The sequence below is a fragment of the Vanellus vanellus genome (assembly GCF_965231255.1).
Source record: "Vanellus vanellus genome assembly, chromosome: 1".
NCBI lineage: Eukaryota > Metazoa > Chordata > Aves > Charadriiformes > Charadriidae > Vanellus > Vanellus vanellus.
Genome location: NC_138905.1, coordinates 160,325,716 through 160,447,611, shown reverse-complemented (window position 1 = coordinate 160,447,611; position 121,896 = coordinate 160,325,716). Strand labels below are relative to the sequence as shown.

Genomic DNA, 121,896 nt, shown 5'->3' with positions numbered 1-121,896 from the left:
GAAGGCCTTGAAAGGCGGCTGAAACCAACCCTGCAGTCTGGACAGAGACCAAAAAGAAAAACTGAGTCTGCGCAGGGACAAAAGGTTACTTGAAGTGATGAAGAAAAATTTGCAGCCTTCATCCTCAAGACCCTCAGCGACCACCACCACAAAGCATTGCGCAAGCGCAGTTAGGAGGAGTTTATGAAAATGACTTCTTAAAGCTAATTTTAATACGAAGCGGGGATAGGTTATGCATATGTATAGCCGTATTAAGAGATCTTATGATTATGTAAAAAGTACCATATATATTTGAGAAGGCCGCTGCATTGAGTGCGCGCCGTCGGTGGAGTGAGACTCCCGGGCCGCCCAGCGCTGTTTTGCTTGCTGCCGCTTGCTAATAAATACTCCAAATTTTAATTGACTCTGTCTCACGTCAATTTTGTGAGATCAACATATAACAAAGAAGAAAAAACCTAGAAAATTAACATGAAGTTTTTCTTAACTCTCTTTCTTCTTTACTGCATTCCTGTGTTCTGGGTTGAGGTTGTAACTGCTTTTGGATAAGAAAACTTCTCAGTTCCCTTTTTGCTAAGTATCCCATTTATAAAGGCTTAATTGGTGTTAAGTATCAATCGGAATAGTGTAATCTCCACCCAAGATAAACTTATCTGGCATTACTCTGAAGCATTTTCTTTCCCCTGGTCTGCTGGACTCCCTGAATGTGACATACAGCTCAAGGAGCTGCTACCTCAACAGTGTCTGCAGTTCAGCTCCCAGTGAAAGGCATACACCTCACGCGGGCTGTACTGGTGCCTTTCACTCAGCTTTATGCTCGCCCATCTTGCTTTAGCTTGCTATTTCTTAGGCAAGGTAGAAATTTAGACAAATAAAGCTCCCTATCTTTTTCAGCTTGATTACAGCTGAACTTCTCCACTTCTGTCCTTAACACTTACATTTTACGGTAATAATGCCTGGGCTGGCAAATAGTGAGGCTGGCAGTCCTCAGACTGCAGGGATGGTCACTGAGATAGCAGGTACATCTGAGCTGCCCTGCTGGGTTCACTTCTCAGAAGGCCACAGTATTTGGATCCCAGTGTTTGACAACATACAGCCAGCAGAGCGATAGCAAGACACTCGGAGCACAAGCCAGAGCACACTTATTTTCCAGCAGCTGAACACGTGCAAAATAAAGTTCCATTTGCTGATGGCACCTTCAATCAGCTAAGCAATAGGGTATCCTAACTTATGTGAGTTTTATACACCGATGATGGAAGAAAACACATTCGATGACTAAATATCTTGCCATAGAGGATTTTAGAAAAAAAAATCTGGGAAATACTCAACATATAAATACTATAAAACATTGTTCTAGAATATTGGTGCTGTCTTCCACCAGTTAAAGGCTGTTTATTGGACACACTAGTTTTTTTAATCCTACAATAAAGCATAGCCCATGGGACAGCTCCATGTTGGTACCTAAAACACTACCCATGTAGCCTGTCTCTCCTGTTTGTGAAGGCCACATAGATCCAGCGTTCCGACAGGTGCCAGAAAAATCACCTAATATCATCCTGGACACCCAACGGATCATATCTGTATTGCTTGAAGTCAGTGAGAACCTGATTTTCCAAGCATTGTCTTTATTTCTTCTGAACTGAACTATCCCCATCAGTCTGTATTTTCCACGTGTGGAAGAGTAAAAACTACATATGGGGAGCAGCACAAACTCTCCCAACAGCGTAGCTCAGACCTAGTTAATTCAGCAACTAAATAACCACCATTTCTTAAATTCCCGCTCCAGTCACTATGATTACTAAGACATGTTTCTTCTTGATAGACCCACGGTTTTTAAAAATACAGCTCCTACTGCCTGACGCCCACACGATGCGCGCTTAACCACACCACCAGGTAACTCGGAGGCCGCCACCGGTACCGGCCACTTGCCGGCCCGGCCCCAAGCCCTACGGTTTCTCTCCAGGCCGAGTCCAGCGGCGCCTCCCGCCGCCTCCCCACACGCCTCAACCCAAGCCCCGTTCAAAATTCCCTCCAGCGCAGCCCCCGTCTGGCGGCCGAGGCCAAGGGCCGAGACCGCCTGCCCCCACCCGAGTAGGCTGCGCGCCGCGCCGCCCGGCTGCCTCCAGCCTCCCCTGCCCGCCATGATCTCCCCTCACAGCCCCACTCAGCGCGCGGGCCGGCTGCCTAACCCCGCCCTTCGCCTTTCGGGGCGGGGCCTCGCACCCCTGTGAGCCAATCAAGCACGGCACCAGCCAGCCGCCCGGGGGAAGACCTCTTTAAGCGGCGGGGGAGAGGAGGGCTGTCATTCAAGTGACGTCACGGGGCCGGGGGGCGGCATGAGCGGGCCGGCAGAGGTATGGCCGCTGCCCTCCTCCTGGCGTGGGGGGAGTGCTGAGCACAGCTGCCCCTTCACCTGTGGAGGAGGCCGGCGGGTCGGGAGGCGGGCTGCTTCCCTCGGCGGAGGGGCTCGTGAGGCCCTGAGCCCGGGGGCAGCCCCGCGGCCTAGGCGGGCCTGGGCGCCCCGCGGGGGCTACCGGCGCTCGGGGCGGCCCCGGGCTGCTGTGGGGAGGCCGCAGGGTGCTTGGTCTGGCCCGGCTGAAGGCGGAGCAAGCCGCCCCGTGGGAGTCCGTGTGCCTCTTTTGCCTTCGGATATGGGAGGTCCTGCAGCAGCTGCCGTTCCCCTCTGAGGAGCTTCCAGAGCTAGGGGGGAGGTTGGGGTGTGTGTGGGGGTGTGCAGCCGCCTCTGCCTTCCCAGGAGAGGTGTAAACATGGCTGTTGGCTAGCTGAGCCCCGCCTGGCCTGGTGTCTTCCCTGGGCAGCGCCCCGGTGGTCAGGAAGCAGCAGCTCGGGCTGGTTCAGACTTCAGCCCATCTCTGTGCTGTGTGCAGGGTGGCTGCTGGCTGTCCCACAGGTCCAGCCGCCAACCTCTGTCCGGCACCTTCCCCCCCCCCCATTTCAGCTGGGCAGAGGCTGTAAAGCTGTCAGCTCGGTGAGACCGCTGACAGCCACCTTCTTCTCTGCGCAGTGCCTCTGCAGGACCACTGCCAAGGGGGGACTTGGGGAGGCAGCGGTGACATGAAATAATGTTTCATTCCAGCCCCGGGGTGTTCTCCATTTTGCTTTCAGAAGATGCAGCGCCTATGGGGGTGCATGTGCTGTGCAGTCCCCTTTCATTCAGCTCAACATCAGCTGGTTTTGTGTCTCATTCAGCTCCTCCAGATGACTGTCACCACCGAAGGCCCTCTGCCAGCCTGACACTGGCTTTGTCTGAATCTGAGCTGTCTCCTGTCCGTGGGGAAAGTTCAGTCTTTTACTATACGCAGGCTGCCACTCCATTGAGTGGTTATCACCGTAATTTGGAAATGCTTGCTGGGCTGTGTCTGCATGTCTTAATATTTCTGTGGTTGAGGCTGCTAGTTAGGGAGTGAGTGCCTTGCTTATCTTAGGATATCAGTTATACAAATAAATGGAATATGTATCTTGTGATATCTGCCAATATTTGTTATTGGACACTTAATGAAAAAAGTAAATTGTGTGGTTTTTTTCTTACAATTGTGTGTAGTATCTAAAACTTTTCAAATCCATTTTTTCATAATACTCTTGATTTGGTCTTCTCCCTATGCAATCAAGCTTATACATGGAACCTACAGCTACAGCATTAAACAGTTGCTTCCAGCATGGAGTTCTCTTAATCCTATGTACTCCATATGGCTCTATAGACCCAAAGTAATTTGGTTGTAATAAATGCTTAGAGGCTTCCTTAATTCTTCTATTCAGTAATGTGAGTGAGATAAAAATACTTTTTCCGCTACAGGAAACTAGTTATAGAAGAGTACATATTTCCTATATATTTTAGGTCTTATACAACAGTTAATTTTTCTTATTGTGGAAGACTTAATATTCCAGTCAGTTATGGCAATTGGCTCCCACATAGCTAGATACAGATATATAGAGAAGGTAAGAAGCATTTCATTTTGTGCCTTGAAGCATCCTTTGAAGCTAGGGACGCTTCATTTTCTAATGTAGAAGTTAAGGTGTGGAGTGATAAGGTGACTTGCCCATTTCTGCTTGCAAAATCTTTGAGCCAGAGGTAGAGTTACTCATTTAGTACTCTTCAACAGAAAAAAATAAAAGTCAACTAGCAGTTTTGGTTTCTTTCTTAATTGTCTGATTGTTCTTTATAATGTGTAGGCTGGGAACATGCTTGCTTTTCTTTTTATTTGTAATTACATTGGGTTTTGTTTCATTTCTAGGTTAAAGTGAAAATACCTTTTGGAAACAAGTATCTTGATGGTATCTTTTCTGTCCCAGAGAAGAAATCAACATGTGGAGTGATTCTTACCCATGGAGCTGGAGGAGATATGAATTTCCCTCACTTAGTGTCTTTGGCAGCCTATCTTGCATCCCATGGTGTTCTGTGCCTGCGGTTTACTTGTAAAGGCCTTAACATTGCTTATAGGACTAAGGCCTTCAAAGCAGTTGTGGTAAGAAGCGACCAAATTATGCCAAAGCTTAAATCTATGGGTGTCACTTTCTGGGTTCACTGTCTGTGAACACAAACAGCAGGGGCAATTTTTATGTGGGCAGTAGCTGGAACAGCTGCAGCAAGTAGTTTAAACTTGTTATATGTGTGTGTTTTATCTCTTTTTGCTGCTGCTATGTTATTTAAGATGTTCTTGTATATCTAGATTTTATTAAAATGAGCAACCTTTTTCCACTTATCTTCCCGCTCTGGAGTGCGTAGGAAAGAGTGGAAATTTTCACCTGATTAGCTACTAGGGCATGGGAAGGTGGCTTGAGTGCTTTTCATTGAGCATCAGACATTTTTATCAAGGAACTTAAGTCCAGTTCTTAAGGAATTCATTTGTATGATGCCATTGTGATTATATGCACATTAATTTGAGATCAGACTTTGCTAGCTTTAATGAGGATCTGTTCTCCATTCTTTTTTGAAGAAGCATAATGTTGTTAGTGAGTTTATATCAATATGCTGCTGTGTAAAGTTAAAGGCCTCTGCTAAGATATCATCTAATTAATTTCCTAAAAACTGAAAAATTTGTTGCTGAATTTTGTCTTCTCTGTCAGACATAGAATCATAGAATCACAGAATCATAGAATGGTTTGGGTTGGAAGGGACCTTAAAGATCATCTAGTCCCAACCCCGCTGCCATGGGCAGGGATACCTCCCACTACACCAGGTTGCTCAAAGCCCCCCCACATAACAGATTGTGTCTTAAACTTTTTGCTGCAAATATGTGACCTCGGTCTCAGTGAAGAGCATTTTTGCTAACTTGTTTTACTTTGTGGTGGGCTAAGAGTGTTCATGTGGTCTGTTACTAGAACTGAGTTGATAGAGAGTATCTGTTTATGTCTTGGTAACTTGACAGGGCATCGGAAATTTTAGACATGCTGAGAACTAACATGAAATTGCTTATATTTACTATGTTGTTACTGCAAAATGTTATGAAATCATTTGTGTGAAAAAACAAGATAGCAACTTCTATCTGTTTGATCAGCAGTGCTGAAAGAGTTTCCCATTTTGGTTAGTAGCTACAAACAAAAAAAAATCCCCTCCTCTCAGCTGCCTTAATTCTGACTTGTAATGTTTCTCTTTATCTTATTTCTTTAGGAATACTTAAAGCTTTCTGATGATTATAAACTTTCAGGTGTCTTCCTTGCAGGTATTGTTTTTATTACCTATAATTTTCTGTCTTATACTGTCTGTAACGATAGCAGTCTGTAATTAGTCCATTTTTTAAGTCTGTCCCACTTTGGTAAGAAGTAAAGGAACAGATGTGGATGACGGGTTTCAGTTTGAGGTGGGCATTAAAAGCTTGCTGTCTAAAGTGGGAACAAGCTGAATAAACTCCCCTTAGTCAATATTGCCTCAGGAGAGCAATTCAGCTGCCTGCTAGGAGAACCTCCTTTACAAAGAGCTGAATGCTCTGTCGTCTTCGTTAATTGATTAGCAGTCCACTGACTGTCATGGGAACGTAGGTGCCAAGCCCACTTACAGGTCTGCATTTGGTGTCCGAATGCCACCAGCCCTGTTGCTGGTGGCTGCATGGGGTGAGTGGGCAGCTCGGCTCTCTCGCGGCTGGCATGAGCAGCTCTGCTTCTCAGGTCGCAAAGGGGAACATCCAGCCTGCCACTTTCACCATGTTCTTTTGGGAGGGAGCATGGCTGTCTAGACCTACTCGCCCTCCTTGTGATGCCACAGATTTCACTCCAGAAGGAGGATGGAAAGAGCAATAGACTGTGCTTTCCAGGTGCTTTGGGATAAAACTTCCTTGTTGCTTCTAAGTGACAGGGCATGAGTTCTCTGATAATCCATGTGTACTTTTTAATGGCGGGTCTTGAAGAATTCCACTTACTAGTAAATGCAAAACCATTTTGGCAAAGCAGGTTTTGGTAGATAAAACCTAGTGACAGATATGAAATCAGTTATGTTATGTGAAAAAGGGAAGTAGATGGGTGTGATTAGGAATAACTTGATACGGGAAACCCTGAATGCTCTCTGACTAAGTGAAACCAAATCTGCGCTGATGCAAGTTAATCCCACTGGAATCAGCCACTTCTAACACTCAATTACAGAGCATTGTCAGCTCATATGCCTCTTTGAGGAGATATTTTGATATCCCCTTGCTCTTACTGACTGACCTCATGCTACAAGTTCACACTTTAGTTTTGTTTTTTTTTTTTTCCTCCCTTCTACTTTTACTTTTAGGCTGAAGGTTGAGGTGTGCATAAACACTTGCTGGATTTGTTTTGGGAGTAAGGTGCATAAACTTTCATTTTAATTTGAGCAGATTAAGGTTGCATGAAAAAAATTATACAAGGTAATAGCATTCCACATGGAATTTCAAGGGTTTGGAGCATAGGACCTGTCCCTCTTTTCCTTCTCCCCCCAGGATGGGTGGCTGTTCGTTCCTGTATTGCAAAGGATCCTTCTCCATTTTTCTTTTTTTTTTTTTTTTTCCTTTTTTTTTCCCCCCTGCTTCTTTTTTTTAAATGGGGATGTGAAAGCATAATATGACCAGCCAAATATTTTAGCAGAAAATGTTGAAATTAGGATTAATATTTTTCATGGAATAGATGAATAAGAGCATCTCTAGCATCTTGTACTACTGGTATGCTGTAATACATTCAGTTGGATTGTTTTTAGGAGTTGTTTACTCAAACAGAATGTGGATGAGATGACAGCGGATACGCTTTTTTTTTTTTCTTTATTTTAACATGGGAGAAAGGCCGTTCCATGGGCTCACGAGCTGCTGCCTCTGTGATACGTCATCTTAGCCAAGAGGATGATGATGACTTCATTCAAGGTCTAGTATGCTTGTCTTACCCATTGCATCGACCAAAACTTCAGTCCAAGCTCCGGGATGAAGATTTATTGTTTATCAGGTGTCCGGTGTTGTTTGTCTCTGGATCAGCAGATGAGATGTGTGAAAAAGTGAGTACTCTTGTAAATCCTGCTGTGAAGGGGCAGTATGGAGGAATAGGAATGAGTCTGAGTGACATCTGTACCAATATACACAGCTGTGGCTTTGATTAACAGCCTTCTCTAAATACATATATATATATATATCTTCTGAAGGGAAGCCTTGGGTAGGAAACTTCACAGGACATGAAGAAGCCTGAGGGTGCTTTATTTTGCTGCTTATATCTTCTGGATCGTGCTTGATCATCCACTTTAGCAAACTCACCTTTGGGCCACTAAAATACTGCGAATTTAAATGTTTTGCAGTTTTTTATAGGATTGTACAAATTAAAAGCGGCCTATGGAAGGAGCAAGTTATTTGCTATTCTGTTTTAACCGTGTCAGGTTACAAAACGTAAACTCTGTGCGGTGCGACCAATTTCACATTCATTGCATTTTCATGACAAATTCTTCTAGCAAAGCAGTGCTACCCTCAAATCAGACTTCTGTGGTAGAAAGCGATATTTTTGTAGAGATGAAGAACAGGTGTGCAGAGATGAGACTACAGTGGTTTCCTGCCTTGTTTTCTTGCAAAATAGTTATCTGTTATTCTTGAACTGTTGAGCTTGAATTTGGGACTGCGTGCAATTGGTATTTTCTATGCTTGGACAGTTTCTAAGGAGTTGTAATGCTTCCGTGAGGAGTTGTCACCAAAATAAGTCAGGCTAGCAACCAGCAGATCCCTGGAGTGCCCTCTTTATGGGGTAATCTATAAGACTTTCTGAGCTGGTTCTTAGATCTGTTTGCTGAGAAAGTTGAACAGTCAAATCCAGTCTCTAGGGAATTATATTGCTGCTCTGCCACTGTAGACAACTCTGATGTAAGAACTTTTACCATTTTATTGCTAGTGCTACCCTCTGGCAGTGAAAGTGGATTTCTTTGTCCTTCCTCCTTTGTGGGGAAGGAGCCAGCACAGGGCTGTGACCTTTGCAGTTTTTTAAGTTCTAATTCTCTATTATGTTGTGTGAGGGCTAACCTTTGAGGAAATTCCATTACTGAACACAGTGTGATCACATCTTCTCCATCACGGTGTTTTTAATGTGCACGCGGATCCATTTCGTTTTTAAGAGCTGCCTGTTATGTGTTGCACAAGCAAAGCAAGAGACATCTATGAGTTGCATGGTTTGTAGCAGCTGATTCCCTGAATTTTCATTCTTGTTTTCTTCACAGCAACTGCTAGAAGGTGTGGCAAGCAAAATGAAAGCCCCTAAAAAGATCCATTGGATTGATAAAGCAAACCATGGGATGGCAGTCAAAGGACGAACGATAGATGATGTCATGGAAGAAATAAATGGACAAGTTTTTTCTTGGCTTAGAGAGAACGTTGAACTAGAGCACAAATGATTTGCAGTGTTTAAGCGGCATCTTCATTTAGTTGTTCCTAAATGCAGCAAATTAAGAGTTTGTTATTTCTGAGACACTTTTTAAAACAGTTATTTTCAGAGGTTTAAGTGTAAATACAAATAAAACATTTTTCCGTGAATGAAAAATGTTATGCAAAACAATAAAGAATTTTTTTTAAAGGAAGTACAGAAAATTTACCAAATATTTAATACCACAGCAGCATTGTTTTCTGTGTTTCTATGCAAATAACTGTATAGAACACCCAGTGCTCTGCATTAACACCTGAATGCTTTTGACTGGTATTTGAAGTAATATGCTGGAAAGAATCTATTTTGACAGCAAATCTTTAGATGCATTTCATTTCTGAGTATATTACTGATGCTGTACTTGTTTGAAATTTGTAGAATTCTGTTAATTTGTAGAATTCTGGATCATGTCCTCTGAGGCTGGCCAGCACAGATTGTGCTACCTTGGTGCTGTATGCTGGCACTCCAGTGTGCTTCAAAACCAGTGATGCAGGGAATCTGTCATCATTTGCAACGTCACTACCCCGAGGAGCTGGATTCTCGGCTTGTGTGGGAAGGAGGAGGTAGTGCAGGCACGGTTACGCATGAGAAGCAAAGAACATGGGTCAGTTTTGAAAAGTCACCCTCCAGCAACTTTCCTTGCGTAAAGGACTGACCGCAGAGGCCCTCTGTAGAGATGGGCATGGAAGGCTTTTAAATGAAAACCGATAAAAGACAAATTATGTTTATACTTGTGGAGGAACTCCTGGAGGAGGAAGCAGTTATGACAGGTTGCAAGGGGCTTCTGTCAGGAGGGCTCAGAAGAGGCAGGTGGGGGTCTGGACTTCATTATCCATTAGCAGAAGGAACTCAGGTCTTCAACCAAGCTCTGATGTTGCAGAGTGGATGAAATGCTTTGTGTGTGCTTGCAGCTGCAGCCGTCCCCAGTATGGGCTATGAGTGACCTGTTGGTATAACCAAAGGTTATAGCAATCTATTAATTGCTTCCAGCCAAGTCATCAGCAAGTATCAGCTGAATGATGACCCCTGAGATTAAATAGCTGTTTGGTCCTGAGAAAAGCATCTTGGCATTGTCTCCCGAGATGGAGGTCTCGTCTCCACTGTCACGAGTTCCTAAAACCTGCTCTGGTCATTCTGCATCTTTATAGCTTGCAGCAGCGCTGTGACCAGCTGAACATGAGCAGGCAGCTTTAGCCTGGAGGTTGTTCTTGGGAGGAGCTGTTGTGTGCAACAGTGCAGAGCTGCTTAATCGGACTTTGAGTCAGCCCTGGTGAGCCAAGAAGATTTCTGTGATGTTTTGGCCAGGTGCTTAGATCAGATAGCTTTTTAAAAGTCAGATACAATATTCTTCTGTTGTTTCTCATGAGATGCCTCAAGAATGCTGATCTCCCAGCAGTAATATTGTTCAATAAGGAAAGCAAACATCTAAATATTCGTGAAGACAATAACCATGTGGTTTTTACATTGACTGGTTGCGTTACAGAGCAAATAAATCCTCGCTTTGGATTGGAAAGGTGCTAACTTTAGAATCTGATAAATTTAGGCTCGACTTTAAATCCACCTATGGATCATTTTCAGATGATGTTGATATGCTTAAAAGTAATAGTTGAATTACTTACTATCAGTGGAAAGCAGGTATTATAAAAACAGACTAGACTGTTGGAACACTGATTGGTTTAGTTTCAGTAGTCACTGTTCAATGCTACTTAATTCTTTTACATATTGCCAAAGAGACTGAGTGTCACAGACAAAGCATCTGTGAAAATCATATGGAACTTAAAACTTTTATCTAATAAAGTGTCAATAGCACTGTGTTTTTCCTTCAGGTTGAAAAGTTCTATTATAAAACCCACATCATTGTCTTTGAGAATACTGATTCTCTCAGAAGGAACAAAATTATGGTCTGAAAAAGACAACTTTGGATAAATACATGGGGTTGGGGGGGGGTGTAGATTTACAATTCTTGTCTGCCCTTTTTTACAGAATATGCTTGTGAATAGACTCAGTATAACAAGCATGAATAAAAAGTATCTGCGTTTCTAAGGGATCTCAGGACAGTAGTAACACATGACTGATACAAACATTTTTTATTTAAAAAAAAAATTATAAAACTGTTTTTGAACAAGGCTCTGCAACCACTGCATGATAAAAAGGAGATGGGGGTGCTTGGTCTTCTTCCACATGTAGATCATGACACGGTAAACTTCATAACAGCCACTGACATTATCCATTGGCATCCAAGTTTTTCTTCTTTCCTTAAGAAGACAATCTGAATGTAGGTAGATATTAAAAAAGTGATTTTATTTTTTTCTATCAGAGTTCGTCTTTGGCCTGCAGTCAAGAAAGAAGAAACATTTTTCAGTTAATTGGAAACTGAATTTTTAACTGTCTAGTCCTGCAAATATATGGAGAAATGTTTCTAAGTTTGACAACCGTTAATGGTCTGGTAACTGATACCATGGGGTATTGAGCAATGGCTGTTCCAATTTAGTTGAGTGAGAACTGAAGACATCCAGCACTTTAGATTTAATGCTGTATACACTGTACCTTTTTTCTGTGGCAAGTACATGGAAAAAGGTCATCATCAGGCTGTGGCACTTTCTCCATCCCATCTCTGATTTTTGGCTCACTCACTTGCAAGCTGGCATATTCCTAGTTTTAAAAAAAGGAAGTTATTGTTAATTTATAAGCTTGTTAGATTGTACACCCGGTTGTAAATACTGTACCAACTCAGCGGAGTAACTCTGTAAAAACTCTGGGGCTACACAATCTGTTACTCTACACTGTGTCCCAGGCAGGGTAAGCAGATACTTAACTGCTGACAGGAGCCCCTTCGGGTGCCTCACTGGAGTTTTGGTATCTCAGTGCTAATGCACAGATATTTTCAGCTGTTGTTCACAGGGTGTGTGTCTGATGTGGAATTCATTGATCACTGTGGGCAACATATTCTTGCAGATTAGATCAAGATTTATGGGATCCGATTGCTTCTCTCAAAGTGCCAGCGTAGTCTTAAGGGGTTTCATAGGAAATAACTGCATGCAATGTTTGTAAACCAACCGAAGTTATTAATTGCTGCTGTTTGCTTTGTGGCTTCAAGTACCGGACTGGCCAATTTCCAGCAGCTCCGTTGGCCTTAATTTTTTCTGTGGGATTTCTAATTTTTGTGGTAGTAACAACTAAAAATATACTAACCTGGAAAAGTTTGAAATAGTAACAAAAAATGTGATCTCCCATGAGATTGTTTCTTGCAAATTCTTGTCCAGATTTTGCAATATTTTTTGCCTGTCAAAGAAAATAAAAGGGTTTTTTTAATTCTCAAAAAATAGTAGTTATTTCAGGATGCCAGCATTGATTCTGGAGTTAATTATAGTGTTGACAGTTCAAGGTAACTTATTTATTTTTATTTAAGGTTTCTTAAAAGTTTTATGAAAATACTCTTAATTTTTCCAAAGTTCAACTTAATTTCAAATTAAGGGCAGTATTATGTATTTTTTAAAAAGTGTTTTATTTGTAGAGTTGATGACAATAACTTCAAAAAAAACAAACTATTGGAAGGATTTGAAAGAAATGCACTTTTTGCTCTCTCTATTTTGTCTAGAAACATTGCTGAGTACTTCTAAATGTATATTTACCTCTTCATCATGCTCTTTGGCCCACTGCAGTTTTTCTAGTAGATCACTTAGGTCACTTTTAAATGGAATATAATGTTTCCATGGCTGCAGCTCGTTATAAAAATGCTCATAATAGATGGAGTCTTGCTTTAGCACCACACTGTTTCCTGCTAGTAGATAAGGCAATCTGTATGCTGCCACTGTGCCATCAATATTAATTTGATATTTATACTGGAAAGAAAATGACCACAGGTTATTAACAAACAGAAGGTCCAAGTAGCTTGGTTAGGTTATATTATTCTGAGGGCACTGGTATTACTGACTTGCCGATATTGAGAAATGTAGGATTGGCTAGGCAAGCATCAATGTTTAAGTAGCTTTTATTATTTAGTTTGGAATTCATCACAGTGCAGGGTACAGAGAGATGCCCTCTTCATCAATTAAGTTCTCCGGAAATTCTTAGACGCTCATCCTCAGATGTAAGGGTAGATGTGTCACTTCATCCACTGATTTTCCCACTATGTTAGTTATGTTAGTAGACCTGATCGCTGAATCAGGAAAAAGAAATAAAAAGGAACTTGGAGTTATATAGATTACACAAGGTTCTACAGAACCTTTAGATGTAAATAAAACATTGTTATCCGCAGTGCTAGAGCTACATAGCAGTTAATCCCACTGGAAGGGATGCCTGTTCATGCTTGTTATTGGTGTTGTGCTGAAAAACTAAAAATCACTTTATTATCAGTAATATATACAAAGTTATTTGATAACGGGAAACACTGAAGAACCTAGTTCTATGAACAATGGGTTAGTGGCTTACCTTAAAAAAATCAAAAAATGAAATATGCTTAACAATGGGGCCATAGAGATTTTCATCATGTTTGAAAAAAAAGAAGTTTGTGAAAGCAGCATCTATGATCTCTGGGTATTTTCTGCTCAGTTTTACAAGTTCAAGCCTCTCTTTGCGGCTGTCACGTCCTCTCCAGAATGCCGTGCTATTCTTGTCTTCCCATGATGGGCCAGTATTTGCTTGAACTGACATCATATCCAGACTGACTCTGGAGGAGAAAGAAGGGATTTAATAGTGAAGCCTACAGGAAATTTCTTTAAGTACAATTACTTAAAAGACTACAGTACAAATAGGCAAATACCAAGGATGAAGGCAAGTCATGAGCACGCTCATATATGTATTGTATCGGTATTTTTGCAGCGATAAAAATAGATAAGGAATGTCACGCTCACAGGCCTGTGGCAAGACAGCATCCGTTCAACGACAACATGGCGTGTGGAAAGAGTACCTGTCAGTTGTCACAGCAGAAAGTGGCTAAAAGTGGTTATGGTTGCCAGACAGATGAAGGTGATGATACAGGGTAATGCAGTAGCTGAGAATGGTGATGAGGCAGTCATGATAGTCCAAAGCAAGGTTTTTATGTAGCTAGCTTAATACAACATATTTCACTTCCTTTGCTAAATTAAAACATGTACACTGGGGGTGTCAGGAGAGAGCAAATTTAGGAAAAGTCTTGACAATAAAGACAAGGGACCTCAACTGCATGCAGTGAAATGATAAACAGACTCAGAGTGGATAACAAAGATCTCTCAGAAACTGGCTTTGTAGTGTTTCAAGATAATGACAGAGCGTTTACTAAGGCCAGTTATCATCAGTAATCAAAGTGGGAGATGGTAGGTCCTAGGCTGAGAATTCTGGCTACGTTTGGCTTTAAAAGGTACAGAAAAAAGATTCTAGGAAAATCAGGAAAAAAGAGGCCTGGCCAGTTATCAATATGTTCATGGGGGGGAAAACAAAGCAAACAAACAAAATACCTACCCTCGAAGTGCTATTTTCAGTGACTTCTTCATCTTTAGATTAACTTTGATTTTTGAAATGAAACAGTGAAGTATTTTAATGTACATCATTTATGTTATACAATACATAACTTGATTAATGGTAAGATATTGATTACACAGTTATTGCCTACCTCTCGGGTGCCAATGCCTCAATGAACAAATAAAGAGCAAAACAGTTAATATACTGTTAATATAAATATCTTTTTGGAAGATCATTCACTGTGAATTTTGTGAAAATTTTAAGCAGCTTCTTACCGTCCCATAGTCTCCAAAACTGAATCTGTTAAGTCATATGTTGGCATGACAATGTCTTTTGACTCACTGGACCCACACCATGAGAAGATGGGGTGCAGGTTCTGTGGGGGCTTCTTTTTCTCCAGAGGCCAGTCCCCCAAATTAACAAAAAATTCTACATCTGGCATTTTCACCTAAACAGAAGCAGAGTAGGCACAAGTTTATTTTAATACAAAGCAGAATTCTCCTGCTGGCATCCTGCATTTTGAAAACAACCTCACTAAGACAAAAAATAGCCAGGTCTCTAATATACTTATGTACCTGTAATAAATTGTTAAAGTTTAGAAACATGTTAGAAGTACTGAGACCACAGAGTAAAACCTACAAGATATTAGTATTATTTTACAAAAGATTTGCACAAAGTCACATAAATGCACTCTCTTTTTTTTAAGGGCTAGGACCACCCCAGTTTAGAGGATGGTTTCTTGTTATACTTTACATGATCAGTCACGCAATCTTTGTACCAGGCTAGCACTGGGATCCAGTAAGCAATCACATAGTTCCAAGGTAACTTAAACCACCTTGTCTGTATGGAAAATTGCTGTTGGGTGGTAAATTAGTTTTCTGTCACATCAGTGAACTGATTTGCCCTGTGTCTGCATGTCAACTAAATCCAACAGAAGAAAAGTAACAGAAATGAAAAGCCATGATGGGAAGACCACATTTAGTCAGTACTGGGGTTAATTATTAAGCATAACATCCTCACTTTTTTTTTATTTTTAAAATAGTTGCTAGTATGGAACCATATCTGAAATTACTGTCGCAGCCAAAAAACCAAGCAAAATACTGTTGATGCCAGGAAATGTTGTAACAGCAAGACATAGGGCATAATTTTGCTGCTATGTGAAACTTCGATGCACCCTCATCTTAAGCATTATGTGTGGTTCTGGTATTTGCAAAATGAAGTAAAAGAAGGTACAATGAAAGGCAGCTACTACGATAGGGATGGACCAGCTGCCTTGTGAGGAGAAACTGAAAATGGTGGGACACTTCCATTTTGAGAGCAGAAGGCTGAAGGCAACATATGGTTGAGTTTTACATGCCCTGAAGGCATGTATAATGTCAGTGCAGAACTGATGCTGTGTCTGTTCTTAGTTCACCCTCTTCATGACATTGATTTTTTTTAAAAGATAAATCTCCACTACACCCACCTTAGTTGCCTCTTTCACAGCAAAAGAATCCTAGTCAAATCAACTTGTCTTTGCATGCCCGAACAGCCTTCTTGCTGTGTAGTTCTTTTTGAGAAAGTGAAATGAGAACTGCACCATTTTCACAAGATAGGTATATTACAGGTTTTATACTGTCACACAATCCTTTTTTCTTTTGTTTTTGTCTCCCTCCTTAGTAAGTCTTAATGGGTATTTGAATATTAGGAACATCTGATTATTATACTGGTATTTTCGGAAAAGTGTTGGAATAACTCCAAGATCTCAGTCCTGACTACTAACAGATAATTTAGAGATCATGATTGTATATACGTGATTAGGACGTTTTTTTCAAGTGTTATCATGAACTATCTTAATATCTACATAAGAAAATATCTTCTCTGAAAAAAGAACAATTATGAATGTTAATAATTCTCAAATGAAAATATACATATACATGTAAAAATAGAACTTAAACATATTGCTGACCCCCCATCATATATATGCATCACAACATTTCTCCTCTCAAATCTCTTTATTCTTCAGATCAGAATGGCTGGTCACAAGCTAACATTTCAGGATTCTTCTGAGGCCGCAATAGGTTTCATTAAGTTTCTAATTTAATTTATCTTTATGGACAGACATAGAAATTAATAATTTGCCAAATATCAAACACCCTCCTGAATAGTTGAAAATAGTCTTCACTAACTTGATGATGTGGGAAAGCCTTTAGCAAAGACATCCAGTATTGCTAAAGACAGAGACCAAAAGCAGTACTTTTTGTCTTCAGTATATGACAGAAAAGGTTTTATTGTGTACCTTCATTTCAAAGGGGGTTTGGCTAAGTGTACTAATCTTCAGCACTAATCTTTATTAGTACAGTGCCACCTACTGGTTATAATGGACATAGAAAAGCTACAAATTACATTTTGTCTACATCCTCAATGGCAGAATCATTCAACAGGTTAAATAATCTTCTCCAACCCAGTAGATCTTTCAGTGACACTGTCTTAATAGAAATTATTGCAGTATTTAATAGGCATGAGACAAATTGTGTTTTCTAGATCTGTAAACAGTTTCTGTCTTTGGAGTTAGCAAATCTTTTCCAACATTTAGCCTTTGATGCAATTTAATTCTGTTATTTCTTGTCCAACACTACTGACACCGAGAACAGCTTAATCTTTCATAAAGCAACCTTTTAGATAATTAAAGGCTCCATTCATGTCTTCGCTTAGACACTGTTAGATGAAACAATCCCCACTTAAATGACCTTAATTTGTATGTCTAGTCATTCTCACCACTTTCCTGTGCAATGTCAGTAATTGAACAATCCTTCTTGAAGCATGACACCCAAAGGCAGACCCAGTAGCATAACTGACCCATTACTAATCCTGAGTATAGTGGAAAGGTTACTTTACATTTCTTTCATGTGTTTGTTCTGTTAATGTGCGTGTTTAGCTTTTCGCAGAGTTGTTAAATTTGTGGTACTGTAACCTTCACACGTTTCTGCAGAAAATAACCATTCACTCCTTGTTTTAAGTAGGTATCATAAGTATATGACTGATCCAGCCTTTGTACGGTATCCTGCCCTTGTCACTTTATTTTATCCATTTTCTATACAATTTCTCTTATTTGTTAAGAAAAATTTTAATTATGATGCTGTACTGTGAGGTGCTTGCAAGCTATTTCATTTTTGTTATCTGAAAATTCAATAAGCATATTCTCTAAGTCCATCATTCAGTCAAGTTATTAAATGGGAACTGAACCTAGGACAAATCACCGAAGAATACATTTGTGACACCTTTCTCCTCTCTGGAAAAATTGTCAACTATTATTTAACTAAGGCTTTCCAAGCAGGTTACAGTAGTTTCTTCCAGGCAAAGTCTTCCTAACTTGTTTGTGAGAAACTTGCGAGACTTACCCTCAAAAGCCTAACTAAAATTAAGATACTTGACATCCATACGGGAAGTCTATTATCTTGCTATAGAAATAAATTATATAGTTATGACTTATTTTATGATAAATCCATGTTGCTTCATACCAATTACCTTATCTTTCAGCTACTTATAAATAATGTGTTCATTTTTTATCAGATTTTTAAGGAATTTTTTTTTGGTGAACAACTCCGTACTTCAGTAGCTCCTCTCTTTTATTTCTTTCCTCTTTAAAAGACAAAGTGCTTTATCTTTTTCAGTCAAAAACAGATATTAACTCGGATATCTTCGTATTTCTCTTACTACACTCTTTATGTAATAATCATACATTTGTGTGTGCTGAAACTTCAGCCCTGCTATATTCTGCCACTATGTACATAATGTCTTTTTTTTTTTTTTCAGAGTTTCCCTAGGGAAGAGTCTGCATGGTCTTGCTTGTACATATGCCACCTGCTGGGCTTTTGGTGCTCTTTCTCAATCCTTCCTGTCTTGTTTCCAACATATGGAATTTAATGGAGACCGATATAAATTCCCTATTTTTTCAGTCATCCTGTAAAAATTACTAGCAGAGACAGAATTTTCTATTAGATGCTACAGGATGATTTATTTAGTCTATAGGGAAAAAAAACCCACACTCTGTCCAAACCTATCGAACTCCCCTATAAATGCTTGCTATTCAATTAATGTTTGTGATACTCCATATACTGATCAGATAGCATTCTAGAACATGCCAACTTCAAACAAGGAAAATGCATCTGACCTTTCTATTATTAATCAAAGAAAATGAAGGGCTTTTTAACAGAAATAGCAATAAATATGCTGAAGTATATTTGTTAAGCCCAGACTTCTATAAATTAGGACATATAGAATAAATGACTGTACAGATGTACTCACTTTTCTTGTCAAAGAAAGCAGTATGGCATCCATGAAAATTCTGAAGCCAACATGTTCCCCATACGTCTTTATATAAACCTGAAAATAAACACAGGTTTTACTGGTCTAGTGTTTTCATTTCAGAGAACGGCTGGCACAATTTAGAGCTCTTTTAATCGCTTAGTAAGTAACTAGTCAGACAGATTGTACAGCTGTATAGATTTATGAATCAGCTGAGAAGCTTTAGAAATCTCATGTCTCAAACTCAGCACAGAAAAGTGACCAAAAAAAAAAAAGACAAGCTTTTTTGTTGCTTCAAAACCAGCCTTTGAACTGGAAAGAGGCAAGCAGCCTAGCTGTATGACTTGCCACCAAATGCCCGTATGGAGTTCAGATCAACCCATTCCATACCTCATTATCTTTGATGGTGTAATGACACAAACTCTGTCTTTGTCCAAACCTCTGTGGAATTTCTTTTGCAATCTTATCTGGATCAACAGTGGGAAAATTTGCTAGATCTCTTTGAATCTGCGGAATGATTTGAGGGCAGTTCATCTCTTCCAGCCATGCACTGCTCTCCTCCTGAGGGCAGTCACAGTTTTCATGGTAAATAGGTCCTATCAGGAACATAATTATTATTTTATTTTTAGTAAGTCACACTATTGAGCTGTTGAGATCAGAAAAGAGGCTCAGGCACTCAGCATTCACTGCTTAGAGACAAACCTTCAGCAACTCTAAGTGGACATGGTTGAACGTTTTTTGATTCCAATGGAGTCATGCCTAACGACATAAATTTCTGTGTGAGCCCTCTACATGTATTTGCTAGGCAACAGCTTCGCAGCATTTGTTTCTTTTTACTATTTTGAATAGTATGTGCAGGACACCTATAATGAATCCATAATTCCAATGGGATTTGATAGTCCCAAGAAGTACTGAGGTCCCGAAGAATCCTATGCTAGTCCTGGAACATATTCTGGGACACAGTTTGTGAGAAAAAGTCACAATAGGAAATCTTTTTGTAGTGCTGCTTCTTACCCTTTAAAATGTACGGAGACTTTGCAACATGTTTCTCTCCAGTTTTGACTTCTATCTTCAGATTTTTGTAGCTTGCATACATCCTGTATCTCACAAGGAAGGAACCATCTTTCCTGTCTAATACTTGCACGCCAACCCGAGTGAACTGTTCATCAGGAGCAGTGATTTTCACCTGGAATGCATTTTCACCTGGTGATGAAGTGAACCTACCAAGACAGTAAGTGGGAGCTCAATAAAAAAGGAATCACACAACACCTTTCTTACTCTGATCCATTCCTTTTCAAGTTGACAGATTTCCAGTGACTTCACTGAGCCACGCTAGGTCTTTATGAGCGCATCCTAATGTTCACAAGCAAGGCATGATTTTGCCGAAGAGAATTTTGTTAGGCTATTTAAAACACCTCATGCTGTCAAAAGCATTAGGTATCAAAGGTTCCAATCAGATGCTCATGAGCACACCTCCAAAATTACTTGGTGCCCTACATGTTGAATAGTGTCAGAAATACATTCTTCAACTATATAGGAACAGAGCACCTTTAAAAATCCAGCATAGCTCTTGATTAGTAGTAGCTCAAGTGTAAAATGACGGGAAGGCAGAAAGCATGCAGACAAATGGATCTTAGTGGATATTATCTTGGTGTCCTGTCCTGTAAGGACAGGACCAGAGTCAATGGTTTTAAATTGAAAGATGGTAGATTTAGATTGGATATAAGGAAGAAATTCTTTATGACGACAGTGGTGAGACACTGGAACAGGTTGCCCAGAGAACCTGAGGATGCCCCATCCCTGGAAGTGTTCAGGGTCAGGCTTGATGGGGCTTTGAACAACCCGATCTATTGAAAGATGTCCCTGTCCATGGCAGGCAGGTTGCACTAGATGATCTTTAAAAGTCTCTTCCAACCCAAACCATTCTATGATTCTATAAAAAAAAAAAAAAAATACCCAAACAAACTTCAGTTTAGCAGCTTAATAAGTCTGTTGTTTTACATACAGAAGCAAAATGTTGCCCGCTTACTTTATTTTCCAAGTATTATTTAAGGAAGTGAACAACAAAGTTAGTTAGACTTCTTAATCACTATGGTAGCTCATACGGGGTGGGGGTAAGGGGGGGGAAAGGATATTACAAATGCATTATAAACATAATAGTGGGATTGTGTAATTCAATGTGTAGTTATGACATTGTGGTAAAATTCAACATACACCAATCACAGAAAAGTCTCCACAAAACCAAATAAAGTAATTTCAAAAATCAGGAAGTTATCACACACAGATGTATTAACAATGTTGGCACAGTCAAAATGCTGCATCTGCCAGCTTTCTTCCACCTTTTTAAACACGGTCCCAAATATTTAGGGAGGGTTTGGGATAAAGAGAGAGTGTGCGGGAGTGGCTGGACTAACAGATTACAGCCCAGCAGCCTGGTCACCTTTCCTGAAACTTGTCCAGAGAGCTGCCAGTTCAACTGCAATACATGAAATAGTTATTGTCCAAGACAAATTGAATTGGCAGCTTCAACTTGTGCGTTCCATGGTGCATCTAATCTGGACAACTTGGATGGAGCACTTTGAGCTCCTGTCCAGCTTGTAGGGTCAGGATTTCTTTCCTGTAGACAATGGAAAGCCATGAGTGTCCTCTGAAATCTAAGTTTATCTATTTCATTTCGGTGAATTTTACTTCATGGTCTATAGAGTACTTCCTAAATGACTCTACTGATCTTGTGCCCATGCATTTAGGAGAAATACTGATGTTCCTAACAGTGGAAACAAGTAGGACAGCTGATCAGGTATATAATAAAATAAATATACTAGTTATTGTTAAGGTTTTGACAAAGTAGAATAAATCATAAATTGTTGGCTGGACCAATGTACGTGCTTTGCTGTTGAATGTTTTCATTGTCTTTTCTCATTGCTTTGTGCAGTTATTTGATACTCCTAAAAAGATTAATCAGCTTTTTCTAAGTGATACACAGAAAAAGTCATGTAGGAAGCCTTCAGCACCCGTAGTTTCCCTTTCTGCAAGAAAATCCCCAGTACATTCTGCTTAAGAGGTGAAAGTGGTTCAGCCGGGATACGGGCTTGCAAGGTCAGCCCTGCCGAGGACGGGGCACGCAGCTGTGATGGCACTGCTGCCATTCAAGGCGGGGAGCAGGGCGCTTCGCCCCCTCACAAGAAATCCAGCAATTACGATTTGGACTCAGGGCCTGCAAATATTTAAGCGGCTGCCCGACGTGGGGGATGTCGCACACCCACGCATCCGGGGGTGGGTGGTGATGCCCGGGGGTGGGGATGCCGCCGCGCTTACCTCTGCCCTTCGGCGTCCACAGCCTGCACGTAAAAATAGCGGGCCGGGAGGGCAGCCTCCGCCCGCAGCCCGGGACCCCATACCGCGCTGCGTTCGGGACTCAGCCGGGCGCCCTCGCCCGCGGCGGCGGCCGCCGCGACGGCTCCCAGGGCGACGCAGAGCGGCCACAGGCCACGCATTTACAGCGCTTCCCCCGACGGAGAAACACCGCTGGGGCGCGGGAGGGAGCGCAGCCGGGACCTTCCTCCTTCCCTCACGGCGGCACTGGGCAATCCCGCCCTCGGCGCGGCTGCATGGGGTGAGGGCGCGGGGAGGGGGATCGCGGGGCCACCGCCGCCCTGTGCCTGCGCCCGGCTGCCGGCTCAGCTCCTCAGAGAACCATCCCCACGGCGCCTGCAAAGAACGGGACGGGGCGGGAGGCGCCGCACTTCCGGCGCGGAGCGGCGCTGCTGGGAGCTGTAGTGCGGCTGAGAGAGGGGAGGCGGTTAAGGGGCGGTTAGAGGGGGTTGAGAGACTGTTGGGGGCGGTTGAGAGGCGGTGGGCGGCTCGCGCCGGGTTAGCCCGGAGCTGCCTCAGCCCTGGAGCGGCCCGCCGGCTCCAGGGGCTTTGCTGGGACCCACCGCCGGGATCACCTCAGAGGAAGGAGACTGGGGGAAGCTGGCTTTGCTCGCGTCTCTGACTTCACGCATTTGGACATTGCTGTTTTCTCCGTGTCATGATCTCAAGTCCGCTCCCTCTCCATAACGTTATGCATGAGAAATAAAAGGGTTTACAATCGGGGAAAATAGGTTTTCAAAATCCTCTGCAGAGCAGCAGAAGCAGGTGCGTGACGCCCAGAAGCTCAGCTCACCGTCCTGCACTGCCAGGCACCTCACCAGCCCATTGCCCTGCAACACGCCTTGGGAGACTCAATAGCTCTGTCTGCCAAATGATCCTACCTCAGGTTTAATGAGCAGATAAAAAGCATAAAAAACACCACAACATTTATTGAAGCATCACAAACCAGAAATATGCTGATTTAGTCCTAACAAATAATCAGTGTCAGCAATGACATGATGAGAGTTGGGGTTGTTTAGCCTGGAGAGGGCTCTGGGGAGACCTTATAGCGGCCTTTCAGTACCTAAAGGGGGCCTACAGGAGGGGGGAAGGACTTTTTCCAGGGGCGTGTAGTGATAGGACGAGGGGGAATGGCTTTAAACTGGAAGAGGGGAGATTTAGATTAGATATTAGGAAGACATTTTTCACTATGAGCGTGGTAAGGCACTGAAACGGGTTGCCCAGAGAAGTTGTGATAGCTCCATCCCTGGAGGTGTTCTAGGCCAGGTTGGATGGGGCTTTGAGCAACCTGGTCTAGTGGGAGGTGTCTAGTGGGGGATGGGATTAGATGATCTTTAAGGTTCCTTCCAACCTAAACCATTCTATGATTCTATGATATTTCAGCATTCGCTCCTGAACCTCCAAAATTTCTAGGTTATCAAGCAGCAAGCAAACCAAAGGTGGTTTAAGGTGGACTAATGGCAATGACGCATGTGTGTATTCCTAAACAGAGGTCTGAGTTTGGCTGTTATGTTCTGCTTTTCTGAATAATTTTACATATATAAGTAAAATCTTGAAAATGGTCAGGACTCTGAAAAGTGGTGCAACTTCTTTTGGACAGAAGAGCAAATGCAGAAAGCACGTGTGAAATGCTGATGCTATTCCTAAGTATGTATGCACACACATATACCCAAATACTTTCCTTTGTCACTTGGCTAACAGAAACCTCACCCAAATTAAGGCTTCTTCATGAGAGAGCTTCAATCTCAAAAAGTACTTTCAATTTTGCTCTTCATTACTTTTCTCTTAAGGGAAACAATATGGGAAATTGAACCTTATCATCAAGGAGTCACGAACTTTGGAGAGATCTTGTATTTTGCATTTTGGAATACTGCAAATATGTTTATAGAAAAGCATACAAAAAAATCACTTGCTTGGAGAAAACTGCAAGCTGCGAAAGGACTGCTTGCATCAACAAACGTACTCTTTTCCAACAAGCAACTTAATCACAAAATGCCTTTAAAAATTATCAATCTCCAACTTGTTTTTGTCTCCTGCTGTCATGATTTTTCAGGACATGCAGCAGTCAGAAGCCTTGCGATTTCCAGTCTGAAAATTCACGCAGGCCCTATTTTATATCTATGGCCCTTTAGCTCCTCTCCCTTCCCCATCTTTACTCTCTTGATGTATTTTACAGGCTGAAATCCCCCTCCCTCTCAGCTTATGTTTTGCTGTATGAGACAAGCCAGCCTCCTTTAGTGGAAGAGAACTTTAAAGATGTTTTTTATTTAAAAAAGAAATTTCACAGCTATGGAATTCGCAGAATGTCCTTCCTCCTCCTAGCAGGGCGGCATCGGCACGATGAAGTACAGGTGACACACTTCTTTCTACCCTCCTGCCTGTCTCTCCTCCAGCTTCTCTTCCCCCACCCACGTAAGTGCAGCTTGGGGGATCTGTGCGCGGTTCTGGCGCCATTTGTCAGCACCCAAACAAGCTGTAAAATAAATCACGCCTATAATTTTAGTCATGGCTGGCAAAGCCAACGCTGCTGCTATCCTCACGCCTATAATTTGGCTCAGAGAAAAATGCTTTGGAGGCAGAATTGTTTAATTACTTCAAAGGCTGTTGGCCGACGAAGGCTCAACAGGCTTCCAGCTGGCAAAGGCAGAAGGGACACAGGCAGAAGCCACATTGAATTCCGAATCTGGTCAAGGTCTCGGCTTACTCATGTCCAAGGGGTGGCAAACTCGGCTGTGCCCACCGCCGCTGGAAGACTTTGGCACCTTTGCTCTGCCTAACCACTGAAAACTACCACAAAACTCAACTCTTGAGATTTTATTCTTCTTTCCATTATTTGCAGCGCCTTTGGTGGAAACTACTGCTGGCAGCAGGGGCTCTGTGGGAGAGGGCACCACGCTCCCATCACCAGCGCTAGGTCCGCCGTCAGCAGTGCACCACCTTTTCGATCCTTCCGTTTCGGTTTTTATTGTAAATTTTATAACTACTTCGCTATAGAAGCAATCATCTAATATTACAAATCTGAATATTCATGAATAAATACATTTTAAATAACTGTGGAACTACTGAAAGTGATCCGCTCAACGTCTTCAGCATCGCTCTGTCCGTTGCGGCGGGGAGCACCGCCAGCACCTGCGGGCTCCACTACCCCAAATCACCTCCTGCCCTTCCACAGGCCTCTCCCGGAGCATTCCCATCACGGGTAACCTCACTGCGGGGAACCAAGAAAAACCCGGTGCAAATAAAAGGCCCGGACCTCTGTCCCTCCTTCCCCAGGAGGAACCCAACGCTCACGTTTATGCTCCTCCGCCTTCCCCACCCTGAGGGGGGACACACGCAGCCACGTCCGCACCGCCACACCGACGCTCACCGGCGGGCTGGCCCCGCCGCCGTCCCAACCCGCCCCCCCCGACCCGCGGGCCAGCAGCGGGCGAGACCACGAGGGCGCGGACGGGGGAGGGAGGGCGAGAAATACGGCCACAGAGGTTCCTCTCAAGGCGCTGAGACGCAGTCGCGGAGACCGGTGCCCGGTTCTTACGAGACATCATGAGGGCCCGCAGGGGGAGGGCGGCCGCCGCCACGGCCGGGCCGCCCCGCGCCTCCCCCCCGGCCGGCTGCGGGAGTTGGTGCGGTCCAGCGTCGGCGGAGGCGCTGAGGAGGCGGGGGGCGGCGGGGGCGCAGGTGAGCTTGCCGCGCGGCACCCGCCCCCCTTCCCCCCCGCGCGCCGTGTCTGTTTCCGGCGCGCTGGCGTCCCCGCTCCGCCGCCGCCGGGGGAGGCGACGCAGGCGGGCGCCGCGCCGCGCAGGTAACGGGCCGGGAGCGCGGGCCGCGCCGCTCAGCAGCCGCCTTTCCCCTCTCCCTCCCTCCCCCCCTCCTCTTCCCCCCGCCGTCGCTGTGGAAGGGAGCGGCCCAGTCTCCCGTCGAGGTCTCGGGCCCTTCCCCCAACCCGGGGCTGTTCACTCTGGAACCGACTGGTGGCGGCGCGGGGGCGGGCCGCGCTGAGGCCCTGATTGGTGGCGTCCCGGTCTTCCCGCCTCTCTCCGGTGCTGAGGCTGGTCGTCCCCCGCCCCGTGGGGGAGCTGTGCGGGCCTCCCCGGTGCGTGGGTCCCCGGGGAGCTGGGGAGAGCGGGTCCTGCCGGGGCTGCTCGGCTGAATCGGGGGCTGGGTGCCGCTTGGCTGCCTCCATTGCCGGCAGCTGCGGAGTACGTGCGTGTGTTTTTGCTATTTCCTTGTAATTTTTCAAGCGGAGCCCTGCTTGTATTTGGTTGCAAGGCCCGCTTCTGGCAGAGGAGTATTGGCGCGCTGTTGGTTCAGTTCAGTGACCAGAAGTCGTCGCAGGAGTCGGCTCTCGAGCGAAACTCCTGCCTCCTGCCTGCCAGGTTTCCCATCTGCGGCGTGTGCCTTCGCACCGCAGACGTGCGTGCAAGCTGCTGAGATGACGGATAATGCGTACTGCCAATTTTGTTTTTTAAAAAAGATCATCCAAACCAAGCCAGCCTTCTAAATTTGTTTTTGGTAATTCTTAGTTACTGTAAACAAAATCTGACGCTTTTCTTTCTCACATCTTGAAGAATAGGAGGCACATAAAAATAAAAGGGAGCCCTCAACAGCCATATAAGGAAAGCGATGGAACAGATTGAGGGTAGTGTTGTAAATTTACAGTCAACAGAGGTAATAGTTACTGTGATATTCTGTAAACGTGAACTTCACTTGCAGCGAAAGTGTGCAGTATTCTTCAGAATTAAGTGACCTTAGGTTGCTGTCTCTCATTAATTTGCATAAATTATTTTGTGCTCCATGTACGCAAGGTATTGTGACTATAAAGATAGAGAAGTGATCAGCCACAACTATGTAAATGTAGGAAGGTGTTTGGTTTGTTTTTTTTTTTTCTTTTTTTTTGCTCTTGTAGTGGTTTATATGTCTAGTTAATCATGATGTCTTCATGGTTATCACTGTGGTGTATGATGTGGGCACCTCACAAATAATAAAAAGTGCTGTTTGTAGAGTTCTAGAGGTGCTTAGGAAAAGACATGGTATATGGTGTGGTGTATCTTAAAGGGCATTTCAGCTTTTATTGAATATGAGTTCAAAACTAAACTTTGTGTGTTTTATGTTGATTGAGACACCTGTAGTAACTTCTAATTTTCTTTCAGGTACCTCATCAATACCTTGCAGACGCAATGAAAGCAATGATGCAAACTCTGTAATTAAAACGTAAATAAAAAAATATTCTTAGCTGTACCATACTCTTTCAGTATCATTCAATGCCTAACATTTCAGAAGATGAAAAGGAGAATGGTTCTGGAAATAATGGAAACACTGAAAACAAACCTGGGAAGGAATCCCCAGAAACTTCTCTACGTGATCCTGTGAAGCCATACTGCGTGTCAGACGCCTCCACTGCGTCCTTGGTTTCTAGAGGAGATGGGCATTATCCATGGGGGTGTCCTGTGACTCATACACGAGAGAAATTTTATACCATCTGCTCAGACTATGCTTTTTTAAACAGAGTAACATCTATTTGTAAAAGCCCAAGTGCTTCAGTTAGTGCCTGTCTGTCAGGCAGTGCTGCCTTAAACGTTGGAAATAACACACCTAGCTTACTCAGCATTCAAACTGGTGCTTCGGAGATAATCTACGGTGAAGATACTAACTTGGAAAGCTTGCCTGGCGATCTTGGAAAGCTTCCACTGGCATGGGAAATCGACAAATCAGAGTTCAATGGCATGACCACAAATCTGAAGAACAAAGGAGGTGAGGTGGTGAAGATTCAATGTTCTTATAGGAAGGGGCTTCATGTTTACAACTTTGTGGAGGGGCTCAGCACAGGTACTCTTCAGGAAGTGCTATAGAAGAGCCTGTATGTCACTTCAGACAATTTCCTCATTGGGAAAGGAGAGAGTGATGTAGGAGCAGTGAAAGTCAAATGTAGCTGCCTGGGGAAGAGGCTCTAAAACAAAGCTGGCTTCTGCTTAACTGTATGTCATTATTTGAGGTATTGTTAGGGGTGGCTTCTGGTTTGGGTTTGTTTTTTGTTGTGTTTTTTTTTTTTTTTTCCTTGGGTTTTTTGGGTATGTTTTTCTTTCTTCTAGTAGGACCTAGTGCATTGTGTAGTGGTTACTTTTACCTGTTAAGTACAGGTTTGTCACTTGCAGAAATGTTTCAAGGTGCTTCAGAAATGTATTTTGAAATTAAAGATGTGGTTTATTTATGACAAGAAGTAAATGAAACCATTACAGTAACCTAGGAAAGCAGTTAGTTTCTGTTACAGAATTGTATTTATTTTGATTTGCTAGATCTATACAGTGTTAGGGAGCCCTTTTCTTTAAAACTGGCTTCTTTGCTGCCTCCTATGTTCTTTCTTTGCCTAGTCAAAGACTGCAACTGTGAATGAAGCACTTGCATACTCACTTAGATTTCATTGTCCTGTAATCCATCTGCTTATCTAGAATGAGCTGTAGATTTTTTTTTCTTAATCATTTAGCTAGCTAATCAAATTGCTGTTTTCTCTACCTTAGTATGAAACTGGTTTAGCAAAACGTAGAGATGTGTTTGGCAAGTTGCTGTTGCCTTTTTATGTGTACACGTAGTGTCCTTAAATAAAAATAAGAAAAAAAATGATAATATCTTACAGGATCGTCATTTTTGCTAAAATATATATGGTGTGTTTCGTTTGGATATGATGGTTTCAAAATGGGACAGAAGTACTGCTCTAGCATGTGACCCAACTCTTCTTTTTCCACTGCCTCAGTGGCTTACAAAAAGGAAAAGACTTTTGGGGATATATTATTATTACTGGATTTGCATATAAGTTTTCATCAGAAAGCGTAGCTGGTTACAGAGCTTGGCTGTGAAAAACAAGTGGTTTGTTATATTATGCTGTTCATTTAATGTTAGGAGTTGCAAAGTCCATCTTGGTCTGAGAGTCTTAGTTCTGGGATGGATGATTTAACGCATTAGAATAATCAGATTGACTGCTCTCTCTGAGCAGTTGGGCAGGTCATTGTTAATTCTCTTCAGAAAAACATGATGTTTATGGAGCTAATGGCAGCTTTACAAACCTGTTGACAATCTTGATTATGTGTTTGTATTTTTTCCTTCAACTAATGCTTAGTCCAAGTTTGCATTTATTGACACAACTGGTGTCTCTATTTGTGGTGTATGCTATTACTAAAAATATTTAAGAAGAAAGATTCGAAAGGTAAAATAGGCATTCGTTTCTGAAATTTGTTTTGTAGGCAACATGAAGAAACAAGTGGCAAAGAAAAAATCTGTTGAGAAAAAAAGCAAACAATACCGGGAGTGTCCTCAGCGTTCTGCTCTTGAAGATGTGAAGGAGAGGAAAGTGTTGGACCTCCGGAGATGGTAATATTTATGAATTGTATTTAAGGTTATCGTCATACAGTTTGTCAGTAAACACTGTTGCCGGTTATTGGATTTCAAACTTCTTAATATTTTTTTTTTTTTTTAGTAGAAATGGGGTTATGTTAAACATACATAGCAAATCTCATACTTTCTGCAAGAAGAATGAGAGCTTCCCTCCCATCTGTTGAAATTCTAAACCCATTTTTCTTTCTACACATTTTTTTTTTTTCTTTAAGTAAGGAAAAAAATTATGTGGGGATTCATTGCTAAAAAAAATGCAAGTTCATTAGCATAGTTAGGCAAAACAACCTTAAACACAGTACTGATATGTCTTACTCCTGATTTTTATTTTCACTGGGAAATACTTGTATAGAACTGACAGATTCTGATCAACCTATATCATAGCCATATAGTTCACTAAATTCACTTAGTTTAGTGAATCCATCTGGTTCTTACTGTATGTTTGTGACATCAGAAAGTTAGAGTCAGCCTTGGGAATCTGTGACCTGGAATGACACTCATTAGTAAATTGGTAGAGATGCAGTTTACTGCAAGTTCACATGTTAGAAGAAACTGGATTGAGCTGTGCATTATATTAGTATAGAACCATTGTTTCCTACAGGAACATTTCTACAGAACTCCAGTGGGGCGGTTAGAAATGTGACTTGATTTATACAAAATGACAAACTTAAAGAAATTGGTTAACATATTTGCTCCATTTTTTTTTTTTTTTTTTTTTTTTTTTAAGAATGCATTTCTTTGATTTTATACAGGCGACACAAAAACATTTAATATGACAAGGCACTTCAATGGCACGGCACACAGAAAAGTAGTTCACATTGCTCCTGGTACTGAATGAAGAATGCTGACTAATGTGTTTGGGATTTTGTTTGTTTTAGGTATTGTGTTAGCCGACCTCAATACAAGACTTCCTGTGGAATTTCATCCTTGGTGTCTTGCTGGAATTTCTTATATAGTACACTGGGAGCTGGAAGGTAAGTGACACATGGACCACTTTGCCTCCGGAGAATCTAAAATATGTTGCTAATTACTTCATTAAACAAATATTGTTTGTTTGGGTTTTTTTCCAGTTTACCACCTATTACTCAAGAAGAAGCTTTGCATATACTGGGTTTTCAGCCCCCATTTGAAGAGATTAGGTTTGGTCCCTTCACTGGAAATACAACTTTAATGAGGTATGTTTGGTCCTTTTGATGCAGCTAAATTGTTAACGTGCAAAAATAACATAAAACTAAGAGGTAGAACCTTTAAAAATACAGTAGTAGTTCATTTATTTGAAGAAAAAAAAAAAAGCAGCTGGCACAAGTTAGTCCTCTTAAGTTTTAGTATAGTGAAGCATACCTGGGTACTCTGACAGTGCCCAAAGAAACTTTTCAGAGTTATTTGCACTAGCTATTTTGTATAGTGCAATGTTGCTACACAGATCAGGTGAACATGAAATTCTATTTGATTTTTGGTTCAGTTTGTTTAATCACACAGAATCACAGAATTATCAGAGTTGGAAGGGACCTCTAGAGATCATCTAGTCCAACTCTCCTGCTAAAGCAGGATTGCCTAGAGCACATTACTCAGGACTGCATCCAGGCGGGTCTTGAAAATCTCCAGGGAAGGGGACTGGTTGTATAATAAGGGGGATGGTTGTATAATATTCTAATGAATTCATTCTCCTGGTTAGGAAATTTTTTCTTTACCCTCACTTTCCTATTTTTGAAAAGGCATGTTAAATGCTTGTTAATGTCATTGAAACAGCCTGAAAAGGCAATTGGTTTACTAGTAGCTTTATGTAAAGAATAATTTAAGAATTGAAAATGAGATAGTGAGTGCTGCACCTTTGCTGCTATGGAGCTGTTCAGGAGGAGGAGGAGGGAAAAAAAAAGGAAAAGATGGGGCTGGAGTCACAGAATACTTGAATTTTCAAATTCTATTTCAGTCCTGCTCTGCTGTTTCCTGATCTTGATTAGTTGGGTCTAAAATCTTTGTTCTTTTTTTGTTGTTGTTTTATTAAACTCATGAGGAATTTGGGGATTAAACAGGGCCAGGAGCATATTGTACTTGGGTGTTAAACATCTTGGCAGGGCTTTGGTGTGTTACCTTTCTGTAAGATTTAAAAATTTTGCAATGTTCTTATCCATTTCATGAGTTGCATTTGATATAGTTAGTATTTTTTTGAAGGCAATATGTAGGGTTTGTCACAGAGTATGGCTGCTGGATTTGAAAATGTGGCAGCAATCTGTTCTTTAATGGTAGCGCACTGGCTAGATCATTGAAGTGTGCCATGAAAACTGCCTTCTCTGCCTTAGAAGACTGATCCAGATTTTGTATCTCTTTAGGAGTATGACAGGGTATAGCAACCCTTGTAGACCAAGCGGATAAAATGTTCTCTTTATGTAAATAGTCTATACAGACAAAAGTTAAACTTATAATTCTTCTTCCTTTTCCCCTGTGAGTGCCCTATGCACTGCAGAAAAGTTACCCTTACTAGGCTTTTTTTCTGCCTGGTCAAATAATTTTTAAGTACTTGGCAGACTGGAAAACAGGAGGGCTGAGAGTCAACCCCATCACCCAACCTAGCTTTATGGTTGAAGTATTATCTTCAGAGATATGAATTTGAAACTTGTAATGTGGAAAAGTGAATATCTGAGACAAAATCTTCGCGGACCTGTCTTTACTTACTGCTGCTGTGAGGAGTTGCAGTATGGGACTCCTGTAATGGTTGGGTACTGTGAAACTTATGTGACAGAAGCCCAACACGATATGCAGAAAGTTTCACTTGAAGGGTCCAGCTGTCTGGTGTCTCAGAAGATTCCCTTCATGTAGCTTACAAATAGCAGTTGAAGCTTGGCACTTTGTAATTTCAGTGTCTTTCTAAAGGCTGAGTAACTGGAAGTTAGAGGTGACTGGACTGAGCACAGTAGGACCAACGTTTCAAATCCAGCCCTTTTGTTATTATGGATCTATGTTCGGCCTGAAAAAGCAAAACGAAGGAAAAGGCTTTGAGTGTTTATCTCTCTAGGATATGTTAAGTTTTGTTTGTATTAGGATACTATGGTCATCCACAATCTATATACTAATGTGGTAGGTACTTAGTAGCACACTGAGACCTTTTTCTAAATTGACAATCAGAGGAAAAATGGGAGGAAAGAAAATTGCATTTAATAACTCTTGAGTTACTACAATCTTTAAGCTTATTGTTTCAGATGGTTTAGGCAAATAAATGATCACTTCCGTATCAAGGGATGCTCATATGTTCTATATAAACCTCATGGGAAGAACAAGACAGCTGGAGAAACTGGTATGTAGCTTATCCTAAAGCATTCATCTTACAGTTTATAAACTGAAAATTCCTGCAATGTGTAGCATTTGACAGGGCAGATTATGTAAGTAGTACTTCCAGTTTGAGATAAGCTATCAAATAGTTCCAAATTGCTTGATTTTTCTTGTTTTACTTTTTCTCTTATTTTCCTAAAACTTTCCTTTGTACTTTGATAAAATATATTCTGTACTATATATTCTGCTATTGTAGACGTGGAATTTTAAAGTATCCAGCAGAACACTGCACTTCAAGTTCTGTGTTGATCTCCTTGAAGATGTGTTTGCTGTAATATGTGTTTTGGGGAGAAACACATTTTTATTTCAGCATTTTAGAGATGCGTGTTGTATGAAAATTTAGAATGTACAGCACAAAAGTATTAATATATTTAATAAATATTTTATACTTTTACAAAATGCAGTGAACTCATCCATTCTGCCTGACTTTGGCTAACATCTGTCTCTAAAAGTTAGGTGATTATTCTCAATTAGCTTATGAAGCTGCATTTTAATGTCTACTTCTAAGTGTGCTACCTAAAGAAAAATTATACTTTCATACACAGTTTATTAGCCTTTGGTATAGTCTTGGTAATCTTCTAACTGGAAGGTTCTTTAGAAGGATAAAAACATGCTGAAAAGTTTTGGGGCAGATTATTAAGCTGGAAATAATTTTTTTTTTTTTTTTTTTTGTTCTTGGTATCCCATTTGAGAAATCTGTCACGTTTCAGTGCCTTTTCCAGTCTTCCTGAAACTGAGCACTGCAGTCACATTACAAAATATTGTATGCCCAAATGTGGAATGTGTTACTGAGACTAGGAAACTCCAAGAAGCTCACGATACCGAAACATTTGAAAGCTTTCTGGGGTTTCAGGAGTATCATTGATGTGTTACATCTGACTTGGTTCATTGGGACTGTATTGTGTTGTACTGTGTATTTCCTAGGTTAAGAGATACTTTTGGTTCTTTTTTTTTTTTTTTTTTCAGAACAAGTAATTTTTAATATGACTTTGATCTAAATACAATGCATACTTTATATTGCATTTCCCTAGTACAGACTGTGCGGCAGATGTTGTTTTTTTTTGTTTTTTTTTTTTTTTTTTTTTAATAGTCAGGAAATTAAATACTAAGAAGCATGAAATCAAAACTCTATTTTGTGCATGCCTGTCAGGTCGTGTCCTCTAATTTAAAAAGAAGTGTAACTATTTTATGTTATCAAATGGGTCTTTTTTTGCTGAATACGTTATGCAGGATCCAAAGCACTCTGTACTGTAACCTGATCTTTCTTTGTAGCTGCAGGGGCCCTTGCAAAGCTAACACGTGGACTGAAAGATGAATCAATGGCCTACATCTACCATTGCCAAAACCATTATTTTTGCCCAATTGGATTTGAAGCAACCCCAGTAAAAGCTAGTAAAGCGTATAGGTAAGATACTGTGTTTATGCTTATTTTAGTGGTGGAAATGTACAGAAAAGTTTACTGCAAGTTAATACCGTTTTTATCCCTACATAACATGAGCGTAAGAAGACAATCCCTGACAAAATTAGCAGATACTGATGGTGAGGAGTGCTAAACAATGACAAGAGTAGGTCACTGGTGTAAGGTGAGCCTTAGTCTTGCACTTTGCTTACCAAGCAGTTTACCTTTGGCAGTGTTGAAGATGTAGAGTCACGTCAAGGAATGAAGAATGCTAGCTCTACTTTTAGAGTTCAGAACGGTGATTGTGTGGAGGTAATAAAGCGTAATCATATGCATCTAACTTTTTCCCAGTGTGAGACTGTGACCGTGGGGTTAATGAAAGCTGTAGTATGCGAACAAAAGAATACAGAAGTCTTTTATTAAGACTGCATTTGCTGACATGCCCTGTGAGTGAGAAGAGTTTGAAAAATATGCTGCAAAGTGAAGTCCAACACATCAGTCTGCTTAAATTTACCAAAAGGTTAATGGCTTGCTTGCTTACTTGATCGGTTACTAAGAATCTGTGCTGGAAGAGCAAAGTAAAAAAAAAAAAAAAAAAAAAAAGAAAATTGTTTACTAGATTGAAAATGCAGGCCAGTGTCTGGAAACTTAACATGCATTATATCTAGTCTGAATTTATATTGTTCAGTAATGACTGATAGCAAAAATTTCAATACTTTACCATGGTTGAAATGGATTCTCAGTTCCTAGTGATGTTATTTTTAAGTCAATGTTAGTTTTTCTTCCTAATAAACAGATCTAACGATGTAACATAAAAGTTCATTGCTTCATAACCTTATTTTAGGCTGTAGGTAAGACCAGAAGAGCATCCCGTTCTCTTCATATCTTCTAATATCTGGGAAAAATTATGTTTAGGTTTCAGAAGCACTATCAATAGTTTCTGCAGCAGTTATTTTTTACCTGTTTTTGCATTCTAGTTACAAAGGAAAGCTTTTCTTTAAAAGTCAAGCTAAGGATACTTAAGTTCCAGAAGACATGGGTAGATAAGTTGCTAGGCTGAGCTGAGGCAGTTCCTAGGTCACCCACAGACTTCCTGTATGATCTTAGGTTGCTGGATTTGGACTCGGGAGACCTGGGTTCAGTTCCCAGTTCAACCACAGACTTCCAGTGTGACTTTAGGTAAGTCAATTAATCTATCCTGTGTCTTGGTGTCCCATCTGTACAATGATGGCATATGTTGTTACTTTACAGGGAATTACAAGTCAACAAATTATTGCAAGCAGTGAGGCCATATGCTGTCTAATTCCCTAGGCAGAAAAATCTCAGGTTTTGTTACAGTTGAAACTGAAGTAGTTTTTCACGGGGTAATTATACATAGGAAGTCACAGAACAATCCTCTGTATCTCATCAGTCTGCCCTGATGTCTGTTACAAATTTTCCCTGCCAGGGTTACTGCAGGCTTTGAGTTTCTTGGAAGTTGCTTGCAAACTTGAACAAGTATCAGTTGAGAGTTTTGGTTTTTAATATTTGTTACTAGATACTTAGGAGGAAGGAATTGAATTTACCGCTTGTTTTTGTACGTGTTACCCTACAGCTGTTACTAACAGCTGTCAGCTAGGGTGTAGCTTAAAAATAAGGGAAGGGGCTCTTTTATGACTCTGTTAGACATCACAGATCGGGAGGAAGATGTTTGTTGCACCTTCATGTGGCATTCCACAACTCCTATTTCCATTGTTACATATATATTTATATTTGGATCTTACACTAGACTGCCTTTCATATGAGTTACGCTATTTTTTACGAAGATCTGTCTTTTTCCCAAATAATAAGCAATAGCTTCTATCTTGCTTCCAGGCCTTGTGAAACAAAAAGTTTCCCTGTATGCAATTGCAAACACTATAGAATAGGAGCTGGTTTTTAGTTTGGCTGGGGAAACAATTTTAGATGTTAGAAAAATCTTAAAAGGAACAATAGAATGTGAATCTCTCTTCTTTTTAGTATGCACAATAAATCTTACTAGGATTGTATCTTCTATTGAACAGAGGTCGTGTCTTGCAGCAGGAAGTAGAATATTGGATCTTAATTGGAGAGCCGAGCAGAAAACATCCAACAATACACTGTAAAAGGTATGTTACTTGGTAAGAATATAAACCAACACATTTTCTTTCAAAACAATTTGTATTTCTCTACTAAAAGTCATCAAGTGCCTCTTTAGTTCTTTTGAATGAATATACTATAGTTCTAACAGAAGCATGCGTTTTACTGAGAAACTTCGTGTTTTGACCTCAAGGCTGGCTCTGCAGTTTTGTATCACGTGGCAGGACATGTGTGAGCTGCTCTGAAAGCCAAAGCCTGTTCCTCTTGTTTGAGTGTGACACAGCTCAGATTAGTCAGGAAGAAAAGACTCCTCAGCTGTCTGCCATCGTGCCAGTTGTGACTTACAGGCTGTATGAACCTTGGAGTGGTTTGTGCTGCAGTTGAAGATGTACAAAGGCTTGTCTGGTGTGTGTACAGAATATTATGCTGCTACTAAGATCTAGCTCAGGCACAGGTACAGCCTGTACTCTCTTGCATTATTAGCTTATCTCTGCATTAAGACAACACGTTTATGATGAGATCTAGCTCATACGGAGTTGTTGTCTAAACTAGACATAGATGAGGACAGCTAGAGGGCACTATGTAGACATTTCATTGATTAGTTATATTTGTATATAAATTAATAGAACAGCTTTCTCAGCTTTACTTGACATACTAGTTCATAATGCTTAATACTAATTTCTGAAATGAGGGAACAGTGCAAAAGAATAGTATTTCTCAGAAAAACAGTTCTGTGGCCAAACATAAGTTTTAGCAAATAGCTTCTCTGCCACCCCCCAAGTTAATTATGCAGTGATTTTTTTTCTTGATAAAACAACTGTGAAAAAATAATAAAAATAATCACACAACTTCTGCTTTGTTTCCTCTTCTTTATTCTCTAGTTATTTTGAAAAAATATTTCAAAGTGCTTATCTGACGTTTTCATAGCCAGTCAGATCTAACCCAGTACCTAAAACCCAGATGCATTTTTTTGTTTGTTTGTTTTGTCATTGATGTGACTATGTCAATAACTGTTAATAGCTGGATATTTTGGACTAATGAGATTAAGTGCAACAAAATAAAAATCACATTATGCATGTGGTTGCTGTTTGGAGAAATGGCATACTATACACCCACTGACAGAATTTTGTCCTATGGTACATAAGCTACAAATGGCACAGGAAAAGGTTTGTGAATATAGAATATAAAATTTTCTAATACTATTTTTGATTGTGGAGACATTCTTCCTCCTGCTGCAGTTCCAATGGACGTTAGCAGAAAGTTCTGTGCTTGAGGTAGGAGGGCAAAGTTGGGGGTAGAAACGGATTTTCTGAACTTGGAGGGTGGTGTTAGAGAGAAGCAGTTAATTAGACATTGACAGAAATGAAAAGGCAATGTGTAGCCTTAAAGAGGTCTGGAATATGGGGATGTTTGTTTCAGCTGGATTAGAAGGAGTTATGAAACTCTGAGGAGCTGAGTGAATGAGGAATGATTAAATTGATAGTTTGTTCTAGTTGGGAATTAAATGAAATGGAGGAGTGATGAGCTATGGTGAGAGCTGTCTGCTAGAAACAGATTTACTTAGTGGAAAAAAACCCAAGGCCTTGAACAAAAAAATATGAAAGGGTAAGAGACGATTAAATGAGTAAAAGCTAATGTTTCTCCTTGCCTAAAGCGCACTTTGCTGCTTCTTTCACAAACTGATGAATTGGTAGGGGTAAGCAATGCAGCTGACTCATGGTGCTCTTACTCATTTTGGAAAGTGTTTGCCAAGAGTAGGAATAATCACCGAATGCTTTGATTAAAAGTGGTGCTTTTATATCTAGCTTGATGTCACTAATACTGAGGCTTTTATATCTTTACACCTTTGTTTATCTTTAAATCACTGGTAATACCATTTAAAGCTGCAGATCTGTATTTGCCTGCGTGTATACATAAGTCTTAGTGGTGCTGAGGTTTCATAAATCTCATAATCTTATTCTGTAGGTGGGCGGATATCGTTACTGACCTAAACACCCAAAATCCAGAATATCTAGATATTCGACACCTAGAGAGAGGATTGCAGCATCGAAAAACAAAGAAGGTAAGGTAAACTTACTGAGATGGGAGGAAATTCGTGGTAGATTTTTGGCAAACTTATCCATACTCAGCAGCGTAAGATAACTTCACTAAAATAAATATGTTATGAAGTGTTGCTGAAGACAAAAGTCAAGTGTGGGTACTTACATACCAGAGTCATTTGTATTTACTTGCAGGCCAAGATACAATACAGCAGTAGCTTGGCACATGCTAGGATGAACCAGGATATCTGCCTATACAATGTATTTGGTCACAATTTTTAACTTTGCTGGCTTAAAATGTAGCTGCAGCAAGTATAAAAATACTCTACAAATCACAGGCAGATCCCTTTGGTGTATGGCCTTCTAGTGACATGTAAGTGGGAAAGAAAGTACAGTAGAGTAGATGAAACATAAAAGAATGCACGTGTCTTGTGTGGACTTCTTGTCAATACATGTAGCTTTCTGTTCTATAGATAGGACTATATCTCGTGGGTGGGGATATATTTTTGATTTGCAGATTGAAGGTGTATGAGAAATAATAGGCTGAAGAGATGATTTCAAATGTGGAGGACCATATGGAAGACTGTCAGCAAGATGAGAAAGGACCAGAAGAGAAAATTTGTGTGAAAGTGGCTGGAGAGCAAAAAAGACTAGCAGAAGATAAGTTATACTAGCCCATGAAAGTTAAAGATAACTTAAAAATACGAGAAAGAAGGCAGTAATTGAATCTGGGAAACAACCAAAATTGATTGAGCCGAGTTGTTTGTTTGCGGATATGGCTTTGTGGTTTGTTGGTTTTTTGTTTGTTTGTTTGTGTGTTGTTACCTTTTTTTGGTTTATTTTTTTAAAGGATTCTATTATCTGACAAGATGTTAATTTCAAATATCTATGTACCTTAGAAAGGTACCTGTTTGCATTTAACAAAGAACCTTTTTACTTTGATTAGGTTGGAGGAAATCTTCATTGCATCATTGCCTTTCAGAGACTTAACTGGCAAAGATTTGGTCCTTGGAATTTTCCATTTGGAAACGTTAGACAGGATAAACAATCTCAAACACAAGGACAAGGAATTTCCAAATCTGAGAGTGAAGACAATATCTCTAAGAAACAGCATGGACGACTGGGTCGATCTTTTAGTGCTGGCTTTCATCAAGACTCTACGTGGAAGAAATCTAATCTTCGTGAGAGGAGGAACAGTGGGTATCAGAGTTATAACGATTATGATGGAAATGATTAAAATTAACTTTAGATAATAGAGTTGATATATTAAAGTTAGTTTTAATCAAGACATATTAGGGATCTTTAGTCCTAGAATACATATGAATAGAAATTATGGTATCAGATACAGCTTCATAATCATTAAGTAAATCTGATGATATGGTTGCAATGGATGAGATCTGATGTACAAAATGACAGATAAGCACAGATTACTGTACCTTTGCAATCAAGAATAAATATGACAGCAGAGTCAATCATTTCTTTTTAAATAATTGTAGTACGTCCTGATCTGTGGAAACAAAAGAGCAGATTGAAATTAGTCAATGTAATAAACAGACTTCACTGAAAATACTTAGTATTCAAAAGCATGAAGACTTATGGTATGACTTTATAAAAAGGATTATTCTTCAAATGGTGTAAGGATAAAAGTAAACATTGCCTTCCTTTTTAACACTCCATTTTATTGAGGCTGCCCATATCCAGTGAAAAGGAAAAAAATAATCACATAGGTTAGAAAACCTTTTCAGATTTACAAAGTGAATGTACATTCTCCATTTAGTTCCCGGTAGACTTCTATCAGTCAGATAATCGTATTTTGTCAAGCAGGTCTCAGTTTCTTTTCCCTTAGCTGGATGCCTGGTTTAGACTGAGAGGAATTGCCTGTGGCAGGGAGGATAGATGCTCTCTATTGCTTTTGCTCTGTGGGTACAGTGACTAAATTCTTATCCTGGAGCCTCTTGAGAGCACAGATTCTCGTAACACAGGCTTGTGAAATTCAGTATTAAAAAGCTGCATTTACAATTAGCCAAATGAGCTAGCTGAACACTGTGTTCTGTTGGCAGTTCTTTTCCTTCTTCAGTCTTAAAACCTCTGTCATTTTTCTGCTGCTCTTTTCATTTTGTATGAAGGCGATGCAAGTGCCGAAAACTGCTGGCAGCCCTGATGATATACCTCTCAGCCAGCACACAATTCAAGCTTTTTCAGGTGTCTGTGTGCAGTCTCTTTTTCTTTTTTTCCCCTAATTTGAGATTTATCCAGTTGTTTGCCCGAACGCGTCTCAACAGTTGTAATTTTCTGTGTACAAATGTTCATACCTGCTCAAGGATTCATTTTTTTGAAATAAAAAGATTTGTCATGGAATGCAGGGGTTTTGTAGGTTGCTGCTTTTGTTAACCAAAAATGGGAGACTTTTAGACTTTTGTTCATTCAATAAAACTTGTTTTCTATTTTGTTGTTTGCTTTTCATTTGTTTTGGGAAGGGTGACCCTATGTTTAGTGAAGGTTTTCAGGAAAGTAGGTAAGGGAAGGATCAGAATTGGATACTTTGTTTCTTGATTTAAACATATTTACTTAACAGGACTCTGAGCTTCAAAGACTGGTGTGTTGCACTTGGCATTAAAATAAGGGCAAACACAGCCCCTGAAATTTGAAGGATCCCTGCAGTTTCTCACCAAAATCTCTCCTCTCTAAACGAGACCACATCTCCAGGGTGAAGTGGAAACCCATTCTCAGGTCTGCTTTGCTCAGCTCTGCTCTCAGTTCCTGAGCTCTCTGCAAGCTTCCACCAATCCCCTGCATTAGCACCAAAGTTAATGGTGATGCTCATAGTACCTATGCTTATCTAGAATAGAAGACCAAACATGCAGGCTAGAAGAAATGCATGCCAAAATCTTCACCGTAGCCAAGAAATATAGCAGAAAAATTGTGCATATTCAAGAAAGCCAAGAGGATGGTGAGGCCCAGGAGTGATTTATGGGTGGCACACAGCATTTCTTACCAGCATTGGCATGGTCACCGCAGGATAGCGTTGGGTAGTGCCTGTTTAGCAAAATAATTCTGGAGGTAGGATCTCCTTGCTCATAAGTCTGTGCAGCTGCTGTGACTTCTAGTATTTAATTTCCCGAAGTCGTCAGACTGGTGACAGAACAAAACCCAAAGCATTTGAAAACTTACTTTCCAGATGAGCTATTTTCAGACTTTATTTTTGCAAGCTGAATTTGGGCTGAGGAGTCAAATTTCTTTAGAACACTTGAGCTGTATACTTTGGGGTACTTCAGGCTTAATGTGTTCTATAAATACCTAAGTTTTGCTTAATAATGGTATAGTTGTGCTGAGGAACAGGGACTCTCCTGACAGTACCCTGCTGCTCTTAGGTAGGTGTGTTGTGATGGACTGTTTTTACAGTTATTTTGTTCTTGGGTTGGAGATGGTCACACTTCATCAATAAAGCACTTAAAGTATTTGCCTCTTCGACATTCGCAGAAGGAAGGTGCTGGGCGTTGGGAGCTTTCCCTGGGGATTCCCGGCTGGGAGGTGGGCGCAGTGAGGGGCGAGAGCACCGCCTGCAGGGAAGATCATGTTTTGGGAGGGGGCGGGGTGGTGGAAAAAAAAATAATGACGTTTTCTTTCTTTTTGCGACGTGGTGTTTCGTACTTCGCGCTCCTCCGAGCAGGCGAAGGCCCCGGCGGGTGGCTGCCGGCCCCCCGTCTGGAGCTCGCCCGCCTCAGGCGACAGCGCGGTCTCTCCGCCTGGGGTTCCTCGCGGGGGGGGCATCCGAAAGGGCGGTGGGTACCGCACAGCCCACGGCGGCGAGAACCACAGGGGATGATGGCGGGGCGAGCGGGGTGCCTTCCCTCCGGCCTGTCAGCAACCACCACCCCCTCACGGCGCCCGCCTCCCTCCTCCCCTCACCCGCCAACCGCCCTTCCCGGCGGGCAGCGGGGCAGGGCGGGGTCGGCGCATGCGCAGGCCGCGCGGGGAGGCCGCGGGGCGGGGGCGGGGCTGCCAGGACCTCCACCGCCTGAGAGGGCCGCTCCCCATTCCCGTCTCCAGTTCCGCCCCCGGTCGCCCACCTGCTCCGCGCCCGCCGCCTCAGGTGAGCCCCGCTCCCCTGCTCTCCCTCGGGCCGGGAGCCCCCGGTCGGTACGGCCCCGCGGAACGCCTCGGCGTGTCCCTGGGGCGTGTGGAAAGGTGGTGGTCTCCGCAGTGCCGAGGCTCCCCTCGGGCTGCCCCATGGCCGGCGGGCGGGCTGCTGTAGCGCTACGCTTGAGCCGAGTTTTTAAAGTTTTGGGTTTGTTTTTCTTGTTTTTTCACTTAGGGAAAGCTGAGGGAATGGTCTGGAACCGGCCCGAGAAGCTGCCGGGGCGGCCGTGCCCCATCCCGCCTCGTTACTTCTGTTTGCAGTGATAATGCGTCCTTCTTATTACAGCATTACGTGGATGGTATAACCTGTGTGTTATTCCTTCTTTTGTCCCTAGTAGATTCTTCTCTCTCGGTGTTCCTGAGGAGGGACGATGGGAGTTCAAGGGCTTTGGAAGCTGCTTGAATGCGCCGGGAGACCCATAAACCCAGAAACGCTAGAAGGAAAAATTCTTGCTGTTGGTATCCTTTAAAAGTAGAGCTGAGCAACCGCAATTGTGATGGAGATAATTCTTGTTTCACTTATCTCTCCATAAACTATTGCGTTTAGCTTTTTTTATTTTTAAATTTTAAATCACGGCAATATATGGATAAGTAGATTTTATGCTTTATAATATGTCAAATGCTAAGCTCTTTTTAAAAAAAAATGTTTTAAAAAAGAGACTTTTTAAATAGGTTCCTTACACAAGTGTTGGGCTGTAAGATTTTGTTCTTTGTAAATAAATGTGCTGCTCTCAGTAGGACTGTAAGATGAAAAAGTTTAAAATACTTTTGCATCAACTTTCCTTTCATACACACTTGGTTAAATGCTGGGAAGAAGTTACCCTTCATTTATTTGTAAAAGTAACTGGGGAGGTACTACTTGCTGCACAGTTGTTTCAACTCTGCATTTTGTCCAGGGTAATATGGGCAAGAATTTATTCTTCTCTGAAAGCTTAAAAGTATTTGGATAACCTTGGCTTTGATAAGCTAAGCCTGGAACAGTGGGCAAAAGCCACTTAGTCAAATATACGCACTTTATAGAAACTATTAATATGGTATATGTGTAAGATAGCACATTTTTTCCCCTTAACGGTTCTTTAAGATATCAGTATTTGGTTGAACCAAGCAATAAAGGGAGCCAGAGATCATCGTGGTAATTCCATACAAAATGCTCACCTCCTCACTCTGTTTCATCGACTCTGCAAATTACTGTTTTTCCGAATTCGGCCTGTCTTTGTATTTGATGGAGAGGCACCGCTTCTGAAAAGACAAACTTTGGTAAGTACATTTGCTGAGTCATTTCAATGCAAAATAGGATAGGTCTGCTGATACAAAGTAGCCATTTTCAACTTTCTTCTTATTCTGCTTGTGATTCTGGGCCATTAAGATGGAGAGCTTGAAGTGCACTGCTGTGCAAGTGTTCTTTGCAATCCCAGTCTTGGTTAGCTGTTGGACCATGAAGCAGCTCCTTTTTGATATATTCAGGTTTGATTTGTGTGGAAAGCAGATTGCAGAGAGGTAGGTGATGGCATAAGCCTGGATCTTGCTCCAGAATGGACCTGAATGCAACTTGTGCAAGCATTTGTACCCAGAAGCTGAAAACTATTTCCGAGTCTCACAGAGGAAACTGACAGAGAAAGGTTTAGAGGATTTGAAGGCTATGTCCTCATTGATATAGTATGAATTAGGAGTTGCATACATAATTATAACACTAATTCACTGGATATGTATCTTCAGCATCCAACAAAGTCTTGTTGGTGTTAATCTTATTTTCACAGGCTAAGCGGAGACAAAGAAAGGAAGTTGCCATCAGTGATTCCAGGAAAACTACAGAGAAACTCTTGAGAACATTTTTGAAGAGACAAGTTATCAAAACTGCTCTTACAGGCAAAAGGCAAGAATAAAAATTCTTTTTCCCCTGTTTGTAAGTGGCAGGTAAGTTTTTATGTAGCTATGTCCTGGTTTGAGGTAAAACAGGACCAATTTTCTATTCAGTAACTTTACTTTTTAGCTCAGCCTCTTCTAACTACTGAAATTAACAGCATATTATGCAGAGACTGTTTGCTTTCAGAGTGATGAGACCTATGTTTATAGCTGTTGCCCAGGCATGGTATGCAGAGAGGCTCTTGCTTATATTTACTGCTATAACAGCCAAGGCAGCTAACTTTGTTACTTGCCCTGTTGAAGGGTCGGAAGTGGAAAAGCGTAGAGTGGTTGCATCTGTGGGGAGGGGCAGACAGGACAGGTGACCCAAAATTAACCAACAGGGTATTCCATCCCATCTGCCTCATGCTCGGTATAAAAGCTGAGGGATCAAAGAGTCAACATTCTTTCTTCAGTGGCTGGCATCCGAGGAGGACTCTGTTAGTCTGCCTTTGATCCAGATCCCCAATCCAGTTCCAGAATCCAGTTCCCATCCATCACTGAGTCCAGTCTGGGACTCTCCCAGTGCCAGCTGGTGATGTGATTGTCATTCTGGGAGCTTGATATGCTTTTGTATATATTTAATTATTTCCTTTCTATTTTATTATTAATGTTAAGTAGTTTGGTTCCTTCTAAACTCCTAAGTCTGTCTCTCTCTTCTTTCTCTCTTTGGAGAGGTAGGGGGGAGAATCTGTCATTCATCCAGTGGCTGGTTCGGCCCAAACCACGATAAGCTATTAATCACTGTTGTGATGTGTTTTTTTTTCTTTCCCTAAGCAATGAAGCTTTGCCCAGTATTACACAAGTCCGAAGAGAAGAAATTGATGATATCTATGTATTGCCTTCTTTAGAGGATGAAGAGAAGAACAGGTAGGTAGAATTAAGAAAAATAGCTTAAATGGTTGTAATAAACTCAGATAAAAATATAAACCACATTTTTTGACGTTGCTGAAAGGCCTTTGACCTATGAGATTCCATAATGTATAAAGTATATTTCTTGAATTTACATTTTATTTCAGTTTCCTTTTGGAGAGTTTGGTTTATAGCTCTGGATACAGAAGCTTTCTAGTTATTTGTGGGAAAGAAACAGAAGAAGCTTTCAGTCCACAGATGAAATTCCTGCACTGGATTCATGTTTAAGGATGAAAGTGCTACCTCAATCTCTGTGGTCATACTATATGACTAAATGGAACTGACTGTTCAAGATTTGGTAGCTGGTGTGTGGCAGATTGATTGTGGTTTGCTTCCCCTCGTTCAGTACAGTAGATGTGTTCAGCAGAAGTAGGTTTTGTATGTACTTGTCAAACTTGTGACTTCTTAAATAACACTGAGGGGGAATGTGGAGCTATCCATTAGACTATCCTGTGCACATGTTATGTATACTTTTATATACTTTTAAATGCTGACCAAATAAGAATTGGGTAATGATTTAAACAGCAACAGTTGTCTCAATCTAGTTTTCACTGAGATAAGTCTGCCTTATTGCTTTCTGTTGAGATCTTTTTGACTTGTGTATGTATGTATATGTCTATATATATGTGTGTTCTTTGATGTTGTGTGTGAATTTTTGTACTCATTGGTAAAGGGATGACTAATGTCCCTTTGCTTAAAATAGGAATTTTATTTTCCTAGGTAAATATCTGTATCTTTTGTTTTCTTTGTGATTTTTTAGCTCAGAGGAGGAAGATGAAAAAGAATGGGAAGTGAGAATGAGCCAAAAAAAGATGTTGCAGGTAAGCGCATCCTAATTCCCCTGTTGCTGTGAACAAACCTGTCATTCATGCTTAAAAAACAAACCACAAGGTTAAAAAAAAAAGTGTTTGGAGGTGTAGTTCTTACTATAGCATTACTTATCAAGTAAACAAGTTATTTTTAAGTACTCTATGAATTCCTACTAACAAGGAAATAAAAATGTAATGGTCTCCAGTACAGTACAGCAGAATAAGAATTTCATATGGAATTTTTTTTTTTCCCCTGATTACTTTCTCTGGACATGTGGAGAAGAAATTCCATTTTGTAATGATACAAATGAAGTGTATGCATTTGTGCACATGTGTATGAATATATAAGACAGCATATTTAACAAAATTCCTGTGCTTCTACGAATGCGAATTGATGTTGAAACACCTTGATCCTTGAGTTTTCACAGATAAATTCTGTATTCCCTTCTGATATGCTGATCTCGTGGGAAACAGAGAAAAGAAGTATATAACCTAAAAAGGCATAATGAATAATAAAACTATCTCTGCTTTCATCAAAGTAAAAAAAAAAAAAAAAAAGAAAAGCTCTTGGAATTACTATTTATCTTTGAAGTAGTTCATGTTCAGAAGGAGAACCTCTTTGGAAGGATAAAATCAGACTAACTGAGGCTGTAGGACCTGCTTCTGTGATTAATACTAAGTATGTTTTTGTATAGTGTACATCAATAATTATGTACTTTATTAGCTTGTAGTTACCTTTATTTTTTTTCTTAACTGTTCTCTTAGTATAGAAAGTAGCAACAAAGATTTTTGTGAGTGTTTTAGTTGTTGTTTGAAATGATGCTCTAAATATTTTATTGTTCTTGCTGTGCTGTAATATAAAATACATGTTTATGTTGTTTTCCGTTTTCATAGGAAGAGTTATGTGAAAATCCTCATTCTGTAGATATTGAATCAGAAGACTTCAACAAGCTGCCTCCGGAAATAAAACATGAGATCTTGACTGATATGAAAGAATTTACAAAACGAAAAAGAACATTATTTGAAGCAATGCCGGAGGTGATACTTAAAGTATTTTTCAAGCCATCGGAATAGAGCTATTGCCATTAATGCAGATGAAGGCTACATAAGAATATCACATCTGGAAAGCTTTCCCCCCAGGCCTATTTAATAAGAGATGTTACATTGAGGGGGGAAAAAAAAACCTAACAGAGCTTTCCCATGGGTGTATTCAGAGTCCTATCTCTTGATTTCCACTAAAATTGGCAGAGCTTAATTCGGTTTGGCAAGAATGGAAAAAAACATGCTGTGTCTCATGCCTCATCAGCGTTACGCCCAAGACTTCAATTGCAAGAACATACCACTGGTGTGGATAAACCAGGCTGAATGAACACAGCTTGAATTCCAAATGCTCAGGCTGTTAGGGGAGCTGACAGCTGGGAAAAAGCCTTTGTAAGTTAGGTAGATATTAAAGCCATTCGGAGACAATTGGGGAATCGTGTAGCGCCACTTCTACAATAGCTTTTCAGAGCACAGTTAGATTTTTAAAGCACAATATATGTCAGATGAAATGATAGTTTATGCCCAAGTGTAAGCTAAGAACCATCATCTAAAACCATCCATCTCTGCATTCTGTTATAATGGCATTGTTTTTAAGATGGGGGCCAGCCTCATAGCCAGCTAAGTTTTATTGGTCACATCACTGAGTCTCATTGTGTCTAGTCAGCATTCAGAACTACTTAGTGGTGCATTTTAGAATTGTTGTGTGTTACTGGGCTAGTGTTGCTGTCGCTTTGGAGTGCAGCCATCAGTAAAAGACAAATGTTACTTGCTTAAAGGAAACTCTTAAAGGCTCTCCAGAGCATGGTAAATAAACTTGCTTAAAAGGCGTAGCTGGTGGCATTTTATATAAGTTGACTTGGGCTTTTTTTGTTTTGTTTTTTAAGGAGTCCAATGACTTTTCCCAGTACCAGCTTAGGGGTTTGCTTAAAAAAAGCAATCTCAATCGGTGCATAGAAAATGTTGAAAAAGAATTGAATCAACAGCACTCAGGTGAAATCCAAACACAATATGAAAATGAAGGTGGTTTTGTGAAAGAAGTGGAATCTAGGAGGGTAGTCTCTGAAGATACGTCTCACTATATCCTAATAAAAGGTATGTCAGGTCTTAATTTTTAAAACCTGTTGTTCAGCGTGTGCAGTCTGCAGCTGTCAGTTTTAAGAAAAACCTAAAAATTGTTTACAGTTGCACATAGCTGATACTTTGTATGAAATGTCTGTTACTGTTAGACATAATTAACTGATCTGTAGACATGTAGACAACTTGTTTATTAATCTTTAAATCGTGGTGTTAATTATGTAAAATGGAATGTTAGTATAAAGCAGTTTTCTACTTAAAAAAAATTAAACAGAAAACTTTCTTTCAGGTATTCCAGCAAAAGAAGCTACAAGTACAGACTTGGAAACTACTGCAGGACCCTCATCAAAAATGCTTCAATTTACTAAACTGAATAAAATCAATGAGTCTCCTGCTAATGTAAAGCTAGTTGCATCTGACAAGTTGCAGACAGAGAAAGATAACAATGTGACAGCACCACCCTCTCCTCGGACTTTGCTTGCTATCCAGGCAGCTATGGTAGAAAGCAGCTCAGAAGAAGAACTGGGGGATGAAGATGGAGGACGACTGAACATTGACCAGTCTGTAACAGAGGAAGGCAGTGTGTCTCCAAGAACACTACGGGCAATTCAGCAAGCTCTGAGTGAGGATGATAAAAGGGAGGAAGTTGTTACTGTTAAAACTGTTGGAGTGTTACCAGAAAGATCAGAAGCAAAGGATTTTCTGCTTAGTAGCTCCGATGAGGACGATCAGATTCCTGAAGTTAAGGAGGCAAAAAAAATACCTACATCTACAATTCATTCATCAAACCAAGTGATGATGCAAGATGCTGAATTTGAACAAAGGAGTCAGGAGTTGGAAAAAAATCATATTACACCCAAGGACACCAGTATATCCAGAGCTGAAAATTATTCTTGTATTGACAATACTAAAAAAGGCAAAGAAGATGTAGACAAAGAAGAAAATGGTCACAAAATATACTTAAATTCTTTGGGAGATAAGGATATAAACTTGTGCATGCAGAAGCCAAGCTGGTCCCCTGTACAAACTAGTACAGAGGCTTTGATTCATGCTGAAACAACAGACCTTTCTAAAACTGAGGAGAACTTGGAAATTTCTGAAAATAGAGAGGAAGTAATTTCACAAACAGAAGAGAATGTATCTGAGGTACAAAAGGATATTAGAGTTTTTCCAGAAGCAAAAAGTCCTGAGGAGGAAAGAGAAGGGGTATCACAGTCTGAAGACAGTGATTCTGATGGTATGTGCTTTTTTTTTTTTTTTACACAATTAGAAAGAGATAGGACCTTATTGTATTTGTAGTCAGTTGAAGTTAACCTTTTCTCCTAGCAAGAAATGCTTTAAAATGCATTTCTTCCTACGTATGTAGGAGGTGGGAAGAAAATCTGGTCTATGTTTTTCCCCTTGGTGTTATGTTTTGTTGTTGAAACCTGAGTATACAATACAGAGTCAGGAAAGCATGCTGTTGTATACATTGAACTTAACTGGTGTATTAATGGTCAACCATGCTGTTTCTGTAATTTCACAATCCTTATATCTATTTACTGCATATAGAAAAGAAAATCACTGCCCAAGTTAAAAACGTGTACAAATACTTCTTTTTAAACAAGCAGCAGGAAGTTGAAATCTATTTTCCTTTAATAGGAAGCTTTATTGAAGTGGATACTGAAATCGGCAGTGAGGCTGAGTTTTCTGCTAAATATGATGAAAAATTGGGTGATGAAACAGCACTTCCAGAAGTGGAGACAGACAGATGTGATATTGTTACACAAGACTTACTGAAGGAGTCTGACGAAGTGCAGTTGGCAAACAATCAGAACGTTGAAAGAGATGATGATGGTAAAGATGCGGCAGATGAGTGGCAAGACATCAGTTTGGTAACTCCTTGTTATTTGTTTTGAGCTAGTTAATGAAGTGCTCTGTCCCCAAGTAGTTTTTAAAGAAAACTGTTGGACAGCTTCTTACTGTTCCATTACTTTCTCATGTACATATTTAATTCTGTGGGAACTGATTTATCTTTAAAGCTGATTATTAACTGTAATCTCTCTGAAATCGGAGGGAAACTTTTTAAGGTTTTAGTGCTCTGATGAATAGACCTATCTCTGGTGTTGTAATTTACTGCATTACAGAAGCTATGACAACTTCTGAGTGTGACTTAATGGAGCACTACTACTAGAATAATTATAGTTGGAGACTTAGTGCTTTACTTATTTAAGTATACCTAAACTGTTGAAATGATGAAAAGCTTTTATTTTTCAGGAAGAACTAGAAGGATTAGAAAATGACCTTTCTGCTGAGCAGAATGCGCTTCAGGCTCAAAAACAGCAGCAGGAACGTGTTGCTGCTTCTGTAACAGGACAGATGTTCTTGGAAAGCCAGGTAGTATTTGTTGAATCGTTTTGATTTGATATAGTATGATGTAGTTTCCCCCTCCACTTCAGTCAAACACTCTCTCAAAAGCTGTTAGTAATGTTGCTTAATTACAGATGGGGGGATATTTAATTGAGGTTAAATAATGTATTCCATAAAAGCAAATTGTGTAAAATCCATCAAAATACATGTATATCGAAACATCATCCAAAGGTTGACTAATCTCCCCACTGTTTCCTGAATGATATGTTTCTGATATGCTTTCATACTATTTTCTGATTAATTTTGGGGGGTTGGTTGTTTTGTTTGTTTTTAACCTGCGTGTTTGTTTCATGGAGCCCACATAATTGTAATGCATGGACTTTTCTCCATGTTAAAGTAGAGGTTATGGAAAGCACAATACTCAAGTATGCAGCTAATTAAGATAGCAGATTCTGTAACTGTGTAGTAATAATGTGATCAAGTAGTGCTTGACTTACGTGGCTCTATCTGCATGAGATGAGTAAGTGGGATTTCCCCCTTGACTCAACTGTGCTAGGCACTTTTTAGCGGTAATTAAGATTTGCTATGAAATATTCAATATCTCCCAAGTATGAATCTAGCAGTTACATGCCAAGCAGAAGTATAATAGAAGTTCATTTTTCAGATGATATATGAAGTGATTTCTCTCTGTCCTACAGGAGCTTCTCCGTCTGTTTGGCATTCCATATATTGAAGCTCCAATGGAGGCAGAGGCACAGTGTGCTATATTGGACCTTACTGATCAGACCTCTGGGACAATCACCGATGATAGTGATGTTTGGTTATTTGGCGCACGACATGTTTATAAAAATTTCTTCAGTCAAAACAAATATGTAGAATATTATCAGTACGTTGATTTTCAAAACCAGCTAGGTAAGCCTCAGGTATTGATTTGTTAGATACAGTCTTTAGTAAGACAGTGCTGCCATGTATCCGTCTGAAGTTGTATTTCCTACAGAATTTTGTGTGTGTTATTGCAATCCCTATTCTTTGGAGAGTCTCTAAAAGCGTTCAGTTGGGTTGCTATTTTTACTGCCAGGTGACCTCTCTGAATTTGCAGCTGTTAGTTACACTTGTATTTAATAGACTGAGATAGTGTGATGGTCATCAAAGCTGGAGGTATGAACTATGGTACCAGCTTCTGGGTAAATGTCAGCATGACTTTTCTGATGTGTGGGAAAATTATATTCTGATACCATCAGATTTATAGTCTTCTGGAAATGGAAGTTAACTTTGGACATATTGACACATAACGTGTTAGAAGAGGATCCAGCATACGTATATGCTCTGTAAAAGGTTATTTATTTAATAACAGCTTTTTTCTTCTTTTCAGATTGATCTTGTTGCTAATTATGTTGAATTATTAAACTTCAGTGTCACATGGTGTATTAAGGGAAATATGAGGCAATTTTAAGTTTTTCTTATGCCTTGTTTAAGCAGAGTCAGTTTTAACATTTTTAAAGTTAAGAGAGGCTATAGACTTTGAAATAATATATTAATATGTCTTCAACATGTAAAATTTCACGACATTTTTCACCACATAAAAATATCTCTTTGATTTCTTCTCCCAGCAAACTGAATGAAATATTTTTTTCCCTACTTAGGTACGCTACTGTAGCTTACTTGGAAAGGATTGCTGTAAAAGCATGTGTAGGATTTTTAGCTGTTATTAAAGTAATGAACCAGAGCTCTTATTTATTTATAGGGGAAAAATAGTCACCATCGATCTTCATGTCACATTCCTCTGCAGTCTTGTACTTTTACTTCTTTTCCATGCGTTGCACAATTCTTCTTTCTTGACAGCTGATGGATATCCTGGCTAGCATGCCGATGGTCTTAATTTGTGCGCTTAGACATTCGTCCCTCCTTTTCTCCAATGATTTTTTTTTATTATTATTATTTTTTAAATCTAAACTCCTGAGGCTAGTCACTTAAAATCAGTCTTGTTGCCTCAGATCTTATAGCGTACCAAGTAGAAATGGTCAGCCGAGTTCTTCCTTCTTTCTGGCTGTTTCACCGGTTCTTTTGGTACACTTAGTAACTGCACTAGGACAGAGCAAAAGGCTTCCAGTCAGCATTAGATGAGAACTGGAGAATTGGAGAAATACATGTAAAATGTTGTTTTTATTTTTTTCTTAGAAACCCAGAATTTCCCAATGGTCTTTACATTGTAGCATTTTAATTTTGGCAAGATGTATTTGCCAATTTAGCACAACTATTGGTGCTTGAGCTAGCAGTAGCATTTTGACACTGCTCCAGAATATAGTTTAGCAAATTCTGATGTTGGATTAAATATAATTTTAGAGAGTAGATGCCTTTGTGTTCTTTTGTTTTTTGCCTTTCAGATAATATTTTTTAATTTGTAAGAGAACATATGCTGAATCCGCTCGTTTTATTTGACTTATGTGCTTTCTTTTACAGGTTTGGATCGAAACAAATTGATTAATTTGGCATACTTGCTTGGAAGTGACTACACTGAGGGCATCCCAAATGTCGGCTTTGTAACAGCGATGGAGATTTTAAATGAATTTCCTGGGCATGGCTTGGAACCTCTCTTAAAATTTGCGTATGCTTCATTGTATTTTGCATTTTTGTTTCTCCATAATGTGAATATTACTGAATCTACTTTTCTGCTGCTTAAGCATACAACAAAACATATGGCCATCATTGACCATCATTAAGGAGACTAAGTTAACTGTAAAATATGTGACTCCGTTATATCGCTATTTGAAATGGCAGGTAAATAAGGTGACACGATGATACAGCAATTACAGTGAGACTAATGAAGACAATAGAACAGCTGTAGAACTGTGCGACTGCCTTTGAGTTCATTGCAGAGCTGGATCCATAGTGGAGTGGAGGTTTATTCTCCCTGAGTTTGTGAGAACGTGCTGTAGCTTGCTCATAGAGAAAAGAGTCATGATGAGTGAGAAATGGATGACCTGGAAAGAGACAGACAGGTAGGCTGTGGGGAGGAACAAGATTTGAAGAGGGCCAACCCAGATGAATAGGCAATGGCGAGGATGGTTAGAAGTTTGTCTTTTGCCCCTTCCTTTTTTTTTTCCCCTTCCTTCATACCAAAAACCCTTAAAAAGTGATCATTTTGTGTGGAACATCTTCCCCAAGTGAGGCTGACTTTGGGGCCTTCTGTTTAGCAGCTTATGGGGAATCCAGGTGATGTTTGCTACTTTGGCTTACAGTGGCTGCATTTACTGTGTATGTTTTGTTTTTTCTACTTTCAGATTAGATGTCCCTTTTGACATTTTTTTTTTTTATTTGGAAATTTCCTACCTCATCTCATGTAGTAACTGAAGGATGGAGGCTAAGGCTATTGAAATTAACATGGTAGCTCTTGATATTCAGAGTTATATTTTGTGGAGGTAAATGAATACTTTCCTCTCTTTTTCAGCGAGTGGTGGAATGAGGCTCAGAAGAATAAGAAATTGAGACCTAATCCACATGATACCAAAGTCAAGAAGAAACTGCGGGAGCTGCAGCTGTCTTCAGGTTTCCCAAATCCAGCAGTGGCAGAAGCATACCTGAAGCCTGTGGTGGATGAGACAAGGGGTTCATTCAGCTGGGGGAAGCCTGATGTAGAGCAGATCAGAGAATATCCTTTAACTATGTGGCAGGATTTGTTAGCTAAAGGTACTTGGATTAAAGTTTGTAAAGCTACTTAGTAAGTCAGTAACGGACTGTTAAATTATTAACACCTCATTGATGTGAGGGTCCCCCCCTGCCCTGTCTGCGTGTGCTCTGCTACAATGATCCCATCTCTGAAATGGAAGGGAATGCAGCCATGCATGCGTGGCACTGAGGGCTGCTTCACTTTGCATGCAAAGAGAGTCTCGTAGCTGGACTGACTAGTTTGTTGTGATGTTATGTTTCTGTAACTGTGCTGTGCCTATTTCTAGACACACTCCTGTGCACACTCCTAATGTGTTTCCCATCTTTCACAAATAAGTTTCAAAACCTAGTCAGAAATAGTGACTCAGTCTGCGCTTTGTCCCTACTTTTCACTGCATTTCTTGCAATAATGTCTACTTATTGCATCCATTGCAGCTTGAGTTGCAGTGCATGCAGAGGTAATAGTGTTCAAAACAGTAAATGAAAATCCCAGTGCGTGCAAGTGTAAAAATAAAGTTTACTTAGGTATTTTGTTTTATGGCAGTACTGTATAGCCAAAATGAGTTCTGTCTTCACTGAGACGCTTTTGGAAATGTTGATATTAGAGAAAAGGTTCTGTAACTAATGGAGATGTAACGGCATGATTAAGATATGTGGCTTAATACAAGAACCATCTACATAAGTCAACTGTAACAACTTAGAGTATTTTCTCTGGTTTTGTTGTAGAAAAAGCTCTGAAGTAGGGTAACTTTCCTCCAGACAACATTTATTTGAGGAATTTTCATTTTATGTGTTTACAAAGTACTAGTAAATAGCCATTTTGTAAAGTTCCTTAACTTTTTGCACGTTCTGTCAGGATCACTTTGGCTGGACTAGGACAAAGATAGATGAAATCCTTTTGCCTGTGATGAAACAGCTGAACTTGCAGCAGGTAAAGTATGAAACTCTGTATTTAAGTGTAACTGGAAAATTGTAAAAGAAGAATTTTAAAGTGAACAGCGAGGCTTTACTCTATAATACATTTCTCAGAAACTGTGATTTCACCATTTTTTTAAATCTTAATATATATATATTTAAATGTTGTAAAACTTACTTCTCTAGACTTCATTTCTGTCCAATTTGTGTGTGCTGTGAGGCACTCTACATAATTTCAGTTGTTGGCTTCAAACATTGTTATCTGTCAAGCACCTACCTCAAGTCCAGGTTGCTGTTTGTTCTGGATGTAGCTGAAACTACAGGTACCTGAAGCGTCTTTAGTACTTTTAAAAGACAGCATGCTCTCTCTAAAAATTATTTATTAAAATGCCCCTGAGATTTTGGTGAAGTGAGACTGACCATTTGGTACCATCCATATCCTTTGAGGAGTGCAGACTGAACTGTTGAGCAAGTGCTCATTAATAATATTACTCTAATTTCCAGATAAATGTACTGTCAACTTTAATAAAACTTAAAAGTGAATAGTGGTGCATGCTGTGATACTGTGAAAATCAGTTGTAAAACTGACCACCGAAGGTGAAATTCTTTTCTCCTTTTGCCATAAGCAAGATATATATGTAGTCTAAACCAGTGTTCGCGTTTCTCTCTATCACTCAAGAGAGTGAAAGGTACTAAACCCTGTAGTTAAATCTATATACTTTCAGACTGATTAGAATATCTTTGGAAGCGTCTGTCTCTCCTAGAAAATTTTAGAGAGGATATAGAGGACTAGTTTAGTCTATACAGCAAGCCTGGCTGTGGTTGAGTAACACAGACCCCTTGTGTGTGACGACTACTCTTAAATCTTTGTACTGTAGCAGCATGCCTTACAATGAACTTGAGGCAAATGACAGCATTTTATTGCACTAGCGTATGCGAATTAAAGTGCACTTAGAACATTTGCTTAATAAACATTCTGTTGTTTTAACAGCTTGAAGCTGAGGATGTGTTTGTAAGGACATAATAAGAGCACTACAGAGATTCTCTGTATTAGGGTTGAAAATAGAAACATATGCCAAATCATCAGCAGCACAATGTTTATAAAATTTCATGGGAGTTTGCTGTAAAGGTTCTTGTTGCACAATTTATAACAAAGTATAGGTATTACTATGATCATCTTGTTCACATCTATTTGCATGCATATTAATTTCATTAGTCCTTTGTCTTGCTTTAATTTGAAGTGCTTTATAGTATAGCTGAAATAACAACTGAATTCCCATCCCCAAAACATTCAAAGGTGTTTCTCTGTTTTATTTTTGATAGACTCAGCTTCGAATTGACTCATTCTTCAGACTAGCACAGCATGAAAAACAAGCTATTAAAAGTCAGAGACTGCGCAGAGCTGTGACTTGCCTGAAGAGAAAAGAAAAAGAAGAAGCTGATGAAATTTGGGAGGCCACTGCTGTTATGGAGACTGAACTTAAATGGCACGAGGGAAGGAAAGGGGAAAGTACTGCAGGCTGCACAAATCATCAAGCTGTGGCAACAGAAGTCCAAAGTAGAAAGAGAAGAAAACATTCAGATTCCAAAAAAGAACACTTGCATGGAGGTGGTTTTATTGGGAATTTGCATCTTTCAGAAACTTCTAGTGACTCCTCAGTAGAGGAATCAGAAAGCGGAGATTTAGGCAAGAGCAAAAACAGGAAAAACATTTCTGCAACAGAGACAGCAGACTATAAAGAGAAAAAGGAGTGCTGTAGTTCAAGTGGTGAGGATGAAGAACTGGGAAACATGGTCATGGTGACTGCCAAACCTGTGTTTGAGGGCAGAAAAAAGAAATCGCAGAGTCAGAGAGGAAGAAGGAAGAAGTCTTAAAGAAAAAAAAGTCTTAAAAAAAGACTGTGTGTGTGCAATTTTTAAGACTTAAGCTTTGTAAATATTCTAATGAATTTTTGATTAAAAAAAATAATGAATTATCCCTATTTGTCCTGCATTTTGTGTCCAGAACTTAAATATGAGGGATTTTAAACAGTGGAAAAAATTTTAGCACATTTACTCATCAAGACCTCGATTGGACTTGATATGTTTTGAGGTTTTAAAATTGAGCCAAAACGTGATGTCTGTTCATCTGCATTCTAACTGAGGTGAGATAGCTGTTAAAGTCACATGCAATCTGTTGTTTCCTAAACTTCAAATTTAGAAGAAATTTTGAGAACTACTCCGTTTACTTCTGGGTGCGGAGAGAAGGAAAATTAGTTCAATTAGTGTAGTTTTCCTTATTCCCTTCATTATGCTTGTCTTGAGAGTTTTGTGCTCGAAGTAATGTTACTTATCGAACCATTTGTGAGACAATGTAAGCCCTTGTAAAATCTCACAGAAAATCACACAGTACAGTATGTCTTTGTGTAATTTGAGGTGCAGTAATTGTGTTCTGAATGTAAATGTCATGTTTCTAGACTTGGAGTTACGTGACCATGTCCAAAGACACAATTTGTCTGTGAAAGTGATGTTCAGAGGTACCCACAGGTTGCAGCACTTATGTTGGCTTAATTTGGGTGAGAAACAATGTGTTAGGTTCTCACTCCCCCCCCCCCCCCCCCCCGTCTCTCAACGATTGTATAATTTATTTATAGCTCCTGTGGATTAAGATGGAAAAGTACCGCATGCTGCCTGTCATACTTGTGTTCTTACATTACATTTTAGTCCTCTTTCTTGCTGCTTTTGTTGTCTCATTTAATATTTCTACTTCATTTCTCATTGTTTCAAAGTCCAAGTCCATACAATTAAGGTTTGCATGAAACATTAGCCTCCCCTAAAAGGATGAAGGGCTGAGGTGAACTGGGTAGAATTTGGCACTTAGAGTTGCGGAGAGTTTAATACTTCATGTACAATGTTTACTAGGCAAAAACTATCCCTTTTGATTTAATTTTGTAAAAAAAAAAAAAAAAAAAAAAAAAATAAAAAATATTTAAAGCAAATTCACAGCCTGTACAGCCAGTTTGTAGCAGTGTTTTGTAAATCTCTCATTAACACTACTGAATCTTGCTTTAAAAGTGTAGGTCGGGTGATTTGTTTGATAGTTTCTAAATGTAGAAAAGCTCCTACTCCTTCTGCCAAGTAGGGTGGAGTACAGAGACCTTCAGTTCTTTGTAGGGCTTGTTTAGTGTTCCTGTACAAAAAATTGTTATTTTTCAATGGCACCTGGAAACCCCAGTTGAGGTCGAAATGTAATTTTGCTAAAAAAACTGTGTAAAGTAAGAGACAGTTCCTGTTCTGAATTGATTACAGTCTAAATAAGAGAAGTCTTAAAGATACAGGTGTTTGTTCCCCTGGCAGTAAGTGGTTGCGATCAGTTGAGCGAATGTACATCTTGTATACACTAAAGAGGAGTGGTACGTGTACATTTAAGCACGTTGACAGCTGTCTCATGAATATTTGGCTGTAAAATGGGCTAGGATCTTGGGGGTTGTGTACCTTGTTCCATTTATTTGTCCCTGCCCCAAATGCGCCCCGGCCCCTTGGCAATTCGACCTCTGTTGCCTGGAAGACCCTTTTGACTCTGAAAATGATATTTAGCTTTTCTGTTACTTTTTAGTAACAGCGAGTGGTTTACTAACATGTTCCACTATCTTATTTTTGTATTAACAAACAAACAAAAAACCCCAAAGTTGGCTACTTTGTGGGTTGGAGCTCCCTTGACTGGGTGTCAGGTTATCTGCCGCCTGACGTCGTGGTGGTGGCGCGTGGTGCCCACGCGGTGCTGTGAGCGTCCCGCAGCTGTTGGGATTTATTACTGCTTCTGGCGCTGGCAGTGCCTGAGCCGCGCTGCAGAGCATTCCGCTGCCCGGGAGGCGAACGACCGGGCAGATAAGGACTTTGCTGTTGGAGTACCATCTTTGGAAAGCGGCGAGAGATTCAGGTAATATTGGCTGAAAGGCGGTGGATGCCAGTGGTGTTTCGCTTATCTGTGTCTTTAAATTATGTAGTATCACTTTACTTTAGACAGCCTAATTCAGCAACTGAGCTGTTCTGCGCTGCTCGGTTGCTTGTAGTAACCCCCGAACTCATTATGTTAAAGTTAGACAAGTTGCTGTGTAGCTCAAACCTCAAAGGTTATTTTCAGATGGAAAAACAACATGTAGAGGACCACAAAATACAAAGGTTTTTCCCTTTTAGGGTTGTTTTATAGTGCAACGTTGCTTTTCCTTCAAAATCATAGAATCATAGAATTAGTGAGGTTGGAAGGGACCTTTAAGATCATCAAGTCCAACCGTTACAAAGTTGCAAAGGGACTGTTTATTAACCCGTCATTTTTATCTTTTAAAGGGAAGAAAATTTGTCTTTTTTATGCTTCTGAGGTAGTTGACAAGCTGATGGATGTGTGTAACATTTACTGCTTATTGTCCCAGTGGTTTCTAATACTGCTTGTTATTCTGAAGACGCATACACAGACTTTGAATCCCATTGACTTTCTCATCTGTTCCCCACATAAAGATGTTTATATTGCAAAGTTCATAGATAGACATAAATCTAATAGCAATATTTTTTGTGCTTACAAGAGTTACAGTGCTGTGTAGAAGCCCCCTAAGTTATTTTCCCCCTTCAAATAGGTTAATGGCCGCTGGTACTGGGATGATAAGGTTAAACGTTAAAACTATGGTTTTTTGTAGGGTGAAGTCAAGAGAATTTGGTGCATCCTCTCTAACAAGACAGGGCTGTTCCCCATTGTCATCTGAAGTCTTGAGAGGAAAACCTGCCTAAGGCTTTGAACTGTGAGGAAGCTTTCTTGATATTCGGTATTTTTACTTTGATTTTTTTGATTATTTTTTTTTTTTAATAGATATACTCCTTCATGCATTACCTTATTTGATTGCATCCCTATTGGGTGTTTAGATGTCTGTAGATTATTAACTGTAAGCTGTTTTTAACCATTCCTGCAAAAATCAGTCAAATTCCCATATAACAGTGCAAGAGACTTAAAAATTATCAGAGCACTGATTTGTTTGGTGTTTTTTTTTTTTTTTTTCTGCAAACTCTGTGTTTTTCTGATTGTAAAATACCAAGAATTAGAGGCTATTGGTCACCTGTCTGCTTTTCTGCAGACAGCTGAAAATTGCATTGTCCTCTTTCATCCTTTTCCTACTATTTTTCTCCCGAGTCTGCATGTTCCGTGTCTGTTTATATAGGCACGGACACGTTCTGGCCTGCACGTTTTCTGTTGCTCCTACTTATTCTCATGTGCAGCTTTTACTAATAGGTTGTTTCCTTCCCTTCTGAGCCAACTAACTCAAACAAGATTAGATCCCTTCGGTGCAATTTTTCTTCTCCTTCAGACGTTGTTGCTACCTTTCCTTTCAATCATTTGCAAGACTACCAACCCTGATTTGAATTGATTCTAATTTTAAAATTTCATAAAATAGTTTTAAATGTTTGTCAAAGCTCTTTTAAAAAAAAAAATCTCCTTTTTCCCCTCTGAGAGTAGGACAGTTGAACTAGTTTGCTGCTTCTCATCTTTTATGCTTTGAATATTGATATTTATGTGTCTACATGTCCTTATTATAGATAGAAATAAATTATAGCATAATACATGTAAAAATATTTCTTTTTTTTGTGAAGTGTTATGTGGGGAAAAAGAAATAAAGTCATTTTATTCAGGCAGGCTTGTGTTTCTCTGTCCCAGGTTTTGTGGTATAGTATGGACTTGACATCATCGCAACATAATCGTCTACAAAATGAGCTGATACGAGAATTGGAAGGACAAGGAGGTAAAACGTTTCTTGTTTCTCTATATTTCCTTGTTGCCCTTAGGAATATTAAGTACAGGGAGCGAGGTGTCTTGTGCTCTCATCCATTTTTTCTGAAGAATTGCGTTTATGGCACTTGTACAGAACATACAACAGATAGCGCTGTTGTAGTATTCTAGCTATGCAGTAAGTATCTGTTATGCCGGCATGCTCCGGTCCTGCCAGTTTCCTACTAGTGCCTGGCATCTTGCCTGTGACTGGTGCCAGGGAATAAAGCCGCGACTACGATCAAGCTATTCAGGAGAGGTGAGGTTTGTTTGCGGGGTGTCAATTAGGGAGAATTGGTTATTACAAGCTCGGTTTCTGTCTAGACAGCCTCAAACCTAATCTTCAAATACCTTCAGGGGCTGTTGGCAGCTTTCTGTCTTAAGCAAGTTTGTGGCTGCACATCTTTCTAGACCTTAAAGCATCATGAGTAATCTCCTTTTTAGGGGTCATCAGGAGTAGACAAGGTTTTAGGTTGTATGTGTTGTTTTGGGATGGGGTCTAGTTACGTTCTATAGCTGAACGCGAAAGAAGGTTGTGTAGTTCCGGGTTTTTTCAATAGTTATTTTTCATAATATTTTTGTTTAAAATCTCAGCTGAATCTTGGCCCATGTAGAGCCAGGATTTTGGGCTTCTGCTGTTTCAAGGGAGTTCAGAGTCCGGTTTTGTTTTGCTACCTGTTCAAGCGAGGCAAGGTGGGGCTTTGGGTGTGACTGCAATACTTGAAACTAATTATTTGCTTACTGAAACTAAAGCCTGTTATTTTGCTTCCGATTACTTTTTTTAAAGTCCCCCAAATCGATGACCACCTCTGGAAAGCTGACGTTGCACAAGAAGTTGGCTGGTAGGGGTTGGTATAGATTGCTCTTCCACAAAGCACTGTTCAAGTGCCTCAATCTGGAGTTTTTCTTTAATGCAATTCCCTTTCCTATTGTGTCATTCTAACTTGAACAGAGAGCTCAAGCTGATCCTATGCAATGAAGTATGATTATTGGCAGAAGAAATATCTAGAAGTATAAGCATTAAAGGTAGAACTACTAAAGACTGAAATATCGATGATTGTCATTATGTATTTGGTAGTTTACGAGGGCTGAGGTAAGGTTGCACAGGCATTTCTATGCTTCTGCAGCCCTGGCTTTCTAATCTGGGTAGGTACTCTCTTCATGCAGGATTCAGGGTGGGGAGGAGCCAGTCGGCATGTAATTTTTTTAGCTTTTGAATCATGCAAATAAATTGAATTCTGGGACATTAGGTCAATGTATGCAAAATTAGTCTGCAGGGCAGAATCTCCAGATCAAATGCAGAAATATATTCCGCTTAGCTAACAGGGTAACTGTGTTGATAGCAATAACAGGTGGTTTTCTTCCATGTCTAGAAACACTGGTTTAAGAGGATGAGCGGACATGAATGGAAAATGGAATATCTTTACAGTTTCATCTGAGATCAGGCTTTGGCATATTAAATTCCATGGCAGGTTCTGGAGGTGAAGGGTGCTGAAACTGCTGCACGGAGACTCAGTCAGCCTGAGCCTGTGCCTTTCTGGTTCTCATCCTTTTCCTCTACTGCCTTCCCCATTCCCATTTCACTAACTTCACCTACCCAGTCTCAATCTCTGTTCCTCAGGGTTCTTATTCCAGTTCGGCTTCTCTGCAAGTTCCAGTCTGAGCTCTTTATATTCAATGTCTTCCCCCTTTCCTTCTTAATTGGGTTGTCACAAGTTCTCCAGGTTAATACTCCTTGTTCTTGACTCCCATTACTACTGGTTCTTACCCTACAGATAGCTTCTCACCCAGTCTGATCTTTCCTCTGGTGTCTTTATCCAATCAGTTCTCCATCACACCTGCATCATTAGATGTCTCTTCCTTCTCATGATTTCTCTTGATCGTTAGCTTTAACTCTCCTTGGCTAAACTTTTCTGAGATCAGATTCTGCGACTCCCATCTTCGTTTCTTGGGGTACTAAATTACTTTACCGCGGTTGCATTATTTAAGTTCAGTCCAGAATAATTTTATCTCTGAGACAAAAGGAGGAGAAGAAGTTTGTAAGGCATACTTGTCCTTGACACTCCGTCGTCTCTCTTCGCTTGGCCAGGGCTCAGTTTTTAATCCATAAATATCTGAGAAAATGCTGACCTGGTAACCTTCACATACCTCTTGGCATTTTAGAAGGGGCACACTCCTTCTATTCACCCTGCTTGACAGATGTCCTAATTGATGGCAATTTCTGCTATCATTTCAAGTGACTGGGTGGAGTCCAGAAAGGTGCCTTAAATGGGACATAGCTGGAATGGAGGCAAGCGAGACGCAGCCTGACCCTGTAACTTAGAAGTTCAGATATCCAGCTGGGAAGAGAGAGTGACTTATTGTCTCATTCCTATTTCCTGGGTTACTTCTGAAGACACTTCTCACCTTTCTCACTCACTTCCCCACCCACGCTTTTCCATTGACTGCAAAGACTTCGCTATAAAATGTGAAAAACATCCTGGGACAAGAGTGCGGAGCCCAAGCTTGCCTCTTCACAGCTGAGTTCCCAGTTCACAGTTGGGCTTTTCCTCACTTGTTGCCCTTCTACCATGAGTCTTGCAATCCTGGTACCCTGATGGCCCACCTCTGGTGGTGATGGAGGTGGGGAAGTATGGAACACACCCCTCAGGTGAGCGAGCTGTGAATTTGAATCCTTCTAAGCAAGGTCCAGCATGCAGTTCCTCCATTTTCTGAGTGCTTAAATTGCTGAACTATTCTTTATATAGTGGACTTTGCAGCTAACAGCGCTGGTTAAAAATGAGCCTATTTATACTATATATAAATAACACTTTTGCTATATCTTCCACCACCTACCTTTCTTTTCATCTTCCTCTTTTTTGACTCTTAGCTTTCAATTATGCTTCTATCTTTAAAAAACAGACAACCAAACAACCTCTTCCATTAATGCTCATCTCAAAAGCATTAAAAAAACCCCAAACTCACAGAAGACACACCATTAGTTACCTACATTTTTTTTTTCTTCACTGTGGGATTGACCTGAAATATAAGAACTCAAATTCTACTCCTCTTAGGCAGCAAGGTGTGTCCAAATATAAAAAAGACTAAAAGAGAGGTAGTGTGGAAAAAGACTTGAGTATAACCCAATAAAGAAATGACTAGAGCTAGAGTGCACCTTCACAGCAAATCAAAATAGTCTAAAAATACCTCTTCTCTGAATTTACCTCTTGAATATCTTATAGTAACTTATCTCTGAGCTCTTTTGTTTGAAAGTGGCAGTGGTCAAATACTATAGTAAACATCAGGTGTACTAATTTGAATTAACACTCCTCTGTTCCTTTTCTCTCCCCTCAGCAAGTACACCCACTTTTGCTGAAGATACTACCAAACTCAAATGGAAACTTCTCATGCATGGATAGAACAGAAGTTGGAGGCAACGCTAAAAGTTATCGAAGCATGCGTCTGTAACATATTGCTCCCTCCCGTGTCTTTCCTGTTTTCACATATTTCCCCTTTGCAGTAGCTGCATTTCAACAATAAATTAAATATTACATAGAATCATAGAATGGTCAGGGTTGGAAGGGACCTCTGGAGATCATCTAGTCCAACCCCTCCTGCCCGAGCAGGGTCACCTACAGCAGGTTGCACAGGACGGCGTCCAGGCAGGTTTTGAGTGTCTCCAGCGTGGGAGACTGCACCACCTCTCTGGGCAGCCTGTGCCAGTGCTCTGCCACCCTCAAAGTAAAGAAGTTCCTCTTCATGTTAAGATGGAACTTCCTATGTTCATGTTTGCGCCCATTACCTCTTGTCCTGTCACTGGGCACCACGGAAAAAGACTGTTCCCATCCCCCTGGCACCCTCCCTTTAAGTATTTATAAGCATTAATAAGATCCCCTCTCAGTCGTCTTTTCTCTAGACTTAAAAAGCCCCAAGTCCCTCAGCCTTTCCTCATAAGAAAGATGCTCCAATCCCCTGATCATCTTTGTAGCCCTTTGCTGGACCCTCTCCAGCAGTTCCTTGTCCTTCTTGAATTGGAGAGCCCAGAACTGGACACAGTACTCCAGATGTGGCCTCACCAGGGCAGAGCAGAGGGGGAGGATGACCTCCCTTGACCTGCTGGCCACACTCTTCTTGATGCACCCCAGGCACATATTTCTCAACTGCCATCCAAGAAAGGTGGTATGTTTGCATGGATTGGTGGTGTTAGGTTACTTTCAGGTCCTTTCCTCAAAGAAATAATTTAGAAAACCAGAATTACTGGTAGGGGAAAATTGACAGGCATTTTGTTGAGTCCCTTCTGTTCCAGTGGCTGTGGTACCTGCCATGTTCTGGCATGTCATTACAAGGAGGTAAGAGCCTTCAATGGCACAAAGCCCTCTTGACTGGGCAAGGTGAGAGATGTGAAAGATTGGACTAGACAATGGCTTACAGTTTCTCAATTACTCATCCAGAGCCTTCCTATCCATCAGGAAATTGGCTGTCGGCCTTTTATAATGTGCATTAGACCGTCTAATTTAAGAACACAGTCTGCTTTTGTAGTCAAGGGGAAATCATTTAGTTATCTTTAGAGATTAAATAGCTGCTGAGCCTAGACCTGAAGATGTTTTCAATGTCAGACAAACGTGATGAAGTAACAAGGGAAGTACTTGGCACATTTGAATTCATTATGTGTTCATAAAATAATCTGGCTATGGTACTTCTATTTTCAGCCTTCTAATGGTTTTGAGTGACCCGTGACTCGGATGGGGCTGGGATATCAGTGGTGTGAATTTCAAATTGAAAATGTGCCTCTCGAGCCTGGGTAAATTCATAGACTGGAGAGTGTGAGCATACCCCTCTCCTGTTCTTGTCTCCTCATGCTCTGAGCTAAGTGCATCTTGTCTCTTGGCTGAGAACAAGCTGCCTGTGGATGGCAGTTTTGTATTTCTTCGTTTCAAAGTATAAAGTTTCAGGCATTATGTTACCCTGACGTAGTATCTCAGATTAATCAATATAATATACCTCATCATTGCCATCGCTTCAGCAGGCTAAGCTTGTAATGAAGGTACAGGAACACCTACACTCGATTACATGATCATTTCCCCCTTTGTAGGTAGGGATGAAGTAAGGAAAAATTAACTGTGTACTTTACATAACTACTGGAATGGTGCTTTGCTTTATATTCTTAGAAAGGTGTAAGTTACATCTGACTTCTGGAAAGTCAAGGGCATGATTAGATTTCTCTCCTGACCTCTTCCTTGAAGGGTCTTTAGACTGTAATGGAATGGAATGAAACAGAAATAAGTGGAATGAAAAGAAGATACTAAAGTGATCCCACCTGGAATTTCGGGACTCTTCTGTGATTTGGGATTGTGTATGATTCCATGGAGCCACCTGTACTGCTTGCAATACCAGGGCTCTGACCTTGAGGCATCTGTAGCTTGGTAAAAATCATGAGACTCCTGGGTCCCTTAGAATTGAGACCTAATGTAGATTTGGGGTAAACTTCTCTTGAGCCATTGGAAATACCCAGATGGATACACAGGGCTACCTTCTGATGATTCCTATCAGTGCAGTTATGTAACTCTTCTCAGTGACCTCTTACGGTTACAGAACTGGTTGCAGATCAGTAAGACCTTTCTGCAGGTATCTTCTTGACACTGGGATATATGGCTCTTTTATATGTATATATCATATTGGTAATGTATATTATATAGATTATGTAATTTATAAAATACATCTTGAATCCTCACTTTGATATGTATAGAATACATCTTTGAATCTTTACTTTGGATGACTCCAGTTCTGTGTGTCCAGACTGGGGAGAGTTGAAGAGTTCTGGTTATGAATTCTTGGAACTTTCTCTCATGCGTTACTCAATCAGTAATGTCAGCACAGGTAGTCCTCCTGTGTTCATCAAACTCGGGCAATTGGTGAGAAGTCTTAGAGAAACCATGTACGTCTTCGCAGCTGTTGATACGTGGTTCTTAAAATATTTGCAAGCGCGAGTTTAAATGGTAAATTTTAAACCTAAACTCTACAGGTGAGAGTATACTGCTTCTGAAGAAGGGAGATTATTTTGCTGTAGGGCTGAACTTTGTCAGGTCAAGTTCATGCTGAGGGCTTGGATTTCATTCCTTTTGCCAGTTGGAGAAGATCCATCAAAGCAGGAGAGAAGGAGAAGACGGCTGGGTCTTATTTCCTTATTACCTTGGGCTGTGACACCATTTGACCTCAAGAGATTAAGTAGGGTCAGGCCAGCACTTGAGAGAGACCCATCAGTATTTTTCCCCTCTAGGTTGTTTTGACAAATCATTGGGTGGAACTCTTCTTTCTGAATTAATGCTGTCCTAATCCATTAGTGAAGTACTTGGAGGATGTTTTGTTACTCTGTGTGCTATTTGTGAATGAGTCTGAAAATGGTACATTCTTGACTGCAAGTATATTCTTCACAGCTTTTATATGGAAGGGTCATTTTACTTCTTTTTTTAGCCATATTTTAATTCAGGTATCTAGATAGTGGTACCTATTTTTTAAAAAAAGTATAATTTTAATTCAGCCCCCTTATCTTTGCTGTTTTTCCTGCATTTTAAGTGCTGCTTTAACAGTGCCTCTCTCTGTTCTCTTTTTATTCAGTGGAGAATGTATCATTAATGTAGGCAGTATTATTAGTTATGCAGTGAGAGATTTAACATATGCTATTAATTGATGGGAGATACCCAACTGAATTTTAAGGTTACCGTTTCCTGATGGAGCTGTGTAGTCCCAAGCATGATTTTATGTGACAATTGGTATAAAAGGAACAGCTGATCATGTAGGAAGTTTCTAAACAGGTTCTATTTCTACTCATTCTAAGCAAAAAGTGTGTGCAGATAAAGATAGCCTAAGGCCCACTTGTGTGATTTGCTTCACTGTGAAAGAAAAAGATGCTGCAGTTTGCAACTTGTTCTATTCTGACCTGATCTGTCTCCTGTTATTTTTTCCTTCTGCCTTCCCTTCCCCACTTGAAGGACTTCTCCAACTCTGTCTCAGCAGCACTCATGTCCTATTCCTCTTCTTCCTTTAGGTTTTGTTCTAATATAAAACATTTCATTTTACCTTTGAATGTGTCAGCAAAATCCTCTGCTTCCCTACACAAGATTTTGAAGCTCGACACGCGTTCCTCTAACCTGCCACTGACTTCACAACTGCAGTCTTCCACATGATTTAGTATGTCTCTCTGGAAAACTGTGTTCGCATTTCAGTTGTAGTAACGATGATCGCTTTGCCTTTGAGAACAATGTTTACGCTGTTTTCTTGATGATGTGGTTGATATAGTGCAAGATGCGTCAGCAGTATATGACTTTTCTCCCCCAGCCCCAATGTTAACTTAAAATCAAGGGATTTCAAAAAAACGTGCTCCAAAGATGTTAGACTTTTATGATAAACAATACTGTACCTGAAATATTTCAAAGAACATTGTAAGAAATTAACTTATTAGGCAGAAAGTTTCAAGAAACTTAAAGATATTAAAATTCTTTTTCAAGAAGGATTTGGGGCCTCTATAGATGGGAATTTCTGTGTGAACACGAGTTCAAGAGATAGGAGGAGTGCTATCTCCTTCACTAACAAAAGTTATCTCAGATTCTGTATGTTACCTGCACAGGATCAGAATGTCTCATCTGAATGTAAATAAGGTTCTAGCACCTGAAACTCCAGTGGTTTCTGCATATACATGCTCATGCAAAGAGATGAATGGGCTGAATAAATTCATTCTGTGTATATACCACTTCCATGCCTCTCCACATCTCAGAAGGAGGGTGAGGGCCAACCTACCTGGTCAAACCCAGGCAAATGAAGAAGGGAGGAACCAGTCCTAGCAGACCCTTAAGTTCTGTCAGTTTTCGAGTAGTATTGCTGGAAACGACCATGATGCACTTCCATTCTTACAAGAATTGAAAACGAGGTCAGTCAAACCTCCTCTTCTCTTGTCTGACTCTATTCTACTGATGAGTCAGCTCTTGTCTTAATATGTCATTAAAATCCATTCAATGAGTCATAATTACAAGCATTTTCCTCCTGAACAAAAAAATATGGACTACCACAGAGATAAGCACTTCCAGGAGAATAACTTCCTATCAGCTTTTTACATCTGTTATCAATAAACTAGTTTGATCAAAGTACCAGCAGAACTTTCTCAATGTTTGCAGGTATTAAAAGACTTAATCTCACCTGAATTTTGCTTCCTATGATAACAATTTTCTTGTTGCTTGAAAGATTTCCCCCTTGTTCATTATTTTTCTGTTCTGACTGCTCTGAAGGCAGTTACAGAAAAATTAACTTCTTTCCTTTTGTGCAGTCCCACAAGAAGTTTAGTTATTCTGTAAGACAGAAAGCAGAAAACAGAAGAATGCCTTTTGCAGCATGAAGGGAAACTTATACATAAGTAAGCAAATCTGACTAAAAGTCTGCACTCCTTATTTTGTCAGCACTTTTCATCAGAATCATTAGCATCCTGGTCCTGATAAAATGTCTCATTAGGGTTTTGAAGCCTGTCTACCATATGATCACCTCAGATGAAACGCATACTCGTTTTGATTCTCCACAATAGTAAGATGTTAAGGGGAAGACCAAAATATAAAAATTATGTAAACTCATCTAGATAATGCACCTGGGGGATTACCAAAGGGATAAGATGGCCAAAAATCTAAGCGGTGTTATTAATCAGCAGATTTGGGATTCTTCTTTCAGGGGTGTGGCCAGTTTAGCTCAGGTGGGGAGCAGTGGCCTACAAACTCTGTTAGGATAGGTGCTGTGCAAGCCTCAAGTGGAAAGATTGCTGATAATGTAGGGAATAGGCGGGAAATGTTTATTGAGCTCTAGAGGGGTAGCTGTAATACCGATAAAGTTTTATAGATTTTCTGGCAGAAGTTTTATAAGTTAAGACTTTAATAAGTTACGGATTCTCAACAAAGTTGGATCCAAAACAGATGTCAAGGGAGGAAGAATCCAGAAAAATGGTTGTAATTGGAGGGTAATAGGAGTAATAGCTTTTTACTTCCACAGCTAGTACTGATCACGGAACAAGATCAGACTGCTCTAAGCAATCAGAGAAGATTAAAAGCAGGCTATAGCTCGTATGCCTGGAAACAGGATGATATATTAAATACACTTACGATTTGTGTAATAAGACAGCTTCCTATTAATTCTTTCATAAGAAAAGATTAATTTTGCCCTGGAGCAGCATTTCTCTGGCACTTAACTCGTGTTTGTGCAGCGTTCCCTGCTTGCAGGCACAGACGCATGTGTTTTCTCTCAACTTAACATCGGAGGCTTGCAGAAGATGTAATGGGCTGCCACGTACTGCCTGCTTCCTAACATCTTAAAATATCAGTTTCAATGTTGGCTATTTTATTGAAGTTACCTTTATAAAATTATACTACTTATATTTTTCCAGTAGTATATGCATTACCTTAGTTTTAATTTTGCTGTACCCCATGATTAGGGTTCTTCCTCCCCAGGAAATTCTTGGAGTACTGTGGGTTGGTTAGTTTTTTGTTATTGTGTGTGGGTTTTTTTTGTTTGTTTTTTAACTTTCAAATTATGTCTTAGTGTCAACATACTAAGATCGAACTTGAACGTTTCTGCTTTTTCTTCCATGTTTGTTGTTATTGTCTAGTTTCCTCTGATGCTTAGAGTAAGTTGAGTTACAAGCTCAAGGCACTGGCTAATGGAGCCCGAGCACCTCCCTGATGTGTTTTTGTTTGGTATCATCTCTTTCTTTGTTCACCGGTGCTTTTCTTCCTTGGCCCGTCTATCACAAGGAAGCGAGAGAGACTTTGTCAGTAGGTTATGGCAATAAAAGTACTGTGGCATATGGCAGAGCAAATGACAGCTCTTGAGGCCATTATGTGCTGTGACAGCAGTGATTTGAAGGGGAAGAAAAAGTGAAGAATCTTCAATAGACCAATATGTTTTATGCTAATGAAAACATAAATGTTTTCATTTTTAGTAGCCATTGGGCCTGCACTTTCTGTGCAGATCCCAATCTTGATATCTGTGGTTTCGATGGTAACTGTGGGCTTGATACAGAAACTCTGCTTTGGACAAGATCGTAACCCGGTTATCGAAATCTCTAGCGTGCTTTCTAGGAGGTGTAGCTTGTAAACATATTTTACTTTAGCTACTTTGCCAAGAGATCACAGTCGGCTGTGAAAGCAAATATCCTGCTATTCTAGACTTTGCTAAGAAAATGCTCTGGACTGCTTCGCGCTTTTTTTTTTTTTTTTTTTTTTTTTTTTGGTAACATTGTGGTGCAGCTTTGTGCGATGCTGACAAAACTGAAACTGGTTTGGTATTCGGCTAAAAGAGAATGAATCCTCTCCTGTTAGAAGAGTTATCCAGGATTATATTAGCTATCATAAATATCCTTCGCTTAGCAACAGGGACGGCATTCAGGATATCAAGCCAACTGGAAAGAATCCCTCTGACAGGGCTCTGTTGGGGTGGGTGGATAAGCTTTCCTGACAACACTAGTGCTTTCACTCCTGTCTGTCATAATTTGTGTTGCTAGGATCTGTTTCACAAGTTTTGTGACAGACTTATAAATGATACTGTGGCTCCTTTTGTTTACTGTCAAAAAGAACCATAATTTGGGGAAAGTGAACAGTAAAAGGATATGGAAAATAATAAAAAGTCCAGGCACATAAGACCATGAGTGTGAGGGCAGCTGTTCTTGAAGGGAGAAAAAAGATATAAAACTTCATTTGGATTGCTGAAATGGAAAGCAATATATGGTAACATTCCATTTCTTTACTGTTTATGAACTTGGCTTCTTCAGCAAAACAAGGGAGAAATTATTTAGTCATAAACTGAAAACTTCAGTTGGAATTCAGGAGACTTCCCATGTATCATGCTAACCATTAATGGTGAAATATATTTTTGTTCACAGATGTAATTCACATTCTTGCTTCCAAATCAGCTTTGCAATATAAATTGGTAGTTTCATTATCAGTCCACTCAGCCTGTTTGAACTTTTATGCTTTTGCTTCCAGGGGAAAAAGAAGATGAAGAGATAGTTTCAGAAATCATGAGAAGGCGTTTTTTTCCTGCCCTTATAACTCATAAGGCTTGGGAAGGCTTTCACTTTGCTGACCATGAGATAAGAATTACAGAAGCCACTGATTGTTACGGGGCAGTCGTCTGGCCATCGGTACAATATTTAAGTAGTATTGTTATTTTTTAGTTTTGGAGTCTTCTAGCACTTTTAATTTGTTTTGCATGATAAATATGTTTTGTTGTATGTTGTAAAGCCAAGGAAAACGTTCTGTGCTTCTCTGTCTGCATACTGCAAATCCCAAACCTGAATTTAGCCTGGTTTTAAATGGATTCCTAGTTCTCAAAGCTTAAATGGCATTTCTTGTTTGTGCCCTTATCACGCAAGATGTATGAACTTGTGTCCCCTCCTCACCTACTGGTAACTTTTGATTCTAATAGCCAATTACAAGCATATTTTGAAGGAAATGCGGCAGTCTCATAACGATTACATTTCTGTACATTTTATAACCACAGATGGCTGTATTTTACCTTGTAAAATACAGAGGGCTTATTTACCTTGTAAACACATGGACATGGGAAAAGGTTCAGCTGGAGCTGAACACCCACAATACAAGAAGCCTTCCTCAAGATTTAGAATCTATGCAATGCAGCTAGCTGACTTTTGAAATAATTAAGAGTGAAAGAAACCACTGCAGTCAGGGAGGTGCCACGAAGCATCACTGACACTTGCGGCATTCAGAGAACATCCCTGGAACAGAACCATCTCCAGGAACCTCTATAGGAGGGAGAGAACTAAAACCCAAGAGGTTCTATTTCTGCCCCAATGGTATCAGCCTCCTGGGATTGTACTATTTTTAAGAAATATGGGAATAATTCAGCTGAGGAGAGTTAGTGTACTCTGCTCTTTTGTACTCCAAACAATTTTCCTTGTCTTAGCAGACTTGGAAAAGTCATTTATACTCTATCTCTTGGCAGCCTCAGTGAATGTCTTCGAGGAAAGGTTGGCTGACTGTCAATTATTATCACAAAATCGTGAGCATTACTGAAAAGCATTTTTTTTTTTTTTTTTTTTCTGGGAAGGTTTAGCCAATTTTGCTGTGGAAGGAAGGCAACCCTTCTGTCTGTGTCTCTTCATGTTCTTCCTTCTTGTTCCATCCAGCAGTATCTGAACTCCTCAGAAAAACCTCAGCCAAACTTGTCGAGAGGGCAGAAACTTTAAAGAAAATAAAATTTCTGCATGTTTCATGGAAAGGAAGCCAGATTTCAAAGTTTCACTAATTTAACCCACAGAAATTTTGCTCCTGCCAGCCAGTTTCTACAACAGAATATGACAAAATTCCGAGGGAAGAAATTATAGGAATATATGGGACTAAGAGGAAATCTTAATATAATGTGTTTTTAAATGTCAGTCAAACATCAGATGCAATCTTTAGGAACCTGGCTTTAATTATTCACGGTGCTCACAGACTTATTTCTATATCAAAGCGCTGTTGATTATGATGTGTATATATATTTATAAAAGTTTGCATAGAAGACCCCACTCTTTTTGTTCTCCAGGTAGAGAACAAAAACTTGCTAATAATTGACTTTCCAAATGGTAACCTGTATTGCAAGAGGATGTGGCAACCATCACACCTATTTGTCAATGTATACTATACAATTATCTAAGTCTGCGAAAAAATGTGGGAGACAAGCTGGAAACTATCTTATCAGAGAAATAAAATTAGCGATTTCTATTTCAACAATGAACTAAAACTCACTGGTCAGTGTGGGACAGGACAGAAGAGCTGAAGCAGCTTAGTCACAGTTTATAAATGCATATATAAGGAGTCTGTTATAGAGAGCTCTGTGGCTTTGTTTGCTGTTAGCTATGTCTAACAAGGTAAGCACAGAGGACCCGAAAACAAATCGAACTGAAAGAAAAGGATTAAATCTATTGGTCCCTTTTGAAACATTAAGGTACTTAATTATTGTTCGAAATAATTAACTATTGGAAGAGCTTAACGAGGGTTGCTGTGGATTTTCTCTTACAACCAGTCCTTACATCAAGATGTCTTTGTGAAGGACATGTTTTAGCTCAACCAGAAATAAGTGCAGTTTATGAGCAGGAATTGCTGACTGGAATTTTATAGCTCATGTTATGCAGCGTGATGGATTAGATAATTGCAGTTGTTTCTTCTGGCTGTAATACTTTGCAAGCCTATATTAAGGCATATTGTTGCATTTATTTTGTCAGCCTATAGAGCTCAAAGATCATAGTGAGCTGTGATCCTTTAGGGACAGCACTTGAATGAATATTGCTTATTTGAACAGACATGAAATTAGAAAAGAATTTTTTTTTGCATGCTGTTAAATGACAATGCATTTTTAGTGAAGGGTTTTCTTTTTTCGTTTATTTATTCAGTATGTTCATGGATTCCCTCCCCTACAGGCTCTTGTTCTGTGTTATTTTTTGGAAACTAATTCTAAACAATACAATTTGGTTGACAAAAATGTGATTGAAATTGGAGCCGGAACTGGGTTGGTCTCCATAGTAGCCAGTTTACTGGGTGAGTACATGCCATTGCTCTTGTGCTCTTGGAAACGCCTCTCAGATGAATACTGGAGGGCAAAGGAAGTGGCTCAGTTCCTCTAAAATGCCATTGTTCGAAAGCTTCCAAGAGCAAGAAAAAGTAAATTCCAAAAGACTTGTTTGGAAACCTGTTCTGTTATTTTATTTTTTTTCCTGTAAAACTGAGTGTATTGTACAATAAAGGAGGTCCCAGTAGGTAATGTTGTCATCAACAGTGTTAAACAGGGGACCAAAATAAGAAACCAGTGGCCTCACAGGATGTCAGTGGCAACCAGATGAAGCCAGATGTAGGTGTGACCAATACATCACCTTCCATTGACCTAACAGCTCTTGGGTACCAGGTCACTTTCTTTCTATTTATATTCAGCATTTCTTTTTGGCAATTGATCTTTGATTTTTCTACTGTAGACACTGTTGTGATTTCTCTCCTGGTAGTCTGTTCTTCCTCAAGGGTAATCCAAATCAGTAACTTCTGCATTGTAGCAGAATCTTAGCTTTCTGTAATCTGAGAAATCTTCTTACTATGTGAAAATGAAAGAACCTGAGGCAATGGTTAAATCTTATGCTGACTGTTTTTGGAGTCAGTAACTGGTGTTCTTCAAGCCCTATTTGCTCACTGTACTTTTAATCAATATGTTATTAAGACACAGTAAGTATCTAATTTCTTGCCACCCATCCCCAGCTGCACTTAGGTGGCAATCTGTAGAGTAGAACTACTGGGAACCAAATATTTATTTTAAGTGCAATGGCTAAGAGGTATTGGGAGCATTTACAGTGTTCTGTTCCCTGCAGTGAGAGCTACCTGGTAAAATCACTTGTGCAGTGGCTTTTGTGAATGGGCTTTTACCCAAGTCTTGATGTATATTCAAAGATTACCTTTGTTTTCTCCCTGTCACAGGTGCACTTGTGACTGCCACTGATTTGCCAGAACTGCTGGGAAACCTTCAGCACAACGTTCTCCAAAATACAAAGCTGAAATGCAAACACCAGCCTTGTGTTAAGGAATTGTCTTGGGGAATTGATCTGGAAAAGAACTTTCCTAGGTCTTCCTGTCACTTTGACTACATTTTGGCTGCTGATGTAGTTTACCACCATCCCTTCCTGGATGAACTTCTCCTAACTTTTGATCACTTGTGCAAGAATGACACTGTTATTCTGTGGGCTATGAAATTTAGGTTGGAGAAAGAGAACCAATTTGTGGGCAGATTTCAGTCACTGTTTGACTTAGAGGTGATTTCTGATTTCCCCAGTTTGAACATAACCTTGTATAAGGCAATGAGGAAGGGCAGGATGAAAGTCAGACCTTCCAAAGTGGCGGTCTGAAAGAGAGATACAGGGGGTGACAGTTCCAGCTGTTCTGCAGCTTGTTCTTTTTTAATAATTTCCATGTTAGTAGCTGTTAACACCCGCATAATGACATTTTAAGAGATAACTAAAACAAAATATTAGGTTCCTAGTGCATCCCCAACGAATTCCTAAATTCCATTTGCTATTAGTTTTATACACAGAAGAAAGTATCTTTCATGTTTTCCTGAGTTTTATGTGCTCTGCTGACAACACTAATAACTTTCACAAGTCTTACCATTATTGTTATGGGATATGTAATGAATATTTCCAATAGGTTTCAATTGCAGCTTTGAACAGTGTCTTATAAGATCAACCAATCAGTTAAAACTTAGGACTATGATAAATCTTTGTACTTAAAAGCTGTGGTGTTAAATCTGATCTTTTCCCATTCCCACTATCGTGTAAATCCTTCCTTTGAATAGCCTTTATAGGACATTAAATTAGCTGAAAAAAACCCCACCTGGGAAATATACTGTCATAATAAAGGGATAGACTATATTATTTACTCTTTGATTTAATGATTATGCTTTTTTCCCTTTCCATTTTTTATTTAGATTCAGGGATTCTTCATCAGACAGCTGCACACATGAGGCAAGAGGGAGTTAAATGTTTTGTTGCTTGAACTAAGGTCTTGAATAAGAAGATTACAGCATATCACCAACTGCCCTTTGCAAAGACCTTAAATTCTTGGAGATGTGCCCCTCCAAAAATAGACTGTTATCAGGACCTCAGGGAACAACAATGGAAAACGGATAGTGGCCATCAAGAGAGGAGTTTTGCACCGCCGGCTGGTGGTGATGGGAGGTAGAAAATTAAACCAGCCTGACATGGTGTGGCTGAGGCACGGGCAGGCTTAGATTTTTTTGCGGGCCAACAAAATACTTTTCTCCTAGCCACTCGGTACTGCGTGTTCCTGTTTTCAGTGGTCAGATTAATGTGCTTCAAAGCCTATTGGAGAACTGTCTTTTGGGAACAGTAATAAAATGATTCTTTGGACACACACGATTTTCTGGTTTTGTTTGTAACTGAGCATGAGAGAACTTCTAGTCCCCTGTGGGCTAAAAGAGAAGCAAACCCAGCTCATGTGCTAATGACCACGCAGAGCTTTACCGACTCTGCTGTAGCAGGCAATTGTTTTATTAACATTGAGGGCTCAGGGGGACGTTGGTCTTTATCTTTTTAGCTCCTCTTTGTACTCTCTCCAGGAGTTTTTTATGTGTTTTCAAATTTTAGCATTTTTTTGTGGTGACTTTCAGAACACACTAATGTTTGTACCTCTTCTTTTGACAGATGCATGTTACTTATTTAATCTGCTGCCTGGCACAAGTATGGGGCAGAATTATGACAAATGACTGGTATAACTGGAAAGTACTCTTACTCCCAGATGAACATTTGGTTTTCTTGGGACAAAAGTTCCCAGCATTAGAGATGAAGTGGTGAAGAACGGAGAGTTTGAGCTGCCAAGTTTTTCCAGTGGGAGCTGGAATCCCATGTGTGAAAGAAGGTGGTGAAGAGAATTTTGCAGAGAGGATGGATGAGGAGGTGGCAGAAGGCATCTGGAGGTGGAGGGAGGATTGCAGATAAATAGCTAGAGGTAGAAGGTGAGATGGAAAAAGAGAAAGAGAAGAGGTGGCAACAATGAGACTGACTTCAAAAAGGGTTAGGAACACAATACTGCAAGGGTAGTTAATCTTTTTTGCTATTGACTATAAGGAGGGCATCCTTGGTGAGACATGGAGGATGACTCTGTGTTCGAGCAATCAGTATTTCATAGTATCACAGAAAGGTTTAGGTTGGAAGGGGACCTTAAATGTCATCTAGTTCTAACCCCCCTGCCCTGGACAGGGACACCTTCCACTAGACCAGGTTGCTCAAAGCCCCATCCAACCTCACCTTGAACACTTCCAGGGGTGGGGCATCCACAACTTCCCTGGATAATTTGTTCCAGTACCTCACCACTCTCATAGTGATTTTTTTTTTTTCCTATTATCTATTCTAAATCTATCTTTTTCCAGTTCGAAGCCATTTTACACCTCAGCCTGTCACTATGTGCCCTTGTAAAAAGTCCCTTTCCAGTCTTCCTGTAGAGGGCTCAGGCCGGGACAGCGAAATCATAGAATAGTTTGGGTTGGAAGGGACCATTAAAGGTCATCTAGTCCAGCCTCCCTGCAATAAGTAGGGACATCTTCAACTAGATCAGATTGCTCAGAGCCCAGTCCAACCTGACCCGGAATGTTTCCAGGGATGGGGCATCTACCACCTCTCTGGGCAACCTGTTCCAGTGTTTCAGCACCCTCATTGTAAAAAATTTCTTCCTTATGTCTAGTCTAAATCTACCCTCTTTTAGTTTAAAACCATTACCCCTTGCCCTATCGCAATAGGCCCTGCTAACAAGTTTGTCCCCATCTTTTTTATAAGCCCCGTTAACGTACTGGAAGGCTGCAATAAGGTCTCCCTGGAGCCTTCTCTCCTCCAGGTTGAACAACCCCAAATCTCAGCCTGTCTTCATAGGAAAGGTGCTCCAGCCCTCGGATCATCCTCGTGGCCCTCCTCTGGACCTGCTCCAACAGGTCCATGTCCTTCTTATGTTGGGGGCTCCAGAGCTGGGTGCAGTACTCCAGGTGGGCTCTTACTAGAGTGGAGTGGAGGTGCAGAATCACCTCCCTCGACCTGCTGGCCATCTTTTGATGCAGCCCAGGATAGTTAGCCTTCTGAGCTGCAAAATGAGAAGAAAGGAAGCCAAGTACATTGATTCTACTTTCTGACTCTCCTGCTGGGAGATCACCTGTGAGATTTTAACTTTGAAGTTATTAATGAAAATCTAATCCTTTTCACTTAGTTTCTCGGGGTAAGGTTTGTAGGTAGAGGTAGCATCTTTTGTTGGATCAACCAGTATAGCTAGAAAATTAAACTCTATGCCAGCTGGCATGGAGTATTATCTCAGCTTACAGATACTATTATGCTTATGTCCTTAGGTCATTACAGATGTATAAAAACACAACTACAGAATGGAAATATTTTTTTTCCACAAAGTTTGGAAAACAGTTCAGTTTAAATGAATAAAGAAACAAACACAGATCTCTGCCATTTCTAGATTTCCTCTCCTCTTGCCCTTCCTCCGAACTCACTTGCAACCATCACATCCACTGCCATTGATGCTTTAATACTTGCATCCCAAAAGGCATTTCAATTTACTAATGCTTCATGGATAAATGGATTGGCTCTGTAATTAAAGGGTAACAGTGAAATATCTTGTGAACTCCAAAGTGATGAAGGCTAAAGAGGAAAAGGAAGACTACAGCAAAGTAGTTATAGTGCAATCGCTTTTAAATAGCTGTTCTGCTGATTAGCCCTCGTATTTGGGCTGCGGGCTGTTCCCTGCTGAGCTCCTGCTGAAATCAACAGGAGATGTGTTCATAAAGCAGATTCAGGATTGGGCCCTTTGGGTCCGGCAGCTTGTTAATATTTACTGTAATATAATGGTAGTTCTCTTTCTCACACGTCTGTCTAGCTCCACTGTGTGAAGCTTCCTGGGAAAGCTCTAGTTACTGGCTGCTCTATTGTGCAGCCACCTTTTGTCCTCTGGTATGATGGGCAGGTTATTAGCCATGACCAATGGAGATGGAGATTGCATGCGGCATTTGCCTATGGAGTTTATTTCTGCTTTTTGAGTCTCACGCGAATGTCAAGTATTACTGACTCCTAAAGTCAGTCATAATTTTAATAAACACTTGTTCTTTGTTCTAATATTTCAAATAAAGGATCCTGTTGTCATTCGGTGCATTGTGTTGCTAATACACATGGCATTTGCATCTGTAGTTTGTGAAAGGTGGAGCAAAAAAACAGGTCAGTTAAATTTGTGGGTGAAAGAGTTCCATCTATGAGGAATGTCAGAGAGGCTGCCTAAACTGGCAGGCTTTTACAGTGTCTTATAGAGTGTTACGGTAATGATAATTGAAGAGATAAATCAGGATGTACGGTGTGAATTCAATCAATTCCTTAGATTTCCATATTCCAGCCCAAGAATAATTTATTGAGCAACAATATATTTAAGCAACTTGACAGTATTTGTTATACTTTCCACAAACAATATGCTTTTCAGATGCTAATGTTTTCAGGAAGGGTTATTTTTGAATAGAGGATATATAAAATCATTACAGTGATTTACTTTGCTGCTTATTATATAATATCTCCATCAAGGTCTTTTACAAATCATTGCCTTTTCCTTCTCAACATTAAAGTAACAAACACTTTCAACATTGTACAGTTTCCACGTGGTCCTATTGAGTTTTTGGCTCTGTCTTGTTGAATTGTGTTGTTGCATCTCAGAGTGACTGGGTTAAATTTGCATTATTAAATCCACTGATTTGGGCTTTGGCCTCCTATAACAACTGTAAGAAAAAGCTGTAGCTGCTGAACGTTTAGAAAAAGCATTCAGATGACAGTACAGATGTACTGTGCAAACCCCGTTTTCATTTAGAAGCAATAGTGGAGGCCCAGCCTAAGAACTGCGACTGCCAAAAAATACTCAAATAACTACCCGTGGCACAAATGGCAGTTGAATGATGAACAACTTAGATTAACTACCATACAAGTATTAGTCAATGTCAGGTGAGCAAAGACGACCAGGTACCACATGTGTCCTCCTTGATGGTGGTTGGTATTAAAGATTGGTGGATTATGTCAGCACGTGTGATGCAATCATCTAAAGAAATACTACATTTACCAAACAACAGAGGATCCTGAAACCTGAATGGATTTAAAAGACCCAGATTCAGCTAACAGACTTTGAACTCTGGAGGCCTGAAAGGTACAACATTTTTGCCCACTCATAGCCATTGATATTGCACTGGTAACCATGAAGTGATCTCAAATAAGTTCAGTGAGAAAGAAAGATGGATAGATAGAAGCATAGAATGGTTTAGGTTGGAAAGGACCTTGAAGATCATCAAGTTCCAATCCCCCTGCCATAGGCAGGGACACTTCCCACTAGACAAGGTTGCCCGAGGCCACGTCCAGCCTGGCCTTGAACACCTCCAGGGATGGGGCCTCAACAACCTCTCTGGGCAACCTGTTCCAGTGCCTCACCACCCTTAAAGTGAAAAAATTCTTCCTAATGTTTAATCTAAACCTGCCCTCTTCCAGTTTAAAGCCATTCCAGGTGCTGTCAAAATGTCATTGCTTCATGGATGTGTTTCAGAAATTGATATGTTAATTCTTAATAACAGTTATGTGACGTCAGGGAAATACTGTTACACAGGTGTAAAGCAAAGAGGGCACTGAACTAAATGTCAAGTGAGACATTCAGTCACAGTGCAGAGTGCAGTACAAAAGTTCTTTCCCAGTAAATATAACATTTCCTGCACTCTTACTTCTTAGAATTTGACCACGTTAAGCAAAAATTTAATGTTATTATTTCTTAAAAACATATTTTCCATGCCTCTCTAAACAAATTATAAAACCTCTAAGAGTATAAGCACTCAGCAATAGGCAAGAATAAAATCTCAAATTTCCCTTTCACATAGTTATGCCAACTGACCACACCATACACAGACTGTATTGGCTACCGTGGAATTTCAAAATCATTCAGGTTGGAAGGCACCTCTGGAGGTTACCTAGTCCCACCTCCTGCTCAAATCTGGGCCAGATTCAAAGTCTGAACAGGTTTCTCAGGTTCTCCAGTTGATATTTGAAAATCTCCAAGGAAGGAGATTCCACATCATCTCTTGAGCAACCTGTTAATCTCAATTTTTCTCCCACATATCCAACTGGAATTTTTCTTGCAAGAGAAGGGCATCTGTCTCTTGTCATTTGGCAGTGCACCTCTGGCTTCACTTTCTCTATAACTCTCTTGTGAGGCAGTAGAGATAGCCATTAGATCTGCCCCTAAACAAACTCAATACTCTCAGCCTCTGCTTCCTCCAGCCCATTAACCATTTTAGTCTTCCTCCTTTGGATTCTCTCTAGTTTGTTAAGATCTCTTTTACTAGTGGCTCCACAACTGGACACAGTACTGCAGGTAGGGCATCATGCTGACACTTAGAGGGGTAATAATCACTTTGAATTATTTGCTGGCAGCACTCTTGCCAATGCAGTTAGCTTGTATCCACTGCGAGGCCACACCACTGTCTTTGTTCCTTTACCATCAGGACCTCCAAGTCCTCTTCTGCAGAGGTGCTCCCTAGCTAGTCAACTCATGGCCTGTGCTGGTGCATGATGTTAATCTTTTGGACTTCATGTGGATTTTGTTGGCCTATTCCTTAATCCTGTCAAAGTCTCTCTGAGCAGCAGCTCTGCCCTTACACCAGTTTGGTGCCTTAACAGCATTTCATTTCGATATATTTTATCCACTGGCCGTATCACTGATGGAAACACTGAATAGTATCCGTCCCTGTCCTGACTTCACCTGCATCACTCCTACAAACTGCTAGCTGGGCTTTGAACTTTTGCTCACTACCTTTCGAGTCTAATGTTCCACTCATTTTCTTAACTACTTCGTAGTCCATTCACACAGTCTGCATCTCTACAATCGAGCTACAAAAGCTCTATAGGAAAAAATGTGTCAAACTTTATCAAAGAAAAAGCAAGTTATATCCATTGCATTCTGCTTATCCACAGGACCAGTCATAGACAGCAATTAGGTTGTTCAGGTTCTTAGCAAATTTGTATTGGTTGTTTGCAAACTTACGTGCTTGGAAATGTGGTTGGAACTCGATGATCTTCAAGGTCCCTTCCAACCTAAACCATTCTATGATTCTAAATGTCTTCCGTGAGGATTTGTTCCACAGTCCTCCTGATACTGAGATGAAGTATACTGGACTTTAGTCTTCTTGATCCTCTCTTTAGTTCTTTTTGAATATGGACTAATATTTGCATTTTTCCAGCCGTTGGGAGCTGTCTCTGCCTGCCACCTTTCAGAGTTGATAGACAGCAATCTTACGCTGGCATCAGCCAGCAACCTTGGCATCCTCAGAAGTTTTCAGCCCAGTCCCATGGATTTCTGTATGCTCAGTTTACTTAAGTGGGTCCTAACCTGATTGTCTTACCCTACTACTACCTCTTTCACCCAACTCTGTCACTACGTGCAGAGATATGGAAATCCTGAGAGCTGACCTTGCCAGTAAAGACCAAAGCAAAGAAGGAAGGGATTAGCTCAGCCTTTTTCATGTCCTGTGTCATTCAATTCCCTGTCTCATTCAGCAGTGGATTCATATTTTCCATGTCTTCCTTTTGTCATCAATGTACCTATAAAACCCTTCACGTCTAATCCAGCTGAGCCTTGGGTTTCCTAACTCCACCACTGCATGTTTGAGCAATAGCTCTGTATTCCTCCTGGGCAGTCCATCCCTGCTTCCGCTTTCTGGATACTTCCTTTTTTCCATTTAGGCTCAGTGAGGATATATCTCTTTTTCATACTAGCTTTCTGCAGAGCATGCTCAACTTTCAACATGATGGGACAGACCAACTTTTTTTGAGGATGTTGTTCGTGACAATCGGTCAACCTCTTGGCCCCTTTGCTCTTAAGGGAAGTCCACAATGGGATCCCACCTACTGATTCCTTGAGCAGTCTGAAGTCTCCTCTCCTGAAATCTAATGTCTTTATTCTGCTACTTTCCTCACTTTTCTCAGAATCTTCAACCACCATCTCAGGGTCGCTATGGTCAAGGCAGCCACAGGCTATCATATCCCTGACTGTTATTTACAAGCAGCAGATTCAGCAGAGCCCTTTCCCTATCTGGCCAGTCCAGCACCTGCATCAAAAAAAATGACCCCAAAGCACTCCAGAAACCTCTTGAATTGCTTTCCATGTTGCAAGTTGCCTTTCCAAAGTGGAGGTTAAAGTCCTTCATGAGGACTGATTGTTTCCTGATGTTTCCTCAGACTGTTTAAAGAAGGTTTTGTCTGCTACCTTGTCTCTACCAGATGATTTGTAGCAGATGCCCTTGTTGGTCTCCCCTCTGATCCTCCCCATAAGCTCTTGGCTGGCCGATTGCCTCATAGATAGCAGGGTGCCATGCATTTGAACCTCTACCTCACATAGAGTGCAAATTGCTCCCATCTTTGTCCTCTCTTCCTGTCCTTCTTAAAGATCTGTGGACTACAGCACTGCAGTTTTGTTGTTTATCTGAAAGAAAAGGCTCTAAAATATACCGGTGTGACTCTATCACTATCTCTGAGGAATAATGGTAATTGGAAATCAAGAGAAAAGTAAATCAGGATAACTTAAGAGATGCTGCAGACTCTTAGGAGCTACCCAGACATAAAGTCTGAATGCACTGAAATCATGAGTGCTTGTGTTCTGAGAAGTCCTTAAGTACATAAGTTTTCTACAGAACATTATTCATCGATTGTTAGATATGATTAATCTCTAGTATCAGATTATTACGTTATGGAAGTACCCAGATAATATATTATCAGATTATTATTAAGACAACGATGATGATGAATTAGCTATAGCCCATGTTTCTTCTGTGTTATTGACTCTACTCACATGCCTTTCAGGCTTGAAAGCAGTTCATGAAAACAGAAAATGTTGTTGCTCTCATGACGGCTGTGATTATTACACCCATGTGTGCGGCGATGACTGTTGCGCTCCGAGGTGCTCAGCCTTGGCAGCAGAATAAAAGGGTCATTAGATATTGGCTGTGTTCCTGCCAGGAGTCAATCAGCTTATAGTAGTATTAGCACTCCTGTATTAATCGACCCAAGTACATGAGCACTCTGGGTATCTGAACAGATTTCTGGATGTTGGAGACCATTTTTGTGTGGAACACATGATTTCTCCTGATTTCCACTACTGATCTCTCAAAATAAAATTGTTAGCAATGTTCCCCAAGTGGCCTGAATGATTGCAAAAGGTGGTCCCAATACCCTGACAGCGAAACTCTGAAAGGCTCTGCTGTCATGTTCATGTAAAACTAAGAAAGTTACATGGCTCCATTCCAGTTTATTGAATCTTGGGTGGTGTTTTGATTTGCAACAGGAAGACACAGATGGAGATAGATGGTAGGTCTGATTTAGAGAATCAGAGACTACAAGCAGAAAGAATACTTTCTCGGCCATTTCTTCCTGATATGGATGAATGTTAAAATATTTTGAAGTGCATTCCTTAAACACAGTCTGCCTCTTTCCACACTGGGTTCCTTCACCAAAGAAAGGACATTTTTGAGGAGTGTTTTAGTCTGATTAAGATGAAAAGCTTCACAGTTTCAGAAAGTCATCAGGGATTTGGGTGGTGACAGTGAAAGTCTGAGGAGCCCTGTTAGTGCCCTGTCTCCCGAGATGGGCGGTACCCAACAGCACAGGTGCCTGAAAGACTTTGGCTCAGACTACATAGTGGATAGAGGCTCTTCAACTTCTGAAATTTGGTTCTCCTAGCAGCATGGTAAGCAAATAAATAATTTCAGTCAAAGTGTGTTCACTGAAACTGACGTGTTCTGCAAAACCAGTGTTTTGTACTGTAAGCACGCGTCGTCAGAAGAGTCCCAACTAATTTTAATTAGGAAGATGCAGTGGGAAGAAATCCGTTGAACAAGCTGTGCAGAAGGTTGCAGAGATAAGAAATCATACAGAAATTATTGCTGAGCTATGTAAAATAGCCCAGCTTTATTCAATACTTATTTTCAGTCCAGTGCCTATTTTTCAGTAAACTCCTAGCAGATAGTCCATATAGTAGCCATAAGCAGCTGAATAATAGAGGCAGAAAAAAGTTCATACAAGAAAAATTGTCTGACACAGCCTGGGAAGAGAAATCTGCCTTTTAATAAGTATATAAGGATGCCCACTTGTAATCACGTCACTATCTATATGGAACATTTAGAGGCTATCTGGGGTGCAGCTGCAATTTAGTAAGGTTTAGTCAGGGAGAACAAAGATCACCTTTCCGGGTTTCTCATTGTCGATCTCACATGAACACCAAACACAGAAATTCTCTGTTTCTGCTGTTTCTCCATAATGTAGTTGGTCCCCCATATATTTTTCTCTCTTCCTCACAGGTTGTAATGGCTGGGGAAAAAAGGATGACAGAGTATAGAAAGAGGAAGAAAGCATATATCTGGCATTCTTTTTCATGCATATGGCATTATCCATTTTTTCTGTCTCATAAATTTTGATATAAAATGTATATGTGTTTTAGAGAGTGGTCTGAAGCCTCCTTGCTGCATCTTCCCAGCTGAAAGCCCTTTGTCATTCATGTAGGGTTAAGTTTACCCTTGGGTCATTGGGATCTGGCCCCATGACTCCGACATTCCTGGATGCAGAGCAGTTCACTCTTGAAAACAAAGTGGATATTTTTCCTACCTAGCTACAGGATGAGAAGATACCTTGAACTTCAGCCTTCATCTTCTTGAATAGGTGCTGTAACCACTAGGCAATTACATAAAATTGTGTACCACCACTTGCCAGTCTGGATCAAGACACATCTTCCATTTCTTTCAGAGAAGGAGATACTTAATTTAAGTGGACTAGAACATTGCCAAGGTGTTTAAGTTCTGTGTAATATAAATGGACAGACAGAGGCACTGTTGTTAAGTGCTTTTGAAGACTCAGAGGATCTCCGGAGGCATTGCCTCTCTGCTAATTGTCTAGTGAGTTTTGATAGTAATACTGAAGGGACTGGATTTGTCCTTGCACCTTCCAGCAAGTACCTAGTATTTCAATGAGATAATGCCAAAGGCAAGCATGTAAATTAGGAGAACCTAACTTCACCTTTTTTTATTTGTTAGATTTGTCTTAGTCCTTAGAAGAATTTACCCAACCAGTTCATTTGATAATTAGTCTTTTCTTCCCAGAGGATCTTCTCTCCAGGTAACACAGCACTTCAGAGATAAGCACCAATATTAGAGAGACTTCAGTCTGCTGTGGTTCATGAGCCAAGTACCAGATCACCATGGGACATGCAGATTCCTTGTTCACATAAGATAGATTATCATCCCTTGAAGTTGCGGCAGTTCCAAGTAGATGCAGATACAGACAAGTGTTTTGAGTACTTCGTGATGTGTGTGAGGCATTCACTGCATTACATGTAGGCTTTGGATATATGGCAGCTGCTGATTAGCTAGTATCCCATGCAGTGCTGCAAGTCCCATTGGATGAAGACAACACCTTCAGTCTACATATTTGCTTCTACTGTGATATTTGTATTTTCTTGACTGGATCCTTCCAGTCTTCCAAAAAAATTTGAAGCTAACCACTCCACTTAAGTTTTACATGAAGGTGGCTTGTGCTACGTAGAAAACTTCCACTCCACATTTGTATCTCCCAACACCCTTATTTTACTTCAGCTGACCTGATCCCTAGACCATTTCAGGTCTTTCTTGCTTCCTTAGCTTTGTCTTCCCAAAGCCATGAAGTTCCCATGCAGACTCAAATTGGTGTGTTGCCTGAGCAATGGGTAATCTGGACCAAAGCAAGCACTTCAACATATCAAGAATTGTGAATCTCCTCTCCTCTCCTCTCCTCTCCTCTCCTCTCCTCTCCTCTCCTCTCCTCTCCTCTCCTCTCCTCTCCTCTCCTCTCCTCTCCTCTCCTCTCCTCTCCTCTCCTCTCCTCTCCTCTCCTCTCCTCTCCTCTCCTCTCCTCTCCTCTCCTCTCCTCTCCTCTCCTCTCCTCTCCTCTCCTCTCCTCTCCTCTCCCACCATAATCTTCTGTGATATACTTTTTTGTAGCACAAGCATCTAAGTATTCTTATGCCAGAGAACTAATTATCACAGAGAAATACTAAACTTAGTGTAGTATCCTGAGGCTGCACAATGCTATTGGTACCTCTGCTGAACCTCAAACCCTGTTCTTCAGACTCTTTTTACGGGGATTCTCCTTATGAGGGCTCTCTGCAACAGGAGGGCAATATTTCCATTGGCGTGCAAGGTCTCACTTGATCTTGTCTCAGTATTTGGATGGAGTTCATGTCACCCTTCTGCTGTTCCTTGCCATCCAGGTTGACAGTGGCAGGTGTCTCTTCCTTCAGCCAGAAAGTTCTTTCCAGTAGACTGTCTGTGCTCTCCTGTGAAATGTGATCCCCATAAAAGTGTGCTGAAGCTCTGGGAAGTAAGAAACTGGAATTGTGCCATCTTTTTGCATATTCAGGGCCACTTTGTGTCAATAGAGATGCACAGCACCACCATGGTCTGAGCCTTCCCTCACAGTGATCAGAGATCCGTCCATACAGGGGATCAATGCATTGAACAGTGGCTACACCTTTTGCCAGTATATTTTCCCAAAGGCAAGAGCACAGTAGTGACTGGGCTGAATGATGAACGGAAAGACTGTGATAACGTCTTACAAGCATTGGATAGAAGGTAGGCTTTTAATAATGGGAGAACGAGACTGTTCAGGAAGACCCTGGTTGCACTTGTCCACAGCTGAAAGATCTTGAGGACTTGCCATTTTGATGCAAAGGTGGGACAATACCCTTGGAAAACCAAATGCAAGAATTAGAAGTGGACTCTGTCACTGTTTAAGCAACTTTATTGCCTCCCATTTGGGCATTTATGGGCTCCTACATGGAACTTTGTGATATTACTGGAATGCCTCATTTTGATGCTGCCTCTGTTGCATTTGTCCTCTAGTCCTGTATTCAACCGAGAACCCTCTCATCTCTCAGGGGTGTGTGCTGCTGGGAGTCACCTGCACAGTGAATGAACCTGTAGGCAATCTCTTTAAAGAAGAAGTAATATCTACCCCTTTTAAAGATATGATCTCTGTAGGTACTCTGATACTTGTCCTATCACGGTTTACAAGGAGTTCCTGGAAACCTGGCATTGAGATGAAAGGACATGAAACAACACATTTATGGCTGCAGGTACTTCTGTGGAGGAGAGTGGGAGCCTGTGTATGCCCCTACAGATACTGTGTGACTAATGTACATGAACTCAACAGCACCACATTGAAAAGGATCAGGTAGAGTTGCTTTTCCATGATTTGGTCTCACCTTAAAACCACTCTTTTTTCATTTATGCCTGTCAACAATCAGCTTACTGACTATCGGTATATGTCCTTGAAAAACACTAGCATGATAGTATTTTAGAAGCTCTAAAACCATAATGAAGAGTGCTATCTACAAAAATAAGTGCTGGGTAAGATGGTAGCTCCCATCTCAAACCAAGACTGAAGAGGCTGAGCTTGCTGACTTGGCGATGTGTGTGCACATACGTGGCAATACATGACAGGGGCTGTTGACAGAATAGGATTTGCTGTACTGTGGGGTATATAATGGACTACATTATTACATTCCCTCTCCCACAAAAGTTCATTAGTCCATCATGGGAAAGATTTATCACCTGAACAAAGCTGTTGCACTCATGAGAAGCTGAGATACATAGAGTTGTTGAACTCTAGTATCAGAAAGTATTTAGCTGCTTAGTGTACATGTTTCTGCATTCTTCTTCTGCCACACGTTAGCTCTTCGTTCTTCTAACTTGAATTTTGCTTTTCCATATTTTAAAATATTTGATTTTTTTAATAACTTGTGCGCTTTTCCATGTTTAATAAGGAGATATGAAATTTATCTCACTAAACTCGAAATGCAGAGATGCTGCTAGAAGGTTTTATAGATAGATAAACAAGCCTTGTTTAATTAAAGGCATGCCAGGTAAAGAAATAGCTAGATAATGAATTCTTTACACTTGTCTCTTGTGACTTAATTCGAGACAACATAGTTTGTTAGAGTTCAGCTTTGATCCAGAAATACAAGGATTCAATTTCTGTCTCCGTTTCCAGACCCACCTGTCACACAGATAATAATCGGGGATAGTTTTACCTTTCCTAAAACAAATTTAGAAGCCTGAAAGGCTCACATTGGCCACTGGAGGTCACTGTAGCTCTACAAAAAAAGAGGGACCCATTAATTAACAACTGACTCGAGATCGGTGTCAAGACTGAGCGTTCTGAGACTTTCTGTGTTTACGGTGTGAAAACTGAGATAAAAACAATAAAATACTATTGCAAAATGTGACATATTTTGGAACATATTTTTTAAAAATTGTGCATGTTTAGGATTTATTTTGAGCAAATACTGTAGGAGTTCACTTCCCACTGGCTCCTTCATTACGTGAAGATTTCAAGTGCTTGGTACGAGAGAGTAGGCACTAGGCTAGTGCCCATCCTCTCATCTTTACACAGGGAAGAGATTTTCCTACTGAGAAGTATTTCCAGCCTCACGTGACTGTTATCTGAAGCCTCTGCTTCCCTTAGCTGGCCACCTCTTTGCAAAACCTAAACCACGAGGATATAGGAAATGTGGACTATCGGTTTCTGTGATTTCTTAAAATTTCATCTTTGACGTTCTCTGTGCTCTCCTGACAGTTAAGTGCAACATCTGCCTTCCAGCAAGCAGACAACGTGCTCAGCCACAGCAAGCCCTGCTGCACCCAGGCTCTTGGGGCAGGACCCCAAAGCAGCTCTCGTTACTCCTGGTCACTGACGCATATGCAGGCACAGTAACTGGCTACAGCTGCTCTGTCACCAAATTGCCTCGACATAAACTTGTTACCTGCTGCATGTATAGCAGTGACACCAAGGAAGGCTGCAAAACCTATCTGAAAAGGTGGTGCGGCAAAGCACTTTAGCATATGTTCGTGCTCAGGCATAGCTATGTCCCTGACTTCAAATGGTGCATAAGAATGAGGTTGGAGGATGTAAAAACTTTTTAAAAGATGCAGAACTAGTTCAGTTCTTGTACTTGGGTGCTTATGAAGCTTCCTGTCTCTTGTACTCTAATAGCTGCTCCTTGGAGATCTTTCATGGGAAGACATAGATCTTACCTCAGAAAACCCTTCAGCTAAAGACAACCAGCATATGAAAAACGCAACTGAGGGAAAACACAGAAGGACTGAGATTCTGATCCAGTAGATCCACATCTACTTAAAGCACTGAGGTCAAAATTCATCCTACCTAAGGTACAAGCCTCGCATTCCTTTTACAATTTAGCTCTGAGAGGATTCCCCCTCTCTGCCTCCTTTGAACCGTACAGAAGAAAGCATATGAGTGAGTGAGAGCTGACACCTTCCTGGTATGGAAGTATCCACCTTTAGGTGACAGTCATGCCCAGTGGTGAGTAAGATGACCGGTGCTATCAGCAGCACGAGAGACTTGGCTTGGAGCACTCTCCCTGTTCCACCGGGAAGAGGAGTGTTGTAAGCAAGGCAAGCTGGCCAATCAAATAAATGGCAGAAAAGGTCATAAATGTGGTGCATTGCAGAAACAAGCCATGGTCGCTCCCATTTCTTTCTCTGGGGGAGGTGGCAACAAGCCAGTTTAATAGAAAATTCATGCCTGCTTCAGCGTTGGTTGTTTATTATGTGTATTGACATCTGATAGTTTATGCAAATAGCCCTCATGTGCCTGTCTGGACACTGATAATGTGAAGGGCGGCTAATAGGCTTGGAAGACAAGTGTGTTGTGAATTAAGATAAAAGATGACCAAATCATGGAGTGGAAGCCTGCAAATTCATCTGCCTGCATATATACTTACACCGCACGCAGTCAGCATAGCACACCTCTAATGGGCTTATGCAGAGAGCAGCAGCCCCGCAAGGTGTGTGGGGCAGGTACGCGATATGTCTGTTACCGTACTGCAGCTGCTGGCTTTACTTCTGTATCTCAATAAAGAGGCAACAAATTTGGAAAGGGCTTGGGATTTTGATGTTTCCATTTCAGATCATGCGTTGCCTCATTTTCCCTGGTGGCAGAATGTCCAAAAAGCCTTTTAGATTCCTGGTAGAGATGCTCAACATGATTGTCAATGGGGCCTTCGTGACTGTCCCATCAACCCCTGCCTTAGGAGTATTGTCACTTTGGCCACTTATTCTTAAGGCTGATGTTATCTGTTAGAGTTATTTGGTGTCTTCATGGACTCGCACAGCAACTCTCACTCGTCTAAGGAGCTGTTAGGACGTTACTATAGACATATTTGACTTTACTCTGTGCGTAAATGCAATCAATATGTCATTAGAATTGAGGCCTGAGCCAGAGTTTGAAGGAGGATTGAGGAATGTTATTCCAGGACATTGCACATGTCCCAGGCACAAAAGATAGCTAGTGTAAAAATGCCTGTGAAGACATCTGGGGCAAACTGGTAAATAAGCGAATAGGCTCATGGCTGGTGTCATTGCTGGGCAATGGTACCACAAGATGTATGGACCCTCCGGCACAAAGGGGTTGCTAAATCCTTGCCTGTCGCAAGGCTTGTCTCGACAGGATTATAGACAGAAGGGAGAGGCTGGTACAAAGGACACCATGTGAGGGTCAAGGTGTGTGCTTTGCTGCTTCCAGCTGGCAGAAACTAGAGAGGTTTAAAATGCTGACTTTGAAGTTTGATCTGATTTACTAGCCTTCTGAGTTTGTTTCTTTTAAAGTCAAGTGTGAGGGGAAGAGACCTTATTTGAAGGCTGCAATTTTCCTTCCACCGTGCGAGCCTACATTTGAGTCACATCAGAGATAAGCAGAGAGCAGAGGCAGCAGGTTTGCTCAGAGGAGCCTGGTGAAAGCTGCCAGGAAAAGGAGTCTGGGCTGGATGCGGAGGGTGGGCTGATTCTGGACGCTGTACCCCTGTATCCCAGACAGACCTGGAGAAGAAGGGACAAGGAAGCCTTCAGGTGCAGGGATGATACCCAGATGGGGGGAGCACATGCGTGCACGGGTCCAGGGGGCATGTGCAGAAGGGAGAGTCCCAAGGGGATGTGACCACTGGTACCCCTGAGTGCTATTCAGAAACCTCCTTCATTCCTTTTCAGAGAGAAAATGGAAATCATGCACTTCACTCATCAGCCAACTCAGTTGTTTTCAAAAGGTTTTATAGAATCATAGAATCATAGAATCAGTGAGGTTGGAAGGGACCTTTAAGACCATCAAGTCCAACCATTAACCTACCCTGATAAAAACACCACCACTTCTAAACCATGTCCCTAAGCACCTCATCTACCCTTTTCTTAAACACCTCCAGGGATGGTGAATCCACCACCTCTCTGGGCAGCCTATTCCAATGTTTAATAACCCTTTCAGTGAAAAAAATGCTTCCTAATATCCAATCTAAACCTGCCCTGACATAACTTGAACCCGTTTCCTCTTGTCCTATCACTTGTCACCAGGGAGAAGAGGTCAGCTCCCATCTCTCTAAAACCTCCTTTCAGGTAGTTGTAGAGGGTGATAAGGTCTCCCCTCAGCCTCCTCTTCTCCAGGCTAAACAACCCCAGATCCCTCAGTCGTTCCTCATAAGGTTTGTCCTCCAGACCCTTCACCAGCTTTGTAGCCCTTCTCTGGACACGCTCCAACACCTCAATGTCCTTCTTGTAGTGAGGGGCCCAAAACTGAACACAGTACTCGAGGTGAGGCCTCACCAGTGCCGAGTACAGGGGGATGATTACTTCCCTAGTCCGGCTCACCACACTGTTCCTGATGCAGGCCAGGATGGTGTTGGCTTTCTTGGCTGTCTGGGCACACTGCTGGCTCATGCTCAGCCGGCTGTCCACCAACACTCCCAGGTCCTTTTCTGCCAGGCATTATGTTTGCATCCTTTTTGTACAATTCAATTTGAATATCAGACAGGGAGAAGGATTTCAGAGGAAGAGAAGGTAGTTTCCAAGGGATTTACAGCAAGGACTTCACCGTAGGACAACTTCTCAAAGGGAAATTTTTTAGAAAAGTTAACATTTGATCCTGACCTCCATGTAATTTGGAAAATCAGCTCTTTAGCTCCTGATTGGAAAGTGTGGCTGACAACTATATAAAAACCAGCCATGCTTTAAACAGGAGACCTGGTACCTGAAAGACATTATCCATCAGTCTGTCCTTAACACCACATCAGCATCTCCAGGAGAAGCAGGACCAAACACAGGGTGATGTACCTGGAGCTCAACTTCGCTTATTATCTGTAACTGCCTGAGTGATTTTGGGCAAGCCTCTGTGCTCCTGCCCCTGTGTTCCTATCAGTCAAATATGGATTTCCTGCTGAGCGCTAGGATGTCTGCCTTCTCTCAGGCACTCCACTATTTCCAGTCTGTTTACCTGTTCCTCCCTCTGTTTTTCCAGGACTGCTGCTTGACCTGTTACCTTGTGTTTGACAGGGATATGTGACAGCTGTGGCGTAAGCTGCCTTCCCCTCCTAGATCTTCCTAAGGAGTCTACAATGTGACTCACTCTCTGTAAGGCTGCCTGGCACCTCCTGTTTCACACGGACCTATGTCCACCACAGTGGCACATCTGAGAACAATAACCAAAACCTGCTGGGTCTGTGGTTTTAACTTGCTCATGGTCTGCCTGCTCTTTCCATCAATACCAATCCCAAAGAAACGGTAGCTGTAGCTTCTGCCCAACCTCTAGCTGGTGGGGATGAGCAGATTAAAGCAAGTCATCTTTGCGTACTTTGTGAGCCTGGTTCAGTGCAAAACTTGTGCTATTATGGGTCATGAAACATAAGAGAGGGGGGTGGTAGTGATAACTTGATATGTCAGTCCATGCCAACAGTTTCACCAAATCCTTTCTTGGCTCCTTCATGACAGGTTGCCTTTGGAAGAGCAATTCAGTCTCTTGCTTTCTCTACCCCTTTAGTGTGTCAATCCTGTGCAGCCTGTTTTGTTGTTTCCTTTTATTCCTCTGAACTTTCTGAGAGTACATGGTCTCCACTGGGATGACTTTTTGCAGGCAGCTTGTGGGGGTGTTGCTGTTGTCCAGGAGAAGTCATGGTCAGGGGCCTGCTCAGCTCCAGGGCTCAGGCACATCAGTCACAAGGGCCTCTTGTAGTCCTTTTTTATTGAAACTGGAGAGCCTTATCTGCCAGTTGCTGCAGATGCTCAAAGCATTGTCTACAAAGGCAGGAACACTGCAATAGTCTTTGCCATGACAATACCTCTGTGGTAAGAGTGAACATGCTTCCATGCTTCATGCTCACGCAAAGGTGGAAGGATTGCCCTCAATGTCTATCAGAGGAGCTCCATACAAGGCAAAGGAAGGAGAAACTGCCTCTGCTTTCCAAACCTGGTTCCCTTTCTGCCAGGACAGACACACCAGGACAGACTGCCAACTTCCTTGTTCTACCCCTTCTCCCTGCCTGCTGAGGCTGTCCTGAGGGTCTGTCCTTTTTCCCAGCCAGCAAATGCTCTATGGCGTGTGGAGGTTGCTCCACAGGAACTTGTTTCTGCTGGGAGCTCAGAGGTGGGGTTATCCTCTGCAGCAACCTGCACATTCCTATTTTTAACTTTGTAAATTAAAAAAAAAAACACCCACCCTCAAATAAACAGTTTGTCAGGTCTGAGCTATCCAGCAGTGAAGATACACCACTCCTCCCCCTCAGCTTGACATGATTTGGCCATGTGGCAGTGGGTGTGACAAAGACCCGGAAAGAGGGTGCAGATGGACACGTACATGCAATCATTCGCATGCTTATGTCATGTATACCATTGCTTTGGTAGAAGCTCACGTCCCTGCTTTACTTATCTTGCACGGGCAATGGAGGCGTTTTCTCTGATTGCTCATGGCGCTGTGTCTTCTTAAGTCACGGAGGGTGGGCAATTAGCAGGGCTTGTTTCTAGCTGTTGGGATTTTGGTTGCAATATGCACAATTTTGGACGTGCTTCTGAAAGGTCCTCTCTTAGAATTAAAAGATCACAAAGGAATTTCATCTTCTATTTTTATTCCTTCTCAGAAACAAACAAAAAAAAAGAGATTTTTCCTTGTTTTGTTAAAAAAATTGCTGAGGGACATATCCTGGACTGCTATTCTCACTTCTCCATGGTAGATACTACAGTAACACATGATCATACATATCCAGCCCATCTTTCACTACACATTGTACACAGTGAATAATAATTTCTGACTCTGGGCCACAGTTTAGAGAACATAAAGTTGGGCAATTTGCAGTAAAATTTGGATTTAGACATATTACTTCTAGTCTCCATCATTCCCAGTATAACAGATGGTGGAAAAAGGCATTAAAATAATAAATTGTCCAGTGAAAAAGCTGTAAATCCAGACTCTGCTATGAATTTAGCACTGCAGAACTGCCTTAATGAGCCATGGGCTGCCACCTACTGACATGCTGTTCGGCAGGAGACTGAAAGCAAGAAGGCTGTAATGTTAGAAATGTTACCGGATTCACTGGCAAGCCACAGAGGTATGAAAAAATAGGTAAGTAAGAAAATCATTAGTCTGTTCATGTTCAGAGCAGGAAATAACAGCTGCAGCTCAGGGAGGTGGTGGTGTCATTCTGTAACTGCTTAAACATCGCATAACTTTGTGGTAAGATTTTTTTCTTAGGATTTATTCACCACTGCCCTTCAACTTGCAAAATGGGTATGATATTTGGATGGTGCAGTCCCACCAGAGAAATGGGTACTGCAAAGAAAGGAGGCGGGTAGGCATTCATTTGGCCCAGTACAACTTGAAAGAGTTCAAGTCTGAGTCAATATGCTCAAAAGCAGAAAACAAGAAGAACCACCACTTTCACTTTTTAGAGAAGTCTCAAGATTGTGAGGGCTTGATTTAGCACTGCTGAAATCTTAAAATTATCAATACTGTAACTATTAAAGCAACTGCGATGCACCCAGAATTGATGAAGTTGTACTGTGAGCTGGGAATCAGTAATGTATATATTACTAAGGGAATTGTTATTATTTAACATTATAGATGTAATTACCTTAATAAAGGAATAATTATATAATATACAACATCATTTTTTTATTAATAAGAGCTTAGATTTAAATATTTAGATAATAAAAGAAATGCAAAATTCCCCTGTTGAATGGGCAGTTTAAAGAATTATGCTGGTTATACCACCAGAGGAACTCAGCTTCTGCATGAAAGAACCAAAGCTTTAAATAGCACAGTAAAGGGGTTTAAAATGAAAGTAAAGGTAAATTATTTTTCACTTCCATTTTGAGTCTGCCATTATGGGAGGTACCGATGAATGCATATTTCCCAAAACATTTGCACAGTGCGTGCAGGAAAGGGTTAGATCACTATCTCTGGACTCTGGACTGGGTTTTGTCTTGAGTATTTTCAGGCACTTACGTTGTCATCTACATTTTCTGCTAAATAGCAGACTTCCTGAGTGCCTTAAAATAGACACTTGAGTGTGGTTCATCTGTCCTACTTTAAATGTCTAAGGATGATATGAGCTGTGTTCCTCCCCACCAGCGGTGAAGGGAACCGACACAGCAAGTTCAGATGAGCCCACCCCTTCTCGGATGAGATGAGTCGTGTTCCTCCCCATTGGCGGTGAAGGGAACCGACACAGCAAGTTCAGATGAGCCCATTCCTTCTCTTGTCCAAGTCCTGAGAGCAGACGTGGTTGGAAACGACAGCAGAACATTTGCCAAGCACCCTACCACTTCCTCCTGCACTTGATTTAGAAAAGCTATGCAGAGGGAGGGGAGATTCAGTTTCTCTAACCAGGTCTACGTGATCTCTGACGAGTGGCTACAAGAGCATTTGCAAGCATAATGTGCCCCTTGGCCTGCCCAAAAGGTTTGCTTATTCAGTTTTTGGGCAAGCAGCCTACAGGCAGCTCATCGGGGTGGTGGGGATCTCATCGTCTGCTCTCCTTGTGGGGTGCTCTTCCCTCATACCCAGGCAGTGCTGGCAGCTCCTGCCTGTGCAGACTTTGGCTCTTGGTTTAGCGTGGCGGTGGGCCAGCTCTCAGACACTGTGCAAACATATTTCTCCTTCTTTCAGCTCTTGGCTTTTCTGTTGTCAGGAGAATCAAAAAAGACCAACCAGGGTGATAGTTCTTGTGAGGAGGAGGACACGCAGTCACCTAGATCCCAATTGAAAAAGGCAATTATTTCCCAGGTGAGAGCATTTCAGTGACAAGATGCCTTAGGATAAGAGAGCAACAGGAGTGCAGCGGGGGATTCAGTCCATCTAGATGAGAATACGCTCCAGAAACTTGCAAACTTCAATGAAAAACTAATGAAAATTTAGCCTTATTTTTTTTCCCTATAACAGGTCCCCTCACATCTTACTGCTGATCAATAATTTGCTTTGACATCTGAGTTGCAAAAAGAAGGGGGGAAAAAGGGAAACTCATGGCAATATGCCACCTAATTGTATCTACAACACAAAATCACTGCTTCAGCTGTGTCTGACAAACATCAGGGAAGCTTTAAACCTAACGATGCATGAAATTTCTAACAGACTTACCACATGTGTGAAAATTGCCTGCAAAACATTAAAAAGGATAAATTCTACACTTTATTGTGTTCTAATTAAATAGACAATGAGGCACCGTATCTGTTGTTTTTTTTTTTTTTTTTTTAAAGCCCTAGATTCCTGTATATCTCATTATAATAATTAACAATACCACTGCAAGTGAAAATCAGTTTTAGGAGAGCTGATGCCCAAGTTGTCATGAAAGAGAATAGTGAGGAGAATTGCTTTCTACTTGGAGAAAAGCAAGCTGTGAGATTTCAAAAATAATTATCATGACTGTGAAAAATCTGCTTGGCAGCTCATTTCATTTGTGTCTCAGGGTTGCCATTCTTTCTTTTCAATGATTTCTTGCTAGGTCTAAATACAGACCTCCAGTCTGAAGTTAATTCCCCACTTCAACTTTTAAAATCACTTTTGAAGAGAAGTGGGAAAGAATTATGCTTGGTGACTTCCATGATACTCGGTGTTTAACTGCGCTTCATTTTTACTCCTGGATTTAGACTTCAAAGTGCCACGGAGCTGCTAATCCATCCTCCAGTGTTTGCCATTTATTCCTACCGTAAGTTCTTGTTTTGCTGTGGTCGGCATCAGAAAATGCAGGTTAGCCTTAGCAGGGGCATCAGGAGCATGTGTGCGCAAGGACTTCACAGTCTGAGGTCTTGCTTTTGTGAATGTGCTTAATTTCACTCTCCTTAGTGGTTCCAATGTATGCACTAAGATATATTATTTGTTTAATAAAAGGGGAAAATGAGGAATCCTTGCAAACAGTTTCAAATGTTAAGCCTTGTTTTAAAGAATCCCTTGGCGCTTTACAGCGTGGAAACAGCACTCTGTTGGATCACACACAGTGCCTGCCTAGTTTGTTTTTGATGTGCTGCTATGGAGAGTGTCCAGAGTATTCTTATACAGGGGAACTGGAATGAGAAGTGTTTATTATGGGCTCCTGTTAGGACTACACACTTGAAACAAAACTAAATTATGGTCTAACTTTGTTTTGGCTCTACCCCCTAAAAAAAAAAAAAAAGAACAAAAAAACCACGGAGGGTTATAACCCCTCCAAAAGAATGGGCTTGAATGGAGATATTGCTGGTATTTTTCTAATCTAATTGAAAACGTATTATTTTGCGAAAGACATGACATTAAGCATTTTTTTTTTCTCCCATGCTGTCTATTTTGCTTGCAAAGATTACCTTTTAAAAGGTAATCCTTGATGCCAAATCTCTTCTGAAAACACACTGTAAGCATGTGCATGGGTAGGAGCATGGCAAAACGTGGTCAAAAGGAAGCACAGGCCAATGGGGAAGAAGGTCTCCCTTTTCCCAGGGAGGAAGAGGTGCAAAAAAGCATCTGGAAAGATGAGGGTTTGGAACCAAAATTATCTCTCTAAAGCTCTGGTCACAGAACATGACACTTGTCAAAAGAGGACCTCTTTCCTCTGTTGTGTTTCTTGGTCCCACCTGTTTGCTGCCTTCATTTGTCTTTGTCTGCCGTGGCGGTGAGCTCTTAGTGGCGATGACCACCGTCTTGTGTAGGTGTGGGGCTTTTGTGCGCATAAGCAGAGGGGGATGTGATACTTTCTGTCTTAGCATAGCAGTAATTAATGCTGAGATGATTGGCACTGGATGTAGTGGAGATTTTGCCTTAATTTGAAAAGGCATATTGAACATTTTACACATATATCAGCAGGTATTGTATAATGACAAATTTGAGGGTAACAGTGAAAGCCTCTTTAGTTTATATAGGACTTTTTACATCTGTTGACCTGTCCACAACTGCTCCATGAGATTTTTTTATATTTACATTTGCATAGATTTATACTTTATACTTTGAGGGGCTTCTTTAAGAGAAGTGACGTTGCTCCTGCTGTCTCTACTTCAAGGGAAGTTGTCTCCATAAGCTTCAACGTGGGATAATGCTCAGTTTTTCCATATCTAACTAGAAGAACAGGGAAGATACGACTCTGAACCCTTTGGCCTGCAGACAAAATATATCACATCTTGTGCAAGCGCTCAGAGTGCCAGGCAGTGCAGTGATACAAAATGAGGGCATTGATCCTTCCCCCCTTTCCTAATGGACTAAGGCCAGGTGACAAGTGAAGTCTAGGGTTTGCTATCCTCAGCTGCGGGGTCCAAATTCCTGCTTGGTGCCCTAGGACTGTCCCGCACCAAGTTAGACGAATGGTGACACGACAGCTGCTGTTTCGAAGCAAAAAAAACTTAAATATCGCAGTGAGCAGAATTCTCTTCAGAAAACTCCTTTTATTCCAATGAACATGTCCTAATTGCTGCTAGTGGGCGTGAACATACTGAAAGGAGACCCTGCTTATAACATCTGAAGGATGAAAGCCACCCCTGGTGCTCAAACTGCACTGGAACACTGTTTTCCTTGCTCACAGCTCTGAACTGCTCTCTTCTCCTGTTATTGTATTTATTGTTTAACTGAGACTGGTCCATTATTTAGCAAAGCAACTTGGGAGACAGTTTTAATAAAAGATACTCTACAAAATAAAGTTTATTGTACTATAAAACTGTATATTGCAACCTGAATGTGACTACTGGCAAATCAATAACAAAACCCAAGTGATTATTTGTACATTCTGCTCTTACTATCAGAAAATGAATATTGCTCTTCAAGTGTTGTATACTAGTTTTCTTCCACATCACATGGTAGTCAAAAGTAGCAGACCAGAAAGGCATTGCCATTTCTTTGGCTGGACATCAGAGAAAACTCCATGCATCTACATACTTCTGTGAAAAGTGTATATTGAAGTGGGAATGGCCATTGCATGAGTTTGACTGATCCCTCGATGACCGATTTCTCCATTTTTGGAAAGCAGAGTTGTCTCTGTCCCTCCGTTTCTCCTGCCATAGCTCTGGCACACCTCTTAGACTTCTGTCACCCCATGCCAATCACCAGCTCTGGTTACATGAGTCTGTCACCTCAGTAAGTGCAGGAAAAATGCTGAAAAGCTCCTGAAAATGATGTGCACAAAAAAAATCACACTTTTGATTTCAGCTGTTTGTTCTATCAGCAAAAATAGAATGACATTTCTATGACTGCTTACAATTATTATTGATTCTTTAACCAAAACTTTTGCACCGCTGTAAATGTTTGAAACATAAATACATTTATTATCCATGATTTTCAAAATAAATGTGCATCTTAGGGCATTGGGAAGAGTGAAGAGTCCTTTCTCATACTGCTGAAAAGAAAAAATAAAGGTCTATTTTTGGCATTTTTACCACAAGAAAGGATTTTATTTTCCTTACAAGCCTATAGGCATTGTGTGACCGCTAAGTATCTGTTTATTACTTTTATTTCCCCTATTTTTGCTGCAGCCAGGTGGATACCGCCACCCTCATTTTTGCTGTCTCAGCTACTGCTCTGAGAGCTACTGAGCCCCGGGCCAGCTCCCCGGCCAGATGGCTGCACTGGGTTGATACAGACAACGTGGCTCCCCAGGGACCTCCTCAGTGTCCTCCGCTCTGCTACTCGGCTTCTAGTGTCTGGCCTTTAAGTATTTGCATTTAAAATGCACTGTCTTCCAATCCCTACAGAAAAGGGACAAGCAGGTACATGGTTTTGTCCTGAGTTGGAGTCTGAAATACTTTTAGGAGTCTAGGCGGGATGAAGGGAGAGTTTATCAGGGAAAAGATTAAGTTTAAATCCAAGGTTTCCATGTTGATAGCGGCATTATTATTGCTATCAAGTGCATGCACTGCATATCTCACTAGTAAAGTAGCTCTAGCACATCATTCAGCTTCAAGGTCTGTTCAAAAGATTTTTTGTTGTGCTTTTGTTAGCTTTGGATTGACCTTGCTTTCTTTCCCTTACGTTTTTTTTTTTTGTTTAAGGGACAAGTTTAGAATAAAGACAAAGCTAAATCTACTCAGGCGCTCTCACGCCATGGTGCACAAATACTCAGCTGAAAATTAAGGTGTGTTATAAAGTTATATTTTAAGTATATATATAAAAATACATCAGCAGGTTAATATTTAATATATACTTTGTCTTATTTAGGTGCGGCCTTGGCAAGGGGAAGAGCATCGGTGTTTTTCGTTGAAACTTCGTTGCAAGCAGATACTTACGCATTCACTCATACTTTCTCCTGGTCTCTGCAGTTAATCCAATCCAGTTGCCCACAGTGCTGCTTGGTGGCCAGCCAAGGCCTTAGGGGGTGGAGCTGGGCTTCTGTCCAATGTGTTTGGATGATCTTGCAGAGATCATGCAAAGAATATCTGCAAAACCATTTCTTTTTTTCAGATTATACAGTCTGAAAACTTCAAGGATTTACATCATGTCCTCTTTTTTGTCCTTCAACAGCACTGCTCTTTCTGAGACTTCTCAACAGCGTCTCTCATCACAGGTGACACTCTTTCTTTGTCCTACCAGCAGTGTCTCTGTTTTTTAAGACCAATTGTGCACCGTAGTGGTTTCTCTTATCACATACTGAAGGTTGAAGTGACGACTTCTACAAACCCATCGTTCTTTGGCTGATTCCACAGATTGTGCCTGGTCAAATATCATGTGCAAATGGTCTTGTTCAATATCATGCACAAAGCATCTTCCATGCACTTTGTGATCAAAGCACATTCACCTTCACCAGCCACATAATGGTTCTCACAGGTACAACGTGCTGGAGCATTTCTTGATTCATGAAGATTTTTTAAATGTAATAATACCTGAGTGGTTTTTTGGTATTCCTGAACATGGCAGACTGAAACAACACTAATTCACATAAAGCAAATGAATGAATTTTTTTCCACTCTGTCTTCTTCATTCTTAAGCAATCTTAGTTGGTCTTGAGAAAGGGTCTGAAGGATATTGGCACAGATCTCTGAATCTTGGGTTTTTATAATCTGGCATCCTTAAGTGACAATACTATATACTTTTAAACTGTTGTTATTCTTGTTTGTTTGCAGCCCTCCAGCCATTTCCTACAAGTCTTTCAGTATAAACACTCTCTCCATCTCTCACTCAGCCTCAGCATTACACACAGGAAAGGTTATCCCAGGATTTGATTTTAGGTATCTGCTATAGGTGCCCAAATTAGGAATCAGAGTAGGCAGTCCAGGGAGAGGGTTCAGATGCTGCTTCTCTGTGCAGACAGCCTAGGTTTCCCACTCAGGAAGCTGCCTTAGACTCCTTAAACTGGATTGCGTTGCAGCAGGATGGGGCTGTTCACTGTATGCTTTGAAGTTATGCAGTGGTTAAACATGTTCAACTATACATCATAATCTACTGCATGTAAATCAGGTGAAAAGTTTTCAGTCATGCAAATAATCTGTCCTATCTTGCACACCTGTTTAAATAAAAACCTGCACTTTGGATGGCAGACCATTGCATTTTGCTTGGCAAAGTCTTGATGATAAACTTTGGTGGCCAGTTTTACAAATATCATTGTAGTCATATAGAATCATAAATTACCATTTGAATTGAAACTATATTTGCTGAATGATTTTTCTTCAATACATGGGACTTCAGATAGTTTGAAAAATGGACTGAAATTGCTCTTGGTTGTGCAACAACATTGATCCTCATAAGATGGAAACCTCTCATATCTCCTTTTAAAAGCCTAGTGTGTTGCCATAAAATGAATTGTTTCATATGAATGTCTTAGTCCTACGATTAATGATAAAACTGAAGAATTTTTTTTATGATATAGGAAAACATTCAGCTTTATCTGAAGGAAAACACCAAAAGGACAAATGAGAAGTTCATCCAATAAAATTCGAGAGGGAAGAATTTTGTGGTGATCAAAGATTACAGTTTTGCAAATTCTGTCTTTTTCTTTAGTCGCTTGTCTCTATGTAATGTGTCCATTGAATGTAATTTGTATAACTGTGATAATGTCCATAGGTATAGAATAAAAAATGCTGCAGAAAAGTGGGATTTGTGCTTATATATGTGTGATGGCTTCATGACTTCATGTATGTTGGAAGCGGGTTCAGGCAAAGAGTTTGACACATAAGCTTTATAACAATAGTGTCTGAGCAGTCCCCTCGTGACACAGTAGTGCCTCATCCAAGAACAAACGGAACTCCTCACTCATGGCTTGCTCTGCGACGGCTTCAGCTTTTGTCACTCCTACTGCTCTTCACTCACAGCTACAGCACTGCCCCAGCAGCCTGGGCTCACCTTTTAAGACCTCAGGCCTTACCTGAAGCACACAGAAGTGGTTATGGTGCAACTCCTAGGTACCATTTGGGATTGTCCGTGGTACCTGAGGCACCTGCCTGGGTCTGGCAGATACACCACAGGACTTAGGAGAGATCTGTCCTCTTCCAAAAGGGCAGATGCTGGCCAGCTGTGTACTCTGGGGCAACCGATATAGCGCTGGTTACTAGTGTTCAGGCAACTAAATTACACTCTCAGACCCCTTCTATAATCTAGGGGGAGCAATAATCATTTTTAGAGGATGGTTCAAGATACTAGGTAAGTTGAATCATGCTGCTATTTCTTTTTCTGTCGACTGCAGAAGACTCTTCAGATGATAATGCGCCTAACGCTAAACATCTCAGTTTGATTAGGTCTGGGTTTGTATATCTAGCTGTTCCAGATGACACCGTAACTGTGCAGAAAAGCATATGCTGATTCTAATTAGTTTCTGATTAGACCCAGGCAAAGTGTTTTTCTCTGAATAACGTATTTACAAAAAAAACCCTACTGTTTCAAGGTGGCTGAAAATAATTCATGATACTTGTCTCAGTTTTGCCAAAGGACTGGGTTACATAAAAATGACAGCAAGCTGTAAGGAAAAGTCAGAGGAGTTTACTTGGATCTTCAAAATTGTTGTTCCCACATTTGTCTGCTGGGTGAGGTTCTCATACCGACAGGAGCAAAAGAGGACAGACACCACATTGCCAGGGGAGGAGACATGTGTTACCTTTTTCCTCATACCCCTGCAGCTTGCCTGCTGATAGTCATTCAAAGCCTTATTCGCTTTATTCTTCAAATCCCGATTAGAAGCCTGTTAGTCCTTGACGATGGTGGGTTGACTGGTAGACCGAAGCTGTGTTACACGGCACCACTTAACACTGCTTCTCTCTGCTGCTGGTTCGTTTTTATTCACTTGCTGCATCGGAGCAGATATTGGCTCGCTAGACGCAGGGCTGGCCTCCCCGCACTGGGGCTGCACCTCTGCCTCGCTGTCCTGGTTTGAGGTAAAACAGGACAAATTTTGTTCTATAACTTTGCTTCTTAGCTAGGCCTCTTCTAACTACTGAAATTAACAGTGCCTAAACCATAACACTTACTCAGGACGCTGCAGAGAAGGGTTCACCTTCTTCCCCCTGCTGTCTTCTTGTCCTTCCCAGAGACGTGGGGTAAACGTGAGGGTCCACTGACAACGTTACCTCAGCCTCTTCTGCTGACGTCGCTACCTGTGTACATTTAAACCAAGTAAGACCTGGTTTAGAGAGAGGATCGGGGCTTCAGTTTCTCTCTTACTGAGTAATTCTCGTTCTGCTTTGAGTACTTCGGAGTATTACACAAAGAAGAGAGGCCTCAACGGGAGGGATTACAACACCATCAAGAACAGCTCACGGCTTGCTCATTAGGAAGCTCTGCTGGGGCAGGGCGATCCCTTACGTGAGACCCGCATATCCCTAACGTGGGTGCTGTAACCAAGATGTGCTGCCTCCTTAAGCAGGCTTGCGAGTCTAGCCATTTGTTTTCATTGCCTTTCCCCATTTTTTTTTTTTTTTTTTTTTTTAACCTCTGGAGAGCAAATGTCAGGATGACAGAACATTTTTTCAGGGGTATTGTTTTGCCTGCTTGTTTTGACAAGGATTGGCGCATAGCACGGCTCCATCCCTGGGAACGCGTCTGTGTGTGAAATAATGAGCAGCAGTCATTGCAGAGCTTTCAAACTCCGCACACAAAAGGCAGGGGTAACCTGAGATATCTCAGCCTAAGCAGCCAGGACTGCCGAGGCTTTGAGAAGCACCTAATTCTCTCCATTAGCTACACAGGGAATAAACAACAAGTCCAGCGGGGAAGGACTGCTTCCCTCGGTGCTGATCCCATCTGGCGGCACGATGAATGTGTAAGGAGGGAGGACCAAATGCTACCCCCCCCCGCCCCCCCTCGTTGTAAGCATTGGCAAAAGCTAGAAAAAGGAGACGCAATGACATTAAAATACAGTAATAAAGTATTAGTAAGAGACCTTGGGTATTCAATTCACTTGGGAACTTGAGTAAATTGCCTTTTAAAGGGTTTCTGTGTATCAACAAGGATTGCTGTAGAGAGGATGTTTAATTTATTTACTTGCTGTATTAAATTAGATAATTTACACAAATTATCAGCCATAAATTGGCCATGGAGGAAATAAACCTGATCTCTATGAATTAGTTTATCTGTGACTGGTTTTAAGATACCTGATAGGATTTTAATGCATAATTAATTAATTAACCAGGACAAGTGTCACTCTGAATGAGGTTCTAGCTTACTCGTCTTACGAATCGCAGGTGTAGGTGTTCATCTCATTGGCCATGCATTACTCCATGATATACTCCTCATTTGAAAGACTGCTCGTTCTTTCAAAAAATCTATAAAATATTCTATTTGATACCCATCGACCCAGTTGCTTATTTCTATACTGCTGAACTCATTTCCTCTAAGGTAATTGAGTCAATCAGTTTCTCATTATTTAGCTGATCCAGCTTTGGCATTTTAATTTTAGATATTCAATAATTTCTAGTCTATCAGCTTCGAACTTTGATGTACACGTCTGTTTATTATTGTATATTAACAATTTCCTTATTATTAATTTTGATGCAGTTGATATTTTATCACGATGAAACACCTAACCATTACTTGTGAAATTGCCCTGTGTTTGGAATTATTTTTATAATGGATTTATTATTAATACATATAAATAACCTGAAACGTAAAATAGACATACAGACATTTCTATACAATAATACAGACACTAAAACTCAGTTTGATGGAAAGTTGAAATAGCTATTTGGTGGTTATTGTAACTAAAGAACAGTCAGATATTTAAATGTCTATATTAAAATGACATTTACAAAATGATTGTCAACTATTAACCTATGTATTCAGCAACTAGAAGAGGGACAGGTACTTAACAGTCAGGAGGGAAAATCATGATATACGGTATTTACTACATAATTTTAGACATAAATTGATAAACATGTGTAAGAAGTTGGTATGAAAGAGAGAAGGGAGTGTGAAAAGAAAACCATTCCTACCACACAGTGTCATCATTTGTCAAAATACTTCCCTTTTGTCAAGGAAGTTGTTCTGCTTCTTTTTTTTTCCTCTAGTAGAAACGTTCAGCATGGAATCCAAGAAAATCCCTTTGTGAATCTGTATAAAAAAAGTCCTTTACTTGCAGCAGTTGCAGAATGCCACCTTTCGAGTTCCCTGACTTTTGACACTTTAACCCCCTTGTCTTCAAGGACGCGGCTGGGATAAATTAGCACTGAAAAGATAACTTTCAAGGCAACCTTGAGCTAGTGCCAACTTGCTAACTTGGCCCAAAAGCCATCCTTTAGCTGGAGCTGTATGGAATTAGTGCACTCTGGCTGGAAGCTGTTTCATGGTGACTTGTGATATAAACATATTTTTATTTCAGCACTTCGATCATGTTGTCATCTGTAAGACACAATTATCCATAACTTTGGTGTTATTGGCCAACTGGAATGTGCGGTGCTGTCATATGCGGATTGCACAATGATTGAGAGGCACATGCAAACTAATGCTCCTTTGTCCCGGGAAAGGAAACCCCTTCCTGTGCTCTAGCAAGCAGCATCCTGATGACTGCAATGTTCTGGGGACTGAGCCTTTCCTAGGCCTGATGTGATATCAAGATGAAGGGTGTTACAGTAGACATTGCCTGCTCAGGTTCTGCCTACATGGCTGTCCTTTGCTGCTGAACCACAAGCATTTATTGACTTTATCTGACAACCCAATATTCATGCTTTACCCTTCTGAGTGCTAAGATACTGCTTGTAAATTTAATGCAGGGGGTGAGTCAGTTGCTGGAACCACTAATATGGTGAAAAATACAGCTGCAGCATAAAAAACTAGAAAATCTAGGAGGTAGTGACAAACACCAGGCACAAGTCAAACCAGGTTCTGTGAAAGGTCAGTCAAGAGGGGAAGAAACCTTGGGCCAATGAACTCGCATAAATTAACTTTTGGCACTCCATTCCCTCTTGGGACTTTAGACACTGTAGCGTTGGCAAAATGCAGGCAGAAGCTTCAGTTCATAGTCTCTTCCTTTAAAAAAAAAAAAAAAAAAGAAAAAGAAAAAGAAAAAATTGAAAGGCCACCCAGTGTGCAAAAAGGAAGAGATAATGACTGCTGAGGAATTCTTTCCTCTGTCTCTGTTCTCTCTTCTGTGTTGGATATTTCATCCCAGCAAGTCACACTTCCTTGTCACAGGCTTTACTGTGATGCCAACTTCGCTGAGGACAAGCTCTATGGACAATCACTTGATAGAGTACCTTCTGCAAAACAAGGACACTATTCCAAGACAAAATCTCCTCCACTGTTGTTCTTCAGACTTAGCGACCTTATATGATCACTGAATCACAGAATGATCAGGGTTGGAAGGGATCTCTGGAGATCATCTAGTCCAACCCCCTGCCTGAGCAGGGTCACCTACAGCAGATTGCACAGGACGGCATCCAGGTAGGTTTTGAATGTCTTCAGTGTGGGAGACTCCACCACCTCTCTGGGCAGCCTGTGCCAGTGCTCTGCCACCCTCAAAGTGAATAAGTTCCTCCTCATGTTTAGATGGAACTTCCTATGTTCAAGTTTGTGCCTGTTGCCTCTTGTCCTATCCCTGGGCACCACTGAAAAAAGATTGTTCCCATCCCCCTGGCACCCTCCCTTTAAGTATTTATAAGCATTGATAAGATCCCCCCTCAGTTGTCTTTTCTGTAGACTAAAATGACCCGAGTTCCTCAGCCTTTCCTCATATGAAAGATACTCCAATCCCCTAATCATCTTTGTAGCCCTTTGCTGGACCTTCTCCAGCATTTCCCTGTCCTTGAAATGGGGAGCCCAGAACTGGACACAGTACTCCAGGTGCGGCCTCACCAGGGCAGAGTAGAGGGGGAGGGTGACCTCCCTTGACCTGCTGGCCACACTCATCTTGATGCACCCCAGGATGCCATTGGCCTTCTTGGCCACCAGGGCACATTGCTGGCTCGTGGTCATCCTGTTGTCCACCAAGACTCCCAGGTCCTTTTCCACAGAGCTGCTCTCCGGGAGGTCAGCCCCCAACCTATATTGACACATGGGGTCGTTCCTCCCCAGGTGCAGTACCCTACACTTGCCCTTGTAGAATTTCATTAGGTTCCTCTCCACCCAACTCTCCAGCCTGTTCAGGTCACGCTATAAGGCAGCACAGCCTTCTGGCATGTCAACCACTCCTCCCAGTTTTGTGTCATCAGCAAACTTGTTGATAGTACACTCTATCCCATCATCCAGATCACCAATGAATATATTGAACAGGACTGGACCCAGTTCTGACCCCTGAGGAACAGATCATCAGACCCTTTGCAGAGTTGTCTCAGTGCAATTTCTGCCCTTGCAAAATGCCACTTATCTTCCAGCTCTCTGATCCAACATAATGCAGTTGTTGCCTCCCCTGCTTTTCTGCAGTTCTTGGCTACTAGGATGGAGATGAATAATGGGCTTCAGGTCTACAATCCAGCTCTCAAAGCCTGGAAGCTCTGAGGTGTTGGCACTGATTCTAGAAACTGAAAAGTCTCTTATTCTTATGCATTCTTGTTTTGTTGGTGAGCATAAAATGCTCCTATTAGCGGGCACTTCCAGAGTGCTCTGCTCCCACCTGGTAAGGAAAAGGCAAATTAAAAGTTAAATTGGACTTCGTGTACTGTGTATTAATAGATCAATTTTCATCTAGTACCAGTGAAACAGAGGCAGCACTCAGTTTGTTTGCTAATGTGTTTCTAATATGAGACAGCCCTTGAAATGTGACAAAAGTGACCAAAAAGCCATTTAGAGAAAATTTCAGGTGGGATAAAAATGCTGATGAAGTGCGTATAAATATTTACACATTTGTTAAGAAGATGAAACCCAGCACTAATTTTAGAACTGTGGTAACACCAAAGAGGGCAGGATAGTTTTATGGTTATTCTGAACTTTACCTTGAGTGAACATATGGTAAGCGCCACTGAGCTCCAGGTCCTCCACTGTCCTTGGAGAGCAGTATATGTAAACATGAGATTTGTGATCCTGCAAACCACCCTGCGCTGACACACTGTGTCTCTGGCAAACTGTCACCAATGACCCAAGATGAAATGTCTTCCCAAATTGCCGTTGTCTCTCTGCTTTACATAGCTTCAAGAATACTGCCTGCAAGAGGGCAAGAATGGCAAATCAACATGCAGAGTAACTTAAATTCAGCACCAGATGTATATGTGTACCATGGAGACATCTATGGCTGGGTTCCACAGGTCAACTTCCTTTATAGACAACAGGGAGGAACAAGCCTCTCCTATCCTAAATAAGATGTCAAGTATAGATCAGAAAAAACATATCTGAAAATACATCTGCTACCTATGCACTTGGGATGACTAGCTTAGATATAGAGTGTAGACACTGGGAAAATCAGGTGAGGATGAATCCCACTATGTCTGACTTTTCATTTTTCACAGTATGTACATTATGGCAATACTTACTGCTCTAGGTGCTTTTGATCAGTCCCAAAAGTTATTTACTTGTGGCCCTGTCTTTTCTGCTGAGGTAAGCATACATGTAGCTTTTCTGCTTTGAGTCTACTTTAAGTATATAAATGTTGCACCATTCCAGTGTTGTCCTTTACTGCGTTAAAAATTGCCGTTTTCCTTGAGGAGAGAACTAAGCATACAATATAGAATTTCATTTCATTACACTTCTAGATGTGTGTATCAGCAAACGCTTGTTTTATAGAGCATACTTTATGCAGAGTTGAGGGTCATGAAATACGAGATGGTTTAGCATTTAAGTGGAAACCATATAGTACATTTGCTATGTCATTATGCTGCTGAAGGAGAATAAGAGAAATTAGTTCAGCCACTTACTGTTTATCAGGCACACAAATGCTGTACTGTTTACTGCTTTTCTGAGCTAGATATTTGTTTCTACAGCTTTAGAGGAAAAAAAATATTGAATCTTACTGAAACTTCTTATTTTCTCAAGTCAGGTGAAATGTGGGTTTGTGGCGAGCTACAAAAATATAATTAGAGGAGGCAATACACAACCCTATTAGGAAGTTTAGATCCTTCTGCTACAAAGACAGGCGATTTTGTTACAACAGACAAATCTCATTGTAACGAAAGCAGAGTAGTTTCAGAGCAATTCAGATGCATTTCTGTAGCAATGATAGCAAGATCACAGGGCCCAGTCAATTTTTGTTGCATAAAACATATCAGTGCATTTTTACCCAACAGGAAATAATTTTGTTTCATGCTGTTTATCATCAGTGTCATGCAATCTATCAGTCTCAGTGTCTCATATTTTCCAGCGCCAATTATGTGAGGACTCCAAAGCTCAAGTCTCCAGTACTTCCTGGAGGCAAGAAGCTTGGGGAGAAAATGAAGAGATCCATCATAAGCCTGCACAGCTCACTCCAGTTCCTGCATTATCCTGCAGTTAAACAGGGGCCTTGAACTCCTGGCAGCATTATGAAACAATGTTCATCAGTTCTTTGCTCTTGGGCAGCACTTGTTTCTCTAACTTGAATCACCTCAGAGTTAAGTGCCCGGACTCCCTTTCCAGTTAATGAAGAGAAATCGCCGCTTTCACAGTGTGATTCATCTCTGCTGATTTAGACATCTCGGCTGGGGCTTGCACTCCACCCACCTGTTTCTATGGGATCTATGGCTAAATAAAAGTCATCAATGTACTCGTGTGTATGGGTGGCTCCTCTGCAGCCTTTCATGTAGAATAAAATTTCACAAAAAAAGAAGAAAGAAATGCAGATTTTATTTTTTTACTTGAGTGACAGAAAAAGAACATCCTTTTCAAAAGTGAGAAACAAGAGGCATGAGAATCTGTGTGTGTGAGAGAGAGAGAGAAGGTGGCTAAAGTGAAGAAAAAGGGAATATTATTGAACATGTCAGAGAGCAATCTCGCTCTGAATCTGCTTCCATTTGCTTTATTGGTAACACTTCTGCCTACTTCATGGAATAGAATAAAGCCAAAAGTAAAGACAGCATTGCAAATTAATATATATACACTAGGGAATTAATGATCACTGTGATAGTAGTGTTTAGACGACTGAAAAATCAGGCCAGCTTTAAACATCAAAATTTAACTTTACTAAATCAATTAATTAACATCATACTTCTTGATAATGGCTAAATCTTACACAATATTAATCATCACCATTTTGTACATAAACAGCAAATCTTTAACACTTATCCTGAATTAGCTGTGAGTACATATTATCAAGGAGATGATGCTGTGTAGTTAGCATGGATGGCTACCGTCACTGATGATCCCTTGTCACCAAGGTTGAAGTGATCAGGCTTGAGAGCTCACCCATGAGACATCAGGGCAGAAATGGGCTTGTCTTCTACAATTTACCTTGCCTCTGTTTCATGTTTTTCTGCTATTGGCCCTGCTCCTCTCCCCCAGAAGGTTTTTTTCTCAGCTCCTGATACTGTTTGTCTTGGTTTTGATTTTGCCAGTCATCCTTCCGGTGTATTTCATAGTATCATAGCATCATAGGATTGGAAGGAACCTCTGGAGATCATCTAGTCCAACCCCCCTGCCAGAGCAGGGCCACCTTAGAGCAGGTTGCACAGGAACATGTCCAGGTGGGTTTTGAATGTCTCCAGAGATGGAGACTCCACCACCTCTCTGGGCAGCCTGTGCCAGTGCTCTGCCACCCTCAAGGTAAAGAAGTTCCTCCTCATGTTTAGGTGGAACTTCCTATACTCAAGTTTGTGCCCGTTACCTCTTGTCCTGTCACTGGGCACCACCGAGAAGAGCCTGGCCCCATCCTCCTGGCACCCACCCTTTAAGTATTTATAAGCATTGATCTGGTCCCCCCTCAATCCTTCAATTTGGGAAGATGTCCTGCCTACTTGCTGTCCCTTGTGCTTATCTCGTCCTTTGCCTAGCAGCTTTTTGTCACATATTAACCTTGAATAAAATGGCACCCATCTTTGTCCCTGTGGTGATCTTCTTGCTTGCATACCTGAGGTAAAATGGTTACACATTCTGTCTGCCTATGCCATCACCATGTTACAAACCAACTACTGTTGCCAGTTGTACTATTTTAATGCTTATATTCGTGATCAAGGCGAATTAATATTCACTATACCCAGATTGCTACATTTATAATTTGTAGGGGGTCACAGAACTTGGTATTGGCTACCAGCGAGTGCCTGATAGGCATCAGTTACAGCTGGGTGTTCTTACTGTGATGACAAAGAACTACAGGGATGAAAGGAGAGTCAGAGCTCAAGCACAGAGATGTGTCTGTCTTATCAGCTACAATTCCTGTTTGAGCAGCTGGGTTCAATGTAAAAGTCAGGAATGTCACAGGAGGAAAGTTCACATATGTAGGCCCGAAAGGAAGAGAGTTGTTGCTTGAAACACTAAAGTTGTTGCTTACCCCAGTCCAAATGAAAACTTGGTAGTCCTGACTCCTCAGCAGACCAGAGATGTCTCAGACACTCTGTATGGCTTTCTGTAAAATCTCATATCTAATCAAAAGTCTGATTTATTTTTATTTCGAAGGAGCTTTGAAGCTTGCTTCCAGACCTAGCAACTTCTCATTTAAGGACTGTGGTTACAGAATCACAGAATAATAGGGCTTGGAAGGGACATCTGGAGATCATCTAGTCCCAAACCCCTGCCAGAGCAGGGTCACCTACAGCAGGTTGAACAAGATGGCATCCAGGCGGGTTTTGAGTGTCTCCAGGTCAGAGACTCTACCACCTCTCTGGGCATCCTGGTCAATAGGTAGGAGGATGATTTCCCTAGAAACTCCAGATCATCTCATTTAAGCCTTATGCAATGGTAACCTTCTCCTATTGTTACTAATTTGGAAGTACTGTAATATTGCAGACTCCTTGTTAGTTCCTCTCAATGTATACCAGTGCACCTGCAACCAGCTGAACACCCAGCACCGTGATTACCCAGGAAAGCAGAGTCTGTCTCCTCTTCCCTCCTGCTGCTCCAGGCTGCTCCAGGTGTCAGCTGGGTCTAAACCAATCTGCACAACAAAACGTTACTTTTCATCGCAGGGGCTGATGCATCAAGTTCCAGATCTCATGGGGATGAAAGCCAACAAAATGAGGTAGGACTGTTCTTTTTAAGCAGCTCATTTAAAGCACTTTTCTATGAGGTTAGGGCACTGGAGTGCTGTGTCTATAACTACCTGATGTGCAGTGAGGTTAAATTAAGATTCTTATGCTTTTTAACTGCTCACCACTGTGAATGGTACAAACTGATACAGTCCTTAAGCATTTAATTTGGATCAAACCCAATGCCTGTAATGTGTCTGAGAATGTAAACCTTGGGCAGTTCTGACCTCTAGATTCTCTAAATTCCAATGAACAGTAGCTGTAGGACTATTTTGTTTCATGAAGCAGTACTTATTTATGAGCGATTATCTTGAACTTTATCCCTTTTTGATTTTATAGAGTTAACAGTTGATGAAATCAGAATAGTACAGTGTAGGCAGTATTGCTGGAACTCGTGTAATGATTAGCTTGACAACATACCCTTAAAGTGAACGGCAAAAATTTGCTCCAAAATGTATTCCTTTTTTCATGCATCCATGAGAAGAAGAAGTAATAATAAGTAAAGAATAATTCTGTGAAATGAAGCTTCAAATCAGTTCTATACTTTCTATAATTTCTGAATGGGCTCTGTGAGAATCTCTCTTGAAACTCAGGGATAGTTCACGCTTTCTGACTTTGGGTACCAAAACTTTAGGTACTCAGCCTAGCTTAGGAAGTAGTCTCCCTCTCAGACTAAATATAAACCCCCTTTAGAGAGATAGAGAGGCTAATTTAGGGGTTGATTTAAAGCAGGAGTATAATTTTGAGTGCTCTGATGCTGCGTACAGGAATACAGCTGTCTCATGGTATCTCGCCATGGCTTGTTTCCTCAGCAGGGAACCCACTTGGCACGTACGAAAGCCCAGCCTGTGGCAGTCAGAAGCACAGGTATTACTTCCCCTGACCAGGGCTCTGGAGTGAAACTGGGTGGGCTTCAGCGTGGAAATACCTTTATCTCTACATTGTGCACAGAAGGAGCTTAGGAAAATCAGGCTTGATTGGAAATACTGAGTGCCTAAAGGCAGGTGGTGGGAAAGCCCTCTGCCACGCTCACTGTTGGTCAATGGTTTTCCAGAATAAGGTGTTTGTGCTGTGCCTGTTTTGCAGGGATCTGATGCTTCAAGCATCCCTGTGCAAGTGTTAACAGGAGTAACAATACCTGCTGAATGAAACTGCAGCCTTTTGTAATCACTTTTCCCTCTTCTTGTAGAAAACTAGATGGCTACATCACAAGGGCCATCTTCGTTACGTGGAGTATTTTGAGGGATGATGTAAACTGTTACAATTACTGTGAGATAGAGGTGTAGCAGCCGAAGGTTTAATTTTTAACATAGTTACATAGGTTTCTCTTTCATACCAGTAGAAGATCAAGATTTAATCTGGCATGTTTTCTCTGCATTAATGCTGCTATTTAATTTTCTTCTTTTTTTTTTTTTTTTTTTGGCACAAATATATATGCTAAGAGTACATTAAATGTTAGCCTTCATCCTTTTTGTATTTTATTTGAAAATTAATGTAATTTCACAAAAAAACATTATAGAGTTAAAAACTATGTAGTATTAGAACTTTCTTATAAGTGCTAGGATTCATTGTTTAAACGACTGTAGGCCTCAGTATTACTTAAGGAAGCCCTACATATTCAGTTTTGGGGAAGAGCATGAAGGAAGAAGGCTTATGGGGAAGTCGGCCTGTCGCACTGAGTCATATGCAAACATCTTCCGATCACACCTGATAATGACATCAGCAAATTTCAAGGCCTGGCAGAAAACACAAAAGTGAGCAAGTGCCACAATATGCTTGTGATATCTAGAGAGAATGGAAAGTTTATACGAGAATGGGAATCAAAACGAATTAAAACACTCATATTTATTAGGCCAGGAGAGTCCTAATTCTCACACATGCAGTGCCATCCTTTTGGCTGGGATGTGGGAACGGGGCAATTGATGTGTTTGCTTCTTTCAAAATGTCACTGCACCATGAAAAAGCAATTTGTTGCTTTCTTGACAATTAAGAACCATAGAGGGTGCTACGTATAATTCAGAGGTTCACTCAGGAACGCCTGACGGGTTCTTGTGTGACAGCAGACTCTGGAGGCACCCCTTGCCCAGCACTGTGGGGTTGGGGCTAGCTCCTCACGCTAAAACCCCTTGGCGATTTCCCGTACATCCTTTTGCACGTTGCTGGGCAATGCGATAGGGCCGAGGTCTGACAGAAATGCCTGGTGTGATCCGACACCTCCGAACGGGATCGAGGAAGGTGTGGAGTCTCCAGGAGCCACAGACCCCTCATTTGCCTGTCTCTGTCCAGACCTGGTATACAGCCTGCGCCCATCCTGCAGGAAGGCAGCAACAGCCTTTCTTTCAGATAAAATCCTTCACTCCGAGAATAGCAAGTGGTGGAGGTCTCCCTTTTAACTGTTTTTTTTGTGTTTTTTTTTGTTTTGTTTTGTTTTGTTTTGTTTTGTTTTGTTTTTTGTTTTTACCTTATTGTACCTTCCTCTGCCTGTCTTATTCTGGTAACATTTTTGAGACTTACAGCCAGAAATTTCAAATCTGTTGTCTAAATTGCATAAATTGATGTTTCTATTTGTTGCTGTTTGAACATTCAACTTACATTTGCATGTGTAAATGTCCATTTATATATGAGCAGCATATTTTTTAAAATTACCTGTGATTTTCATGGTGACAATGTACCATCTTAGTGCCAGTAGTTGAGTGGTAAAGGATTTTAGTGACTGAGGCACAGTGGAATTAAATTATTTTGGGAATTATTTCAATGCTTGTTTTTGCTGCTGTAGGTTTTTTCATGGGTTCATTTTTAAACTATCCATAGGCAAAAAGAGACATGAATGAAGAGCTAGAATAGAAAAAGACCGTAAGCCCTCACAATTCATATTGTACTAACTATTAAAAAATATCTCCAAGCCTCCTAGGTTTCAAAAAATTGTTACCTCATGAAATAAGAAATGCAGATTAGACATGATGTTTCTTGCGGTGGACACAGAATTTTAAGGATACCTGTTAACAGTAAAATTCCAGAGCTGTGAAAACAGGATTTGAAGAAAGAAAGACACAAATAATATTAATTCCTAGAAATGATTTTGAAAGTCTTAAAGTGGATATGAAAAATGAGCTCATTGTATAAAAGCTTAAGAGAGTTAGTTCAGGTGAATGACCATCAGAAAAGTCCCCAAAATTTTCAAGCTTAACAACTTTTTTGGACTACATGGGTAAAATTAGGAGAGGATTCTGTGGAAATTGTTAAGTATGTGGTCAGAAAATATAAATATAGTTCCTATTTTCATCTGAAGAAATGGACAAAGATGTTTTACTCCTGCAACATAGAAATTATTTTAATCAAACTGACAGTGTTGTTTTTTTTTTTTTAAATAAATAAAATAACCAAAAATAGAACAATAAATGAAATAATTTAAGAATTCTGTTTGTTCTTCGTTCAAAACTGTTGCAGATTACCTGTGAAGTCTTATAGAACTAAATGTTTTCCAATGCATTGAAGACTATATATTTGAACACTGTACATTGCATTGTGCTTGGTAGGAAACCCCTGGTGAATTCGTAATATCTAGGTAACTACTTCAGGAGATTATTTTAAAATATCATTTGGACTCATTGTTTCAAGGGTACAATATGAAAAGCTAAACTGGTTATTAAACAATCCAGTACAATGAACTTGACTTAAAAAATGTCGTGGAAGTTTCAAAAGAACTATATATAGCATTGCAAGAGTACTGTAGCACAATTCAGGATGATTTATTAGGATCGCCAGTTCTAAGGCTTATGGGCGGAAAGATAAAAACTTCAGTACTGACACCTTGAAAGCCTTCTGAGACAGAGACAATTAGCCCTATAGAAGTTATAAAAAGAAACGTGGGTCAGGAAAATGCTTTGATGAGAATGCTGCCCCGTCATCTTCTTTTGAAGAGAGAGAAAATGTGAGCTTTGAAAATGAGTGTGCTGGCACCTCCTAAGAAAAAAATCCTGTTTCCTTTACCTTAAGGTTACATGCTGTGGCCTTGCCAACTATAGTAGAAGGAAGGGGACATGGTTGTAGAAGGAAGTGGAAACAGCTGAACACAACCAGCAATGACATTGTCTCTCTTTTTCTTGTGCTCAGAGAGAACGTTTTGGCAAAGGAAAGAAACTGTCCCTCTGGCTGCTGGCAACACGAGATCCAGGAAGTACACAGCTCTGTGTGGGAAATGTAAAGTCAACTGCAGGAGGAATCTGGTAGAAAACAAAAAAGTGGGGTTGTAAAAAAGCCATGGTGTTTCAGTAATAGTAAGTGATTATAAACTTCTTAACAACCAATGGAACAGAAAATTCTTACTGAAAACAAGAACTGTTGAAGTTCTTTATCTGCATATCATACCTTTATTCCAGGTTTTTAAAAATGTTATGTTCAGTTTTACATCTTCTCCAGCTTGGTTGCTGACCCCTTTAAAAAAGAACAAAAAACCCAACCCCCAAAAGGCAATAGCTATCATAGCAAGAGGAGGATGACTTCTTCTGTATATGACTTACCTTGGAATTAGGTCCAGAAAGAAAAAAAAAAAAGAGGCTTTGCCTTGTGAAATTATTATAGGACTATATATGAAATGACTATATGTCCCCCTCTATAGTGGGGGACTCGTAACGTTCATGCTCTGCAGACTGTTAGCAATGTGATAGAAATGATACCATGTACCTGTGAATGATGGTTTTATTATCTCAGGGCAAAAGTTTATGTTTCTAAGTATAAGTGGTTTGATTTTCAGATATGTTTAACATGTGCATCATGCACCAAAATCAGTGGTAAGTGCCTAACTTCTGCTGAGAGAAACCAATGGGAGCCACGGGTGCTCAGCATCAATCAAAAAACAGGTCACTTGCTCAAAGAGGCTTAAATACTGATACAGGCCCTTGATTTCAGATATCTGTGTTTCAAAATTTTGGGTTTAATACAGGTTTATAAAGCAAATCAGCCACTGAAGAATTTATCTCTATGCTCCTCATGCTTTTCGTTGCTGCTGCTAAGGGAAAGTAGTGCCAGCGCTCTCTCTAAGCAGATAAGATTATGATGAGCTGCAGTAGTTTAGTAAATTCTTTCTCACTCATTTTATAACATACAATAAAGTATGTCTAGCAATACTTTACTGTTTTGTTCTCGGGAATATCCTTACACAATTCATGAGATAGTTTTATTAGGATTGTTACAGGTCAAGGATAGTAATTGAAATTGGCAGCAGGCAATGGACCAAATTCTTCTGTTAATTGCACATATGCAAGCTTGCTAGGTGCAGTGACGTTGTAAGGATGCAGTTAAGATGAAAATGTGTCCCTTTATCTTTCTGGAAAATGCTTTTTAGGGAGATTAAGAGCTTGTATATGATCAGTTGTAGGTGATTTTGACAAAGCCCAGAGCTCTTGGTGTTTCTGCTCAGAGGCCTTTGGGCATAGACCTACTCTACCTTACCATATTATTTTTCACATATTGTTTAGGCTAAACTGTAGATCATGGTCTCTGCAAATAAAGAAAAGGTTGATGCTGATGTATACAATGTAAAAAGTGACTTTTTATTTAAACAGCCTCAGTTCAAAAGCTATTTTGAACCTGACAGAGGTCCAGCTTCTTGAAAGACGTTCCTTAAGATGCCCCCAGCTCTACACTTAAACAGACGTTTAAGACTCACTATCGATATGTAAGCTCTCCACCTCCCATCCCCCAGGCTTTGCACCAATAACACTGCAGCAGTAGCAATTGCACACTGTTGTAGCAGAACTTGGGATCTGACTCAACCCAAAGGAGAATGAGACCAGTATTTCTGACAGGTGAGGAACGGAGGGACGAAATTCCCTTGCAAGTGTCTGTACGAGACAACCAGCATCTGCTGGGAGTTCTGTATTGAGTCCTGACGCTTGCCATGCTGTTGAGTCAACCTCATAGAAAATCCCTTGAGTGTCAATATATGGCTGTTTTAGAGACTGGAGCAGAGCATGCAGGGAGAGCAAAGCCTGATTACACATCACCAGAAGAAATACAGGACAGAGTAGGTGCTAGCTGTAGAGGTCCCCATTTCTGCATTATCCAACACAGAACCAAACATGTAAGAGTTTAGTGGATTTTGGGGTATGTTAATCTCATTGTGCACAAAAAAATATAATTATAAAGAATCTGCAGTGGATGACATGCATTGAACTATTAATATAAAACAGAATAAAGTAGTAACTTGAAATAAAATATTTACATTATGGCAATGTCTCCTATTAAAACTTCCTTGTCCTGACAGCCTTGTCAGCTATCTCTTGCATGGTTTCCAAGCCTCGTAGTAGGTAAAATAAAGCCTTGGGTCTATATATATTTCAAATACCACTAGTTTAATTGCATAAGACCTTCAGTCACTCAGGTAATCACAAGTGGGGCAACCCCTTCCGTTGGAAATCTGACACCCGTACAGCAGCAGAAGGCTGCCTACCAAAAACTGACTCACTGCAGACAAGTAAGACAGAGTGTGAAAGTTCCTAGATCTCACTCAGGTGTCACAATAGAAGTGCAGCATCCTGCATAACCCCAAAGATGCTAAATTGTGATACAACTTAATTGTGAACTTTTTTCTTGAAAATTAAGAAAAAAGAATCAAGGCTCAGGGAGAGTTTCGCTATGTTATGTGCTGAAATCCTTCAGATGTCTTGTATAGGCAGTGGGAGCATGAGACCCCAAAAAGCATTTCAGATTCTGAAAAAAAAATTTCTGCCTGGAATCATGCCTTAGGCTGTCTCTCCATGATTTTCCATTGACAAATTAAGTAAAGTAGCCTCAACTTGGTACCTGCAGTAGACTAATTCACGTGACTTCCTCTCTAGCAACTTAAGTGTTCAAGCTGAAATAGTAATCTTCTTTCTCTCTCTAATCAATGACTCCACTGGACTTGCTCCAGTATGTCCTTCTCTTTCTTGTAATGGGGACTTACCAGACTGGATAAAGTGCTCCAAGTGGTTTCATAAATACCAAAAAGTCCTTCCCTGGATCTGTTGTCTGCACTTTTATGACCAGGATACCGATGGCCTTTGCTGCAGCTGCTGTTGCCTGTTCCACTTGTTGTCTACCAGGCTCCTGAGGTCCTTTTCTGGAGGGTTACTTCCTAAGTGTGTACCCCCTAACCTGTACTGTCTCATGGCATTGTTCCCACCTGAGATGCAGGACTTTGCATTTGATTTTCATAGAATCACAGAATATTTTGAGTTCGAAGGGACCCATAAGGAACATAAGTCCAGCTCCCTGCTCTTCACAGGACTACCTAAAACTAAACCATATGACTCAGAGTATCATCCAGACACTTCTTGAACTCTGACAGTCTTAGTGCTGTGACCACTTCCCTAGGGAGCCTGTTCCAGTGACTGACCACCCTCTCCATGAACAACTTTTTCCTATTGTCCAACCTGAACTTCCCCTGACTTCCCCATTTCCTTCGTTTCCTCATGTCCCATCACTGGTCACCAGGGCAAGGAGATCAGCAACCCCCCCCCCCCCCCCCCCCAATGACCACCTTGAGGAAGTTGTAGGCTGTGATGAGGTTGTCCCTCAGCCTTCTGGGCTCCAAAAACAACCCAAGTGACTTCAGCTGCTCCTCATAAGTTTCACCTTTGAGGCCTTTCACCATCTTGGTCTCCCTGTTCTGGGCATACTCTAATAGTTTGATGTCCTTCTTGTATTGAGGTGCACAAAACTGCACACAGTACTCAAGGTGGGGCTGCGCCAGTGCAGTGTAGAGTGAGA

At 40.9% G+C, this 121,896-nt stretch overlaps 4 protein-coding genes across 5 annotated transcripts; 3 read left to right on the top strand and 1 right to left on the bottom strand.

The window, feature by feature from the left end:
- The first annotated feature begins 2,323 nt into the window (after window positions 1-2,323).
- Window positions 2,324-9,165, top strand: TEX30 (testis expressed 30). 2 transcript variants are annotated; one of them, XM_082480190.1, is made up of 5 exons: window positions 2,324-2,351; window positions 4,251-4,481; window positions 5,627-5,678; window positions 7,245-7,450; window positions 8,648-9,165. In XM_082480190.1, the coding sequence occupies exons 1-5, from the start codon at window positions 2,334-2,336 to the stop codon at window positions 8,819-8,821; spliced, it is 681 nt and encodes a 226-aa protein (XP_082336316.1). In that variant the 5' UTR covers window positions 2,324-2,333; the 3' UTR covers window positions 8,822-9,165. The 2 variants fall into 2 exon arrangements, with proteins under 2 accessions (XP_082336316.1, XP_082336317.1); XM_082480191.1 differs by lacking the exon at window positions 2,324-2,351 and adding an exon at window positions 3,225-3,297.
- A 1,758-nt stretch (window positions 9,166-10,923) lies between these two features.
- Window positions 10,924-19,846, bottom strand: POGLUT2 (protein O-glucosyltransferase 2). Its single transcript, XM_082484384.1, has 9 exons — window positions 19,588-19,846; window positions 18,964-19,169; window positions 18,574-18,651; window positions 14,562-14,734; window positions 13,279-13,516; window positions 12,480-12,689; window positions 12,040-12,129; window positions 11,395-11,499; window positions 10,924-11,178 (listed from the first exon to the last, which is right to left on the bottom strand). The coding sequence occupies exons 1-9, from the start codon at window positions 19,667-19,669 to the stop codon at window positions 11,161-11,163; spliced, it is 1,200 nt and encodes a 399-aa protein (XP_082340510.1). The 5' UTR covers window positions 19,670-19,846; the 3' UTR covers window positions 10,924-11,160.
- Window positions 19,847-25,691: 5,845 nt separating this feature from the next.
- Window positions 25,692-56,873, top strand: LOC309673634 (DNA excision repair protein ERCC-5-like; the record flags this gene model as incomplete). Its single annotated transcript, XM_082485476.1, has 24 exons — window positions 25,692-25,747; window positions 27,096-27,696; window positions 29,181-29,307; window positions 30,207-30,302; window positions 30,399-30,503; window positions 32,526-32,620; window positions 33,928-34,060; window positions 36,097-36,180; window positions 38,117-38,213; window positions 39,137-39,371; window positions 43,412-43,587; window positions 44,088-44,203; window positions 45,010-45,102; window positions 45,905-45,965; window positions 46,848-46,991; window positions 47,879-48,086; window positions 48,358-49,305; window positions 49,710-49,942; window positions 50,325-50,444; window positions 51,116-51,329; window positions 52,878-53,022; window positions 53,866-54,068; window positions 54,932-55,014; window positions 56,322-56,873. The coding sequence occupies exons 2-24, from the start codon at window positions 27,207-27,209 to the stop codon at window positions 56,871-56,873; spliced, it is 4,758 nt and encodes a 1,585-aa protein (XP_082341602.1). The 5' UTR covers window positions 25,692-25,747; window positions 27,096-27,206.
- A 1,943-nt stretch (window positions 56,874-58,816) lies between these two features.
- Window positions 58,817-76,695, top strand: LOC309686071 (protein-lysine methyltransferase METTL21E-like). The gene is made up of 6 exons (XM_082498596.1): window positions 58,817-58,917; window positions 59,669-59,794; window positions 60,679-60,763; window positions 71,781-71,938; window positions 74,216-74,333; window positions 75,255-76,695. Exons 3-6 carry the CDS (start codon window positions 60,694-60,696, stop codon window positions 75,677-75,679), a joined length of 771 nt encoding a protein of 256 aa, XP_082354722.1. The 5' UTR covers window positions 58,817-58,917; window positions 59,669-59,794; window positions 60,679-60,693; the 3' UTR covers window positions 75,680-76,695.
- Window positions 76,696-121,896: the final 45,201 nt, after the last annotated feature.

Bases quoted from the DNA above. Each gene is read 5' to 3' on its own strand.
- LOC309686071 (XM_082498596.1), top strand. From the start codon at position 60,694: ATGGACTTGACATCATCGCAACATAATCGTCTACAAAATGAGCTGATA. The intron at 60,764-71,780 runs GTAAAACGTTTC...TTTTGCTTCCAG, and splicing joins AGAATTGGAAGGACAAGGAG to GGGAAAAAGAAGATGAAGAG. The intron at 74,334-75,254 runs GTGAGTACATGC...TCCCTGTCACAG, and splicing joins CATAGTAGCCAGTTTACTGG to GTGCACTTGTGACTGCCACT.
- POGLUT2 (XM_082484384.1), bottom strand. From the start codon at position 19,669: ATGTATGCAAGCTACAAAAATCTGAAGATAGAAGTCAAAACTGGAGAG. The intron at 18,652-18,963 runs GTATGGAATGGG...GTTTATTTTCAG, and splicing joins ACACCATCAAAGATAATGAG to GTTTATATAAAGACGTATGG. The intron at 12,690-13,278 runs GTAAGCCACTAA...TTTTCTTTCCAG, and splicing joins CATTTTTTGATTTTTTTAAG to TATAAATATCAAATTAATAT.
- TEX30 (XM_082480190.1), top strand. The intron at 4,482-5,626 runs GTAAGAAGCGAC...TTATTTCTTTAG, and splicing joins AGGCCTTCAAAGCAGTTGTG to GAATACTTAAAGCTTTCTGA. The intron at 5,679-7,244 runs GTATTGTTTTTA...CATGGGAGAAAG, and splicing joins TTCAGGTGTCTTCCTTGCAG to GCCGTTCCATGGGCTCACGA.